Genomic DNA, 123388 nt, shown 5'->3' with positions numbered 1-123388 from the left:
ATGGCACAGGATGGATCAGCAGTGCTCAGAGATGGGAAGCCCCTGGAAAATTCGGAAGTGGGGGACAAAACATCAGCTGGATTTAGACGTGGCCTGGAGAAGAGCGGGGAAAGCAGAGGTGAAGCCTGGTGTGCTGGGAGCAGAGCGGGATGGCATGCTGCTGCCTGGCTGGAGTGTGCTCGGCCCCTGCAGGCATGTGGCCATGCAGAAGAGCAGGATTTCAGCTGCTGACCAGAGCAGGGGTGGAGGTGGGAACCAGGCAGAGCCATAAAGCGCATCCAAGCAAGCAAAGGACTCACAATGGACTTGGCTTTTATTAACTCCACTAACTAGCTGAGATAAGATACAATTCCTGCTTTACAAGCGTGCACCAGCAAACACTCCCATTAACACACCAGGCAGAAAGTCTCTGCCTGCTCACCAGCAGGGAGAAGGCGGCTTTCCATGACCTTAGCTTGAAGTCCTTCCTGAAAACACATCCAAGGCAGCAGAGGCAGCCAGCACCACACTGCTTAAAAATCAGGTGATTTCAAAATCTCATCCCCTCTCCCAGAAGAAGATGCGGATGTGTACGGTCACACTGCAGATCCTGTGCCTAAAAGCAGCATCATCTGTTACCTAACCGCATTTCCTGGTCCTCCTCTTGCACCTGCACCACCCTTCTCCTGGGATTTTCTGAATGCTTTGTATGGATCGGCGCTGATTCAGCCGTCAGTAGCCAGTACTGCTTTTCCCAGTGTGACACCCCCAGGTTTGAAGCCAGATTAATCATGATTTGGATTCCTTTCCCTTCTAGCTTAATTCCAGGATCATTTTACTTTAAAGGTAGTTCTACACAGGAAAGCAAGTGCCCCTGAGGCAGGTTGCCCTGGCAGGGTTCAAAGCAGCTCTGCTGTTCCGGCCAGGCTGCAGGGTGTCCCAAGACACCCCCAAGAACCTTTGTGGGTCTGGCCCAGCTCTGGGCCCCAGCTACGAGCCCCACAACCCCTGGCTGAGGGGGACTGTGCCCTGGGCCCTTCGATGCTCTGTTTCTTGTAACATACCTTCTCTGGGTGTCCATCCTTGGCCACCAGCAGCAGGGTCCTGAATTGGCCCGGCTGTGCTCATGCTTTGCTACAGCAGCCCCAGATCACAGCTCCCATCTGAATCCTGGGATGCAGATGCATGGTTGAGGCTTTGATGGAGCATCGGAGACTGTGCCTGGACATCTCCTGTGGTGCTTGTACTCAGAGACAGGCCAGGGCAAGGCACAGCTCAGGCTCTCGCCCATTGGTGATGCTGGGAGGTGCATGAACAGTTGCCTGTCCTGTCTGCTCTTGGGACAGCAGAGGGTTGTGGCATTTGTTGGGGAATGGGGTAGGGAGATACCAGCATTTCCAAGGGAATGGCCCAAGGGCAGGGTTTCCAAAGGAACTGGCTCAGAAGGAATGAAGTTTCTAGGGCATATGGGCTGGAGGTACATTGCAAAAAAAGGGTGGGCAGGGGAAAGCACATGGAGATATCTAAGAGGCAACACAGAAGGAGCAATAAGGGAGAGGTTTGCAGCACCGCCAGCTCCACGCATCCAGCAGCCATGGTCCACAGCACCCTCATCCACAGCAGCCTCCTAAAACCAGCCAGTTAAGGACTCTTTATTTTCCTGCTCTTCTCCTTTGTTCAACCTTTGAGCTCGCCCTTATCATCAATTTCTTCTCTGCAAGGCAATGGTGGAGTTGCTTCTTAGACAAAAGTGGAGGGACCAAGTGGAGCTCTGTGGGTCCCCCCTCGCTCTCCATCTTTGCAACTGTAAGTTTTCTCTCTCTGAGGCTGTGAGCTGGCACAACCTCCTCTTGGCTCTTACTCGTTCTTTGCCGTTTTTACTTGGCCTTTCACAGTAGTTGCTATGCAGTACTGATATAAAAATAATAAAGAATTCTTGCTTGCCCACCCTGAAGGGAAAGCATACATATGGTCTGAAACTGCATTGTGCCAGCAGGAAAAAGCACATCTCTCGGTGGGTGGATTCACTGCCGAATATTCGCAGTGGGTCTGGGTGGCTCTGGGAGGGGTGGGTGAGATCTGCCAAGGTGGATGGGAGATGGACGTGGCAAAAGGCCAGAGAGCGTGTCCCTGATGAAATGGGCTAAGCGGAGGATCTAGTTCTCCAGCTGCTGAACTGGAAACTATACACCACTCCTAGGAATACATGGATTGATCCTCGAGTCCAGGCTGGCGGATAAAGAGAAGGTCGTTTGACACTGCTCCAGGCAGGGAGAACTTCTAATATTCGCAGTGTGCAGTGTTGCATGCTCTGGCTTTGGGGTTTTATGTTAAGCTTGATATCTGTGACATCCAACACATCGCTGAGGTTTGTGCTTTCTGGGCCGGGGCTGAGGGGCCGATAGGACAAGTCCTGCAGGATGCACTGTGGGAAAAGCATGCCAAGAGGGACCCACACCTCCCAGTGGATGTAGTTTGGGCCTCTTCTTACTTTCAAATACCTTGTGTCCCTCCCCCCCCCGTTGTCCTTTTAACTGATTTCATAGCAAATAACCTCCCGATCCCACTGTGTTTTGATGCATTAGCTCAGGATGGGCTTCCCAAGGCGCTGACAGCTATGAAACCACTCATCCCTGGGACCGTGCACGAATCTGAGGTGCTCAGGTGCCTCATTTTTCCCTTTCACCCTCCCAGGTCTCATGTCTTGGTGAGCCAGCTGCAGAAAAGAAAGCCTAGAGGAAGAGAAAGGCAGCAGCTGTAGAAGGAGAAATGTCCTGGGAGCTTTCCAGACATTCGCCCACAAGATGATGGAACACATGGAAACGATGCCCAGGGGTTTGGAAGGATGTGGGCTCACTTTTGCCCTTCCCAGGGCCACCCCTTCAGCAACACCTTATTCCTGCTTTGTAAAAGCTTTCAGAGCTTGGGCTCATCACACAGTCTGTACAAAGAGGGGATCCCAGCTACACACAGACAAATCAGTGCCCTTGGATTTCATGGCTAAGTTGGGCTTTGCAGTAGCCGGGGCTGGCGTTAAGGTGGGAAATCCATCAAGGCACAGCCAATACTTGACTCCACTAATGGTAGCAACAAAACAATAGCAAAGAATTACCCACTGCCCCTCAAAGGGGCTCAGGGGTTATTCTGAATAAAAGGCTGGGTAAAGGTTTAATTTAAGAAGTTAATTAAATTCTAGAACACAAGTCATGCCCTGCTGTTACTGCTCACCTGCAGCCAGGAGAAGGGGTCAGTGCCCAGGGAAAGGCTGCAGGATGCTGATGGGCACAAGCTGTGAGGTGGTTTTGGACACAAGGACACTGTTCTTGGCCCTACTGCCGTGCCACAGTGAAGGCAGCCCCCAGTGCCAGCAACAATGGAGACCGGCTGGGGAAGGGAGCATGGGCTTGGAGGTGACAGTGCTTCCCGGGAGGAGCATTGCTTTGGGAGGAACCTTAGGAGCAGCCAGAGCCACCAGCCACCGGCTCTGCTAGGTCAGTGTGGGAGCGACACATCCAGAGACAACTCGTGAGTGTCACAGTGTAATTACAGTTGCTCAATGATTTCCTTCACTTCTCACCAGCATCTCCCTCCAACACCCCATGGTCTGCGGCTCGCGGTGTCTCTGCAGGACACTGGCAGGCAGGTTTTGACCACAGGAGCTGATCCAGGAGTGTTTCCCAGCACATCCCAAGAACAGAAAAATCCCAGCAGTGTTTGGATGCAGTTTTGCTCATCTTTACTTGCTTGACATCCTAATATTCGAATACAAATCGACCATCCTTGCTGCTACTCAGAGCACCGGCTGTCGTAAGGAGACGGCAAAACCAGAGGGGATCTTCTTGGGTCATTTAGTCCAACTATTCTGAGCAGCCACGTCATATAATCCCCTTCACAAATTTCCCAGCCTCCTGGCAGCCCCCACCACTTAATACCCATTTGTTTGTGTGCCAATGTTATCTGCTGTTTAAAAGCTATTCTCTCTCCCCAGTATTTCCCTATGGCTTCCTCCTCACCTTTCTCTACCCCCTCTCACTGTACCTAAGGAGTAGGACCATGCTCCCAGGCTGCTCCCACTCGACATCCTCCACCATGTCCCTGGCCACGGCTGATTGTTGCATCAGCACCACGGGCAAGTCACAGCATCTCGGCTCCTGGTTTGCTGCCCCCAGCCATGCACATGGATGGATTCCAATTTCTGAACAATCCATTGAGATCCTCGTGTATTATGCCAACTGTGTCACAGCAAACCCCACCGCTGCAGGTCCAGACTCTCCTTTTGTGCTGGTCCCAGCTCCATTGAGTGGTGGGCAACATTCCCGGCCCCTCTGCTCCCCTTGGCCAGTGTGTTACCACTTTGCAGCTCATTTACTAGTCCTCTGGTTCCACTAATGTGTTGCATGGTGCTGTCAGATACATCTGAAGAAGAGATTCAATCTATTTCATTGCTTGGCCTAGAAAAGTCTTTGGGTGTAAAGGAAAAATTCAGTGTGACCTGTTCATTGCACTTTAGCCCTTTCCCCTTCCTCTCAGGGCCTTTGACTGTTGTTTCCTCCAGGACCCCAGATGGGATCACCCAAAAAGCAATCTGCTTGCAGAGTAAGACCGAAGAAAAGGCCCCCAAAAGCAGGGTGCAGGGCAGGTGGGTCGCTGGCGGGGCCGGTCGGGCAGCACAGCACACACCTTGCTTAAATCAGCAGCTGATTGTGGGTGACGTCTTCAGCAGGAACAGGTTTGCTCCGTGTTACTGCCCTGCCTTGGGTATTTCCCTTCCCAGGCACTCCTATGGCCACCCTTCCTTCGTGCAGGGCTCACAAAAACACCCGACAAGCCTCTGGGTGTTGGCTCTCAGAAAGCTGGCGACAGAGAGGAGTACAAATGGTCTGCTCCGTGTTTCAGGCTGCTGAACCCGGTGGCAGGTGACTCAATCCACACCACCCAGTTTAAACCTTACGCTGCCATGAGACTCCGGTGCTGATTTTCCCATTGCCTGCTCCAGCTGCCAGACCGCTTCACCACAAGCATCACTTCGATGATGCTGAAAGATGCTGTTTGCAAAGGTACCTGTCTAAATCTAGCCAGAAATTGTCTCAGCACCTGCAGGAAGCCGATCTCAGACATCCTGGTTCATACCTTCCCCTGCTTATTTGTATAACACTGAGAAAACACCCCAGCCACACCAAGACAGCCCCATCCCTCAGAGCACTCCCAGCCTCCAGGCAATGGGGAAAAAGTGATTTATTGGGGTGCCCAGGATTAGCAACAGGATTTGTTGTGTTCAAAACACTTGGGGTGATTCAATGTTGGAGGCTGAGGGATGGAGCCGTGAACGTGCTGTGGGTTGTGGTGGGTGAAGTGGGATGGTGACAGCAAACTGCCTGGGGACAGTGCGGAAGGCTGATGGTGGGATGGCATCAGCACAAGCTTGATGCCAGGAGCTCGGACACATGGGTGCTGAAGAAAGAACAAGGCTGATTTGATGGGCAGCTGAGCTGAAGCACTAAATCATGTTGAGATACACAGGACATGCCAGCAGGAATGGTTGGAGAAACACAGAGATGCAGGTTGCAGGGGGAAAGCAAAGAGTCATAGAATCACAGGATGATTTGGGTTGGAAGGAACCTTAAAGCTCATCCAGTTCCAACCCCCTGCCACGGGCAGGGACACCTTCCACTAGAGCAGGTTGCTCCAAGCCCCTGTGTCCAACCTGGCCTTGAACACTGCCAGGGATGGGGCAGTCCCATGGCTGCTGGTGAGGTGACCCAGCACCACACAGGATGGGCACTGCTGGCCCTTTGTGCTGAAACCAAACCAGTGAAAACCCACTGGATCCTGGCGTGATCCCTGCCCGCTCCCTGCCCAACCCTGCCCTGCACGGGTTTCACCCAGCGTGGTTAGAGCAAAGCCATAAACGAGAAGGTGCCTGTTTTGCACCCATCTGTCCCAGCTGCCGTGCAGATTGCAGCTGTTTCTCCCCGGTCACATTGGCCGCAGTACTCGTCTGGTCAGTATTTAATTGCCTCTCCCTAACGACGCAGGAGGCAGGGTGTAATTTGCCAGCACTGGTCAAACAATACAGATAAACCCGGTTTACACACAAAGGCAGCGGAGCGGGAAACTCCACCGCCTGATTCTGCTCCCCTTTGGAACTGGTGGCTCCAGACATGGGTGGGATGTGAAACTGTGGATGTCTCGGTCTTTGGGAGGCGGAAGGAAAACGTCAAATAACAGGAGACACCCACTTGTGCTGCGGCGAAACCATCAGTGTCCCCAGCGTCACCAGGGCTGGGCTGCCGTGTGCCAGCTCAGGGGCTGGCCATGTGCTGTTACAGCTCAACATGTCCCTTTGCTTGGGCTTTCTGTTCTTTTTCCTGAATTTCAGGTGTAAAGATAATGGAAGATTTCTCTCTTTGCTCTTTTTTGACCTTAGCAGTATGAGCGCATATATGGGAGATGGCAACAACCTCACTGCTTGGGAATCACGCAGTTAGAGATGAAAACCTTTAACTTAGGAGGCAGAATTGGTGCCATAACACCAGTGTGGGCCCTCAGGACCTTGGCTTCAGCAGAAGCAGGTAAAAAAGGGACCAAGAAGGGAAAGCTCCATCCCGCAGCCCCATCTTCTCACCCTGTGATGCTCAGAGCATCTCTGCCCTCCCTGGCTCTCCTCACACCCCAGGCTCTGACCAGGAGACAGACATTTCACCCAGATGCTATAAATAAACAAGAAGGAGAGTTAACAATTAGCCTGCCCTTGCAATGTGAGCGCTGAAAAAGCAAAACACACCCTTCCTTGTGCTGGCGCAGGGCACAGACCTGTGTTTATGACTGTGTCTAAGACGGCCACGTAGTATAAAAGAAGATACAAATGGGTAATCCTCAATATTGATACAGAGAGAAGGGCAGTTACACAGACTATGGGTGGATTTCAGTGGTCCTTAAATATTTACACAAACTGTGCTGTTGGAGTCACTTTCAAAGGACTGCACATTTGCAGCATGCAGTGAGCTTTAAATTGCTCTGAAATTAATTATGGCCATTAAAAGTAATTGGGGAATCACACGAGTTTGGACACCCCAAGTGCTTTTTAGGATGGTGGGTGTGTGATCCTGCCTGTGCAGCAGTGACACCATGGGTGACCCTCTCTGTGCATGGCCCTGCAGGAGCCTGATGGCTCTGCCTCACCTTGTTTGGGATGGCACCTGGCTCCTGCATCCCATCCCCTGGACCACTCAACATCCTCGTCCCGTCGCTAACAGACCACACGCACGTGATGAGACCGGCTGCCTCGTCACCAGGTTGCACATTAACACCCACACCTACAACACGGAGTAATTTATGGGAAGCCTCACATAACTCTCAGATAACAGTGTCTCGGCGCCCGGCACCCTGGCACCCGATACCCGGCGTGTGGCGGGCGCAGCGGCCGCCACCAGCATCTGCTCGGACACAAGCTGAGAGGAAGCAAACAAACATCCACAAGGAAAAAGGGGCCATTTGTTTGAAGGTCCCTGGAACAGGAGGAAATCAAGGGTGCGTCAGATGGGAGAGCACAAAGCCAGCAGGGAAACGGGGTTTATTTATAAACCTCTAGAGAACGGCCATGAACAATGGGCTGGGCGGTTTTAATCCCACCCTGACATGGAAAAGGAGCCTGGCACAGCGGGACAGGGGAACCCTGGCTGAGTGCTCACCCTGTGGGATCTGCAGGGTCTCCAGGATGCAGCTCCACTGTGTCCAGAGCTGTACCCTCGGCATGGGATGCTTGCCGGCTGCTTCCAAAGCTCCACCGCACCACAAGCTCTGTGTTGGTAATGGTGAAGAGCCTCATGGTGCATGTTTCCTCCCTGAGGTGGAAGGGAGCACCCATGAGCAGGCAGGTTTGGGGGTAGGTCCCTGTTCCCATGCAGCAGCAGCCCTGAGCACGATTCAGAGCAGGAGGTGCAGCAGCAAACCTCACTGCTGCTCACCAGGAGCTGTTTGTAACTGACTGCACATCCTCATCTCTAATGATGTTTCTCTTGCACACACGGAGCATACAGGTGAGCCATGGTGGGTGCAAGTCACAGCCCCATGGTGTTTTCCAAGCTCGGGAAATTGGAGGCAGCAGCCAGAAATGGCACATACACACATGCATTTGTGTTCCTCGAGAAGCCCGTCTTGCTATTTAATCTATATGCTGGGTGCAGGCTGACACAGGGGAATGCTTCCTGCATGCCAGACCTTCTTCTCTCTCCTTACGGGAATATGCCCCTTTTAACCTGGGTTTTCCAGGTATTAAGCTATTTGTGGGCTACAGAAACTTGGGCATTAGGGCAGGCAGAGCAGCCTTTGCAGTTCCTCTGGTGGTAGAGAAGCTTGTTGCTGGCCAATGGATCTAAAGAATCTGCCCTTCTAAAACCTGGCTAAACCCAGGCTCATTCTGGCTGCCTCCTCCTGCCCATGCCCTGAAGCAGCTCAGGAAGGAGCGGTGTGCCCAGTGCTGCGGCTTCAGAGTCCACATCAGCCAAGAGGGACGGTGATGGGAGCTGAGCACAGCAGCTCCTGCATTAACATTGCTCCAGGGACCCCATTGCAGCGTGAGGTGTCCATGGCCTCACCACGCTGTCAGGCCAGCACGATGCCCAGATGGCAATTGCAGAGTGTGAGAGGCTCAACCTCCCCTGACAGCTCTATTGCAGAGCTCAGGCTTCTGTTCCAAGTTACTGAATTAGGGTAAGAACCACTTTTCCTTTCTCAAAACCCACCAGAGCTGGGACCATCACTCAGGGATAATTTGCAGCTCTTCCTTCAAGCACCTACTTGGGCATGAACAGGCTCCCAATGAGGAGCATCCATTCCCTGCCCAGCCAAGCAGGAGGAGGGCTCGGAGCCACCTCCCACAGCGCCCCATCATTTCATTAGGAACAAAACTCAAAGCACTGAAGATGCTGAAGACCACAAGTTTAAACCATGGTTTAAGACCATGGTTTAAACAGTATGTCATGTCATGATCTTGCTGCTAATGTGTTGACCCACGGGGGACTGCATGAGCCTGTGTCCTCCGCAGGCTTGGTGCACCTTTGCATTGCCTATGTACCCTGCATGGGCATTTCTTGAACGCCTTCCACTTGGTGTTTAGGGCTTTGTTGGGGCGGGTGTTGCTTTGCCTGCGGTGCAGATGGCAGGTACATAGATGCCAAGGGACCGTGGCACCGAGTTTCCATTCTCAAAGTAAATGTTTATTCTGAGTGTGCAGTAAGCCAGCAGCACTGACAGCCCTGATTAGATGTGCCTCGCTTTGGGTGGCAGCTCCTGGGGTGCACCGGGATGAAAGCCTGAGTGCTGGTCTCACAGGGGTTAGTGCAAAGTGTGCACCTTGCCAAAACCTACCCCAAAAAGGCACTGGCAGCACACCATGAGTCTCAGTGAGCCGTGCCGTGCTGATGTGGGGTTCAGGGAGGCTGAAGGTGCCCTCTGGGAGCCCAGTCCCTCCAGGGCAGCCATTGACCCGCTCATGCAGGTGTCCATTGCTTTCAAGCCTAAAATGCCCAATGTAAGAAAACCACAGAATCACAGACCGGTTTGGGTTGGAAGGGACCTTAAAGCTCATCCACTTCCAACCCTCTGCCACAGGCAGGGACACCTTCCACTAGAGCAGGTTGCTCCAAGCCCCTGTGTCCAACCTGGTGATCATCATGAATCTTTCCCCTTTGCCTCCCCTAGTTTGCACAAAGCTCATTTTAACTGCGGGGACGGGACTCTGTTATTCCTTGGTGTCCATAAAAGGCTCAGCAGCCCCCAGCGAGGGGCCGGCACCGCAGGCACCTCACCAGGCCGGAGGCACGAACGTGCTGCCAGGATGGTCCAGTTGCGCTGACAAAGCGCCTCCATCCTCACCCTGAGAAGACATTTGGGGCTTCTCTAGTGCCATAAACCAACTGGAGACACAGAAATCAAACCCAATGGAGTAAGTCAGCCCAAAACCAGATACCAGAGAGGGACTCTTCATCAGGAACTATAGTGATAGGACAAGGGGTAATGGGTTTAAACTTCAACAAGAGAAGTTCAGTTAGACATAAGGAAGAAGTTCTTTACTGTGAGGGTGGTGAGGCACTGGAATGGGTTGCCCAGAGAAGTGGTGAATGCTCCATCAAGGCCAGGTTACACAGAGCCTTGGGTGACATGGTCTAGTGCAAGGCGTCCTGCCCATGGCAGAGGGTTGGAACTAGATGATCTTAAGGTCCTCTTCAACCCAAACCGTTCTGTGATTCTATGATTCTGTGAAAACGGCTGGTTATAACAAAATCACTCCAATACCCAAACACTCTCCCATTACACAGACCATGGCAGAGCAAAGTCTGCCAATGCACCTCTTCCAAGTCATTTGTGAAGTTGGCCCCATTAAACCCAGGAAGGACCAGCTGCTCCAGCTGAATGATCCCAGGTAGGTGACATGCCAGCCACGAGATCAGTGCTTAAATGGATGCACTTATTATATGTAAACACTGTGAATAAATCTAAATAAACTCTGATTATTTATACAGCATATTCCTAATGCTGCTTGAATATTGACTCCTACCAACTTTAAAGTAAAACTGAAGCCAGGCAGGGTAAATTATTTAATGTCTCTGTAGATACAATTAGCATGTATAATACGTATACACCAATATACATAATATAGGTAATTACAGGTATTGGTGTCTGTGTTGTCTAGGTGGATGGAAAGAGTAAGTGCTGTAAACACTCTGCTGCTGCCCGCTAGAGAGAGAAGGATGCTTAAACTCACTGGAATAAGAAATTGGTGGATGATATTTGGGGGAGTTATTGCCCCGTGTTCCCCTTCTGCTGAGTGGATTTGACTGCCAACTTCCCCATCTTGTCCATCCACCTAAAGAAGAATTGGGGCAGGAAGTGTCTGACATCCGAGGGCAAAGCCCTGTGTATAAACCACAGCTACTGCAGTGTATTCACAACAGCTTCTGTGGGTTGTTTTTGGCACCCAGCAAAGCTGTAACTCAGGATACAATGAGGTTCTGGTCCTCTGGAGCATCTCTAGCTGCCTCAGTGCAGGCCCCAGTGCAGCGCCTGCCTGGGTACACCCCATCTGCACCCCACAACACCCAGTGACAGAGGCTGGGCTGTGTTTGTCCTCCTGCAAGCTCCCTGCTCCAGCAGGCACAGCTCGGGGCTGGGCTCCTATAAGTTTAATGAAGTCTGAAAGTTTGCAGCACCTCTGTTACTTAGCTGTTGAACAGAGGGAAAGGAAGGAGGTGATGTCCCTCCAGCTGCTTCACTGCACCGTGGCCATTGGGACTCAAAGTGTCCCCAAGCCTTAGGGCTGTTGCACCAAGTGTGTGAGACATGCTGGGGCAGGTCCCTGCACTGCCATTAGCGCTCAGAGACCCTGAAGGGGTGTGTTCATTAAGGGTCAATTAGCTGCTCTCAACACCTTGGATACAGATCTGCCACCTGCAGCAACCTCCTCTTTCCATGCCCCTGCGGAGATGGAAGTGAGGGAAAGGGCTCGGCTGCCGGGATGTTCACCAGGACATTGATCCCTGCAAAGTGCTCAAGCCGGTTGCCGTGCTGCTGGGTTTGGGGGCTGCTTTTCCCCCTGCAGCTCAGGAGTTATTTGGCTCCTGATGCATCAAGCTGAAGGCTGAACAACTTGCCCTTCTGCAGCTCTCCCTGGCACCCACAAACGTGCTCAGCCCTTCGGGTAAAACCAGGCCATTGAGCCAAGCACTTCAGTTCAGGTGATGTTTGCACTTCCTGTACCTTTGGGAGCAGAGAGATGAGCTCGAGGTGACGAGGGCAGAGAGCAGCCGAAATGCCGAAGGTCACAACCAGCACAGGGCTGGGAGCAGGAGGTTCCTGCTCAGAGCCATGCCCAGAGCAACACCACTGCCCCAGAGCATTTCAGTTGTCCCTTGCAGAGCTGGGCTGCTCAGCATCCTGATAGCCCAGGGAACAAGCTTTGGGTTTGCAAATAACATTTGCAAGTTAAAACTTTCAAACTTTTGCTGTTCCAAAAGCTGCAGCAGCGTCCATTGACATGCAGGCATATCAAGGTACTGCTGCAAATGCAAAAGGAAAGGTGCCTGGATGGCACAGAAATAGGTGAGACAGAAAGGTGCAGGATCCTTTGGTGCTGGTGGATTCTGCTTATCTCCCCCTGGAGAGACAGGGAGCCCTGGGATGGGCTGTCAGTGGCCCCTCACTCCTCTGGGCAGTGGAGGTGAGGCGCTGGGCAGCTCTGGCGCGGCTGGGGTGAAACATATCAAATCAGTTGCTCCTCGCATCCATCCAGCGAGGATGTATGAAACACAACCAGGCACTCTGCCAGGATAATGCCACGTTTTCCGTGTTCATCCCACAGCTCCAGGTCTGTGGCGTGGCACAGCTTGGTTTGAAGGTGAAAGCTGAGGATCTGCGTGATAGGGATGCACTAACGTCACCCCTAAGCATAAGATCCTACAGGGGAAAATATCAGCATCTCTTTCATGCGAGCTCAAGCGTTTGGTTTTCTCTGCCCCAAGTTTGATCCAGTGCAAACGTTGACCCCGGACAGGAAGGAGAAACTGGAAAAGTCAGGCAAGAGAGACCGAAAAGGAAGTTCTGTGAAACACATGCTCTGCATGCTTCCAGCCATTGATTTTCCTTTACGTGCTTCATTTACAGGCAGATCCCCGGTAAGAAGCTCTGACACCACCTTACACTTTTTAGAAGTCAGTGGTTTTTTCTCTCTTGGAGACAACTCAGAGCATCTGTCCCTTTGATCACCATATATGAGAGCTAGAATAGTATATAACAATATATCTCTAGATCTATAACGTATTAAAAATAACATTTTTAATAATAACATCTCCATTCTCCCCCCTTTTCTTCCCTTTCTCTGGTTTTCCATGCACAGCAGTTAACAGCACAAACAGCTGACTCTCTCCCTTCTTAAGTCTGACTAAGACAGAAAAACAACTGTAACAGATCAGAATGAAGGTCCAACTTGCCCAGTATCCTGCCTCCCACAGAGGTGAAGGGAAGACACTTGGAGAAATGCATAAAGCCAGGGTGAGCACACAGTGATGCTTCCTGAGACCCTGCCCTCAGCCTCCACCGACGGGCAGTTCAGAGACTGAGACCAAGATGGCTTTGGCAGAATTTATCTGCTGAAGGGCAAGGAGACACAAGCGGGTTGGCAGCGGGAAAGCACTTGTAAAGGGCTATGGAAAGTCAGCACAACCCCCAAGAACTGGTGTGGTTCTTCCACAGCAGCAGCTTTTCTGATAGTTTCAAAGAACTTCCTTCACCGTAGATCTTCCTGGAGACGTGGCTGCCCTGGTTCCTGCTTCTCCATTCGGTTAAGAAATTCTTCCCTGTGAGGGTGCTGAGGCGCTGGCACAGGGTGCCCAGAGAAGCTGTGGCTGCCCCATCCCTGGCAGTGTTCAAGGCCAGGTTGGACACAGGGGCTTGGAGCAACCTGCTCTAGTGGAAGGTGTCCCTGCCCGTGGCAGGGGGTTGGAACTGGATGAGCTTTAAGGCCCCTTCCAACCCAAACCAGTCTGGGATTCTGATACACACAGCTCACATGAGGGGGAGCTCAGCAAGGCTCTGCCCCAGCCCCAGACACCTGAAGCTCTGCAGCTTCTCAGCCCTGTCTCACTGCACACCTTCCATCGGGATCTCCCATCACTTCTGCCCCAATCGTCCAGAACTGCCGAGAGCCCCCAGCCTGTGGGCGAGGTTGCTAGAGAGGAAGTATTGAACATACGGGTATTCTTCTGCTCTGTGGAGAGAGTTTACAAGTGCAAAAACCCTTTCAAAACATTCTCAACTAGTTGAGAAAGCACGAGAGGACCGAGGGGAGCAGAGGTCTCGCCTCCCGGACAAAGCCTGCTCCATTGCCGGGTACTGAAATGAATCAGTACTGAAAATGAGTCCAGCAGCCAGATGTCTGCTTTCATCTCGCTGCGCTGGAACTGGAATAAAGCCCACAAAACCTCCACCAAAATACTTTCTTTGAAAGCTCTTTGTTAATGGCTTTCGGGCTGCAGGGAGCGAAGGCAGCAAACGTGAAAGTCTGATGCCATCTAAAGGCCGCCTGAGTTTTCACCGTTCAAAGGCTGTGTTTGACTCTGGGACTCTAAACCGCAGTTTGAGAGTGAACTCTCTTCTTTGCTCTCCAGTTCTCATCCTCAGGCTTTGCTTTGTTTGCTCACAAGTTGATCAGACTTGTCTGAAACTTTCCATGCTGTGTGCTGCTCCAAGTGCAAACTGCTTGGGGTGCGTTTGCAGGTACTGCTGGCACACGTAAAACGTAAAGCTGATGTAATCAAACACTTCCAGGGCTGCAGGAAAATACAAGTTTCTCCACATGAAATTCTGGCAATTTTCTCTCTTAGAAACCCGAATTGCTACTGGCTTTGCAACTGAGATTGTGGCAAAGAGCTGAGCAGCCTTAATACTAGGGATGGGTTTTCTCCAAGAGCCTGTGCAAGTTTGGCCAATCTGCAAGTCTCTAAATGTAGGAGTTTACAAGGGGTCTGCAACAGCTAAAGTGTCACAACTGCCCATCTCCACCAAATGCCCTCCTGGCCACCCCCATCAAGCTGCTTGTGCCATTTAAGCCACTCAGGTGGCAATGCCCACAGTGCCAGGCAGCTTCTCATTAGTGCTTTTCTACGAGTCCTCCACCCCATTTAATGTCCTGGATACCCAAAAGAACAAACACCAACCCACACAGCAACCCTGTGGAGAGGGGATGCATATCCCCACCGATGTGCAGGAAGGGAGAGGAGGAACGTCAGTGCTCACGTCAGTGCCCATCAGCTCCACATGCCCAGTGTGGGACTCGGTGGCTCTTTCTCCCTGCCCTTGGCTAGTTAGCAGTACGTTCTATTTGAGAAGTGTCCACAGGGTGAAACAGTGAAAACTCAACAGTTTTGCAAACTGGACATCCAGAGAATAGAAAATCCTCAACTCCTACATGCTCAGCAGTTTACAATAACTCAACTGGCGAGGCAGGAAAATACTGGTCCAAATGGCCTATTATAACCTTCACCATGACATTATCGTGCCTCCTTGCGGCATCTAAAGCCTGATCTAAAGTACACCTTGTTGTGCAATTTTTGCAAATCCAGCAGGATCTGGATTGCCATGTAACACTCATCTCCTAACAGGTTCTTACAGTCTGTGAAGTCAGCCGGTGATCACCCGGGTCACAATGCAGATCTCGGTATGGCCATACACAGACAAAAGCGGAGCAGAAAGATACACAACTTTGTAAACCCTGTTTTCCTTTATAAAGTTCTTAATAGTAGCTTGCACGTAATTCCCCACAGCATACCCTGCTGCTTCTCTGTATTGCTCGCTCTTGGGTTAAGCATCCTAATGGTAGTCATTATTTCCTATCATGTCAATGATCCGTTTTGAAGTGCATCTTTCCAAGCGCTCCTACTTCCCAAGATGTAAGCCTTAATATACGTTATGCGTGTTAAGAACATCTACTTCATCTCCATGCGTGGCTCGCAGAGTCTCAGATCCTTCTTGTAACACTGTGAGAGTCAGATCTAAGTGAAAATACAGGGTCTGTTGTGGTTTGTAGACTCTTGGGAATAGAGAGAGTTCAAAGAAGAAAACTACAGATGCACTTAGTGTAACACAGCGTAAGCTCCTCCGTTTTGATATAGTGTCTACTTTCAAGTTAGTGCAGCACGAAGCAGAGTGTGGATGCTCCTGGAGACAAACAATAGTAAGAAAATTATTTGAATCTTGGTTAAGGTTTATTTAAAACACTAAATCAAAATTAGTCTCTCACCCGGGGACCGAGTTCATGAAACTGTCACAGACTCGGAGGGCTGGAGATTTACTTTCTTGTCAACAGGAACAAAAGGCTGATTTGTGGAAGGACAATGAAAATAAATATTTGTAGAATTCCTGAAAAGACATTTCACAGAGTTGATACAGCTATACAAACACAACAGCGCAGCTTCTGCAGCCTCGGAGACTCCGAGGTATACCATATGCTGGCAGGGCACGACACAGATGTCTTCGAACAACTTTGCATTAGAAGTCTTCCCTACAGAAACTCTCTGTTTTCATTAATAAAGTGAAAAAAAGAGGTGATTTCCACAAGCAATTTCCCTGCTCTGTACTGACAGCACTTAAACCACCCCAGCCCTGTGTCTTGGGCTGTCACACGTAAACCTGCGCTGCAGAGTGAGACCTAGCAGGCAGGGCAGCGTGCCCTGGAAGAGGAAGGCCTGAAGCACAAACCCAGCCGTGGTTCAATCCCACTCTGCCAATGCAGAGGTGTTTTACCACGGGCCTTTCCTCTTTCATCTCCAGGATCTGTGACAGAGAAAACAACTGCTCTCTAATACGATCAGACTATTTTCTTGCACAGCTTTCAGAACAAGCACAAGCAAGAAGCCACCTTCAGGATAAACTCTCGAGGAGTCATGTGCATAATCAAAGCATCTTTTAAACAAGCACGAGTAGTAGGAGCGCTGCAGGAACAAAAGGCCGCCCTACAAAATCCATCTATTTAAAATACTGTTTATTTGTGATTTAACATTAATTAGCATTACATCTATGAGCAATTTCCGATAACATTTATATATTTTCCACAGGACACAAGAGTTGGCTGGCTCATTCTTTATGCCAAAGCAAGTAAATAGAGGCATTAGCAAAAGGTGCAAATAGTTCACGGGTTGCATTTTAAAAAATATTTATGCACATTGCATTCATTTAAGATATATTCTTAAAAAAGTTATGAAAAGCGTCGTTCACAGGTTACTGTTTCTACATATGTTGTAATACAACACAAATAATGTAGAACATATAAAACAAAACCCAAAAGTTAAGCAACTGAAAGTTTCCACTATGATTAAAAACACTGATTCCAGTATTTAGTGATAGCTAGAAAATTGTTTCCAGGATCCATTCCAACATTGCGTTATCACACTTACACGGTCAAAGCTAACCAGCCCCCAAACATGCTATAATCAACATTTTTGCATGCCAAACCACTCTCCAGCCATATTTAACAATTATATATGGTATAATATTTCAACCGGCAGTTTGGGAATCACATGGATCTTTAAAATGGACTTCCTATTGCGATGGCTGATTTACAGACGATTTGACACAGCGAAGAAAACCCTATGTTAATTTCTATGTTTAGTTTGTATTTACAATACAGTAAAAGTACTAAAATGACACCATCAGTAAAAATGAGTAAGTGGCAGTACCACCCCTACCCATGGCACTAGGCTCTGGTTTGCTCTGGGTTCATCCAAAGGACAACACGGATTCATGAGACCCTTTTACAATTCAAATGAAAGCGAAGAAGAAACCCAAAGTGTTGCACTCTGCATGAATCCATACAAATGATTTCAAACGTCTAATATGGAAATGTCACTTTGCTGATTTAATAAAAATATCCCACAATCCATATCATATATTTAAAAAAAATAATCACCAAACTTTTACTTTCTTTTGTCTCTTCCTATTTTCTTACTATTTCACTTTCCCTTTTAACAGTTTTGTTTCCTTCATTTGGTTATGTTAAGAGATTATTTTTCTTCATTCATTAGCAATACCATGAGAGAAAAATAAAACAACCCACGAGTAATTTTTAAACATGAATCCAGTTCAGTTTTATATGCTTTTATTTTCTGATTCCTAAGTCCCTGGATTCCTGAATTATATTTAAGTATACTCTAACCCAAGCATTCTTAAATACACTCTACTATTAAATGCTTGGTTCACATGCTTATAATACCTTTATACTGAGTGGTATACAAACATTTGAACATATAAAATCTTCTTTTTGTTTTGCCAGTTAAACTAAATTATCAATGTTAAGTGTATAAAACCCCCCTTCTTGAAAAATAAGGGTGTCCCCCTCCCCCCAACTGATAGAATAAAAAAGAAGTCTTCAAAAATTATATTTCACTAAAATGAAATATTTGGCAAAAAAGGTATTGAAGAATGGAATTCTTTAGACATTTTGTATAATTCCAAATAAACTCTCTTACACAGTTTTTTCCCTAATATTATGTGCCAGTGTATAAGATTTCTATACGATCTAATCTTAAAAAAGATTTAAAGGTGTGCTGTTAATATGCACCCACTCAAACAGGGGTACAGAAACCAAATATATGGTCAAAATCGCAATACAGAAATGTATGAGCTGGTTACCAAATGAGACAGCAGTTTGAAAAAGTCCTATGATCACTCAACAGTAACTTTAATAAAGACTTTAGCTGTACTGATCATTTTATGGTCTGCAAAATACTCCAAGCAGAACTTGCTGCTGCATACTGTGATGGTATTTGATCTTGCTATGATGGTAATTGAGCACCTGCCAGTGTAGTCCTACACGAAACTAATGAATGTTTCCAATCCTCATAGCAATTTTGGACACAGTTAAGCGAGAGATGAACTAACCTTCAATTAGCATGAAAGGGATTCTTTGTTTTTTTGTTTGGTTGGTTTTCTTAAAGCAAAACCTCTTCCAGTTCCTTTTTGTTTAGGTTAAAAGTCCAGTTACTGCACACCCCTAACACTACGCTGTTAATGGTCAACTTAAACGTTTAAAATGTGCAATGTCTCCTCGCAACAGAACTGCACTTACGCTTCTACCTTCTCCTTCTTTTTGCTCTTTTTCAGGAAAGAAGGGGTGCGGAATTTCTTCTTCTTCTTTGATGGGGATTTGGATGGTGACCCTTCAGGGGACAGGGCCTCTTCTATCTTTTCAGAGCTTTTAATCGTGATCTCCACGCTCTCCACAGTACTAGTGGTTAGCTGACTGACCCTCTTGGTGAGGTCTTCTTCCACGTCATGCGCATCTTCCTTGCCGTTCACCACCACAACTGGCAGCTCCACAGATATTAGGTTAGCATTCTGGGTGTAGAGATCTTCATGATTTTCTGAAAGAACAGACAATTTTGCAATTATTTCTGTACACCATCATGCAAAAAAACCCAGTATTGAAACAAAGTCTGGACTGTGATCCAAGGAATGAAACCTGAAGTGCTTAGATGTGGTTTTTTTTCCCTTTTATCCACACTTTTACTTATAAGCAGGGAATAGTGTGAAAGTGTCATTAAAGGAAAACAGACTGAAAAAGCTAACCTTATCTCTGGCAGGTACACATACAGCTCAAGCTATATAGAGTATATACAAATACAGTCTGCACAGCATGTACATGTAGTCTCAAGCACATTCAGAATTACACTTCACTGCAAGAGACTACTTTATGAAAATGCAGCCATTCCATCCAGGTGTCTTTGGAGAACTCGCCTTTCGAAATGCCTTCTTAGACTTTGCTGGAAAAGTCTTAGGCAAAAAATCCTAATCTTAACACTTCCAGTAAAATAAAAAATAGAATCTATTCCCTCCACCTTATTAATATCTAAGTTGAAACTCAGACCTGTGTTGGTTTCTGTTTGTTAAAGTATCAGAAAAAAGAATAGGGAGAAACAGTTTTCTGGACAGAGTCCCACCCAGACTTAATAAAAGTGGGCTCTTTTTAGCTCAATCGACTTCATGCAAGTGTATGAATGCAGCAGAATAGTGGATGACTCAGGTTATCAGAGCCATTGGCATTGTACAGAAATCGCATGGAATACCTTCTAATTTTTCGGGGACATTTTGCGGGGATTGAGTTTGTGACTGAATTTGTGACACAGATGAACCGTCATCTGAGAATAATTCCTGTTCAGCATCTGCAGGACAAGATTTGAATTAGTAGCCATGCAAAGTAAAAATCAAGCAAGAATGTCAGTGCTAGTGCTACAAGATTTACAGCTCTGCTAGCATGGTGTTGCTCATGCTGACAACATCAAGAAGTTACAGTACACACTTGAAACTCCACAGAATTATAGATTTACACGTTTATCTGCTAACAATCATTATATATTAGTTCTTTAATAGAAAACACTAAAAAGAGTGGCAGGATTGCATTCTAAGTAGCATGCCCCATGGTTTTATCTGTTAAGTCACACAGTTTGCTGTTATAGTAAGTTATTACGCTATGCCCTGATTGTGATATATAGTAACATTGTTTTATTACACAATATTAGTGGAGAAGAATGTATAGTAAGTGTTATTGTTTAATAAAAAACAAATATATATAAAAATCAATCCTGAATTAGCAATTCTCTATGCAATAATAGTATTGGAAGATGTAAAAAGTGGAAGTAGATGAGTCTTGAACATTGAGAGAACAGAATTAAAACTAAAGAAGCCAAGACCAAACATCTCAGTAAACTTTTGCTCAGCTGGACGCAGACCTGAGCTACTTGATCTAACTTTGATATCAACTTTGAGGAGGAGGAAGTTGGACTAAGATGACCTTCATGGGCTCTTCCAACCTAAGTTATTCTATGATTCTGACAAAAGAAGTCATTATGTTAGTGTGCTTCTGTCAACCCCATTTCTGTGCAAACCTTCCACTGCTTTAATGTTAGCATCAACCAAAGTGAAGAAAGAACAACAAACCCCAAACCAACAACATTTAACAAAAAATTCTGCTGTCTCAAGGAATGATTGGTTCAAAGTAGTTATCAATGGTACATACTAACAACTAATAAGTATACATTTTTTACACCAGGTATTTTCAAACTAAAAATTAACTCATTAAACCCCAACATTTAAAAACACACAACTGACCTTCCAACCCTTGCTGCTTGCGCTCAATTGTTTTCTTGTACTCTTCCAGTTCCTTTTCTGTGAGATGGCTGAATGGGTTGGGTGGTGCTGGTGGTGCATGCTCATCATCTTCAAATTGCATTGGCTGGGAAAGAGAAAACCACAACATTTAACAGTTGAAAAAAAAACCCCAACCAAGTAAGACGTACATCGTTAATGTCTCTTTTTTTCCCCAGACTGGGAAGGAATACAGAAGAAAACCACAAGATGCATCCAGACAAAAATTACCCATTTAATAATAATGAATATTAACTATGTTAATATAGTTAATATTAATTAATATTAATAGAGCTTTAAATCACAATCCTTTTGCAGAAGAACAATCATTATTTGAGGGTTGGGGTTTTTTTTGTATCAAGGGGGACAGCTTTAAAGTAGAGACCTTCTTCAACAGCTTAAACTGCAGGAACTAACATACCCCTCAGAGAAGTGGAGGTCCTTTAGCAACAGGGATTCAAAAATAAGGTTTCTCATATTTTTTTGCAAATGCCCCCAAGTTCTAGGATTTTTCTTTGTAGGAAAGTAACTGTGCTCATGCACCAGTTTAGGAATCTAACTGGAAGAGCTTTTCCAAGATGAATCTTAAAATTATTCTCACGTTGAAAGAAAACTCATTTAGAAAAATATTCTTTTTGCCTGAAATAAATATGCAAATTCAGTGTTATCTCAAAAGAATATTGGAAACCAAAATGAGGAAACAGATGTACTATCCCATGGATAGTTGGAAACCTCTTAGATCTATAGAATTCCAATTACAATTCACCACAGTTTGTTAGATAGCCTTATTAGGGATGTCTGTACTGTTTAGAAGTCAGTCTATTCTATTCAATAAGAGATTAGTGTGGACAGGTCTCCCAAACAGAAGCATGTTTCTAATGAAAGCTGCCTTCTACATGGTCCCATCCCACCTTTTAAACTCATTCTGGGCCTCAATCATTTCCTTTAGCAGCAGTTGCACAGACTGATGAAAAGATAATTTTTGGCACCCTGCATAGCAAAGTTCATCCTCTTTAGCTTAAACGGTCTTAGGCAGGGGTCCTACTTCATTAATATTAATGCTAAGCAAACTTGCCATGCAGATCTCCATTTGAAACTAACATTTAAAACCTTTGAAATGAAACATGAATAAAGTGTATCACACATCCAGAACCTGGCATTAAAATAATCAGTTCTAATAAAGCATTTGGAAAGAAAATGGCCCAAACTGATGTTTGAAAGACAGCCAAATAACCCAAACATTTGTAAATCAATGAATTATGTCTTACTCACCGGACTTGGCTTTTTATCCACAACAATCCCAGCGAGCAGCTGAGACTGTGGTCCTGCTGTCTTTAGGTCATATCGGTTTTGCTCCCTTATCTATACAGAGAAAACAAACTGGATTAGAAACAGATATTTATCTTTAAGAAATCCCATGCCCATCATCTTTGCAAAGCCAGCAACACAGGCAGCAGTGAATGGCTGGAGGATCGAGCTGTATGCTGCTGCACCCAAAAATTAAGAACTCTCCTTCCACCTCTGGATACACCGCATACGTTGTTTTACCCTTTGAGTACTCCCAAATATTCACCCTAGTCCCAGCTACTGCACTTCATGCAAGTAGTATTTAGAAATAAATCCAAGGAGTAGTATGTCTCTGAACCTGTCCTCTCCATCCCATAAATGACCCATGTTAAGCTACTGGAGAGATCTCTGCAGTCACAAAGGTTGGTAAAGTTTTTCCTTCTGTGACTAGCTCACTATTTTCCCCAAACCAACAGCCCTAGCTTCACATTGTCAGTGCTTAAGAGATTGGCAGATCAGATGTAAATACAAATACAGATCATTTTAAAAAAAAAAAATCTATAACATAAAAATAGGAATAAACTATCTAATGAGACAGTGACATGCATAAGTTTAAAAAATCACTGTCTGGGGCTTGTACTATTGTGCCTTTCCACTTCTAAGGAAGGGAGTTTCTCCTTCTAACTCCAGTTCAGTCCCCACAGACACTGATATGGTGCCTTCCACGAAAGAAAAGAATATGTAATCAAATGGGAAGTGTCCTGAATATCTGTTAATATAGTTATGTCTAGGGTGGAGTATTTGGCCAGTCTAACAGTCAGTATCTTATGTGCTGGAAGGGAAAAGCAGTGAGATATTTGTGTTTAGAGAGAGGTCCAACGATGATCTCTCATTTTGTCTTTTTACCGCCATTAGGAAGCGGACTGGACCATAGAAGCTCCACCTTAATAAGTGCTAGGCAAATTAATAGAGAACAGAGTGACATTACAGTCTGAGATTGAATCATGCTCTAGATGACGCACAGCAATTTGGTTCATGTTGACACCTAATTATTCACTAAATATAATGCTAAATAGCGGGGACTACCATTTCCACTCTATCATTTCCAGAGTTAATACTCAACATTCATCAAACTATTACATTCAAAACTTATATATATAGAGTATATGTATTTACAGACTTCATGTATATCATACATTTAAATAAATGCTTCTTAGTGCCAAAAAAAGGTAAAAAACTTCTTAGCAAAATCAGAACATTTGAACATGTTATTTTACTGCTGTGTTGGGTCATTACTTGAACATATAATTTTATTCAGGAATGTTACAATTTTCATTTCATTACACTTTTACCTTATTTCTCTTTTCCAGCACTTCACTTGGGTTTGTGTTTAGAGGAACAAATTGGTTTGGATCTTCAATTTTGATTGGTGTTCCTCCACTAGTCTTAGAGGAGTCATCAGCTTTCATCCACTTAAAGAAAAAACAACCAAAAAAAGCTAAACACACCAGCATGATGGGGAGGAACAATTTTCAGCATTGTCCTAGTGTTAAAGAAGAGATATAAAGAAAGGACCTTCCGACTTTATTCTCAATTCCACATGCCACTCACAAAATAATCCCAGCTCCTTGCAGGTTTGTGTGTTTGCCCAGGAGGATTTAAGTTGCCCTGGACATGTACCATCAAGATTGCTTTTTGTGAACAGTCAAATACATTCCTGAAAAATACCAGGGTTTAAATCAGTTGCTGAGGGCGTTTCTCCCAAACTTCAGTTTAAAAACTCGCTAGCCTGCCAGCAGGAGGAGCTGATGCTTTTACAGTTGTACTATGCAACTGGGAGTAGCCTGATAGCAAATAACATGCTTCGTAGTCCCAAAAGAGCCACCTCTCTCCATGCTGGAAACACAGTGAAAGTATCTTGGTGAGCCAAAGGAGGAGGAAAAATCTTGATCACTATTAAAAGTAGTAGCATGAACAGACTCTTCGAAGTCTGTTTTCAGTAGGCGCGCAAACAGGAAAGGGGCAATTAGAGACGAATTAGAGCTTGTATCTCCCATTGGTAGAGAACAGAACAACCCATGGGTGATTTAAAACCTTACTATGCTTGGTGAATAATTAGTAGCACAGAAAGATATGGTAGAAAACCTGTTTTCTACTTCAGGAATCAAAAGAGCTACTAACAAAAGGGAAATCACTACTAGATTTTATCATAAACTGTTACACTTCCAAACAGTTAAACCTCCCTTCCCCAAACAGAGGGGGCCCTTAGTGCTAATGTCGTTAAGTCTCCCCAAAGCCTATTTTTATTTGCTCAATACGCTTATTTGCTAATCCTGTTAAAGATTTCTTCATATAAACTGAGTAATTTACTTTCAAGTAGTGCAAAAACTAAGCGACCTCCTGAAATATCTACCTACCGTGATCTTAGTCCTGGGACTGGTTTCCCCGTTCCAGGACTCCTCAGGCACATTAACTTTCAAGTATGTGTTTGGAGAGTTCAGCCATCTTGTCTTTTCTCTTTGTTGCCTCTGTGCCAGGAATTTCAGGGGGGAAAGCGGGACTGTATCATCTTCAAAGGAAAAGGCAGTCACAGTGGCTGGAATCTCCACGTCACTCTTATGTCTGGGTTTTTCCCTGACTAGTGGTTGCCTATAGGCATAGCCAGTTCTGTATCCCTATGGAGAGGGAAGTAAAAAAGGAAAAAGTGTTTAAAAAATTAAAAAGTAATAAAGAATAAATAAACAAAATCAGAAAAAGGTATCCAAAGAAGTCACGGAAGTTTTGTGTGCTGCTCTGTATTAAAGAGATCTACTGAGCTCTTCAGGGAACAGGCTAGTGGTGTTGCCCATCGCTAATTCATACTATTAGCATTCAAGAGACCCATTTAAATTAGAGTACAGCAGCAGCTGGACAGGACCCCACTCACACTTCATCTTCCTCCCACCTTCATGAATGCATGACCACCAAATGATCCCCTGCTCAGATTGTGACCTAGGTGGCGTTCGTATCTGTCTTGCACAATAGCACATCCTTGTTGATGACAGTCTCCCATACCTCACTCTAATTTGTATTGAAAGCTGTTCCAGAATTCAGAGTCCAGTGAAATGGACATTTCAAACAAATAATAAGTTTTCCTCTTACTGACTAATATTAGAGTTAATAAAAAAATATAGATGGAATCTGCTCTATTTACTAGGTGGCCATTAAAATATATTTTTACTATTAAGCTACTATAAAGAGCAAATATGCTTGTGAGATGGGCTGGACAAAATTTAAGTTCAAAACATTATAAATTCTTATCAAGACATAATACTACTGTCAGATACAGTGACACAATAAGAACTAAACCAAGGAGAAGAGATTTCATGTACAATAATAGTTACTCCATCTTCATTTTCAAACTCGCAATGAAACCAGAAACAACTGTTTGCTTTACAGAAGCTAATCCTACACTCAGAGCTTACAGAGACTATATGGACAATGCCATCAACATGCTCTCACCAGGTTGTCCAGCATCCGCATGAGTGCTTCAAATTCTTGCTCCCCAGCTTTCCATTTCTGCTGCGAAGCCATATTAACCCCACCACCTCCAGCTGCTGCCACACCATGTGTGAAAGGCTTGAACTTCTGCACATCCAGTAGTAGGAGATTGTCTATCCCACCTGCTCCAGCTAATGCATGAACCTAGAGACATCAATGAGCATATTTCATTTGTGGAAAAGCTTTTGGGTTCTCTGCTTTTCTGAGTTCACAGGAGAAACACACTTAAACATATGTTGCAGTTGTTTCACAGGCTAGTTTTCTACTGTGCAAAAAAGTATTAAAACGTATAGCAAGTGATTCTTCTGGAAAGGATGATAATATCAGCTAAAAAGGACTTTAAGAGGAGTAGACTCAGACACTAGTTTTCAGAGTACTTAAAAAAGGTCCTTCCTGCATCACAAGACTAAAAATTTTTCATTTTTATATCCATTTCAACATGAATGAGTGATCAAATGCAAAATAAATGGCAGGAAAAGGGAGGAAAGGAAAGGAGTGGGAGGCTGCCATTTGCACCTCTAATCGCCTGTGTGGGAGGACAGGGTCACTGGAGAACAAGTAAGAGCAAAGGGATGAAGTTTCTGGGGGTGCATTCAAGAGCGATAGAAGGTGAGGACCCTTTCAGTGGTCTCTCTCCACAGGTTATAGATAATATCTAGGTACTTAACTAGGTAACCAACAAAACAGAAACAACTAATACTGGGTTGCAGATTATTTTAAAATACCCTCTACCATTGCTTCAAAGACCTTTTGTTTATTTGGTTTTACAAATATTTGTGATCATAGGGAGAAGCTTCTTTTCTTGTCCCAACATTCAGCTTTGATAAACAAGCTGGATGTCAAGAGATCTTAACTCACACTTCCCACATGCAGTGAGCACCACTGAATCTATTACCCAACAGATTCTCTGCATGAAGCTCACTCTCCACAGCATGGAACAAAACCTGTACCCTTCAGAGTGTAACAACACTGGCACTCTTTCTAGGAAGACTGTATTTGTGCTCTTCCTTCTTCTATTTTCCTCATTATTCCAATTTCTCTGACTTTGACTTGGCATATGATTACTGGATTCCACAACCCCAAATATTCTGTAATATTAGAGATCTTCCCAGCTGGGATGTAATCTGCAACTCAGCAGCAGCAGTGTTTGAAATGAAATACAGATAAATTCTCTCTCACCTGTGTTTCACAGGCCAGTTGCACATTAAAAATATAGTGGAATGCTTCTTCCAGTGTCTCTCCTAGTGCTACCACACCATGGTTTCTCAATACTAATACCTAGTAAATGAAGACACTAATGTTAAATGGTAGAAACTGTCACAGTACATGAAAATTGTTTATGAAGAGCGTGAATGAGGTTGAATACCTTGCAACTGGGTCCAAGAACTTTCTGAAGCTGAATTCGCTCTTCCTGCTCATCAAGAGATCCCTGGTAGTTGTAATACGCAACATCTCCCAGAATCAGAGCCTCTTGTGATATAGGAAGGATGCCACACTTCATAGATGAAACCTGTTTCAAGAAAATTAATTACTTACTGATAATTAGGAAAAAATGAAATTCTTAAGCCCCACATCTCAACCACCCAAGCCTTAGCAGGATGTATTACCAGAGGAGATACAAACTTTCTACAGCGAAAACTTAGAAACAATACCTTTTTTTTCCCCAACTCCCCCAGTTTGCAATAGGGTGACAGAGCTGCTGCTACCCAACCTAAGCACAGAGTCATTACAGGAAAAGACAAATTATCCCAGCTGAGTTAATATCTGTGATTTTTATCCATGTGTAATTCCCAGTATAAGCCTACTTAATGGTTTTTCCTTCTTTCCCACACTTATAACTTCAAAAAGCTAGTATAAAAAGTTATTCTTTTTTTTTGTCTGTAGTCAAGGTATGCATGTGTATGCATTTAAATATAAAATAATACAAATTTATCTATTTATCTCAAACCAATTCTTTCAAGTCTCCTTACATTTTTATCACTGTTACACAGACTGTTTTAAGCTTTTATGTTAACTATGACTTTTTAATAGAGGGGTGAATCCAAACTGAACACAACTACTAATTAAGCCACTTAAAAATGAAGTCGCATCATGCAAATGATGCAGAAAAGCAGAGAATCCAACAGCTTTTCCACAAATGATGATGTATACAGCACATTATATGGTCTAAGACGCTATAAATGAAGCCTGTGTAAACTATGTACTTTACAGCCTCCTCAACCTGAGTACAGTTGTACCTCAGCACCAGTTTATAGGTACCCATTTCACTGCACTGGCCCAGCCCTCTTTTCTCTGCTTATTTGATAACCTCACGCCTTTCTTTACCAGTGGAGAGTCAATGCTAAAACAAAACTGCCATGAGCAGTGATTCAGATTCAGAAACGTGCTCTAAGTTCATGAGGTAAACCTGTTTTCTTTTTATGCAAGAAGGAAGACTTACAGCTGCTGTTGCAGGAGTATGTATGTGTATTACACATCTGACATCAGGGCGCATGGAGTAAATGGCCACGTGTGGGCTGAATCCTGCATTGTCAATACTTAGACTCGTACTTCCCTGGTCAACTACATCTCCCAGGATGTTTACTTTAACCTGGAAAAGTCAAACAAAGGAACAATATTCAAAACAGTTTGCAACAACTGACAACACTCCCTTTCTCACTTGGTACCAAATCTTCCCCCCACGTATTTATGGGTCAGAGCATTAAAAACCCATAGGAGAAACCATGAATCTGTGTGTCAATAAACCATCCTGCTGTCCAAACCCGATAGCTGTTGGAAGTCCAGCCATGGAAGATAAGACACCGATACAACATATATTCCTCTTCGGTCTAACTGACCTTTCCTTGTTTCTGACTTTTGAAACTGAATTTCATTAACATTTCCTACATTTTAAAGATGAAGACAATTCAGCCCCTGAGAAATTTCCAGTAAGAAAATTAAATGCATGAGGAATTTTCAATTTCATAGGAACATTAAAATAATAATTCCAGGATCCACAAAAAACAACAGCAGGGTTATATCAGGTTCTCTTGTTTGTATTTTGGTTCTGTGTTTGCTGGTGTAATGCTATCAGTCTCAATCTGCTACCCCTTTCAACTGGAGGCAGTTTCTTTACAGACATGTACTGACATGAAGAACATATGGCAGGTTCTGCACCAAAAGATGCGTGACTTAGCAACTACCATTGCCTAAATGCCCGTCTGTAACTTCACCCAGCTCCTTTGTTTGGTCTGGAGAAGATTATTCAACTTTATTTCCCTGTATATAAAGATAAGAGCTGATTCTACTAACACGACTCCTACAGAGTCGTTTCATATGTATTACCATATTGTTGGGTTATAAAAAATTGCAGTTACACTGAGGATATTTGATCAGCTTCATCAGACAAGAAAACAAAACACTGCTGCTTCACATTGAAGCTGAAGACAAAGTAACAGAAAGCAAAGCTAAACCCAAAAAGAAATGCTGAGGACAAAGGATGCTAGTACCTAAATAGTTAATCAGCTTTTCATCTGGTGGGTAAACATTAAAAACCAAATAACAGCATGATTATAGTTTAGAAGACCATTTAACAGCCACAAAAGTTTTTCAGGTGACAGGTTAAGCCTTGCTGGTTATTACAGCAGGTGAATCACGTACCAAATTAGAAGCTGAAGCTTCAGAAAAGGACAGACCTCTTGGAATGATTAGAATATGGTCATGTTCTTTGCTCACTCTTACCTGCAAAGGAGGAAGAAAATGGATTAATGATCTATTTGTGAATTTGTATTATTCAGGGGGGAAATTGATTCGAATGAATGGGTAAGATTCCAATTTTTAGTCTCTAAAATACTTACTGTGATATAGGCATTTGGCAAATGTGCCCACCCAAACAAGTCCGCCAATCTGTATAAACTGGCTAACTTGCAGCGAGTAAGTTTTTCTCCCTTAACAAACGAGGAGGTATCTATCCCAGGTAGATCATTGATGGGTGTAATCATGCCATGGCCTGAAAAACAGATTAAAAACCAAAAAGATGATGGCCAGTTGGACAATTAAATAACTCCTAGCTATGCCATGATTTTCCAGAAACCATGTAGTTTAATTGTTAGCATAGCAGTACCAGCAATTCATACACTGGAATTGCACTGCTGGGATTGCTGAGGTCTGTACCAAAATCTCTGTTACTTTAAGACACTAGGAACCATACCCCAAATTTAAGTCTTCATCTCTTTTTAAAACATGAGAGAGGTGAAATAAAGGTTTCCTTTGAAAAGGAAAAGATTTTAAGCTCTCTCCTGAGTCAACGTCCTATTTAGGACTGGAACTGTGCTATAGACATTTGTCACTAATGAAGTATTTTTACATATCACTTTGTAAATGACAGCAGAACACATTCCTGCTGGACTTCTGACACCAGTATAACTAACTTGAAAAGATGTTTCAGTCTCAGCACTTAAATTTAGTCCTAATGAAGAAATTAGAGTTCTCAAACACTTACACAGAAGAGGTCACTTCTTAACAGTGAAATTACAGAGATCAATTTATGTCTGAACTGTGACTACACAAACATATCCCTTTCCCCTTTATGGATGCATGATATCCCTTCGAGAGCTCCGGCCTTTGCTTACAGGGAAAGTTACGACCAGAAGAGGTAAAAGTCATTTTGGTTTTCAAGAAAAAGAGAATGCACTTTGAGATTAGGCTCCCTGTCCGAGTCCCTGGGCAAACACAGCAGACGCAACAGTTGGACCCACACTCTCACTAACCAAACAGAGACGTGGGGATGAGATTATTTGGATTCTCTGTTGTTCTCTTCTACTTGTTTTGTTAAATGAACTCTGAAGTGTCATTGTGTGACCAGTTCTCAAAAGATTCTGAATGTTGACAGCTGCTGCTGTACTTCAGGCTTGTAAGTTCCCATATGATGTCCACCCACAGAATTTAAATTGACTTCAATGTTTCAGCACTTCATGACTTGGAAAGAAGAACTTGGGTGTTTACTGCAAGATCCTAGCGACACCTTTATAACTGGAGTGCATACTACAAGCTGTTTTTAACTGTGGGAGCTGTTTGTGTAATGATTCAGTTTGACAGTCTATTCTCCCCCCTCTTTTTTTTTTTTACATAACAATTTTTATGCAAGAGTAGGAAAATAAACAATCTTAGTGGTTATGTATTTCACATCTCAGTTTATGCTCGTGTTAAACTGCTAATAGTAACAGGGCACAGCGTTTTGTTCCCTACTTCAGTTTAACTTTTATTAGCAAATTCTAGAATAACTGAGTGTGAGGATGCCAAACATTTTGGATATCACTACACAAATCAAGGAATTTGAGAGAAAGAAGCCTGAAAAGGAGAGTTAAGGCCACCATCTGCATTTCTTCACAGCTGAAGCAAGCTCTGACAGAACTTTCATTCAAAGAAAGAGGAAATCCCAGAATTGCTAAGCCCTGCTGATAATAAAAAAAGGAAGAGAAAAAGTGCAATTATATATATAATTCACTTACTGAGTGAAGATGAGGAAAAACCTGAAAAAGAGCTTGCTGTAATGTATTCAGCAATCTGCTGTAACGCAAGCAGTCCAGTGGGGTTATTGCCCTTCTTCATCTGTTCTTGAATAAGGCATTCCAGATCTTCTCTAAAAGCCTGTAGAAACATTTGAGAATCATCAAGGAAACCTGGCTTTGATAGAAGTAAATTATAGGTGGGGCTAGTAGCTTTGCCTGTTATTACTGTTACATGAAACTTCCCCTTAGACCTTGTTTTTATCTGCTTATACCTTTGCCAAACTTTAACCATCTGACCTAAACTTTGTGTGTTAAGTACTGGCAATTTTTGGCATGAGAGGAAAGAGTTTGGTCACAGAAGGCTAACAAGATTAAATGTATTTTTGTAAATAACAACAAAAATAATTTTTATCAATAATTAAAGAGTTTTTCATATTTTGGAAGAGGTACACGAAATTCAATCAGCTTTTAGTGCTGGATGTTCTTTTAATTCAGTAATCTTTCTGAAAACCCATCCAAATTGTGATAAAGTTATAAACAACTGTAAAACTGGAGGTCATTCATGCTCAAGTAGTATCACAGACATGCAAAAGCTAGAAGGGAAGTTGGGATGTCATCTCCTCCCTATTTCTCTTTCTCGCAGAGGGAAAATGCCTTCCCTCCTGTATAAAATGTCCGCAAGCCCAAGGGACAAACTCTTGCAGAATACATCATGAAAAAGGTTTTCACAGTATCACATTTAATCCACTATGCACTATGGACAAAGCCTGTTCCTTCCAGATGACGGATTAACCACTATCCACTACAAACACCTGTCCTAAGGACTACTTCAGTCCTGACATTTCTAGACCAAGTAAATTCAGTTCCTTTAAAACTTCCTTATGGATTATATTTTCTAACCCTCTCATGATTTTCTGGCAGCAGCTTCCAGCTTTTGTCTGAATCAGCAGTATGCAAAGCTGCACACAACACGAGCTGAGGTGTACTGCAAATGCTCTTGCTGGCTCATAACAGAAAGACATTTGGTGTCTTTAACCACACAGCTGACTCCTATTATAACTCCAGGCTATTCCCTGTATGCAATTGCTCCTTTCAGTTTGCCTTTCTTAGCACAGTACATGCTTTCAATTAAAACAGAAAATAGTTCTATATGGCAAATGTAATTTTTCACTGAATTTTAATTCAGTGCTCCAAAACACCCACTTTGTTGGGTAAAATCCACCAACCCCACGACATAATCAGTTCATTAACAGGTTTTGAGAGAGTGCTACCCCAGTAAAACACCCTCAAGACTCTGCTTGATATGGCCTCTCAGCTGGACAGCTTAGCATCCATAACTACACTTTAATATCCAAGCTTTCAGACACCCAGGCTCTTCCTTGAAGTAATCTTGTTGGGATCATGTGTACCTGTGACTTGCTAGATTTCCACAAGTAAATTCACATGTACTGACTACACAGTGATCTGTTCCACGGATCTCTTGGTGTAGACCAGACTATGCATGCAGCATCCCCCGCACAACAACCTCTTGCTGGCCTGAAGATACATGGGCAAAGTCAGGTTTTAATCTTTAGTGGCTGTTATAAGATCTATGCAGGAGAGGAAAGGAGCAGATGGGGAAAAGGAAAGAACAAACCAGAAATCAAGTGAGGAAAGGTACCTAACTCGGACTGGGAGAAAAGAAGTGAAGGTATGGGAGGTGCACTAGGTGCACTAGTATCAGCACTAGGAGCATATAAGGGAAACTGATGGGAGGTAATTATGGGGAGGTAATTGCCAGAAAGGCAAATAAGGATTTGTGGAAAACAACAAGTGGTTGGAGAAAACATCCTGACTTTCATCCTTCATCTATCAGCAGGTGACTGTGAAACCCAATCCCCTCAAACAGCTCCAAGGATGGCCATTATCATCATGTCTCCATGTGTTCCAATGACAATGTGGGTGCCACTCTCACTGACAAACCCACGAGCACTGTACCCAGCCTGGAACTCGAATGTGGCCACAAGCCCAGACTGCTGGAAGTCACGACATGCAGAGCATGTTTCTTTGCCCCTCTTGCACACAGATGATAATCACACAGGTACTAATTGCACACAATAATACACAGGTAATGATCTTTAAGCATAGCACAGTTGTCTTGTCCCCATGCCTCGTTTGGCACACAGTGGCTAGTTCTCACTAGGGAAGAAATTTAATGTATTTTCCTCTTCTCATGGCTCAGCATGCGGCCCTGTGCCTTTTTTGCTTGCTACACACACTCTGTTGAGATGACAATTATTGTTTATCTCTCAAGATTTTCTCTGGGCAGATAATTACTGTAAATCCAAGTGCTTCACAAGCATTAATTTACTAATCCCTGAAACATGTCTTTAAGGGACAGCAGGGCTCGGTCATCATTTCCACAGAATCAGCAGCAAGGAGTTCGAGTTCAGATGATTCCACCAGTTTGGGACATTCATTCCGAGAGGCCCAGAGCCCCATTTGTAGAGCACTGTAGCTTCTTACATACTCAAAGCACAACTCTTCGTGCAAGTTCAAGTGCAGCACTGAATGTTCAATGTGCTGCCATACCTCAGGGTAATGAGGTGGATACACAGAGAATCACAATCTGCAAAAACAGGAAACAGATGATTCAGAATGACCCATGGCAGCCCAGTTTAAATCCTTGTGGTTGGTTGGTATCTGAATCTGAGCATCTCTCACTACAACCAAAGTGGGTTTGAATGAAATTCAGATGCATGTGATTTAGACAACCCCTGTAGAAGACACAAGCATTTTTTGCATAACTAGAAGAAAGCATTTTCATGGTCAAACAGCTCACAATGGATAGAAAAAGGAGTTAAGGTCTAACCTTTATGTTCTACCAACCTGCCTGAAAGTGCCAAAACCCCATAAAATAACAACAGAGGTATGTCCTTGGCCCTTTGCACATGATATCCCCCACATTACAGAAGATTTCCCCTACTCCCCTACACATAAACCACACTTCCAAGCACCTGCCATCCCAACGCCAGCTTGCTTTTCTGCTTTTCTGTTCACCACGAAGCTATGGTTTTATGGCACCTTCTCCTTCTGTACCTGTGATCTATTAAGACTGCAGAAAGAAAAGCTGGCCAACATATTTCATCAGCAAGATACACTAACACTCATTTTCAAATTCTGTCATTCCAAGCTATTCGATTACTTCTCAAATATTCCTGAAAGAGGCTCCCTGCAAGAGAGCTCGGCCATTTCACACTCTGCACGGCTGAAATGCTCTTTCGCTCTTGTTTATAATGTGTATACAAGGAAACTGCACATCTGTAGTCTCCTGGGGGCCATATGGAAGACAGAAATCATGAAATTCATGGAAGTATTTGCTTGGGAGGAGATGGAGAAAAACAGTTATCTGCATTACATCAAATCACTCTCACTTCAATTCAACAAGGACTATAAAAAGGATCTGCAAAAGCATTCACAGTAAATGCTTATTAGTCATATTCAGATTTTACTTTTTTTAAACCTGTACGAGTAATGTTACTTCTTACGACAGAAAAAAGGGCAGTGTAATGTATTTCAGGCAATTTTTGAGAGAAAGATTTCTATTTCTTATTGTATTTTTAACTCTGCTTTCCGATCATGCTATTTTCATTCTTCTGAGCTCAGTTTTAGCTCTTTAATGTTAACAGCAATATATTATACACTTGCTGAGGCTACTACAAATAAGGAGCAAAAATGGAGGTTTGGGATGAGGTGTAATATGAGGTGAGGGTATGGATGAAGTGCCTCAATATAAAGCACGCAATTTATCCACGTGCTAGCATGCAGCCATGTTTTCTAGCAGACTGCAGCCTTCAGTGTGTCACACACATGACTCATGCACATTTCTCCATGAATATTTATGAATATTTCAATACTTTCTGTTTACTGCTGCAGACCTTTAAAACTTGGATTTTTCTATGTCCTTAGATAACCGTCTCACGTGCTAACATAACCTCCCTCCTTTGGGAAGGATAGGCTTATATGAAGGGCATCACCTTCTTCTGGACAACAACTTACCTTAAATATTAGCCATTACCTGAATCATATTTACTGGAGCTTTCACTCTACAACACTGATTTCTGTAAAACCAGTACTATGCAGGGCTTTGATTTTGGGATCTGACCCATTCAGCAGCAGGAATCTGCTTCTGAAAACCTAACTGCAGCCTGGAGGCCAAGTGGTTTGGTTTTGCTTTAATTCATGAGACTGTAATATATATATATATGGCATTACACTACAACTGCCCACAAGTGACCAAGTAAAAGTCATGCTTCAGAGAGACGTTTTCAAAAAGATGACAAGCACTCTGCTCTGGCACAAAGCACATATTTTTCAAGCAGAAAGGTCATTAGTAGTCTCAGATGTAGTATTTGACAAGAAAATGCTGACAAAAGAAAAACCGTACTGTCAGATAAATGAAAAATTATGTTATTCAGCTGCATGCTCGGCATTGCTCAAAAACGAGAAAGTTTCAGCTCTGGGATTTAAACAGCTCTTTGGGTACACGTGGGTTTTTTTGGTTTGTTTGTTTTAAACCACTAAAACTTTAGACATAAGATGATACAATAAGAGCAGTGACTTTTTACAGCGGGGTCCAAGTCCCAAAGCAGGAAACACAGCACCTCATGGCTGCCCATCAACACGGTTGCCCCATCAACACAGCTGCACCACTTCTGGACCTGCCTGTGCCTGTGCTGGTGCCACCTCAAAGCTGCTGCCTGGATAACCCACCCTGCCGGCTTGAGAATCATTTCCTGTTTGCACAAGCATCCTTCTGCCTGCGGCGAGCTCACCCACCCATCCAAGCACCAGTATCCCTCCCCTTGTTTGGGCTGGAACAGCACTTTGAGCATCCTGCTGCAAGTTTGCATAGAAAACAGCCCGTAGTAAGGAAACTGGGCCCGTGATAGCTATTGGAAAGGAGGTAAAGTGACATTTCAGACAAGATGCACAACTAGGAGGATGCTGAGCAGAGCTTTTTTCACCTGGGAGCACACAGCCACCCAAGTGAATAGCCTGACCTCAGTTTGCAGCAGGCTGCAAACTCCTCTCCACTACTGCCAGCTGAGGTGGTTGTCTTCAAAACTGCAGTGAGCTGAACTACACTGAGTTACACCAGAGGAAAACATAGTTTTGCATTTACACCATGAGCCAAAGCACCTCCTGCCCAGCCAAGCCTACCAGCTGCTGACCCAACTGCCCTAAGCTGGTCTGCTTCCAGTTTACCCATCTTCTGAGTGCCACTTCATCACCTTGCATAAAGACATGAGCTTCCCACAACTCTCCAGTAAAAACATACAGGGCAGCTCAGCCTGTTCCTAAAACCTTTTCTAGAATGCCATGGATTCTAAACTTTCTGTTTCTAAAACTCCAGCCAGCTCTTTTACACCAGCTTAGCCAGCCTTGCATGGTACTGCAGCCTGCAGAACAGATACAGCTTTTCTTACCGAGTCATTAGTTGCATGATTAGGTCAAGGTCTTTATAAGATCGTAAAACTGCTTCTCCAGAAATAGTTGCAATCATCTTCCAAATACACATCATAAACTCTAACAGTTGAGATGCAAAAACCTTTCGGCTTAGACCTGAGGGCTCTCTGAAACTCAGCAATAAAGTTACAAGCCTCAGTTCTGACTCATTTACTTCCGTTTTCATTCAGGACAGTCTAAGTGTGAGCTGACAGTGTAGACTGGGGCTCTTAAGAATCAAAACAACATTTGCATGTACCAGTTGACAACTGGTCTTTTTCAGTCAACATAAGCAGAAAAACTAGAATAACCAACTTGCCAGAATGACCTATTTTACATGTATACACATCTATATACATAGCACAAAATAATAATGTTGCTAGAAAATTTTAGTATTAATCTCTTCATCTTGGTAGGCAGCTGTCTGAGAACATTAAGAGGTATGCAGGTTCGTATCTTTTTATGCTGTTTCTTGTTTGTTGACTATTGATTTCTTCATGCAGTCCTTATTCATTCAAAAGAAGTAGAAATAAAATTATAAGGAAACAAAAAATTCTTTGTAAATAGATAAAACAATAGTATACAGGTAATCTCCAAGTACTCCACACCACTGCAAACCTTTAAGAAGAGAAAGCACATGCTCACATCAGGACTAATTACACTAGGTCCAAACAATTTTATATATCAGTCTACAGGAAGGTAGCTAGAAAAGCGATGTGAGGTCCCTCCATTTAATAGCAGCACTGCTGTTAGCCTAGAAGCTGCAGAACAAGAAACCCCATCATCCATTTTCACTCTTGCCCATTTTTGATTAGAGTTTATACATCTTAAATCCATTTTTAAACAAGGTCTAATTCAACTTACCTACATACAAGCGCACCCACACTGAGCCTCAAAGCCAAATCACCACCATTGGAGGAAAGGTTTAAAACAACTTAACTGGTATTTTGCTCTCGAGAGCACGCCTGTGCTGTAAATGCAGCTGCCCAGGGAGAGGAAGACAGACCTCCACCGAAAGAGCCGATGTGGCTTTGTGACAGGCTGTTTCAAGACTGGAGTTTAGATACAAACAACCGGTGCCCTAAGTGGAAAAGGGTGGAGCTGGCCACAAAAAAACCGCCAGTGAGTTAAGGCTGGTGGGGAGAAGATAAGAGTCACAAAAAGTGTTTGTTAATGCCATGAAATGAAAAAAAAAAAAGGGAGGGGTGGAGAGCTTCTGTGTTAAAATAGAAAGAAATGGGCTCAATAATAAATATGGGGAATTAGGTAAAGTTCTAATAATCCCTGCACTTGCAGTGAAGCGTGTGGGTATCTAGGCTGGATTCAGTGACTCAACTGACAGCAAGCCGGTCCCCATACATTGCTCAGCCGGCACCAGTTTTTCCAGCTCCTCAACCCTGGTCCATACCAGTTCCCCTCCGTGAGCTGAAGCAATGTTTACTCCTGCGATAAGCAGCCTGGAGATACCCTATGATTAAAGCAAAACCTGAAGCACTGAACTCCTCTGCAAAACCCATCTTCAGCACAGCCCGCTCCCACAGCGCCAGCAATCCCCACACTCACACAAATGCTGCAATGTGTCCCTCCCTCGTGTTTGCTCATGGAGTAAAGCTACACATCTTGCTAGATGGAATGGAACTGCCAAATTTAAAATGCTAGAAGAAATCAAATTTCAGCTTGACAGGGGTCTTAAGCATTTCCAAGCAGAATGAACTTTTTTCAGTAAGCACAGGAATAGGAAATGTGGGAGCACACGTGGTGGTGATGCACCATCAGATGATGGGCAGAGCTCTTGCAGGGTGTTCTGGATGCACACGTTCCTGCAGCCAGGGAGGAAAATCATCAGTCACGACTTTCCAGGATTATTTAACAGCCAAAAAGACTTAAAAATTAATATAGCTAAGCAAGTCCCTTTAGTTGTTATACACGTATTGCAATGGAAACCCCTTTTCCTGCTCTCACCGGACTGATTTGATGATGTCTTTATTGGACAGAAGTTACAAGCCTAATGACTGAAAGAAAACTTACAGATTTTGTTACCCTGCATTTTATGTTATGTCTCCCTATCACTTACCTAGGGAATTAATTCAGATCAGAGTGTTATTTACAACTAATACCTTCAAACACATATAGGACCATCGGAAAGTTGTCAGGCAAAGGAGGATGGATGTGATTGTTTGATGATTTGAATAACCTAAAGAAGATGGTCCCAAAAGCACCACAGGATTTGCAGACACCCCCCCAAGACAACAAAAACCCAAACCCAAGCAGTTAACAACCAGCAGGAAGATTAGAGACATGGACAGGGGGTGGAAATGATCTGGAAACTGCTGGCATTTATATCTAATGAAAACCACAGTTCAAACTAAATGGAAAGCAGCAAATATGGAAATGAGAGAGAAGTGAAAGGTAACTCATGTTTAATGTAAGGAAGCAGGGAAAAAAACTCACAATTGCACTTGTGGTGCAGGACACTGGTACGAACTGACCATGAGAATGGAAGTTAGACAATGGAATTTCTTGGTTTCTCACAGAGATACAGTGGATAGCCTTGATTTCAGACAGCATTACCCTGAACACAAATTCCTCTCACTCAAAATGCTGAACTTGCCCAGCCCTCTGGTCCGGGCTCATATGGATATTGTCACAGCTCAAGGGATCTTTAAGGGACATTTAAATTATGTGCCAAGTTGAGCTCATCTCCTCCAGTGAACGAGATGCTGCACAGGTCGTATGATGAAAGAATGTGATTAAATAAGCTATTGTGATGAGAGGAGAGTCATGACCCCAGCAGGAAGTCAGGAAGATGTCAGAGAAGACTGAAGCCAGAGGAGGGAGCTGAGATCTGAGAGGCGGATGTGTGAGGAACTGAAAGGACTTTTGATATTTTAAGAAAATAAACTGCCCAAAAGGGAGTGGTGGTGTGAAAATACTGACTGTTCACTCGATACAAACCAAAAAGTGAGCTAGACAACTGCAAAAGAGGAGGAAAAAATAAATCAAATCATCCCTCATCTCTGTCTTGATGGTTTGAAAATAACATAGCTAGAAAGAAAAATTCAAGTGTGGGTGGGTTTGCTTGTTTTTGAGGAGAAAAATCTGCCTGCATGCTGAAGGAGACCTCTGAATAGATGAGTTGCTAAGCTGGACTGTTATCTCCCCTCTTTTTTGGGCAAGAGCAGCTGGCGTGGGAGGCAGGGGGTGTGTACATGTACAAGGCAGGAAGGAAGAGAGGCGCAGGAGAGAAGTACAGTTTTAACCTCAGCATAAAACAACATTGATTTTGCAATCCAGATGGCTAGACCTGAACCAGTGCCCTCATGTAATGGCAGCGCTGAGCCAGATGTGCTCCAAACAGCCTGCAGAGCCTCGACGGGTTGGTAGATGCTCTGTAAATCCAACATGAAGTTAAAGCAAAACATGATGTTAAAGCAAAACATGATGAGATCCTGCCAGCAAAGTGATCAACAAACCAAACAAGCTCCAAATAACTGTGTTTCATAGGTAAAAATAGCATGTGCACATTCAATGGGTCTTGACAAGCCACACAAAACTTTCACTAGTAAATTGAAAACATAACCCAGGCATTTAAATTCCAATAACCGGGCATTTTAATCTTTACATATATCTGCTATTCAACTCATCACTTTATACATAGATTTGACTACTCCAACTTTTTCTTACATCAGTAACAATTACAAAATGTATCTCTCATATATCAGTATGTCTTCTATATAAGAACGTGTCCTCTTCCACTCCCACTGTGACCCGTAGCTTTTCTTCCAATACAGTGATATAAAGGGGATGTAAGGTACTCCTCAGTGCAGTTTAAGCAGTGATCCTCATTTCCTGTCAGGTTACACACACAGTCCCATTAGCTAAAGCCTGTAGTAAGCTTTCCTGCTGGTTAGCTAACTGTTTCACGTGGTCTCACTTCACTGGAAGCAGCGCGGCACTGCTGCCTGCCCACGGAAGCACCCGACACCTTCCCTGGCCTCTCTGGGAAGGCTGCAGGGAGCTTCTCCCTTCTGTATGTTCATGCAGCTCCTCAATGCTGACCTTACTCTTCAGTTTTCACACACCAAAACTGCTCAGCCACTGCTTTTTTGTTTTTTCCTAAGTGTTTTTGATTCTTCTGGTTGCCATGGTAAGGGCACCAGAGAAAGATGAAGGCCAGGAGGACTTGTATACCATAAATGAAACAAGTGTTTCGATGATACAGCTAATAAATGTTTACTCTTTGAAAAAGGTAGTTACTCTGTATAACAAACAATATGATTGTGTAGCATATAAACAGACAAAGCTGTTTTTAATTTCAGAGTTAAATTGGAAAATCTAACCCCCACCCGTCTTTTCAAATTATAGGTCAAGTATCTCAGACCTGACATAAAGCAATGAGTCCTTTAACAATTAACAACACAGTACCTGAACCTTCTGAGCTTGCAGACATTACTGAAGTAAATTTATACAGCATTATCTTAAAGATTGGCCAGCAGTACCTCTGGATGCTATCAGGCTGCTCACACCCAGCTGATCTTAAGTTCTTTCCACCTTTCTAACACACACAGAACAACAAACAAACAGGTCCTATCAGATTCTCCAGGTCATCAGATGCTCACAGGTTACACGCAGTATTAAGCAAACAACTCTGAGAACTCACTGATAATGTCAGGACATTCTTTGTGCACATAGGTCATAAAACTCCTATAATTTGTTTAAGACTTATTATGAACAGACTCTAAGACATTAGCAAACACCAGAGGTAATGGGAATAGCTTTCCAGTAGCTTTTAAATGATTTAATTTAGGAAAGGGAAATTGCACATCATGGAGGAGTAGTCAGACTGCACATCAATATGTGCATCAAACAGCACATCAGAGAGATGCAGCAGTTTGATGTCTGAAGATGTCTGGTCAGGGCTGTGGCCTTTACAATAACATGCACTGCACAAAGCACACCGTGGTTCCTGAAATATATTCTCTAATTTATTTTCTTGCTAAAGGATTTAATTTTCTTACTTGAAAGAAAAAGTCTTGTTAATAAAATAGATGAAATCAGTACCTAAGCTTCCTAGTATATGACAGTGATTAACTCTTTAGTTTTACACCATAAACCTTTGCTCAGAGAAAGGGCATGTTCAAACAAGCTCACCTCAAGTCCATACATGCTTGTATATTTTTAAGAAATGCAGCAAGGATAATACCTACATCTCATATTTACTAACACTTACCAGAAGATGAGTCAATGACTATTTTTGTGATCTGAAGGCGTATATCAAGACTGGAAAAAGATATGAATGCATACGTCTAAGACTGAATGAAGATTTACCACTGAGCAAGCTCCTCTTTAAAACATGTCTGATACCCTCTCTTCCTCTCCTTCCAAATATCTTCAAACTATTTCCTTCTTGTCAACTGGAATAAACCAGAGACACAAGAAAGCTCTATGCAAACTTCTAATGCAGTGTAATTCTGCAGCTGTAGAACAAGAAGAACAAAAACACTATGTACAATACCCATTAATTCAATCCTGAACCTGTGCTACAGACACAGGTAACAGGAAAAATGCCTTTTGGCCTTTTTATGACAAATATATTCAAAAGGAGACAAGATACTTGTTTTCTATACTGATTCTCATGAACACTATGGCACATCACAACTGGAACGTGGAAGAAATAATGCAGTTTCTATTCCCAAATCAGTTATGAAATTTGCTTGATGGATATTCAGTCACTGTATTAAAAATGCTTTTATTGCCTCACACAAGAAATCACAGCAGGGTTCCTCTAAACTTTCTATATCAAGAAAAGAGACTCTAAAAGGAGATACTTGAGCAAAAATGGTAGTTCAGACACCTCCTCTTCATGCCTGATCACACATTCAACTCCCACGTTCCTATTGCTCCCCGGCAGATGCCAAGAGCTGAGCAGGCCCCTGGCTTATTTGGACAACTGCTCCCTTACACAACAAAAACTTGTAACTTATTGGCAGCTCCAAACAGTCACTTTCTGAGAAGTGCTGGGCTCAGCTTCTCTTGCAGCAGGACACTAACAGCAGCCTGGCGGCTCTCTGTCCCCCAGCCTTCAGTTAAAACGCTTACCTAGACTCAAGGGTTGCCCCTCTTCATCCCCCTTCCTAAAATCTGCATGCTGACTCTGCATCCATTAAAAAAAATACCCACAGAGACTGCCGCAAAGGGACATTTATTACATTTGGCAGACTTGGCAAAAGGTCCCCCAAAATGTTAAAGAAGTAGTTACGCTCATTGAATTCAATACTGCCATCAAAAGGACCAAAAAATAACACACGTACAAACCCAAACAAGATCTAACTTATCTATCAGGCCAAAGACCTAGTCTTTGCTGTGAGTTATGGCTACTCACAATGTGAATATTTTAACAGGAAGAAGCAGACTCCGATCACATTTTACAATCAAGTGTTAACATAAAATTATCATGATTGAAGAGTTATGCAATACCTCCTTAGAGTATTTTCTTTATAAAAGAGCCTGGCTGCAAACCCAAGCTTGCACAAATAGACTTGAAAGTAGTAAATTCCTTAGTCAACAGGTTCACATTATACTCAGAGCACCACACAGATCCAAGAGGCACTCCACGACAACACTTTAGCAAACAATCCTGTTATTCATGGATGACTATAATGGGGTGATTACTAACAGCTGTTTGCAATCTCACTGCATATGGAAAAGCTTCCAAAAAATTACAGAAGCAGCACCCCAACTTACAGAGGAACTGAAGGGAGAAGGATCTGTAACGCTGCTTAACCCCTTCCTGGTCACGTTACCCTCACTACTCACATCACACCCCAACACCCCCAAAGGCTCGACCTCACACAGACCTTACTCACTCCTATGGCTTCAAAATAGTCAAGGCAACAGTATTACTTCAGAATGTATTCATCAGCTTAAACCCAAAGAATGCACGTATTAAAATATAAATTTCAACTAGTATGAGTGTGGTTCGATAGATTTAATAGTTTTATGTAGCCTACACAAGTACTGAACTTACACAACCAGTAGATGAGCGTTAATATGGCCAAATATGGGTATGATCACCCCAAGGACATAAAAAGAACATAGTCTAGCTTTTAAACAAACTTAACCCAATTATGAATGTTAATTAAAACATTCCTGATGCAAATGATAGGTTAATATTCAAACCCAGAAAGCAGAACACCATGTAATGCCCTAATTTGTTCCTATTTGACCGGTGACTCCTTCACTCACTTCCCTGCCCCTAAGTTTTAATTAAGCCCCCTGCAGCCAGCCAGATCTTTTTGTAATACTGCAATGAAGCATGAGAGAATCAGGAGAGAAACAACACAATAAAGGCTGCTTGTTCACAGACAAAACATTGTGCAAACAAAATGCTGGATAATCTGTTTAGTAACTCTTCTTAGAAGATAGTCCAGAGATATTCTCGCTAGCTGTGATGTCGATTTCTCTTTTTTTAAGTCTCAAAAAGTTAATCAGGAATCTCAGAAAACAACACACATTCATTCTCATCCCCCTTTAACCCCACTCACAGGGCTCTGCAGTATCTGAGTGACCCTCTTCCTTTGCTCCATCATATTGAAGTCCTGTCTCAGGTCAGGAGACATGTTTCTCTCCCGGATATACTCTGGGTCATTCTCGTTGATGCGATCGAAGTACCGCTCCTTGTGAGGCATCGTGGCTGAGGGAGGAGTAGTGATCACCACCTGGCTGGCATCGGTACTCATGCTTCAACGCTGCGGGTGGTAGACCTCACCTGAAACAAATAACAAAGAGGAAAGAATGATTAACAATTATAAAGAGGGCATTGAATATGACTTCCAAGTCTGGACACAAATAGTGTTCTTATTTGTCTCTGCAGAACATCTAAAATGAAAGGGGAACACGTGAATTATTATCATAATCAGAAAGCTAAGGAAAAATTCTAGAAAACTGCTTAAAAACCATTAATGAGTTCTCTGATAGTGCATAACCAGCTCTTTCCAACCTAAAATAAATCCCCAACAGCATACAATTATGACATTCAAAATGACCATAATATATTTTATGATAAACTTTCCTGTACCATTTTACATTGCACTCATCACCCCCCAACGTTTTTACATAGCTCTCCTTCCTGACATGTTCAACCAAACATACCTAGAAGACAGGGCCTCTGTTTAACATCCACTCAGAGCTCATCTCCCAACTCAAATGAAGACATTCCTCAATCAGAGCATTTCTGCAGCATCTCATAACCCCAGCTTAAAGACAAGACATGAGGATGCTTGAAGACTGCCAGGGGACCTCTGCAGAGCCCTGGCTGGTACCTGCACTCTCAGAAAACACTTGGAGACATCGAGGGAACTGCAGAAGAGGATGTATGTTGGGTTGCACAGGACTGAGGCTGCATCCACAGCAAATAGCTGAGATTTAGCTTTTCTCCTTTTGTGTGCAGTCGTACACCAAAGATTCTCACTGCAGCTCATTACATTAGGAAAAAAAAACAAACACAAACAACCATCAACTTTCATGTCTTGGTAGAAAGCTGTGCTTAAAACCTCATTAAAAACCCTGATAAGCATTTGTAAACACAAACAGAACTGGATCAAAAGGAAAAAAGCAGACACCTGCATTTTCATACAAAGAATGAGGCTCAGAAGCACACTCAAGAACACCATTCCTCAAACGGGTACTGAAGAGGGATGTTTTCTCAGGTTTGAGGAACAAAGAGAAGTAAGATTTGTAGGAAGAGATAGCGTATTATGAAAAAGCATCTTAACATGCAAATATCTGCATTCAATAATATATTTAATATAAAAATATTTGCATGCAAATGTGTTTGGTATGTAAATAATTCACATCTTCAGAGGTAAAATAGCCAAACATGAAGGAATGAGAGTTGTTGAGCAGTATTAAGCAGCGTGGTTTGAAATCATGGTATTGGTGGTTTAAAGTGCTCCATGGTACAGTTCACCCATCCCTTGTTTGGGTCAGTGCAACTACTGTTTGGGGTATTCTGCGGACAGTGAGTGGTCTGACATGGAGCACCTGAGCTCCTCAAAGTATAAACTTTGCATATTTTCCAGATGAAACATCTGGAAGCCCTGTTAAAAGCAGCTTCAGCAGCACAAGCCCTCCTCCTGCCTGCGACAAGCCCTTTTTGTCCTTGTGCTGCACCCTCTGCTGTGCAGCCATGCCATGAACTAGGCTGGCAGGAGGATGCAAACTGTTTTTCAGCCAGTTTCCCACACTGACACCCAAATGGCTTTGCTGGCATGCTGCAGGGACAGCACAAGAATGAAATCCTGGGCCACAGCAGCCCTGCCACCAAATCTGAAGCCCCAGACAGAAAGTAAGAGAGATACCACCTGCCAAGCTGGGAAAGCATTAGAAGATAAAGTACAGGAAAAGCACGTCTATGATTTTCTTGTATATTACAGATTATGGTAGTTCTTTTACCAGTGAGTTTTGCATTTGCTGCTTGGGTGCAGTATGAGTTCATTCTGTATTTGCTGACTGACCATTGAGAAGCCTGCTATGTGTGGTCAATTTGGCGATGGGGGGAGAAGACAAGGGGCTTGCTGGAAGTAAGTGAGGGTTTGGGAAAAATCCAGAAGTATGAAAAGGGCTTTTCTTTTTTTTTTTTCCTAAAGAATGAACTATTGTGTTTTTCCAGCTGGGAGCACTGAAGCAGAAGGATAAGCATCTTGGGACAGCATTTGGGGATATGATCACAGCCTGGCTTCCCTCTGTTCAGGTTAGAACAGATACCCTTATAAATGCAACCATGTATTATGTCTTCCTTCCCCCCCAAAAGAAAAAAAGGTGGGGTTTAATTAGGAACAGAAAACAGCATTATAACAAGACACAAGACAATGAGCTCACTCTCCAAATGCCACAAGGTATGAAGAGCTTGAAACCAGACCTCTCAGCCTATGCTGTTCTCCATCTGTGTCAGGGCAAATACCTCCATCCAAGCCAGAACAGACACCTCCCAGCACCTGCTGGGAGCTGAAAGCACTGTAGAAATGCAGATGGCAAGAACCTTGCTTGAATCAGCGACCAGCTGCGACTCCTGCTCTTCCGTTACTTCCTCCCAGGAGTTGCCTTATCCAACTGTTTTCCCCAAATGCCCCTGAATCCCGTTAACCCTGAGTGCCAAACTTGCTCAACTGCTGACCCGCTCAGTTCGTTGGACCGACTACACGCGTGTCTGAACTTCAAAAAACTTTAACTCTTATTATTGTAGGTTTACACGACACAATTAGTTCAAGTCTGTTACTTTACAATTCATTCTTACAGTGACAGAAGAGCCCATTCATCTGTAAAAAGACACAAATGTGCCTGGCAATACCTAAAATCCCACAAAAGAGATTTTTCTAATTGCTTTGGACCTCATTTTCCCCCTCTTTCATTTTAGACTGGTTTGTTACCTCTAGCCATTAAGATTACAACATTAAAGTCCTTGTACTACAAAACCCCCTCCGTTACTGAACATAATATGGGTATTGGGTCCAGTTGTTCTTATTAGGTCTGGTTCAATGCTCACTCTGTTGGGCCCAGGCTGACTCTCATATAACCCCTACTGTTCATTTGGAAAATTTTCAAACAAATCAGCCATTCTTTCATTATTTATTTGTATCTTGCAGTGATATTTTTTAGAAAAGAGGACATTTGTTAAAAATACACTCAGCTTTTGGGGATTTAAAGCTCCATACCTCTTTCTCAGCACAGGACTGGCAATGACTTAGAATTAAGTATTTACAGAAAATCCAGATCTCAAAATCTATGAATTCTGACAGAGTATTCTCTCCCTTTCCCTGTTTTTTCATGAGATTCTTTTGCCTGGAAGAAAACTCAGCTTTGCTGCAAGGCTACTTTTAGCTTTCACCCCTTCCAATGATGTTCATGAATTACAGAAAGTGAGCTACCATCTTCCTGAGCGGTACTAGCTAATGCTTCTTATACTGCATAAGTGTAAGTGGTTCTAGAGACTGAGGCACAGGTGGAAATGAGAGATTATATGCCCCGGTAGCAACAAGACACTACATCTAGACTGGTCAGAAAGGACAAACATACACAGTGAAATCAAACCTAAACTAGGATCTGATTTTGTCCTTGTGAGAGCCATCCATCACTCCTGCTCAGCTGAGACACCTATTTTAGCCCACATTTTGGCCTAACATGCACTTTGCTGTCATGCCAAAAAGAGATTCAAAATACACTGAACCACAGATGGGAAAACTGCTCTTCCACTACTCCAATGGAGGCGAAAAGAAACTAAAAAGAGCAAGGCAGGATGTGTAAGTTTTTCTTACAGAGAATCCCCATAAAATCTGCTGAAAAGTCTTTTAGGGGCCTGTGAAACAAAGAGGCTCAGAAGCTCTTGCTACAGGGTAACTTGTTCCTCTAACTCTGCTTACCCCTGAACAGTTATGCCTTCCAGGTGAACTGAACTCTGATATTGCTATGAAAGAAAACAGGTCATGTCCTCGTGCTTTGATGCCTTATATAGCTCATGGGTTTGGCCTCCATATTCTGTTCTGGATTTTATACCTGTAACTGGGCTACAGAGAGAAAGTAGAACATTTCACCTCTGTCAGGAAGCTATGCATCTCTACTTAGAACTAAGTTTTACCTAAGAAAAGCTTTCAATTTATCCCAGGATCTTGGAACTGTTGGTTTTAGGCTGCAACATTAAGTCCTGAGCATCTCCATCTGACACTTTGTAAAGTGTCTAAGTAACATGCTGTGCTGCTTTTGCCAGAATAACTGTTTTCAATGTCAAATTACAAAAGCAGCTCAAAAATAATTATGAGGTCAGAGAAATAAGGAGTGCTGAAGAAGAAAAAAAAAAGAGTAAGAGACCAAATGCAAGGAAAATCTACCTTGCCAAGAACACCCCAGAAAGCACTGACTTAATGTATTTATATCTTTCATAATGTACGGAATGCATATAAAAATAAATACCACCATAAGACAAAGACAGAGCAACAGTAAAAGGATCAAATCATTAGATCACCTAGCAACGAATTATTAACCTACCTTTTATGCTGATGTTTTATGGCTGGTTTCAGACTTCCCCATTTCCTCTATGCAGCACAATCCATCTGTTTGAGAGTTTCCAGCACTGCAAACCAGCAGTGCGTGCACTGCATCATTAACCAGTACGACCGATCTCAGGTCTGAGCACTCCAGCTAGACTACACCACATCTGAGCATTTCTTTTTTAAGGAGCACGTTGTGTTACTCTGCTCTTGCCATTTCTCGCCTGCTTGTTTTTAAGGAACAGTCTGCTCTTTCTTCCCCCCTCTCGGGTATCTTGTCTGCCAGGAGACTTGTTGGAAGCAAACTGGGTGTCTCTTGATCTCAGTTCCAACCTCCCTGTGAAACAGGCAGGTTCCAGTCTGAATTAAAGACTTGGCTTTAGGCAACGCTGTCAGCTATATACATAAGCTGGCAGAAAGAAACACACTTAACTGAGGGAATGATTAAGAAGGACAGGAAAATACATAGGAGAATATGGACTGAGATGAGGGTCACCATTACTGTCTTCTGGCACTGGAAAGTCAGCTGTTGTTACTCCTTCCTGTAAATTTTAGCAATGAGGTATAATTGAGTAATTGCATCTGTTCTAGGGCAAAAAAAAAAATTATTTGGATAAAGACCTCAAAACTCAATTCATTTTTTTTTATTCTCCTGACCAGGACATCAAATACCACAAATATCTGACAATGCACTGACAGATTTATTTTTGTTGTGTTATTAACATGTTACAATGGGTTTGGGTTTCATTTACCAGTCTCACCTTACACACTGGTAAGATGAGTAAGGCGCATGATCAGATGTTAGCATTTTCTAAGTGCCGTTTGTGGAACTGAGAATACTTCTGCTACACTAGATAGGCAGCACTTGTTCAAGATTATATTCACTGATTTTACTGATAGGTAGTGATCCTGTACACTAGCACTCAAGGCAAGCTGTCAGACTGCATTCTTAAATTGACACAAGGTAGTATTTGCATTAAAAAAATAAAGTAGTCATACCTCCCAACCTTCCCACCCATTCAAGCTTTCTCCCTGTTTCACCTCCTCAGATTCATGCCCGCAGATGATTGTAAGGTCAGATGGTAGAACGTGTAGGAGAAACTATTCTTCGGCTGAGTTTAAAGTGCTGGTTTCTCTGTTGGGGTTTTTTGTTTGTTTAGGGTTTTTTGAACTTTATTTGATTTATTTTGAGCTGCATCAGTTCTCCCAGCCAGCTAACTGCATACCTACAAACGTTTGTTCCGAAACAAAGACAGTGATGATATGGGGGTGTCTAATACCGCTTCTTCCAGTAGCAATGCAGCCATGAACAATTTGCCATGCTACAGCCCCACCTGGTTACAAATCAAATATTCTAATCCAGTGCTGTGTATTTGATTTAAGTCCTTCTGCTTTTAAACAGAGCAAGCTAATAAAATAACCATCACCTCCCTTCTGACAGCACATTAAAGAGACTATGTGACAACAGGATATATTTTTCCTAAGAAATAAGACCTTGAGTGTATTTGAATCTTGGTTTTGTGTTTCTCTGTTAAATCTAAAGCATAATTTTTCCCAATTATATAGTGCAATATTAAAGTCGGCATAAATATTCAAGCTGTGCAATTCACACATTACTCAGTGTAAACTGGAACTGAGCCAGCTACTCTTTGCTGTCAAAAAGTGAGATAACGTATGCTGACAGCCAGCCAGGATATGGGGGTTATACCTTCACCTTTCACTGAAGATGTGACATTTTTTTTCTCTGCTGAGGAGAAAGGAAGACTCCTTACAATGCACCCAGCTGTAGCAGGTGCAGCCTGCACCTCCACATTTGCAGGCTGGTCTGCCAACATTTTGCAGCAGAAGCAGTAAGGGGAAAAAACCCCAAGCGCAGAGTGATGGTTTGATGTATCCAATATGCTCTACCACACGGCCATAAGTGCTATTTGCATGTGTTAAATCTCATAAATGAGCTTGTATGCTTAACCCTGTAGACCCAGGGTACTTTAATCGTTCGGATTTTGGTATTCCCTCACTGCTGTCTGACAGTTTTAATGATTCTTAATGATTCCCTTGATGAGGGACCTATCCAGCTACCCTTTTCTGGATGATTGTATGATACAAGACAAAACCAGTCTCAAAAGGACAACCTCAAGACTTCAGATCCAAGGTCCATCTTGCCCAGTATAGAACCTCCTGTGCTGAGGAAAGGCTGTATGTAACTGGGCTGTTTCCATCGCTGTATTATGTGACCCTTAAGCACTCAGCAGTGTAGAGACTTCCTTACTTCACTCCATAAAATGATGGTTTCTTGTTTTACAAGTACAATGTTAAGGTTGTGCTGACAATAAGAACATTTTGAGATTATAATGTTCTTTACACAAAAGATTCAGGTCAGAACAAACCCAGCCACACAAGCAAACTGGTGACAGAGAAGTAGCAGAGGAGGAACTCAAGAGTTTGTGGGTGAAATGATGCACACAGGTGCTCCTGCACTGCACCAGGAAAGGGGCGGCTGCACCATGAGAAATCACTGAAATGTCAGAGTAGCAAATCAACACGTCACATGCTGATTATTCACTATAAATCCTCATCTACTGCTGGGCAGAGCTTGCCACGCCAGTTATCTATGACAAGCTATCTACAAGCAAATAAGAACTATTCATTTGTAACTTTAAACAGACACAATAGATTGTGTCATTAAACCCTTGCTTTAAGAGAAAGAGGTCAGTCACCCACAGATATTACACTGTTTTGTTTTTTCCTTTTCCCTAAACTTGTTCCTTTAAAAGGAAATTTTCTCTTTCATAGTTATATTTCCTCCTTTTATTTACTTGTTATTTTTAATAACGACCTGTTTCACTGCAATTTCCCAGGAGCAGCTTTAAAGCTGGGTGACATTTTGCTCATATGTAAGTTTTATTGACGTATCTGTACATTTTTTGAAACAACATTAAGCTGCACTTTGGAGTGCTGATACTTGTCACCTCTGCTTGGGTACACAGGGTGATTGGTCCTATGAAATGGTTTCGAGTCTGTGGACAGGGACTATTTCTAAGGCAATTTAAAATAAATCACCTCCTTAAATTGAGTAAAACCACCAGAACAGCTAAAACCTTAAATTATTTGTTAAACTGCAAATAGTTCCTGTACTCACTAGACTTGAAAAGTGTGTCAGTCGTACCTCACACCCACTTTTCCTCTGTTTCTCTTTCATCTTTTAGGTTATACTGAAGTTCATGGAAAAGCATAAAAAATGAGTTCTGTTATGAGGATGTAAGTTTCTCTAGGTTTAAGCTGTTCTTCTATAGCAGCATTAAATTAAAATTTCATGCACATGATATGAGATCACTCGAAAATACCTGAACACTGAGGTTCAATATCTGAACACTGCTTCTATCCAAAGGCGAGACTGCTGTCCTCACTCTAGCAGAAAGCCAAGGACATGTACAGGAGCTGCCAGAGGAAAGAAAACCTCTCTCTTTTATGAGATAAAAGCACTAGCTCTTTCCTAACACAACCTTAAAGCTTAGACATTATAGAGAATAAACTATGCATCCAAATTTAATCACTTTTAGAAGCATATTAAGAACATACCCATTACCATCATAGAATCATAGAATGGTTTGGGTTGGAAAGGACCTTAAGATCATGTCGTTCCAACCCCCCTGCCATGGGCAGGGAATCATCTCTGAACAGTAGTTCTAGCTGATGGAAGCACAAGAACACGTGCGTAACTCCAGTGTGCCAGCAGGCCATGGGACCACAGAAGGTCCAGGCACTCCTGAGCAGCTCCCAGCAGCACAGCCCAGTTCAGAGAGCTGGCCCATGGGTCAGCATGACCCTTATGGGCTCTCTCAGACCAGCAGTGCATTTCAGCTCTGGCAGACCCTGTTTTGTTACCCTTCTTTTACAGCTGACAGCATTGACCCACCCATGTCAAACCTGTTTGGGTGCCTGCAACAGAAGTAATACGTATTATTAGTGAGTATTTACATATTTTAAAGAATCCAGCAGCGATTTCAGCACTTACTGGGAATTAATTTCCTGCATTTATCCATTCCCACTACTAACTGATCCCTGCAGAGTTAGTATCAATAAGGGAGACAAGCAAACTCTGATATTTGCTCTGCAAGTACATTACTTGTGTTTGAACTTACTTGAGTCATGGAACCCCTCAAAGTAGTGTCTTTAACTCCAAATGCATATTCCAGTTTTATTATAAAATCAAAAATGAAGATGAAAGACATAAATAAGGAATAACTGCTTTTCACTATGGTTTTAAGGATTCTGATGAAATGCAAATGCTGCATCACCAAAGCAGCTTCAACCAACTTTTGTTCCTCATGATCCTGCTCATGTTCATGCTACAAAGGGACAGAGTAGATAACAAGCAAGAGGAAAAAAGGAAAAATGGATAGTATTTTGAAGTCATCTATTTTCAGAGATATCTGGACTTTGGTTTTGCAAAAGTAAGGTAGTATTTTCTGAAATAGTGTGAATTTAAGACAATATAAAGCCTTTTTTTTTTTTTTAAGACTTATCTCTGCTTATCTCCATAAGCACTTGTGGCTAAGTTAACTAAAAATATTTCACGAGTCAGTAGACAACAGAGAGCTAAATTAAAAGATTACAGTTAGTACTTATCCCTATTAAGCTGTGAAAGTACGCAAACACGCAACCCCCCCACACAGACAAGCAATGGCTGAAAAACCTCCCTAAATCCTTTGAAAAAGATGAAACCTACATTCCTCTATAACATAAACTAAGAACTTAGCTGTGAGAATAAACATGTAACTGGAAAAGGTGATTGCAGTTATAACCGTTCACACTTGCAACATTCTTCCTCTCCCTCTCTCGCAATGCAAAGCCTCCAGCTTCCTCTGGTGCCTTTTTTCTTGGGCTGCCTCTGAACAGCACAGCTACAACTTCACTCTTCATGCAGATCTACAGAGTTATGGAGCAGAAGAACCTAGTTTGTTATATAAATAACTTTTTAAATCCCACTGATTTACACCAACTTGGAAAGCACCACTGGAGTAACAAGGGCTACTTCCCAGCAATCTGCAAGAGCCCTCCTTGGTCGCTGGTACCATGTGTGACATTAGAGAGCAGGGAAAACTCTGACTGATGCCAGGGCACATCAAAAGCCTTCTTGATTTATGGCAGTTTCATTATCCTGAGAAATGTCATGGCCAAAGCAGCTGCCTCCTGGGTTTTGCTGGAGGGTCAGAGGCTGCAATGGTGGGCAACCCAGATGATCGACATGAGGCAACTGCTTGATTTTACAAATGTTCACACGAACAACCCATCTCGTGCATGGCAGCACGCAGCCAAACCTTTTTATAGCCCAAACCCCTGGAGTTCCCCCTCTTCACATCAAGGCCTGACCTTTACCACCACCACCAGCTCAGCGTAGACCCCATTTAATCCCACCACCGCACACTGACCATACAGAATTGAAGCTCGATGCGCTCCATAACTCGTAAACCAGGAGTGGGGAACGTGGCCAACAGCTAATCTCAGTGGGGACATTTGTAACTGGAGACTTGAAGAGAAGATGAAATTGTGCCAGGTCTTCAATCATAAAGTCTGCAGGACAAATTGTATCTTTATTTATATTAGGCACCACACCCTGCACGATTCCCCCCAGTTCATTTGGGGATCTCAGAATCACTCTACCATAAATTTAAATAAGGAGCAATAACACAAGTCACATTATTGCAGCAGTATCAGCTTGGTGATGCCAAAATACATGGGCTGGCTTCTCAAAAAAAGGAATTATTACATTTTACTGACCTGTACATACATTCTCACTTCAAACAGAAAACAGCAGCATTGATTTATATTAGTTACAGTCAAAAACTAAGAATGTTTTAGATAGAACGAAACAGTCACACATACATTTCATACATGAAGAACTGGCATGGTGAGAATGTTACAGTTGCTTTAAGGGTTTTTATCATAATTTAAAAGTAGTAATTTTAAGGATCAATGAAAGTGTGAGACAAATGATGCCAGCCAAGCCCAGGCTGAGCATGCAGCAGGCACATTGCCACTGATCGGCCATGGGAAGCATGGAAAACAACAGAGGCATCTTGAGAAGAAAGCAACACACTTACCCTAATAAATGCTCCAAAAAAGCAAGCTACAAATTGACATGTAGAGGGAGGGCTCAGTTGGTGGGACTTTAACAGCTTGTCTCAGGCATGAAATGGCATAGGGGACAATTTTCTCACCTCATTCAGTCCCCAAAGGATCTTCCTTTATTCTCTGTTACTGGAATTAGTTTTACCTTAACATATAGGACAATTTTTCCCTTCCTTGCTCCATTTGGAAACAAAAGTGTTAATGATGTTAAAACATCACATGAAAAAAGTGAACCAACACGCAGAATTCAATTGAGGTTGTGGGCACACGCTTACTACATACAAAATGATCATCTGTAGAGGACTGAAGTTAAGCACACTTTATGCTACAGTTTTTCATGTTCTCCTGGCTGGCTTGAGGAGATCCTGGCCCTCCCAACTCAGGTGTTTCAGCTCCCCACCTCTCAAAATACTACCCCTAACTGTGCTAGCACACCTCTCCATGAAGCTATAGTCTAAACTGGATACCCAAAGGGATCAGGGTTAAAAATAGTCTGGGAGAAGAGGACAGGGGAAGGTATGGAGCAGAGAAGACCCACATGGATGTTCAGGGCACAGCCAGGCCCTCCTTAAAAGTTCAAAAGGCAGCTACTTCATTAGCTGCATTCAAAGCATACTGCTTTAATTATCCTTCCCAGGGGAATCCCTAGGATTTACAGTGGCATAGCAACACTTTTTCTGTGTTTACCCACATTGCTAATATTGTCTTCAGCTTGCTTCAAAATAATTAAACTAACCCAACCAACTACCTAACCAGTAAATACAAAAAGTTCCATTTGCAGTCAAAGTTTAACCTATATAAGTATGTACATTAATCTCAATTGACCTGGCCTGCATTTGACCTGCTTCTCGTCTCTTGCCACCTTTTGCTCATGGTACTAGAAAAGCAATTGAATTTAGAGAGCCAAAGGTCTTCTACACCCTCAGGAATGGAAAATTACCCCACTGAATTTCAAGGTCTGAAGTCAGATGGTCATTTAGGACTTAACCACAGCACTGAACAGAGGGAACAGATGTGCATGGAGCGACAGCCAGCATGTCCCTGAACAAGTGCTGAAGATTTACTAACAGAAGCTTTGGTAGGATGCACAGTGAAGGCTATGGTGAGTCAGCATTAAACACCGTACCAAGAGCAGTGTTTTAAAAGTCAAAAGCAGAATATATAAATATTTAAAAACTAGGTTACTATTATTTTGCAGTGCAAGCAAGCAGTTATCTACTTTTATCCCATAATTCTCTTTCTCCATCATCACTCCTAAGCACTGAAAGCTTGGATAAAATAAAAGACACTCCACAACACACTACTCCAGTATCACAGAGCACGGATGCACCCTGGCACGCTACACAATCCTGGGAACCTGCAAACGTCTGTGATGGTTGTTTCTAGAATGCAAAGTCAGCCTGACACTGAACACTTCTTGAGACTTAAACCATCCTCTCCTTTGTCCCAAGAAGTTGCTTGAAGCATGAATATTTTCATGTCTAAAAAGAAGCGAGTCCTATGTATCAGAGACAGAATTTCCTAGCAGCCAAGGCAGCACAGACAAACACCATCCACCACAGACAGCTTGAGAAGACACTTTCTATTAAGTGAAGAAAAGCTGCTTCATGGTTTCTCTTAGAGAAGTAACAAACCAGGCACTTGAATGAGTTATAGCACCAGCAACTCAGAAGCCCAATTGCAAATTCCTTGGTTGTAATTCTGGAGGCACGAGCAGCCTTTGATCAGTCACACATGCAGCATGAAACTCTCTCCCTCAAGTCCTTCTCCAAACAAGTCTTCCAGTTTTGACTTCTACTGTTTTTTTGTTTGCAATTTCAAGAATATTTTGAGGCCAACAAATATATTAGATGGATCTGTCTCTCAGATAAAACTAATAACATCAAAGTTGTTTTATTTGAATTTCCAAAGCTTGTTTGTAAACCTGGCCTGAAAATGGTTTTTGCCTGTTTGCAATTAGACCTGCCTATGTTTATGTTGAACGCAAGTATCAGACACGTTACCCATGGGCTGGAGTTCAGAGTCTGAGTGCAGAGACATGTGGGGACAAATTTCTCTCTCAGTTATATGGTTAGGAATCAAAAGCACCCAGTTTAAAAAACAATTAATAGAAAATGACACCGTGTTCTGAGCTTTGGTGATGTTTAGTTCCAAATAGCTCATGGAAATCATCCTAAGCAAACAAGGTATTTCAGTTTATACCATGAGAAAATTACTGATGGCACAAAAAACCAGCTGAGGCCATGCAGATTATGTCTGCTTGAGGAGTGAAAGGAAATCACATCTATGTCTTTCAGGTATCTTGTTCACTTATGTGGTGTTGGCGTTTTTTTTTAAACATCTGTAAAAACCCAACATTGTTCAAGGAATTAAAGATCTCTGTATTAAAGTAAGAACATGCCAAAGAATACCGCAAAACTTGATTAATCAAGTGCTGGATAATAGGTGATTAGAGGCCTGCCAAAGGCTTGTTCATGACAGCTTCCACAGACGTGCTGGAATGTTGCGGAGGACGCTGCTGACCCAGGGCAGCCAGAGCTCTGTGTTAGCCACAGTGGGGATGCAGATGAACCACATCTTCTTTGGAACTCATTTCCTAATCCAAAAAGGGGAAAAAGGAATCTGCAGGATGAATCTGGTCTCCGGAGTCTCGTCTCAAAAGGCTTCTGGAGGAGTAGCAGTGGATGCTGATTTTAGAGTTGGGCAGTAATAACATTTCCCCCCCTTTGAGATGCATTGTTCCAACTTGCTAACTTACTGCTTTAGTTTGGGCAGAGAGATAGTTGGATTTCTATTTTTTAAATCTTAATTATTGAGTGATGCTTCCAGAATACATTAGAGCAAGCATTTAAGATGCCATTTGTGGGCTGCTGTGGGTTTGTTCTTTTGTTCTTTTTAATTCTCTGGCAAATTGCTATGGGATTCTGATTTCTGTCTGCCTCATCAGTATTATGTTGGCTCTCTGTGATAAATTATCAAAACTAATCAGAGTTTGTACTGCAAAGCAGTCAGGAAAAAGTGATGAAAAGCATGCAAAGTCGTGTGCTATGTGAACAGACTTCTTCTGGAGACTTCTGGCTCCAAATTGAGAAAGCTGGAATTCATCATGAAAACCACTCCTACCTGGTGCACAACCCCTGTCCTGCACAGAGTGCAATTACACAGTTACGCTGCATGGAACCTGCAGATAGGTTTTTGTTATGTCTATCCTGTGTTCACTTTCATGTTATATTCAAAGTGCTGTTGGTAATGGTGTGATATTGGACTGGAAGACTAGTGGTTTCTAGAAGACAAAAATAGATGGAGCCATACCAGCTGGTTTATTGTTTTGAAGTTATTTTTAGCTGTCACATTAATGAAGCACTGGATACAAAGCTTTTAATAATTATACATCTTATATCTAAATAAGAAAACATGAGACAGAGAAAGATAAATAACTAAACAAACAAGTCCATCCCTTCCTGGCCCCTCCTGGCATGGTGCAGCAGGTTACAGGCATGTCTCACTGCCCAAAAGTAAGTCAACAACTATCCTTGTAATGCAACAAGCGTGCATTTCATCTTTCCGTTCTGTAGTAGAAACTATTGCCCACAACAGGAAGTGCTCCAAGTCGGTTCTTTTCTTCTTGTATGGGACATACACAAAGAGTAATGACTAAGCGATGCTTTGTGTATTGCAACAGCACAACCTTTCAAAACTACATTGTTTGGAAACACAGTTAATGCTTATAGGTTACTTGCCTATGTTAGATGGAAACATACACCTAAGAGGTAGCATTTTTTTGTAGCAACGTATAAGATACTTTGAGAATTTAAGTTGCCTCTTGGTTCTGCAAACTGATCACAAGTTCAGTTAATTATGTACACCAATACTGGACTGGGTTTCTTTAGTCATTGCCCTATGATCTGATGGAATGAGCAACTCATACTTTTGTTCAACCTCAGCCTCAAAATCCCACATCCTTCTTTTCTCACCAGATATCAACTTTTGTAATGCGTAAGAGAATTATTTTTTACCTTGTACCAAGTTTGGCTTAAAGCATCCAATAGGTTCAAACGTTCAGTGGCAGGAGTGAATATGTGCAGTGTGATCGGGTAAGATCACACTGTTCAGCAGGTGAGCCACAAGCAGGTACCTGGACCTCTCACTGACATGCAGCATGAGCCCAGGCATGAGCACAGAATGGAGTTCAGGCCATTAAAAACCACCTCTCACAATATTAAGCTGCATTTAGGAACAAGCACAATTTGGCAAACACAGACTGTCAATGGGAACTCAGACAATCGTATAGAAGAGCCAATACTTCTCTTTATTTTAATAATAATCATGCCCATGGTGGTTGTACTTCCTGAAACATGAACAAAGCAATAGATATGTTTGGAAATTGAAATTTGCAGTAGAAATTTAAAAGCAGCATGAGCTGAAGGCTAACCAGTGATAAAACTGGTATCTGTAAGTAGCATAAGTTCATACTTCGGAGAGGAGACAGAGGAGTATTCAAAATACCCCCACTGCCAGTGAAGGATGACCTGGAAGAGTTCTACCTGAGCAATAAAAGCACTCAACAGAACTGGGAACTGCACTGGTAGGGGCAGAATAGCTTGGGGTCTTTTTATTTTGTGTCCTGTTCCTCCATTTCAAATTGCACCGGTATCACTAACAAAAAGATAAATTAATTCGTATCATGATATTCAAGTTATTTCCTATTAAATAAAAGGGAAAAAAAGCAAAACACATTCTCATTGTTATTCCTGCAGCTCATCTGACTTCCTCGCTACAACCATGACAAATGCTTGGTTCATGAATAAATAAAGCCAAACCAAAAATCTGAACAAATTGTTACATAGGCTCAGAGTATCAGTTAAGAAATAAGCCGCTCTGACACATTTAAAGACAAAAGGGCCTGTCCAACAGCATAACCTTTGCCTCTGCCTGCTAGCATCACAGTTTACACGGTTTCCATGGCAACCCTCTGCTAACATCTGAATGCGCTTGTTGCGTTCCATGTCGAACAGAAAATCCTTTGTGGCAAGTCTGGAGGGCCACGGCCAGTGCCAACCTCCCAGCGGAATAATGCCCTTCACTATGCCTTACCCAGCAGGCTCATGACACACTCACTCACATGGCACAGCTGCTGCCATCGCTTGTTTGTCCTCAACTCGTTTACAAATACATAAATAAATAAAGAAGAGGTGCATATCATAACTAGTAAGTATTTCCTCCTGCAAGGAAAGCCTATCCTGCCCCAATCAAACTGGTCAGAAAGTCTCCGGTACTTGGACCAGCAGATGCAACCCAAGAGCTGCAGAGTGAGGGCAATAACTGGGAGGCTTCCACTCAGGGCGCTGGGGAATACATTTACATAATGAATAGACAACTACCCAGAAAGGGAAAACCACAGTTCTTCATTATTATTTTGAGGGAAACACATTAAAAAAAAATACACAAAATTCTTAGCACGCAACAGGTACATCAGTCCAGAAAAGAGAACTAGTTTCATCACCTTGTTTCTCATCATGGAAAGATCAACTGATCTACAAATAACTCACATACTGCATGGGCTCCTCCTCCAGCCACAGAGGCAGGAAAATTCTACTCCAGACAGTGTGAAATGTCATCAGCAGGGCTGATTTCTCTTTGTTGGTGGTGGTGGTAAGGGTATGTGTGGAAGTGAAAGCAGAGGGGCTAAGAAACTAGTTTCTGTTTTACGAAGGAGAAGCTACGGGCAAACAGCTGAATGTTGTGTCCCATGTCCGACTTTCCTCAAAATGCATGTCCGCTCTGCAGTTCTACCTATTTTACCAGCATTGAAATAAGAGTGCTTCTAATAAGTACACCTTTAAGACTAACGGCACATATACCTGGAGCATACCTTGTTTGAAATTAAAGTATTCCCGTATATCCTTATTCCTCCGAAACAACAAATTCCTAGGACAGCAAGTTTGACTCCGATTTCTGTGATATCAATAGTGCCATTTATTTAACTGCTTACAGATGTGCACCATTTTGGGGAGGATGATGGCTGCATTCAAGATAAAATCATGCCTGTGGAGGTAAAATCCTGCCTGTCCCCTTCCATGTGGGAGGGAAGCACCTTTTTGCTGGTGACTGGATGCTTTGCCTGTGATTCAGCCATTTCCAGCCACTCTTACAGTCACAGTGACAAAATAAACCACGTCATAGCTTTGTCTTAAAAGCTGAAGAATAAAGACAGATTTTGTACCAGGAAGAAAAAACCCAAACCAACCACTTGTACTTCACCAACACTGTTTCTGTGTTTATTTCCCTTTCACAGGGGGCAGCGCCAAGGGGAAGCCCCTCCACGCTCCCCCATGGCCACCCTCACCTCACACCCCCCATCAGCCCAGGCCCCCATGCTTTGGCTACCAAATGAGCTCTGAGGGCAGCCAACCTCTTCTTTTAGCCTCCCCTGCACAATGAAGCAACGAGGGGTCAGTCACAGCCCGTTGTCCTAACGCTCTAATAGCCTATTGTTCTCTTGTGGTGGCCTCTGCGAGATAAAACGAAAGCGGCGTGTTCCGAGGGGAAGCGAATTCCCACCGCTGGCCAAGGGCTGGGCGTCATGGGGGGGCAGCCCAGGCTGTGACTCGCTGGGGTTGTTTTTGTTAGCAGCCAGTTTGCAGGAACATCTGCTCAGTGAAGCAGTAGTGTGGCTCTCGCCTGTCACCGCTCGCGGGCCCTTCCCTATGGATCTGTGCAAAACCAGGTTTACTGCCTCTGCACATGGCTGTCACTATAAAGATAGCCTCAACACAAGAGGGATGTGGACATGCTCGAGCGAGTCCAAAGGAGGACACGAAGATGATCAGAGGGCTGCAGGACCTGTCCTACGAAGACCGGTTGAGGGAGTTGGGGGTGTTCAGCCTGGAGAAAAGAAGGCTCCAGAGAGATCTTAGAGCAGCCTTCTAATACCTGAAGGGGCCTGGAGAAGAAATCTGGAGAAGGACTTTTTACAGGGCATGTAGAGACAGGACAAGGGGGAATGGCTTTAAACTGAAAGAGGGGAGGTTTAGATTAGATATTAGGAAGAAATTCTTCCCTGTGAGGGTGCTGAGGCGCTGGCACAGGGTGCCCAGAGAAGCTGTGGCTGCCCCATCCCTGGCAGTGTTCAAGGCCAGGTTGGACACAGGGGCTTGGAGCAACCTGCTCTAGTAGAAGGTGCCCCTGCCCGTGGCAGGGGGTTGGAACTGGATGAGCTTTATGGTCCCTTCCAACCCAAACCCTTCTGTGATTCTATCATACTACTATGACAGTCTCACCAATAGAATTTGGCTCCTACCTGATCAATGTTTATGCTTCCTGCATTTAACTCTAGAAGGACTGAAAACATAATGATTGCTACTGAGCTGCAGTAAGTTTCCAGGGCTTAGGGCAGAGTAACCTAACAGCGGGGCCGAAGCACTCCCAGCATCACCAGGTTACAGGGAACAGCTTTTAAGTACTGAGATGAGAAAAAGGACACGACAGGAAGAAATTAATCCAGCGATACAGGAAATGAAAAGATTGAGAAGTCACTCATATTTTCACCACATCCTCTCATCCAATAAAGAAGTGCACTGAACATCATTAACATCCTGCTAATGAGCCATCCAACTGCCCAGAACTCAGCGATAATGAACGTGAGCTCTGTTTCCACCAAATCTACCAGAAAGATTTGTAAGGGTCTGCTTTCCCACTGACGCCAACACATGACTCCCATTAGCCTTAATAAAGGAAGAGTGCATTCAGTGGGAGAGAAATTTCCCAAGCTTGCATAACTGAGCTGTGGCATGCTGAAGGCACGGTATAGACTGCTAGGAGAAGTTAGCTATCCCAAAACAACTGACAGGCCAAATGCTTCCATAATTTTCCCATTAATTTGCTCAACTTTTGTTCTTCTTAGGGTTTCCTCACTTCAGGCCAGTGGAAATACTCAGAACTTTTCTTATGCCACAGTTATGGGAAAGCGAACCAGGCAGTGGGATGCTTAGCTCCTATTTATAGGCTGAAAATAATACAAGTTCAGATATGCACTTTATCTACCTCAATGCATTGTCCCTGCACACTATTCCTGACTCCACAGTATATAAATTCTTACTTCTGTAACAATGCAAATTTGTTGACAGGATGATAGGTTAAAGTTTATCTTTCAGGCTGCTTCCCTTGCACCAGGCAGAAAAATCTAGTTATGTCAATTTATGTCCCTTTCAGTGCTCAGCGAGGCGAGGAAAGGGAGTGGAGTGCCAGAATGTGGGAACAATGCAGAAAACTAATACCAGGATTGAGTATCCGACTCCTAGACTAAGCTCTGCATGCCCTCACAGAACTTCGGGATTAATACTGCAGATCTCAAAACTACACTTAGGAGAAACCTTAATTCCAGATGCTTCTAGTAGGTTAATCTACTAGATTAACCTACTAGAAGTTAGAAGCGTTTTGTTCATCTTTTCTCCCCAGTTCAAGTTTATTTAATTAGAAACAGTTGGGTGCTTGGCCTTTTTTGGACACCAGAAAATTGAATTCCATAGGCAATTTTAAACTAGCTGGTTATGTGTTTATCATAAGAATCTGATGTAATCCAAGACATTGGATGCTATTACAGTATACATTAATGAGGCTGCTTCATGCATTTTACTATAGCTTTAAATGAGAACAGACTTCTCTATTATCTCCCACTGCAATGACTAATACAGGAGAGTGTCTAGTCTGCTACTACTCATGCACATGATAAAAGTCCATTAGCACACATACTCACAGCAGTTGAACTACTTGGATACAACAAACTGAGATAGGGAACTAGAGTGCAACAATAGCTGTAAGCCATGTGACTGGTGCTGCGCTATGCTTTAGAGCCACGTGTTAAAATGTATCTTCCAAATTAAATCAAGATTACCTACCTATTCATGATCAGCTGTAAAAAGAGAATAAAGCCAAAGCCTATCACTAAACAAAACCAAACGTATTTGATTTGTTTCATAGAGTTAAAATTAAAACTTCAAAGGCCACTACAGCACCACAGCAGAATCAGCCCTGTGCCTGATGTGGTTGTGCTCACTTTAGGAGCCAGTACACACTGAAAACACTGAGCCCAGTTCTGCTAAGGCTCGCGCTCTTCTGGACTTCAGTGGAAGCACAATCTGACCACATGTCCTAAAACAAACCCCTCTGATATGCACAACAACTGAGGGAAACAGAGTAACTGATTTATGGATGCCACAGATACTAGCTCCACAGGAAAAACCCATTCAAGCACAGAAATTGTAACTCACCAGTCATGGCACGACACTGAAGATAAAAATCACGCAAGTCTCAAAGAGAAGACAATCAAAATACAAGACAAATTTCTGCAGCATCCATCCCCAACCGTGCTGTCAAACACACAACGGCAATAGCACAAAGCATCTTTATGACAGGAATAAAAGGCTCTTTAAATGCTCCTTTTATTTTTTATTGAATGAACCCACTCTTACACAAAGCTCACGCAACGATGTCTCGGGCTTTAGTACTGCCAAATCATGTATTTGATTAGTCAAGTAAGGCTTGTAAGTCACATGCAGAACAAGCTGAAATATTTATTAATTGCATGTAATTACTTCACGTAGCAAATCAGGTGGTTGATTAAGACACTGAACTTACTAGTATATTGAGACTATATATAATACAAGAGTATATATATAGCTGGCAGGAGGATTAAAATCTTTTCCGTGTTTCGCCATAACTGACTGAACACTTCCCTGCTCCAAGTCACTGTCAAAACCTGAAGGGAATTAAGAACCAAAGCTACAGACTCCTCCCAGCTACAGCATTAGCATTTTGTGTGCTTGACTCTTCTCACAGAATTAGTCATCTTTACTAACAGAGTTCCTCCCTCCGAGGAAGCACATTGCACCACACCTCCCAATTGTTTTAGAAGTACATATATACAAAGACCACAGTTGAAAAAGATACCATCAGATGTGGCGAGTCCAGAGAAATCTTGTCCTGAATATTTTTCAAGTTTATTCATGAGAAAAGGGTGGAGAAAGAAACCACAGCTGAGAGATTCACAAACACAAACTCATTTATAGGTTTGCAAAGCAAATCATGCCACCAACCTGACATGTAACCCATAGGGATCAGGATCTTCACTGTTGGATGAAATGAAATTGCCCAGCTACTGCATGAGCTCTTAAAAACTGGTTGGTTTTTTTGCCCCTGTCAATCTCTCAGTCAGACAGGCACTAGGTTAAAGTGAATTAGGAAATAACATGAAGCCGGAACAGAAAGCAAAATGTTTCTAAACTTTGACAACTTCTTGCACTATGGGGCAGTCCAGAGCACTGTTCTCATCCATTGCTTGGTGCCTTGAAATGGACACAGTTGGTTACTGGCCATAAAAACAACTGCAGCTCCATCATTTCTTAAATATTTACTAATAAGATACACCACTACACAAACCCCGGAACTATATTCCTGATAGACCTTTCTGTCAAAACACAAATTGACAGATACCTTCGGGTAAAAACACTCCAGAACGCTTTTACGCTTTGGATTTAAAGTACAGATCTGCCTTTTTTCCCTCTCTCCCAAACACCACCCACTCTTCTGAACAAATACCTAATCCAATGCTGCACAGGCATTTTATTTGTTTCCATAACTGTTACCTGCCAAAAAATACTTCGTGTGACACAGACGGGATAGGCTGCCTATGATACATGTATATTTAAATATCAACATACATATATACACATGCCTATATACATATGGATAACATATGACCTACGTAATAGTTAACTTCTGTGTAGCTATAAAAATGAGAAGCCTTTCAAAGAGGCAGCTTTTATGCTTTGAAGTAAGAGCCACAGCCTGAGCATACTGACTCTCGGGGTCAGATTTACAATCAAGTTACTACAGCTGAACTTCCTGCATGCCATGTGAGCCAGGCTTCGTTTGGTGTCTCCCCGTGTGCTATTAGTTATGCCAAAACAGAAATCCCTTGGGTAAAAGGCTAAAACACTAGGATGCACTTATCTGTAGTTGCTGCAAGTACAGGCACACAGATGTTAAGAGTTTGGCTGCTATGGGTGCTGTGACTGCAAGCCTGGCTCGTTCCATGAGTTGTGTAACTTTAATTTTTCTATTATTTGTGAAAAAATTATTTGATTTTTAAGATCTTGGTCTGTCAGCCCTTCCTCACTCTGGACAGTATTTCTTACCACAAATAATGGCCGTGGTTTCAGTGGGACCTTTGAAATACTCATCTTGTGGTAGAAGTAATTGCACAACATAAGCTGGTGGGGACATTTTCAGCATATTTGTACAACTTCATTTACTTAGTTATTAGGACCAGGTCTTAAAACAACAAAAACTTTCCCTAACGTTTGTTTTAATAAGCAATCCATTCTAGGTATCAGGCTATTTATAAGTATACAGTGTGCAATTATGGTGTATGCCTAGGAGAGTTGTAGTTATTGCAGCAAAAGAGCTTCTAGATGCTCCTGTGAGTGAACTACATGGCAGAGTAAGCCTGCTAAGTAGGGGAGGCCTAACAATTCCATAAAACAGAAGCGCTTTTAGAACAGTTTAATAAACAAGAGGAAAAATATGTGTGGGGCTTAAAGGGTGGAAGCTAACAAAATATTATCTTCAACAATAGGTATTAGACATTTTTCCACTGATTTTACAACTAAACCCAGCACGCTGCAGCTTCTGACACCATTAGTGCTCAGAATCTACTTTTGACAGCACTTTTTGATTTGTGATGGGTGGTTTGTTTTGCATTGTTAGGGGCTGGGTGAAGCCTGGAGGCAGACATGCAGCCCTGTTGATAACGTGTATTTTCCAACCTCGTGATAAATTTCCCATAACTGCTGGCTGGGAACATGACTTTCAGCAACTTGACTGTTTCACATTTGGCTAACGCAGCATCAGGCCATTTGACATAATAGCTCCAAGCCTATAGATGGAAGCCAACCATTTTCAGAACAGATTACTTTCAATGCTCTACTTTGACTCCTATTTTCAGAAAACACTGAATGTTGCTTTCAGAAAGCCAAAACTCCACAGGAGACTTTTTTCAAGCTGAAAATCCAAAATCAGGAATTACTTTTGGAAGGTACAGTTGGATTTGAATATCCAGGTCAACCGTGCTGGTTCCTAGAGCTTATGAGAGGTTGTATTTTGTATGCAAACCCTAATAAGTGCATGTACCTCAGTACTTTCGCATCGCTACTGCTGAGAAGGTCTGCACTGTTTTCAAAGGCTAAAACCTTGCCTTTCACAGCTGCAAGGGAAATGACAAAAGAAGAAAAACACAGCCAGTGTATATCAGCAATTAATTCCATCCACAACTGCCCAGCTGTTTGCGCACGGAGGAACCGGCCTGTTTCCTCTCCGAGCTTTTGCCACTGAAAGCTGATACGGCGCTTTCAGAGACATGGGCTGTTGGTAACGCGTTAGGAATGCGCGCGGGATCGCACGGAGCTGAAGAAGAAGAAATGAAATCCAGACCAGAGCGCTGCCTATCTGCATTGGGAGGGTAAAGTTATCTGGGGGAGAGGGCAGCAGGAGCAGGGGACAGGGATGGGGAGCTGCCAGCAAAGCCAGGTTCAGCGTGCAGGACGGACACCGCGGTCACTTACCCACAGGGACACTGTGGGACAGCCTCAGAAACCCACGTGTCTGTATCAGCTCTGGCAAGACATTTATGTTGGCTGATGCCAAACATGTGGATTTGGGGCACTTCACAAAAGCTGTTACTTTTATTTGGGATCAGTGCTTTTACAGTGAAGCTGCTAGAGACTTGGCTCCACCTACATCAAAGTAAGGCTTATTGGTAAGTAGTTACTACTCTTGGTAAGTAATCTTGCCACCCTGAAGCTCCAGAACGTAAGGCAGAATTCAGCCCGCTAGAGACTTTCCTATGAATAAAATCCCCTCATGCCAACCTTTGGCTTTTGGGAAAGGCATAGAGTATACAAATCAAGCATGTAATCAGGAACATCTACAAACGCTGCCCCACTGAGCACCTGGAAATTTCATCCCGCTCTGGAACAAACTGACCAGGCTACATGCACAGCTCATCTTTTCCCTCTAACCTTTAAAAAACCACCCCAAAACAACATGTATTTTTTTCCTCCCTTAAGCCAAGCCTGCCCTTGTTTAAAAATTCCAAGTTATCCATATGGATTCCTCTTTTCCCCACACACACAGCAAGATTCTTCTAATATATATTACTGGCATTTCGTTCTTCAGCTCCACCACCACCACCAGTTAAAAAGAGCTCCTTTGATCTTTAGTAACAGTGGGTCACCTTTTGATTTGCTGGACCACTCGACGAGAGGCAACAGCTCAAAGTGCACAGGTATTCAGAAGAATAACACCAATAAGGAAATATTCGCACTTAACCATTTTCAAGACTAGTACCCAAGGTAAGAAGTAAGTATTAAGGGGCTATTCCCTTTATAAAAGCCATGCTGAAGTACCATCTTGTGTATTTTGCTGAATAAATAGGGTCTGCTAAAACTACAGGTTTGTGTTCAGTGTGTGAAAGAAAAACACTCTGCACAAGACTGTGATATTGCGCCCATATGGCAATGAAACAAATGTGAGAGCAGTATTCTTTTAGCAAACAAGATTGATGAAATATTTAAACATTACCTTTTAAAATGTAGATCTCAAGTTTAGACCTATGCTTCTGGAAGGTTGGTATCATCTCTACACCTACACAAGCATGCAGTGTTGTCACACAAAACCAGGACTTTCAGTAATTTACAGTTTCCCAAGGAAAGTAAATCCAAACCCTATGGTTGACTGGAAAGTATGAATTTGTATAAGTGGTTTAAAATACCCTCTTTTTATTCCCTAGGAACCAATGACTCAATAATGGGAAAACAGAAGCAGCACAACTTTTTAAATCAGAAGTATAACACACTTTAAGCTGCAAGTAATCTCACTGTATTGTTGCAGGAATAGTTCCACTGCTGCTTGAAAGCAAGAACAGCACTCATCATTCATCCTGTAATTTCACTTCAAGCTGCTCCACAGAGGGCAAATCCATCGGGGCATGATTTCTTACATTTCTTACTGTCTACCACAGCAAAACCTGACTTTCTCACATATTAGAAACACACAGAGAAAGTTTCTGTATGTGATCAATCCAGTTTTACAGTGGGGAAGAAGTCATGGGGGGAAGGAGGGGGCACACAGCAACAGTTACTCTAAGCAATGCCAAGACCTCCAAGGTACACAGGTCAGCTCTCCAAGGCTTAGTTCATTTCACATTAATGCTGCAATACTACTACTACTATTACTAATATTACTTACATATTGCTAAATACATTACTTTTCCTAAATTTTGGGCCATACAACGTAAAACTATACTTAAGCAGCAAAACACAGAGAAGTTTTTAATCTAAGAATCCCAGAGGGATTAAAGGCTTTATTAGACCTACCTCAAAATCTAAGATATTTCAGCAAGCTAAGGGATGGTGACAGCAAGCAGTAGCTTAGAAATGACTCTCACCATAACCTACTTCTTATAATGGCTATTAAAACAGTAGTTACGCATTTAAAAATTGTTTCTCAGGCTCTGTTTTGAGCAATATTTTGCTAAAGGGCTGTGAAAATACTGATAATGTTCAAAGTGACAACAGAGTGAATTTCACTGCATCAGTTACTACAAACAGAAGTCCTTCAAGCAAATCTTGCAGGTGTATGCATGCCAACTGGCCAACCAAACACAACTGTTTGCTGAGCCGTCTTCTCTCTTTTTACTTTTTCTTCTCCATGGCAAAACTCTTTCTCGTGTAGCAAACCTCTCCAGGATCTGTGTGTTGCTGAAAAGGAGGGAAGGTATGGTATTTATTTCTAGGACACAATTTGTCTGCTTTTAAGGATTTACCATTTAAATTTAGGCATGATGCTTCAAGCTGGAGAGTTAAGTGAACTCAGACTAAAATTCAGATGCAGAAAGGGCAGCAAGCCTGTGTACCGCTCACATCCTAAAATAGACTAACGGGTGAGTAGTAGTGAGGTTTTAAGTGGTGCATAACTCTCAGAGTTGCTACACAGCAAAGAATTTTACACTAAAAGAATGCAAAAGGGGTTTAGAAAACCCCCAGTTTTCACATTCAGTCATAACATGAAGAAGTTTCCTTTACTCATGCTGAGAAAGTACCAATGAACGAATAGGCAATACTTATCACATACCTTGGAATACTGACTGATATATGGAAGGAGTTTGGTAGTGCCTAGAAATATTTACATTACATAATGGTTAAGGATAACTAGCGCCCATCTGAACTTGCAAGAGGAGTTCATACTTTATTGTTAAATAATCTGTGAGTCACTTGGGATGATTTAAGTTTTTCTCTCTCCGGAATCTGAATCAGGAGCAAAGTTGCTCAATGCCTAAAAGTTCCCAGTCTGAAAGGAAAATTCCTAAGTCCTAAAGTAATGGATTTCATTTATCATTCATACTGTGTATGAACTACTGAAACTTAACATCTTCATGTTCAACATTGGTGTTTGTGAATTCATTACGTCCTGGAGTGTGATTCTTTTTGCTTAACTTGAGATACTTACATTTGGATTGTCTAATCGAAGTGTCTCTAGGATGAAGCAAATAATTTTCTAGACTCCACTGGCTGCGCTGTAGACTTGCAGTGATTACAACAGAGGCACATAATTCACAAGCAGACATCCATATTGCAGACATCTCAAGTTATGCAAGACACATGCTGCTCGAAACCACTAGCAAGCTACATGCAAGACTGAGGAAACACATAAGACTAGATAACTTCGCTATTTTAGATACCAAGGGGGAAAAAAATGGCAAATGATGGATCTAAAAGCAAGAGCCTACTCGTCAAATTCTTGCAATTCACACAGCACAACAGGTAGTACATTTTTCTAAGCATCTCTCTAACTTCAGAGGCAAAGGGGTCTTTTACACTGCTCCAGTCAACAAGCCATATCACATACTGATATTCTGCACTGCCATGTAACACAGTATAAAACAAGCACTTAGCACTACCAAGCAAATACCAAGATCTGGCAACAGCAGTGTGAGTGTAGACTAAAATATGCTGTGAGAATATGTCACCAGGCACAAACAAGCTTTCAGAATACCAAGTGCAGGAGCTGCTAACATAACAAATGTTAAGTGAAAATACATGTCCAATTCCTTAAAAAAAAAAAAGTAAAACCCCTCCACATGCAGGGAATAGAGCAGGAGGAAACATGAAGGGAGGAGGAATGAGGGAAACCTAGGAGATTTGAATTTTATTTGGTTTGTGATCAAAATACAAATTTACTTAACTAGGAAAATACATATCCATGGAGACTACTATAAAGCAAACAAATTTAAGAGAAAATGGTGTTTAACAAGTCCCATAAAAGATATCAAAAGCAATGATACTGTTTTCCCTCCCTCTCCCAGTAAATGCTCAAAGCTAATGTACATCTCAAAGACTGTCTTCTCCATTTTGTTATTGCTATCATGAAAGAAAAATGAGCCAAAAAGTTAGCAAATGCATTAACAACTCACACTTCTGGAAATGAACGTGGTACTAAGTCTGTACATTTCAATGTCAGCATGACAGGTAAATAAGCAAAGTCCTCCTTTATACTAGAAATTCTTTACCAGTCCATACTGAAAGCTGAGTTAAAGCTCCAAGCACCCCCCCATAGCCATGAGCCTGCTACAAGCCCCTTGCCATACTCACTGCAACACGGAGTTCACTGCAGTGGAATGTATTGAATACACTGCACTGAAATGTGTTTGGTAAAAGCTAATTTAAGCTCACCTCCTTGTACGACAGCTAGATGATCTCCGGTGGAATTGGCATGATTCATGGCAAACACACAGCATTGCAAGTTATGGTGAAGATGATTTTTGAGTACTTTTCCAAGCCACACAAGTGTATCAGTACCCACCTACAAACAGATGCTTTCTTCCATATGACACAATGTGTGCAAAACAACAATGGTGCAAACTTGGTGTTTTATGCTCTGAAGAGAATAGCATGAATTTATCTACAGCCTATTTCCCCAAAGTCAGATTTAGTCAAACAAATGTTTCCATGGACGTAACCTGAGCTTTTTGGTAATCTTTCCTCATATTTTAAGAGTTCCTTGGTATAAAATTAGTACATAGCTGACAGAGGCAGAAGAGCTTTCAGCTGGTCCAATAAATCTGTTTCACTCTAAAGCTATTTCACAGTCATTAAAATCTATTAACTATTTATATATTAATAGATTATATTAATATTTATATATTAATAAAATATTAATATTTTTCACACAAATCTGTATTAAGGGTTTTTTCCCCACAGTTACTTATCTTTTCAAATATCCACAGGTCATCAGCATCTTTATACACAACTGGTGAAATGCAAGTTCTTCCTGCTTCGGATGATAAATAGGTGAAAAACAATCAACCCTCACAGCACACAGCCTTACTGCTTTGTGCAACTGTTTACTCCTTCCAGGGAGATGTCATCAAAACAAGTGTTATCAAACAGCTCTTTCTTTTAATCAGGTATTTTTCTCTTTTGTAGAAAAAGTGAAGTTCATAAAATGCCCATTTCCTCTTTCAGGTCATGAATTCGTACACTTTTGATGAACCAGTAGGAAAAAAACTGATGTTTAATTCCAATGCAAACTTTATACACTTAAGAAACTTAGAGTGTATTTGGCCTGCATGCCGTTAGACACCTTGAAGAGGCTGTACCCATGGAATAACTTGCATGAAGCCACTATTAGTCAAAAGAAAACCCTCATTTTTCCTCAATCCTTGTATCTGATGCCAGGATGGCACGGTACCTTATTCATTTTGCATCCTCTTACCAAGAAGAGTGTGTTATCAGCAGTGGAAAAGTCACACACATCGAGTCTGATGTGTGCCAATTGCATATGAAGACAGGAGAAAATTCAGACTTGGCAGAATCCGTGAGTCTACTTACTGACCATGCCACATTCACCACAAAGTAAACTTCATCTGCATCTTGTGGTCAGAACTTGACCAGAACTGAACAAACATTTACATGTAAATTAATACACACTGTGAGTCACAGATTCTGACTCCATACAGGCCATTTAGTACACTTGATGCAATAGGGTTAATGTCAGTCCACTAGTTTTTATGATCCAACTATTTACTGACATCCAGTTACCCTATGCATTGCACTATAGCATACTGTTTCTGGGTTATAACTTTGTGAAAAACATACTTATATGATTACAGAACAAATGATTGTGGTTTTTGCTTCTGACACCAGTTAACTCCATGTCCCACCATAAGGCTAAAGCCCATCTATTTGAAATGCATATTTGCACTTTCCCCCAACCCGGGAGATAAATGCTGTGTTTACCAATTGCAAGGTCTTTGTTCCTACTGAAACATACCAACTTGCCTGTACAGACCTGCTGCTCTGTGGTACCCTGACTATTTCTGGAATGCTTTTAATATATTGAAATTGTGTTTGCCTATTTTCCTGCCTGTGATCCTGCAGCAGTTTGAAGTAACACTGATCCCAGATCAGTGCTGTCACATGCAGTTACCTTAAGATCTTTTGGGCAAACGTTATCTACTCCTGGCAGTTTGCAACTCTTTTTTAGGTTTAAGTATCTTTTCTACCAACATTTCAATTTCAGACCAATGCTCAAAATAGCACCTATGAAGCAAAGCTCTTGCATTAAAATCTCTCAGGAAAGTCAACTGGGATACAAATGATTGAGCTTTCATTCTGCACCTTATCTTCGCTGAGCACTTCTTTGACACTTGAGTCATCTATCAGCTCTCCAGTCTGTCTGGAAAAATGTCCATTTCTGATGTACTTGAAATGATTCAATTCAAATGACTTATTGTAGGCTCCCATATCTTCACCAAATTGTTTCTCAGAATATCTTTTGGCCAGACTTCTTATACTTTAAAATTTAATTTGTGAGAGGGTTTTTTTTTTCCTCTTTTCTATTTTCTTTGGAGAAAGCTTCAACTTTTGAAAGATGCCTCCTTGTTTCTAAGGGATCCCTTAACTCTGCTATAAAACCCTCCTTCCCTCTCAAAAATAAGAAGTAGCAACAACAACCACAACAAAAAGTTGGATGCTTTTGATAGATGGCATATGTTTTATCCAAGTTCTAATTCACAGTCTTTAAAAGCTGCTTTACTACTTGCAAGCTTCGACTCCCTTACAAGCAGCACTCTCACCTTTATGACTAGCAAAGGCAGAAGGTTGGCATGGGAAATGCAGCATTCAGTTCCCTGGCTCGGATGCTACCAGTGAACTTTCAGCTCAACCATAAAAACATGCTTACTGAGAGCCAGGTAAGAACCAGCTTTGCCATCCTGGACCCCATCGGCCAATGTACTGAAAGTGACACTGAAGTCACTGCTTTCTACAAGCTTGGGACTGGCATTAACAGGCTTCCTCCTTTGAAAACACCCATGAAATCAACTCCTCTGTACCTTCGTGGTGGCAGGTTACTGCTCCAAACACCAAGGCAATTTGTTCAATGTATAACAACCAAGATTGGAACTCTTCTGAGCTACAGTATGTTTCATAATACCACGTTTCATAATTCCTTATTTTTAAAGAACACTTATTCAAAGACTGCAAACAGTCTTTGTTGGGGCTGTTCAGCCTGGAGAAGAGAAGCTGCGTGGAGACCTCATAGCAGCCTTCCAGTATCTGAAGGGGGTCTATAAGGATGCTGGGGGAGGGACTCTTCCTTAGAGGCTGTAGTGGTAGGACAAGGGGGAATGGGTTCAAACTTAAACAGGGGAAGTTTAGATTAGATATAAGGAAGAAGTTCTTTACAGTGAGGGTGGTGAAGCACTGGAATGGGTTGCCCAGGGAGGTTGTGGATGCTCCATCCCTGGCAATGTTCAAGGCCAGGTTGGACAGAGCCTTGGACCACGTGGTTTAGTGTGAGGTGTCCCTGCCCATGGCAGGGGGGTTGGAACTAGATGATTTTAAGGTCCTTTCCAACCCTTACTATTCTATGATTCTATGAATGCAAAGGGGTTTGTTTTGTTGTTGATAGATTGTAATATTTGAGGGCTTGACTACTTCAGCTTATTAGAAGAATTAACCTGAAGTTACAGCCTGTGTCAAGTACAAATGGTCCAGTGCCATCCTTACAATTTAAGACAGTTAGCTGAGAATAAACACATTCGGTTCAGTGATCATCACTCACTGATTTGTGTAGCTGCACTACTGTTAATCCAGAAACATGGATAAATTGAACTTAAAATTAAGAGAACTAACTAGTAGGTTACGCTAATTACTTGTAGAGACAAGCTTCAAACTGAACTGTTTGACATGAAACCCTACATATCTCCATATTAAGATGTAGAAACTGGGCAACAACAGCAACTGTTGCCCACTGAAAACAGATCCTGAATGCAGAGCATGAACAAGTCACTCACACTTACACTATGTCAGAGATTGTTTTACCCGCATCCCCTTGCAACCCAAACTCTCCTCAGCCTAAAGATGACACAAAACAAATCACGTTTCCTAGCACTCCACACTGATAACCAGCAAAGACTGTGGTGTTGCAAAGTCTCAGTTAACTGCATAAGCCCTCTAGAAGGAACAGAATTAAGAGAGCGTCAGCTGCAAATAACTCCACTTGCATTGTCTAAACCAAAGCTTAAAACTAGTTCCGCATTTAACAGATTCTTTTCTGTGAAGAGTCACTGGTCATTAGCAGACAAAAACCCTCATGCTAGGAAGTAAATCCAACTTCAGCATAGGGAAACAAAAAGCTGTGTGTTTATTAAACTGACTTTCTAAATATCAACATTTGCTAAGGAGGTCATCGTTACTGAATACACTTCAATGAGTGAAAGCAGGGAAAAATCACAGAATCATAGAATCCTAAAAACACAGCCTGTTGTTGAAATTATTAAGTCAGTACTGAGTGGGAGAGAGTTTTAAGGCTTGTAACTACTTTGGAAAAAGTACAATTCTCAAACATTTATTCCTCATTTGCTGCACTCAGCTCATGAATAACGCCAAACCAGACTAGGCTGGATAAAAATCCAACAATCTCCATGGTAAAGTCACAGCGCTGAGCTGATACACATCTAGCTACATTCATTTTTTGTGCTCGCAAAGATTCAGCGTTTTTAAACCATCAAGGTCAGCCTTACTCCTAAGCTAAGGAGCAATTTAAACTATTAAGTACAGCATGGTGGAGGTAGGGTGACACATTTAAACCCATTTGTTAACAGTTCTAGTGCTGGCAGAATAGAATGATTTTGCCTTTTGGAAATAATCTTCAATTTTAAGCTAGATATGTTCTCTTGTATTATAAGCTTACTGGTTTAAAATACATCAGTCTGCAACTCTGAATCAGCATTTTCAGCTTTATTTCCAGCATCCCATAGAAAGAGCTGAAAATCTGATCACCATGTCACAAGCTTGCGAATAATTCTATTAATTCTTTTTTGCAGAGCTGCTCTTCATTGATTCACAATTAACAGGATTTGTTAACACAAGCTGTACTACTAACTTTTAGCAGCCTGCTTGTGTCAACTGGAAAAGGACAAGGTTTTTATTTGGTGAGCTCCAGCACTTCTCTTCTGTGCTTGGCAGCACCCACTCCCTGCAATTCCCCCTGGAGATGCCCACCAAGCTCCTCCAACCCTGCTACAATGAGAGACTTCACATGAATGCTGTCCTCTTCCTCCTTCTGCCTTGCATGAAACCACTTTATCACGGGGACTGAGGAATTTGACAGGCAATGAGATACAGAAATTTATCTGCTGCCAGCAAACTGTTTTCATGATAGGGGCATCGGAAAGGGAAAACTGCGAAGAGCAATCCAACACTCTTCAACATGTTCCAGGCCCTCGTGGACAAAAAGAAAAGGACACCAATAATTCAGGATTTTAACATAATTAAACTAATGCTTTCAAAAGATATGCTGGCTGGGAAATCCTTGATGTCTCTCTCCCTAATAGAAGCAGTACCTACAGAAATCCTGCTCAAACCAAGGATTAACAGCATGCCTGTAGAAGCAGAGTCTTTGCTTCAAGTGCTGTATTCCCATTTTAAAAGGCTGAGTGAATTTGGATAAGCCTTCCTTACTACTATGGACCACAGAAGTAGCAGCAATTCTGCAAGTATCCTAGTGTGATGATTTCCTGTTTTACTTTAAAAGCTTCCTCATCCTCAACCACTGAGCTCTCCTCCTCCAGCTTTCCATCACAGAGAGAAGCAGTGCAAGCGCTCAAGCTTAGTCTGAGCATGCCAGAGAAACTTTGGGTTTGGCTTTTGTTAGACAGGCGATCATCAGCTTGCTACTGAGGATACAGATAACCAGGTTCTATTTTATAATGGCAATCTCTGTTGAAAATGATGGTGGTTTTGAAATAATAATTAAAAACTCAACAACCACACAACCCTTTCACAGACATAACAAAGCAACAAGAGCTACACAAAAAGTGAGTGGATTTTTGGAGAAAGGCAGCAACTGTAGAAATGTTGAACAGGATCTCCTTTTATCTCTTTTTTAATATTCTCTTTGATTACTTTAGCTTGCACAATATACATCCCACATTGTAGTTCATTTGTTTACGAGCATCTGGGCAGAGTTCCAGTGCTTTGATGCAAGCGGTCACAGTGCAGCATGAGCACTACCACCAGCGGGGAAGGCTGGAGAGGTGGAGGAGGTACAGCACGACTGTCACGTCCAGTGCAGGACAAGGCTGAGACCAGCCAAGCAAAGAGGATCTGAGCTCCAGAAAGTCCCCTTACCTCAACAGGAGAGAAAAAGTCCCGCAAATGAAAGACTGCAGAAAAATACAATAGTCTTCATGATGAATGTAGTTATCTTTTACCAAAATGAGAAAAAGCAGAATGCAGACACTGCGTGAACAAGTATTATTGTCTGCAACTATAAATATTTAGTGAGAAGATTAAGTCAAAGACAGACTTTTCTGCATTGAAGCTTCTCATGCTAGGAACAAAAAAAGCTTCAAACTGATTCAGTGTAGAGAGCCAAGTATATCAGGTTACATGATTCTATAAAATGTGCATGAGCCCAACTGTGTGTTTAACTTTGTTTTTGCTATCAGACTGCAAGACCAACTTCTTGTTACGAATATTTACTGGGAACAGGCATTTAAGGCAGAAATACACTTGTATCCCAATGTTCTGCTTCATCGTTCATGCAGACAGGATTATGTAGTCACTGGCATTGGAAAAGCCCTATGTGAGCCATGACATACATGGCTCCAATTAAAAACCTGACCAAAATAAGAAACTTCACCCTGACCATGGGGATCACCAGTAAAGGATGCCAGGCCTCTAGGATGCTAAAGTGTGGTTCTGCCAGGGCTGGTGACTGACAGAAGACAGGGAACACAATCTTTCCATATTTGCATGAAATGCAATATACCCAGAAGTAAACACCTATTGAACAGTTTTACTTGCGCAGTCCTAGGAAGGGATGTGCTCTCAAAATGGATTTTGAGCCAATGCTCATCCCGATTCCTCCTTGCTGGACTTGAAGGGTGAGGGCTGGCAGGAAAATGGAGACAGATGTGTTGAAAGATGCATTGAGGGGTGGGGGAGGAAGCTCTTAAGAGCATGCTTAAAATAGTCCCACAAACATCTAGCCTCCCTCTAGGCTTTGAAAGCCCAGGGGCTCAAAAGCACCAAAACTACAACAGCCTGGTTAGAAATACAACCCTCACCAGTGCTGCAAAACAGATCTGCCCCAGTATCACTGTATGTGCACACACTGCGGAATGGCACACTAAGGACTGACACTTTAAGCAGGATAGCAACAAAAATTTTGGTCAACTCTACTTTGGTAATATGCAAAAATACTTTGGTAGTTGTCCTACTCTGCCCTACCTTGACCTATTCCACAATACTGTGTATAAGGGGATTTTAAAAGTCTAATTTCTAGCCACATGAGGAATGCCAAATGGGGTATAGAAATGTGTTTCATATCAGAGAAAGGCATTGGAGAAAAAAAAACCCCACTAAAATCAACTTTATAAACTTGCTGAATCTACTTAAAGCAGAGTTTAGTGAGATGGTTTTAGAAAATGGACCCAACAGGTCCCTTGAATATTTTAACAGTTGAAGGTCTAAGCCCTCCTCACACGTGGGACAACAGAAGCTGCAGGGAGCACAGCCTGCCCAGCAGCTAAGAGCCAGCACTGAATTTGACTTGACCAGGTTAAATAGTTGGGGGATAATGCAGCCAGTCTCTGTATTTCATGGAGAGCCTGGGGGCTTTATTATTGTTTTAAAAGAAAAATCAATTCAGGTGATATATTTGAACACAGATTTAGATTAATCTTCCATCTTCCTGTATTTTTGTACCATTTGCTTTTAGACTGTTCCTTAGAGCAGGAAATAAAAAGGCAGTTGTTTTACTGCGTTCTCCCAGCAATAATGCGATGCACCAGGTCGGAGTTTCTGAATAAGCTCATAAACCCCCAGGTTACATTCTTCCTCATCTGCAGCCTTGCCTTTCAAGTGAGCTCTACTCATATCAAAAGGACCAGAGCCTGTCCTCAGGCATACCCTGTCTTTGAAGATGAAGTCCCAGCTACATTTCATGGAAGAGACCCCTGAGTTCGTACCTTTGCACAACTGTGCAGCAGGTTTAAACAATTATGCAGGACAGTGGATTTCCATCCCAGGCTCCTCTTACTCAGTCTCAAGTTTTAAAAATAATATTTTTCTTTCTGCTAAGGCACTCCTGAAATAAGTGTTCCGAACAGGGATGATCCAAAAGCATTAAAGTTACAGCTTAAACAGCGTGACACAGATTATGAATAAAGAAACCCTTCCCATATGGAAAAGTTTTTTAAATTGACATTTCTTTTCAATATGTGTTAATCAGAAAGACAGTAGTGAATTCTGACTGCTTCAGAGAGGAGAGAATCAAAACTCTTGGGATATATTACACAAAAGAGCAATTGCAAAGAAGGAAGAACAATCCTATAGTTTCTTTTAAAACATAACTATTAACAGTGTTTTCTTAAATGGCTGGGAAAGTCTCCAGTTTGGAGCCAGCCACATGTTACTTATCAATGCTTCAAATGCAGGGTGAATGAGTAAGGCTGCGTCTGGTTCCTTTTGCAAAGGGGAAAAAAATCTCTTTTGAAGTCTTTCTGAGGGACTGATGGGGGAGAAAGTGTCAGGAAAAGGATCTGACAGGTTTTGCACAGTGAGGGGCAAAAAAATGTCTGGAGTAAAATCTCTGTCTAAATTGAGCAAAGAGATAGAAACCTCTCCTTCAGCACTGCAGACGCCAGATAAAGAGTCTGAGACTCCCTTGTATCTTTTTTCCAGCCACACATGAATTCCATTTTATGCTTTTTGCCAGCTTCTCATCTTACCAGGAGCCTGCAGGAGAGGCCAGTCCAGCACCAAAAGGAACGCAGCCACACTGGGGCTCCATGTACAGCTGTCAGTCTTGCAGTCAGTCTTGCAAGATCCTGGGAAAACAACTTGTATTTTAAATACCCCAGGCATCACAGAAGACCTCAATTTAAAGGTGGAAGTGATCACCTGAATGATCTTCAAGCAAAAGTCAAAGGACCAAGAAATTAATCTGCTTCTTGAAATGAAAGGCATTATTGATGAACATGTCATAGAATCACAGACTGGTTTGGGTTAGAAAGGACCTTAGAGATTACCCAGTTCCAACCCCCTGCCATGGGCAGGGACACCTTCCACTAGAGCAGGTTGCTCCAAGCCCCTGTGTCCAACCTGGCCTCGAACACTGCCAGGGATAAGGCAGCCACAGCTTCTCTGGGCAGCAAGTCATGAATTTATGCACTCTTAGTGGAAGAAGGCAGCTCAGCACTGTTCAACTTGAAGTGCACAAAAGTATGCAATAAGCTTTTATTAATAAAAGCCATTGTTTTTACATTTTGATGAAGTGATAAGGCTTTGACTCCCTCCTTGCTTCTGCCCCATAGCATCACATTTGCAAGGCATGGTAGCATTTCCCAGGTAGTATTTCACTGCAAATAAAGGAAAAAACAACTTTTCTGACTCCAAAAAACCCCAAAAACCAAACCCAAAAGAATCATAGCCAGGTGTTAGCAGTAGGATTATTTTAATATAGGCTTTTTTAGTTACATAACAGGCACGAAAACATAAGTTATACCACTCTGTCTTATTTTCATCAAGGACTGGGGAGCTGTAGAAAACACTGGTAAAAAACATACTTCAGATAAGAGATTAGGCACTACAATCCCTAAGAGACTGCACTGCAGGAATGCTTCCCGCCTATTGCAAAAATGAAGACCTCAACACAATATATGTTAGCAATACCATAGTAACACTTGTAGGACATAATAGTCAGAATTGTCTGAAAAAGGTATCAAAACCTCCCAGTTCCTCACTTGTGAAAACCAGGCTATTGCTCAGGTTCGGCTGTCTTTATACCCCTCCTTCTGCATCTTTAGGAACTGTACACCTAATAGCTACATAGGGTGAAGTCTGCTGATGCCTGTGATGAATGTCAAAGCTGCAAGCACCACACTCACTCATCTTTGGTGATACTTATCAGCTGGTCAGTGTACCCAGTTGTATAAATAGGTAATATTCACCTCACTGGGGCTAGAACTTGCACCCAAGAAGCTCCATTACATATTTAGAGCAAATACTATGGAGTGTTGTTCAGACTCTTGCACACACACCAAAGCTAAGGTATGATTTCATCCCACAAAAGTATTCTGCACAACACTGAGACTAAAGTTATTGTGGATTTTTTTGGTCTCTGCTTTTTAATGTGGCAGTTTGCTGATCCACTTCCCCTCCTCCCCCTTAAAATCACTACAATAAATGACGAGCAAACACACAGCCAAGAATTCAGACAGTAAAATGTTTTTTAGGTACCTTGATTTTTTCCACAGCTCTCCTTGCTCTAGTAATGTAGTTGACCTGTAAAACAGAAGAAGATGATTACTGACTCCTGGTAGGCTTTTCAGTATTATTGGAATATACTGTACACTTAAAACTTAAGAAAGCATTAACACAACATTTAGTTTCTTGAACTCTGAATTTTTCAGAGTATTTCATTCAATTCCATTTTACTGTGTTATCACAGAAGGCATTTTTCATATACAAAAGAATCTCAAAGGGTAGTCTCATTTAGGAGCACCTAGTTGGGAATCTCACCATTTTGCCTCAGGCACACTGGATTACAAATCAAAGTAGAACCCAGTCTACTTGGTGCATTGTTAAAACAGAGCCTAACAGCCCCAGTCCACAACTCCTGTTGTAGCCCAGCAGAAGCTGAACTATGGAGCTGCCGCAGGCAGGCTGGGGCTGGGTGGGGAGCCAGGGAAAGGAACACAATACTTCTCTTTGAAGGTTGACAACCGCTGGTGTGCAAAGTTCATAAGGAAACAACCGCCTGGCTCTGACCCTTTCCCACCACTGAGCAGCTATGGGTTCTCCTCTTGCCTTCATCTTCTACATGAAAGTAGAATGAGTAAATCAGATAGCAACTGCTTACTTCTATCATCTTTTGTCTTCTCAGTCTTTGAGCACAAGTTCAATCAAATCTGACAAATCTATTCCCATCATCTTCCGTTTTCCCTTGACCACTCCTCCAAGGAAAGGCAGTTATTTCCTGGGGAACAGGGGCCAGACTCCCTGATTTCATAATTGCATACAAAACATATGCTACATTTTCTTTTTTAAGATCTATACAGTGCAAATTAAACATTTTATGCATCGTGAAAACCCTGTGCTCAGCTCACCATCAGGCACAGGCAGCACTTCTCACCAACCTGTGACCCTCTTCCTATTCATGAGGTTGTAACAGCCTCCTTCAACCATCACCAGTCTCTCATGACTTCAATACAGTAACTTCAAACATTGCTGTTTAGCTCTTCTCAGTGTATCGTACTAAAATACTTGAGCAGTTTCAACATTTCAGCAGGCTGGCTATCCCATTCCCCAGCAGCACTAAAGGCTGGATTATTCAGCGTTCTCTATGAATTTCAGCAGTAAAGAAGTGAGTTCCAAAAAAAACCAGTGCTCACCAAAAGAAAGCAAGTAGGATTACACAAAATTACTGTGAGACATTACTGTCACAAGATACTCTGAAGCAAAAAACGCCCAAGAGAACCATGATTAAAATAAGACGTTATTGCATGTGTGCTCAAATTGTCTCTTTTCCCTGAATTACTTTGTCACAGTAAGTCAGTTCCTTGTGCACTTGAAAAATAAACGTTGCCATAAATATGGCAGTATTTTCAGCAAGCTCTTATTTAGGAATGAACAATGTACTTGTACTCAGTATTAACAAAGGTAAACAGCCATAAAACTATTTAATCTACTGTTAGAGCTGACAGGAGTAAAGATTTAGGGGACAGGATTGGCTCTAGCCAGGTGCTCTGCGTGGGGCTTGGCCATATTTGCTTATTTTGCTGTGCTGCCAAGTGCTCCCTGGCAGAGCACACCAAGCGATGGCAGCAACTGGGGAAAGAGGAGGAAGCATATTGGCATCACAATGTCGTGTTAGAGCAGGAGCCCTCCACACCATCAGGAATTTAAACACTTTAATGTGACTGTTTATTCTCGGCATGAGTAGGGTTTATTTTTCATCTACTTCACACTGCTAGAGATAAGGGAATGCTATTTCTATGCAAGTTCCCGATACGTTATTTTAAGCATAGCTGTCACCCGCAAGAAGAGAGCCTGTCTTGCAGCCTAACAGCTACTCTTTCTAGAGGGCATCACCAGACCACTCTCAGACATGAAAATGTAACATTCCCTCCTGGTCCAATAGCACCAGCTGGCAGAATGCAGAGGTGCCCATTTGTGATGCTGTTTAACACTTTAGCTCTCTGGGAGCTGCACAGCACTGCTCGCTCCCGTGAAGGCTGGTGCACCGCTGCGTAAGTGCTTGCTCACCTCTGGCACTGGAGAAGTTGGAGCCCCTGCAGCTCTCAGCACAAGGCGGCAGTGGGGAAACAGCTGAAGCCAGGAACCACAACCCTCCAAACATCATATGCTTTTAAGCATGTATTTTTTCTGCCCTTTGTCACAAACTCTTTGCTACAATCCTTTTCTTCCTCACATCCTTTCTCTCTAGTATGACTCAATGCACTCTCACAAGCTCTTCCTCCTTCCCCAGTTCAAAATTCACATTATTAAAACAAACAAAAGCCAAAACCAACAAAAACAAACCCCTTGCCATTTGGTACCATGACCTAATGCACTCTGCTTAATCCACTGGGGTCTTTTCATCTCACTCTACCCACCCCTTGAGTATGGGCAAGAAACTCTGATGTAAGTACTGGCCAGCAGTTGTCTTCACTACACTGAGCATTGTTTAGGCCATATTCTCAGCTCTAAGTCATTAATTAAATGCCTGTATGGCCAAAAATAACATTATACATTCAGTAACAAAGGATGAGGATTGGATAAAGAATGGGAAAAAGAAAATCTGAAAAGGAATAACAGCCGCACAGTAAAGAACCAACTCAAAGCCAGCTCTCAGATAAGGGAAAATAACAACTGAAAGACATTCTTGGATGAATAAAGTAGGAAGAGAGATGGATTTTAACTCAAGACACGACAGCAGTAAATATTGAATGTGAGCAGCCTCAAAAAATTGAGAATACATCTGAATAAATGCACATGTCAGAAATCAAACGTATTACACAAATCCTAATGGGATACTGAAAATGCAAGGACAAATCAAATGCTAAATGAGAGCTTCAGCCTGTAGGACAACAGGATTTGCGTGTGTGGCAGAGATACCATTTATCGTCTTGAGAACTAAAGTGTAAAAGCCACTTGGTTACTTGAGAGCTCTCTCCCACTCTGAGAAGCAACATTTTAGAACTGCATCTATCATCATAGAGAAACTATGAGTCATCACAATGACAGAGAGTCAAGGGATGGGATATCCCAAAGAAACACGTCCTGGAATGAAAATACAATTTTCTTCAACTACTCGTATTATAATGGCTGATCAGCGTGTAGTAGGAAAATACACTTCTGGTTTGAATCCAAACCTTGAGTATAAAAAGCAAAGCCCTGGTAAATATTTAAGAGCATTTTGAGTTCCAAACTGAAGAAGGTTTTTTTTTTTTTAACAAACAAAGCCATCAAAAGATTGTGCAACTCTAAGAGCCCTTAAGGAAACAATTGGGAATTTTTCATAACATGGTATTTCCTTATACCACTGACCACAGGAATGCAAACAGTTCCACCAAACAGAGATTTCTTCACTGGAAACAACTGACAATCTAACCATGTTTCCATCTTTTCCACTCTCGACGCTCAGCATACAAAATAGATGATATAATTGGATACAGAAGTGTCATACCAGGGCCACAAGATATCTTGACTAAAACTCAGCACCTGAGAGGCTTGACAAGAATATAGATCCTGAGGGTTAGAGAAAAAGAGAGAGGGAGAACTTGTATTTAATTATTGAGCATCTTTGTCTAATCAAAATCTACATTTCTACTGCAATTTCTACGTATTTGTTGGCTTTCCCCAAAACAGTGTTAGCATCCCTATCAACCAGAAACAGTCCCCTAGCCCAAACCATAACTCAGTATATCAGTACAAGAGTCAGTCCTGCAGCATTCCCTGACAGTAAGGCAACTGATGCTAGCCAGGAGGACCGGCATGGAAACATGGGTTGTTACTCAACTTGCTAGTGGAAGAAAAAGCAGTACTACTGGTAATATACTGCTTGTACCTTACACAATATCTCCCATGTTAGTCTAGTGAGCTAAGCAGGTTGAGTGAGGTGATTCGCCCCCTCTACTTTGCTCTCATGAGACCCCACCTGCAATCCTGAATCCAGCTCTGGGGCACCCAACAGGAGGACGACATGGAGCTGTTGGAGCAAGTCCAGAGGAGGCTGTAGATGCTCCAAGGGCTGGAGCACCTCTCCTAGGAAGACAGGCTGAGAGAGTTGGGCTTGTTCAGCCTGGAGAAGAGAAGGCTCTGGAGAGCAGCCTTTCAATATCTAAAAAGGGGCCTACAAGAAAGCTGGAGAGGGACCTTCTATGAGGGCATGGAGGAGAGGGACAAGGACAAGGGAGAATGGTCTTAAACTGAGAGAGGGTAGACTCAGATTAGACATTAGGAAGAAATTCTTCCCTGTGAGGGTGCTGAGGCGCTGGCACAGGGTGCCCAGAGAAGCTGTGGCTGCCCCATCCCTGGCAGTGTTCAAGGCCAGGTTGGACACAGGGGCTTGGAGCAACCTGCTCTAGTGGAAGGTGTCCCTGCCCGTGGCAGGGGGTTGGAACTGGATGAGCTTTAAGGTCCCTTCCAACACAAACCAGTCTGGGATTCCATGATAGATTTCCTTGTCAACTTCTCCGTTTAGGATTATTAGTTCAGCAATGCCAAATGGCAACATGAATCCCTTCAAAGGTAGTTGGAAATGCTGCCATTTCAGTATGGGCAATGTCAGTCTTACTATTCACAGTCTACCAGCCTTCAGACCCTGCATTAGGAGACCAAATATCAGAGAGATCTCAGGGAAAAGCAAGACAGGCCTTACAAAGGGACTTAATTTTCTTGACAGCTAATTAACAAGTCACTATCATGGAGAAAGCAATTTACACCCTGTGCAGAGCTTCAGGCTGTGAAGAGAGAAAAACAGAGGAAATGAACATAAGCAATGGTAAAACCAGAGAGAATCGTCAGGATTCAGGAAGGCAGAAGAATGCTAAAAGGTGCTAGTCATTGGCCCCCTGACAAGTGTCTGTCATTGACAATTTGCAACTCAATTAAGCCAAGATTTTAATCAGGGCTACAACTGTACTTAATTCTCTTCATTGCAGCTGAAGGAAAGCAAGGGGAACAAGTCATAAAACCAGAACAAAACTGAAATGTGCTACAAAAGAGACCAAATTGTTTTCAGAAGGAAAAACCAAAACAAACAAACGCCATGAAAGACAAAGCTTTATGGAGTTAGTGTGCCAAATGAGTCAAGAATTTTGGATGGTAGCAAAGGCAGAGAAATGCCTTAACTTCAGATAGAGACATTAGAAGACTTTGCTTATGTGGAAACATGTTTGCAATCTTAGAAGATTTCAACTTTTGGAATTCCCCTTTTAGGGGGAAACATGGAAAAATCTTCTATGCTCTTTGAAAAGGAGAATGGGATATGACTCTGGTGCCCCATGTGCAAATAGGGCTACAAGGCTTTCATAACAAACTCATCCCTATGGTGCTATGGAGGAAGAGGCCACCATCATACATGAAACGTGCCTACAGTGTACTTTAATATTCCAAGATGATAAATGATAAGATAATCAAGGCAAGTCTCCATAATATTTTCACATACAAAACCATTTACCAGGACTTATTGAACAGGAAGCTTAAATTTCCAAGAGCTTTATCATCTGAACCATTCCATCTCTTGATCTTTCCTTTCGGGGAGATGCACACTGAGCTCTTGAAGTACTGACCTTTCATCACAGCACACTCTTGGTCTTGGAGAATTCAAGTTTTCTAAAGTTACACACATATGAACCTCCCCTTCCTTTTTAGTTGATGCTGAAGATCTAAACATAAATTACATAAAGCAGCAGCTTGGTTTAATTACAAATAGTGCAGCAAAAACTGGTTGGCTTTTTTCAGTTACCTAAATAACCAAAACCCCACATCAGCTGATACACCAAGTAGTCCGTGCTGAGATTTAGAAGACTACTCAAAACCTATTTTTTATTCTTATTACTGTCAGCACCCTAGAGAAAAACATGTACCAAAAAGCTTTTCAATTTCATCTTACTGGTGAGGCTATAAAGAGCTACCCAAACTCTGCAGGCTGTAAGGCAAGGCAGTAGTTAGAGCACACCACATTTTTCTACAATTAGAACATAGGACTATCAAGCCACGCAAGAAATGATTTGCTGGTTTTCATTAAAATGCACACTTCATATTTATTTTTGCCTACAGTCACTGCACCAAGATGCATGATCAGAATAGCAAGAAACTAGTGGGCAGAGTCTATGTAGCATTCGTACCTGAGTTAACTGCACTACAATCAGTGGAAGTTTGGTGCTGGTAAGGAAGCAGAGATTTTAGGAAAACATTACAAATCAAAGCTATTGAACACTATCTGAATAGCTTTAATTATGACTTCTGGCTGAAATACATATATATGAATATGCTAATTCATACTTACTTTAGAGTTTATAGTTTATAATAATACTTGTTATTCCATTTTACCTTTGTCATTTGATAAATCCCACTACTAAAGGCTCAATGCTCCGTAATTCAGTGATGTAAAGACTAGAGCTGCTGTCTAGTATCTACTCTGTTTCTAAGCAAGACTGGAAATACAGTTTCAGGTGGGGTATTTCATTATATAGCACTGCATTATTAAATTTTCACATAGTTACAGTCCGAGCAGTGGGAAATGACAGTTTCAGACATCAGGTGAATGGCCTTAAGGATCTGGATGCTCGGCACAGTTCTGCAACAGGCATCCTAGCTGGCCTCAGGAAAACAACTTCAGCGTTACATACTCCCCTCACCCCCTTAAAATGAGGTGAAGTCCCTTCTGAGATGGGCATTAGCGAAGCTGTATTCAAAGAATGGTTTGGGTTGGAAAGGACCTTAAAATCATCTAGTTCCAACCCCCTGCAGGGACGCCCCACACATCCTCCATGTCTGTCAATGACAGGTGCTTCAAGCCAGACAAAATACAAGTGCTAACGGTGGCTTCAAAAGGCCTGTCAAGGGGAGACGGACAGTGCTCCTTTAGCCTTCATTATGGAAAATGACAAAGCATCTACTAAAGCTACCCACAATACATTTAAGCAAAATAATTTTCAACCTATGTCCCAGGTTTGGGTAATTGTGAAGGAAATAAAACCCATCTAGCATTTTCCAGCTGCTATTTAATGCTCCTGAACTTACAGAATCATAGAGTTGGAAGAGACCTTAAAGAACACCTAGTTCCAACTTGCATCCTAAGCTTTTTTCCCCTCTACCTTTTTTTGCCGCACTCCACATATATTCTGTTATTCACTCTTCAGATTTTCAATCTCTACTGGAAGAAAAAAAACCCAATCTCTTATATTCCTGTTTAAAAAGACAAGGAAATGTGAAAGCCTGGCATGAGTCCTTTCTCACCTTTTGTTGCCACAGGTTTCCTGCTTTCTTCTTGTCCCTGAGACAAGATCTCTTTCATTTTCTACCAGTCTGTCAGTGCGGACTCCAACTCATTAGCTTTTGCTACGATCTCATTACTGTCCTCAGATTTCACTTACTGATGTGCCATACTCACCCCACTGTTAAAAGTTGCTCTCAGCTTCTCACCAGAGACCATCCACTCCAACCACTTACATCTAGCGGTTTGCAGGATCCCACTCTCAGCAATACATAGTTGTTCAAAAATGCCAGGACTGCTGAAGATTGTAAGCAATCCCACCCTCCCCCTGCTGCAGTTCCTTCCTTTCATGCTTCAATCCTGCTTCTGTATTCAGTTTTCAGCACCATCCCCTGCACTTACAGCGCTTCATCTTTGGCCTGCAACTCCTCTTCCATTGCCATGTGTGCTCTGGGTATGAGAGCTGGCCATAAGCATTGCTTTGAGTAACCTCCTATAAATCACAAATACACTAGTTTACCACTGGGAAAGCGCCCTGCACCTAGCTAGCCTTTGTTACTCTCTGTCATCCACAAAAAAAAGCATTTTTACTCATTTGAGGTGATTTTTAATCACCTCAAATGTGTAATTGGAAGCAACTTCCTGGTGCTCTACACAGCCCATCTACCTCCTCCTCTGCCCAACACATCCACCGCAGCATCAAAGCTTCAAGAAAGGAATGGGCACTTCAGGGAGCAAGACCTCTGCTCCTTTGGGCTCCATCTCTCACACAAGGAAACAAAACCAACTTCCCAAATCACTCAGGTATGTGCCTTTGATACACCGTTCTCATGTGTAAACAAACACAAGTTTGTATGTAAAAAATAAACATTCGCAGTTATAGCAAATACAGTGGTCTGCCTAAGGGTAAAAACAAGGCAAGTTTCATAGGGAATCTTTCCATACTTTTTCATATAAAGTAACAATAAGATCTAGGGTATTCTCACGCTACATTTCATCTCACAGCATGGTTTGGGGTTTCTTGTTTGTTTTTTTTTTTTTTTTTTGCAAACTGTCTTTGCCACTTCACTCCTAAAGAATGTCCATTCAGGATGTTTTTACTAAGAAGTGATGGTTTAACAATGCGTTGACCACCTGAGCAGCCATCTAACCCATCAAATCTACACCTGTACTAGCACAGAGTTTTCTCTTTCAGCTATGAAGCTGAAGCATTACTCCCATTCTACTTCAGCAACATGACTTCTGAGCATTCCCAGCCAGGTCACCAGCATTCTGCATTTTTCTTAGACAGTCAAACTTGCCTCCGAAAACAGGAACAGAAATAAAAATGAAGCTCTGCAGTTGATGTTTGGAGGGATGGAAGAGGCTTTTCCCCATGCTCCCAGCAGTGATTGAGACAATCAGCAGAGCTGCACCAAAGCATGGCACAATCTCCCGTGAGGAATCTTGGTGCCTGACAACAGATGATCAGAAGACATTTCACAACATAAACTTCACACGTATGGTATTATTTTCTTCCAGCATTCATTTATGGATAAAGCCTTAGCTGGATTCATAACACCACTATTGCTGCAAAACTCATAATGATCAGTACATACAGATCTGTAAGTGTATAAATCTTTAAGTGTTTTTTTCTCAGCTACAAAGTACCCAAACTCTCATTTATTGAAACAAGCTGTATTTGGAAGTGAAGATTACGAGTTGTTTACAAACTGAAAGAAAACCAGATTTTTATCAGTCCTCTTTCTGCTTCATTCTGATATTCTAATCAGAAACATTGCCTCTTTATATTCTTTAATTGAATCCCTCTCCTGAAATGCTCAATCCAGCCCCAAACCTAAGAAAGAATAGAAACCAACTACACTACTTTTTTCTTTTTGAACTTTATCTTACTTGTTCACTTTTGACTTTCTACAAAGCTTAATTCATCCACCCTCCACCCTAACCCCTGGGAGCATCTTGTACTTTCCAGCCATCTGGAGCGTATTTACTTTACTAAAAGAAAGTTAAATTTGCTCATGAACAAAGAAAATCCCCTCCTATCTTTGTGTCCTGTCTGTACAGTTATTTTCTAAGTCCTCATTTGCTCAAAAAAACTATTGTGCCCTCTGGGGAGCTCACACAATCTTCCTCGTGAGCTCTGCAGAGGCCATACAACTCCATTTACCAGAGAGAGGGAGATAAATTAGTGGTTTTCCCCCTCAGTTTTCACCTTCTCTTCACAAAAGCCTTTACAAACAGCACGAACGTTAATGAATGATGAATTAGGATAGCAGCGATTGCACCAAAGTGTTTATTAGACAGTAAAAGCAACAGTTTTGCTGCATCTCTGTTCCTCCTTTTTTCATCAAAACATCCCTGCTGCCACCCCCCACCCCCCCAACACTATGGACACAAATGTGCTGAGGAAGACTTGCAAACTGCAGAAGACAGGCAACTACCTCAAACTGGTTTTTACTTTCAACCATATGTTCTTAAAACACCCACCCGCTTTTATCTGGCTTTATCTGCGCTGATGTATAATGCTTCCCTTTTAGTCCATTTTATAAGCCTATTTTTCAAGGCACACTATCTCTTTTGATCAAAGGTAGTCAGCTCCAGCTTATCATTAAAAGCTATTTTGCAGCTTGACATGCACCAGAATGCTGCATCGAGTTGAAATGAAAGCCAGATTGGCATCTTTGTTCCAGAGAAATTAATGAAAGCAGTGAGCAGTGCATGACATGCAGCTAACTTCAATGAGGAACTGAAAGATCCTGATGCTTTGTGATGCTTGTCCCAAACATCGGATTAATTGCCAAAATTCATTTCAGTTTTAATGAGCTAATGTAATATCTGTGATAAGGGAAAATGCCAGTGTGGAACTATACTGTAACATGAGATAGAAAACATGTACTAGAGGGAAAAATACCTTTCTAGAAAGATGACTGCTGAAAGAGAACTACTGCTGTTGTTTAGTTTCAAGTTGAACCTCTGAATTCAATTCAAAGAAGTGACCCTTCAGAGGAGCAATGATTTTTAATGATCACATCAAGTACTTTCTTGTCTCCTCAGCAGCTCTTCTGGAATACCAAGGAGTAGAAGCTCAATTACAGATGTGTGGGAGGCTGCATACCACCACCACAGTAAATTCATTAGAGCAAGAAAGACACTGTGTAGAAATAACAATGAATTCAAAACTTAATTGAAGATGCCTATGTGAAAAATAACTGCTGAAATAACTCACCCAAATACTACCACCTATAAAGGAATGCAAAACAGACAGTTAAAATGCTGCATAAAGCTCTGTGGCCACACAATGCTGGAGCAGCACAATTAGCAGTCGGGACAGAAACACTTCCCTTGCCAACACTTACCTCTTCCACATCTAGGAAATGAGGACTTAGTGCCATCATTTCCTTGTATTTTCAGTTGCCAGTTTCTAGGCTGATTCAACATTATTCCTTCCCAGTTTTGTCCTCCTCATCTCCAAACTCCAAAAAGGGCCATCAGGATGAATAACCACGGTTTGTCATTAAAATCAGCTGAAGCATAGTGAAGATGCAACACATCTCTGCTTCAGGGAAGTATTGCCTAATTATTTATTAGAAACAAACCCCCAGGAGATCTGTTACCAGTTGAGCATTACCTCCACTAAACAAGGACTTTTCCCACCTTTTATGTGATTTCAAGCTGTTCAAATTTTCCCCAGAATTTGTAATCTTGGTTTCTCTTGGAAGGGAAGACATGGACAATAATCCATTAGGCAACTGAACTTCCTTTTCCTGAGACAAGCTGAATGTTTCATGCAAGCTACTAAAAATAAGTTTTACTTCCACCAATGACAGCTCCTCACAGTTTAATCAAAGGAAGAGCCATCCATAATGGGCCCTGTTCTCTAGGGCATCCGAGTTAGAAAATGATCAGTAAGAGAAGATTCACTGCAGAGAACAGAAGAATCTGCAAAGAATTGAAGACCAATACATTTGCACTTACTGTGCATCAGTTTGATTTTACATGTTTCTAACACAGAGAACATGAAGTAACTTGATTTTCAGTCTGCAGCAATGGTATGAAATTAGTTTCTAAGGAAACAGGGCAGAACCTGAAGGAACAAAATTCCTGGGTTTGTGCTGCTTCTGTAGCTAACACAGCACCAGCTGCAGAAAGGTACATGAAGCAAAATCCCTCCAAATCGATTAAGGAATTGAGCATCCTGAACTAGCAACCGCACTGGCAAGGCACAGCCATCTACTGGAGGGGGAAGACCACAGCCACAGAGGTGTAAGCAGGATGCGCACCCGCCCAGCACCAGTATGAGCCTACTCCTCTCATCAACAGCGCAAGAACAGGCACTAAAAATAACCTCGAATACAGCTGGCACTTGATACAGGCTGCTCCTTCATGCATGCCACGGTTCCTCTGTGACTTTCTAAAAACTCAGGCTGCCCACATCTTGTGGTTCCTCTTTCGGAGGGAAAACAAGTTTTTAACTAGTGAGGCAGCAAACCTTTCCTCCCAAGAACCCAGAGAGGGGCAGGTAAAAGAGGGGTTTCCACACCGTGAACCCAAGCAGGCTTCCCTGCCATGGTGAGTACTGGATTTCAGAGAGGATCCCCCCCAAAAGCCTCCCCACCAATGGGTCTGACAGCACAGGGCTCCTTCAGATGCTCTCCCAGGCTGGTGCTGCAGTCCATATGCAGGGATCACACTCGATATAGCAGACCCAAAGGACAGCTATGCCAGGGAACGCCACGTGATGAGGTCCTCCAGGCCAACATAATCAGAATTCTTTGGAGAATATAAACCTTCGGGGGTATGTGGTGCACTTCTGAAAGTTCAAACGGAAACATTCCTTTCTACCAATCAGCCACATAACCCACTGCTTAGCAATAGACATTGCATGTGTATATACATTTGCGAGAGGCAAAACAAGTTTTGTTATCCATCCTTCTCATGACACAGCAAGACAGTTCCACACAGGGTTTTCAAGAAAAAGAAAGTTATCTTAAATTTAGATTTCAAAATAAACCCAGGTCACCTTTACATTCAATCAAACTGGACCCTGAATGGAAAACAAATTATTTCTAAAGCAGTTTCAGAGAGAACCCTCCTCAGTCTGGACACGTGCTGCATTGGTTGGGCAGGGAGAATTCTTTTTGCACAGCTATCTAGTTTTCAAAAGGAAACCCCAAAACATCAGTGTTAGAACCTACTTCCAGAAGTGTTTGCCTGAAGGCCAGGGACAACAGCCCAGGCCTGAAACCCCAACAACGTTACCACAGGATATAATTTCACTATGTTACTCCACTGCAGAATGCATGTCAATACTCATCTCTAGCTATAAATCAGTGGAATCTATTTTAGGCACAAAAGCTTCAAAACAAATTCTTCTGACCAACCTCCCAAATTAATTATGCAAATGCCGCATGAAAGCGCACAGATCATTATTCCTTCAAATTTTTAAACCCCTGCACAGAAAGGAAAAGAAAGCAATGCCTAATTATACACATTGAATAAGGCAGATAATGGCCTGTCACATGCATCACTCTGAACGCAGATCAGAGTGATGGTTTTAGCTGTAAACACAATGTGGAAATGTCAAATAACTTTGATCTTGTCTTTGGCAAGAACATGCTTCTTTAAGACACCATTCTGTATTGAATGGGATGTATATATTTAGCACTTTTTCCTGTTGAGTTTCAAAGCCTTTCCTTACCAAACGTATCCTACAAGATATTCCAACAGAGACTAATAATCGTATTTCCCCAAACAGAAGAATGCTGCTGCTTATTGCCTTGCTAAAAACACTGGAAGCAACAATACTTCTATTGCAACATGGTTGTTCAAGCAAAGCATGATTGGTTTTGTATTAAAAAAACCCAGAATCATACAATAGTTTGGGTTGGAAGGGACTGTCAAAGGTCATCTAGTCCAACCCCCGCAATGAGCAGGGACACCTTCAACTAGGTCAGGTTGCCCAAAACCACATCCAGCCTGCCCCGAATGTCTTCAGGGATGGCGCATCCACCACCTCTCTGGGCAACCTGTGTCAGGGTTTTACCACCCTCATCGTAAAAAATTTTCTCCTCACATCCAGCCTGAATCTCCCCTCTTTTAGTTTAAAACCATCACCCCAAGTCCTACCGCAACAGGCCCTGCTAAAAAGTCTCTCCCCATTTTTCTTATAGGCCCTTTTAAGTAATGAAAGGCCACAATAAACAACAAGGGTTTTTTTGAAGAAATTGAAACATATGTGAAAGGAAGGGCTAAAACTGAACAGGTAGAAGTAGTTGAGCATGCCCAGGTTAGGCATGCCAGGGAGGCAGCAAGAACCACTGCCCTGCTCTTTGTGCCTGGCGCTAGAAAAATTCCTTGTAACACTGCCGGTGCTATCAAACCAAACTTCAGCACATATTAAAACACGTTTCAAGACATTGTTATTAAGGGGAGATTAGGCTTTTAACAAGACATTTCCACAACTCAAGAAACTCAGGCTATCAGTTGGAAAAGAATCAATAAAGAATTTCAGTGGCTACATGATGACATCAGCCATTTCGAGCATAAATGCAACAAGAATGTCTATGTGCTGCATAGCACAGCAGGCTTCACTTCCACCCTAGGCTTTGCTTTCTAAGACCTTCTGCCACTTACAGGTAAAACACAAGATACCAAATTTCATGTTGAGATTATACTAGTTTTAAAGTATGAAGAAATTCTATCAAAATAACAATTCAGGAAAATAAATGCACAATTTCTGAAGTGATGGATAACTGGTACAGACTTAGGGTCAGTCTAATGAAAATACTGCTGCAGTTTTGCCTGGTTGGATCACCACATTGAGACAAAAGACAGATCCTGTCAGATGTTGCTGCAATAGCTACTACAATAAAGTTTACTGATGCAATCCCTGTTTGTCATTCACCATGCGGATTCCAGTTTTCCAAAGGGGAAAAGAAAAAAACCCACTACCCCTCCCATCAAAACTATACGTAAGTATTACAGTCAGTTTACAGAAGATATAAACAAGAATAATACCCAAATTCACTTACATTCAGAAGACAAATCCCTACTTTGATGAAGGCCTGGACTGTGCAAAGCTTCAGAAGATTGCTCAATTAGTTTATCTTATTTTGCCACCAAAAGCAAATTCTAATGCTCCGAATCTGGAAGACACTTCATTTCAGAATACACAGCTCAAGCTTGAAAATAGAAGTTGCAAGGGTGTCAGAACATGACTAGTTAATCTTTCTTTCCCCTTCAGAAATCAAGGGGTTTTTTTTTCTTTTCTTCTCAGTTGAGACAGAACATTATTTGCAGCTTAGCCAAACTGACTCACTTCCACAGGCTCCTCCAGCATACTTCTAGCAAAACCCTTCTGGGAGTGGATTGTTTTTCCTCCTTCAAAAACATCAGTTGAGATGATACTCAAGTGTACAGTTAGAGCAGTACAAATGTAAATTATTGCTATGCAAAAAGGATGCTGGTTAGTTTTATATGTTCCTCCCTCAAGAAAAGAGAGATGAGACCTCATTTAGTTTCAATTCCCCCCTCCCAGCTCTTGCTGAGTTAATTCAAACCAAGCCATCCCCCTCCTCACCTCTCAGCAGACATCTTTCTAACAAAATCCTTAACTTTGGCATTTATTGTACACACTTGGATCCCTTCAACAAAAATTACTTAAAAAAGGGGAAGAAAACGTGCTCTGATCAGAATGCTACATAAAATGGTGATGCAAGACTGCACGAGATACAGTCAAAGGCCTGCAGAATTCATCCAAGTCCAGGTCTAAAATAAAACAGCACTACAGGAGTGTAAGATTTCCTTAGTATGTGCACCTCAGTCAATTTACACAAGCCCCTACTGATCTTTGCTTCCACTGCTGAAACTGCTAAACAAAATAGTGACTTTTACATGCTGCTTCTACAACACAGCCACGTTGAGAACTTGTACATCAAAGAAAAGAGAGCAAAACTAGGATAGAATTAACTGACATCTTCTCCCCTCACTGTGTTACCAGCTATCTGCTCCTTCCTCATCTGCTGGTCCATTTGACAACCTCTTGTTGCTTGATCCGTTTCTGTTCAGCAAAATGCACACGTTTAGGTCTTTGTATGAAAACAACCACAACTGCTTCACAAACGCCTCAGGAATTGAAAGTTTTAATATCATAACATCTCATGAACTTTCTCCTGAGTTTGCTGGTAAGCCTATAGGTTGATGCAAAGTGTAGTCATGTACTCGAGTTTCCTGTTTGAATATTCCCTCTCCTCCTTTTTTAAGCAAGAGTATTCTCCGTCCTTTGAAACAGGAAGTCATTAAGTTCCAAATGTTTATACTAAATGAAAACATACATATTGCCATGACTGCTATGCAGTGACTATTGGGTGGTCTCAATCTGAATCCACTTTCTGACCAGCAAGTGCTTCCCTTGCGAGGAATTACCCAAGCACAGCCTCAGAGACCAAGGACTGGAAAGGTATAAACAGTCAGCCAGTATAATTACAGGTCAGGAGTTTTACATTTTTTTAAAGACTTTAACACACCCACAAAAACCTCCCCAACATCTGGTTTCAGTAAGTATTTAAATAAATGTTTTCCCCAAATTATATCAGAAATTGGCTAGTGCGGTACGTTCCTTGGGATGAGGTCAGCAACGCGCACTCGTGCAGCACCTTCAGTGCAGTCATTCGCATGATTATGTGTGCCAGAGCGTGGCAGGGGGTTGGAACTACATGATCTTAAGGTCCTTTCCAACCCTAACTATGCTATGATTCTGTGATTCTGTGAAGAGAGAAATTCACAGCCCATTGGCATCCTTCACTGCTAAACTTCAGCACACTTTCTGCAACTGCATCTCCAACATACCAGCTTCTGGTCATACTGTTCTCATTCATAAACTCCTAAACCATTTCAAGTTTCCTCTTAAATTTGATAAGCATTAAAAAAAAACAACCCCATGACTTCTATTCAGTAGTTTGATAATAATACATAATACAGAGACTTCTCATACACAGAACACCTAACTCACCCCAGACTAACAGAACAAAATCCGTCACTTGTGATTTGAGTTTAATGTCATCCTAATCCCAATTCACCACGATTTGCCTTTTGCAGATATAAATTAGACTCCAGGAGAAATCAAACTCCAGTCCATCAGCATAAAGTTTCAACCACTTTTGCACCATGTGTCTTTAGTACAGGAAAATGCAGTTCCTCCCAACCTCGAGATTTTAATTATTAAATAGTATTTGGAAGAAGTGAAGAAGTCTCTTCTGAGAGCTGCAAAGCAGCTCCTCAGTACTCATGAGCACTTTCAGGAAACTGGAGTGCTCCTCCAGCACGCCCACTTGCTTCCCGTGAATAAGCAGTGTTTAGAATTATCTGGAGAGGTCTTCCAAAGTGCTGAGAACATCATTTCTGTGCATTTTGATGCTCTATGAATCACCAAGACCAGAACATGAAGCCAAGAAACAGCAAAACATGCACATGTATAAACAACAAAGAAGAGCTGCTAAGACTAATATTAGACCTACAAAAAAAGTATATCCTGAAGGTATCAGGAAGAGACCAACAGGAACTTCCACATTATGCCACCTCCACATGAGACTCTCCACTTTTGTTTGGATCCACAGATCAATATGAATGTCAGGAATTAATAAAGCTAGCAGTACAGATCAGCTCTCCAGAGACCAGCCACATCTGTTCAGCAATGCCAAGCTGCCAGCTGGATGGAGTCCCAGAAGCCTTTCAAGGGTCATCATGCACAACGAAAGCCTGTACTCAGCTAAGAACCTTTTAGCCTAGCAACTAAAAAGGTAACAGGTATTCCGTTAATTACATTAAGTAATTAAGTCATGTTTAGCTCTGTCAATTAGGATGCCTAATTTTAAAATGTCTAGCTGCAGCATTTAAATTCCTGTTTTCTTCTGGTGCTGCAACAGCACACAATTCTAAAACACTGTCATTCTCATGGCTGAGTCAAAAAAACAAAGCTATGCTGTTACCAGCTACGGTAATCAGTTGAAATAGAAAGAGTCAAAGCATCACCTGTTGGATACTGCATATTCTAAGCAACTTTAATGTACAAATAATCAATTTAAAAAGCAAGAACAAAAGAGACTTTGGATCTCAGGTGAGACCATTAACCACACAAGGATGTCTTATCTGGATACAAATTGCCAAAATGTCCTTTCCTTGTGTATGTTTGTTCGGAGCCTGTTAAGGGAAGAAATAAACCCTACAGTAGATAACATTTGCCTCCCTCCCCAGTATGTACCTCGCTGACACACATGGTCTTGCAGGGCATAAAAGCTCCCATTGATGTTTTGACACAACGAGCTAGTTCTGAAGACTGTCTGCTGGCCTACATGGAAACTGCTCCTTCCAAACGGCTTCAAATCAGAAGTACAGTACCATACCTGCTCAGTTAAACACTGCTTCAACCACAGCTGCAGGTGGCCCAGCCTTCATGCTGAAACACCTTGGTAGGCATGTGCTGAAGAGATCTGTTGTCTAGGATTACAACAGCCAAAACCCCACTGGGTAGCTCTCCCTGCTCCGAGGAGCACCCCAGCCCAACACTCTTTTTATTACAGGAAATCATGCCTCTGATGTCTGCAAAGTATTTCCAATTCTTACCTTTCAGCTGGTTCCCAAGTGGAAGCCAAAGGGTGAATCCAGGCTGGCCCTCTTCACCAGCCCCACAGACAGCTTGTTTTCTAAGCTAAGAAGTCATTTTCAAGAGCGTAATCAAGATCAACCTGCTGAAATTAGTCTGAACAATTCATGCAAACAACTGCTGTGCAGAGTATTTTATTAGAAGCAAATCGTTGCTCCCAAATTTTACTCATAGTGAGCAGTACCAGGGGTTTGCTCCCAGTCCTAACAGGCACCGTGTCTGTGACGCTTTGTCACTGCAAAGTATTGCTCTTTCTGACCCCATGCAATGCGTCAGGAGTGTTACCAGCATCGCAGGGCCACTATAGGACATGGGGCACCACCCATGAGGACACCTGGAATTATTAGCCCCCATTTGATTAGCAATCCAGCTACTAATTTGATATCCCTGTAAGCAGGGCCTGTTAACCATGCTACGCAGTACCCCAGACTGGCCATATGAAAATGCCAGTGTCACTTGCTCACCTTTGTAATCTGCTGTAAGGTTTTTCAGATGAAGACATATTTCATCTTGTGGTGCTATATAAATAAACAAAGTATTCTAAACAATCATTTCTCTCCAACTGGGGTTATGTCATATGGTTTGCTTTCTCTATGAAAGAAAACATGTACATAAAGTGCAACCAGATGCTGTTGGCAGAGAGTTGGTTTAATATGGACTCATTTCTAAAAACATGATTACAGATGTGGCCTACATCTTGAACCCAGTGTTCAAGGAAAAATTCTCTCTGTATAATCATTTCACTCGTCTTCCATGTTTTCTCGAAGTATCTTAACTCACAAAAACACGTTTCCTAGAACTACAAAAGTTACCCACCATCCCCTTTCACACCCTTTCCACCCCAAAAATAATTCAAGCATACCCTTATCAAAGAAAAGGTGAACATGTTACTGAGGAAGCACTGCTTTGTAGCAGCTCATTGCTAGAGCAGCTACCAGAAGGCAATGTTTCAGGTTAGAACTAAGTCTAGATGAGCTTCTTTGCTACAAAGAGTGCTTATCTAGGACTGCACCTGACTGTAACTTGATTTTCAAAGTACAAAAACAGTCACTACCACTCTGCTTGCAGGACTGGAGAAACTTAAGAGACACTTTAATAAAATATTTTTAGTGGTTTGAGTTAAAAAAAAAAAATCAGAAATCCAACTGATACATACCCAGGTTTTTATCGCTAATAACATCCTTAAATAAAAAAAACTCTTACCAATGTGTAGAGATTTCAGTGAGGTAACTCAAATACATGATAAAGATTTATTTGGTGTGCTCTAGCATTGCCTAGAACATAAAAGGTAGATTCATTCTGATAAAACTCTGATCAATCAATAAAATTAATAGAAACACAAGTAAGTTTTAAACATAAAAGTAATAAAGTTTGACTAAGAACTTGGTTCTTTCCTGCTTGCCAATTTATAAAATCTTATCAACTTACCGTGGGAAAGTTTGAATAAAACTCAAACCCATCTCCAAATAGGATAGAAACAGCACTGAAAGACTGACAGTGTCATTCCACATCTAAACCCAGAAGAGTTTCACCATATTTGATGTCCAGGTATCAAAGAACAGTCCTCTCAGCGAGTGCACTCCTCAACTAGATCAGACAAATCCTGAAGGGGGCCTACAAGGATGGCGGAGAGGGACTCTTCGTCAGGGACTGGAGTGATAGGACAAGGGGTAATGGGTTAAAATTTAAACAGGGGAAGTTCAGGTTAGATGTAAGAACTGGATGAGCTTTAAGGTCCTTTCCAACCCAAACCATCCTGTGATTCGATGATTCATATTCATATGAGTAGACAATCCAATGTTTAAGCAAAATTCTCTCTGTATTTAATCATTTTACTCTCACTCCACATTCATGCTCATATAAAATTAAACTAGTAAAAAAACCCAAATGATTACTGAGGTTATTGCCTTGGCAACATATTTATTGAAGGAATTAAAGTACTTGAAGCTGGGTTAGTTACTACGAGTGACACCACTTAAATAACAGGTGAAAACAACCCACTTCCCCAAATTATTTGATTAGGCCTTTGAAAAATTAAATAACACTTTCAGAGGACATCTGTCCTTAGGAGCACCTACATTTATTGGTCATGCTCAGGTATTTGATTAATCTAGATTATCTTTCCCAAGCAAGGTATTAAGAGGGTCATATGAAATGATGAAAACGTTGAAGAATAAAAATTGAAGCAGGGAAAACTTCTGTTTTTACCTAAGAAATACAGTGTCAGATGATGTGAACAGAGCTGCAGTTTTAAAATCCTCTCACATCCAGCCGATTTCTAACCAACAGGTACGTAACTGTATTTGCTTCTGAAGCAGGAAGATCAGACAAGTGGATTTTTTCCTAACTATTTAAAATGTCCCAAGCAACGTTTAACAAGAACTTTTAACATCTGCCACATCTGAATTGAGCATCCTTTTCAACAGGACTAATATAGGTATAGTTGTATAAACACTGACTTTAGTGGTGGAGTCAGATGGATTTCAAGCAGCTTGTTCAGAGAGGAAGCTTTGGTGAGGATGGGTAAACAGGCAATCCGAGCTCAGAGGTGAGCAAAGCACTTGTGTCTGCTCCTTGTTTCCATGAGGAAAAGGCTATTTCAGTGAGCGGCTGTTGGAGCACCAAGCACCAGGGCTCAGCTGCACTCTCCCCCAGGCATTTCCAGCTACTCGGGTCAGGGTGGGTGATGTGCCCACATGCAGTCTATCTACAGTGCCTAAAAATTATTTACAAGCTTCAACTGCTACAGCCTCACTTACTAGTTATAACAGAAGCATTGCTAGTAAAGCTTTTTCTTCAAACAAACATAAAAGAAACCCCAATTTGAGAGTATTTTGATTTGACTGATTCTGAAGCCTACCTATGGATGGGAGGGTAGGAGAAACAAGTGAGGACATTGTGTGCATTTGTTTATTTTCTTAAGAAGGAAGACAAACAAACTGAACTGTTTGAGAATCCAAAACATACAGGTGGTTTCTGGACACATTAATAAATGAATGGCAAAACCTTCATTCATTTCCTAGGTACTATTTCACATGAGGGGTTTCACTGTCCCCAGAAAAGGTGAGCACCAGTGGGTGTCAGACATTTATGAGATAAAATATCTTAAAATGAGATGGATAAAATACTGCAGCATTTACACAGCTTGTATTAAAAAGTTAAAAATTAAAAGCTCACAGCCCAAGTGTTTCCAGAAGTCAAGCCAATATGCCGGTGGGATATTTAAATAAGACAGAAATCTCAATAATGAGCTGAGAACTAAACAGAGAATTGTTATCTGCGTGTTATCTGCATGGAGCCAGAGCTGAGAAGACCCACGGATTCAGAATTTGTATGCAAGACGAATAACCTAAAGTGTGCTTTCACTGCTCTGCTGGGGCACCTTCATTCGCCAGCCAAGCCCAAGCTGAGTTTGCCTTATTTTAAGGCTTCCGGCATCAATAGAGAGTTCTCCAAAAAGCAATTCAAAGCAGGAGTGTGATTAAGGGGAAAGCCTCAGCTGGCCGAACTGAGCAGTATGAATACCTCCTGCCTTTCCACTCCATTACAGACCAAGCCAAAGATGCTGCGGCTCAAGAGAAAAATCTCAGTAGCTGTGGATCCGAGTCCAGTGCAAACTCACCCCCCACGAGATGCTACAAGGAAATCACTGCATCTCACAACCAAAAGCCAGTTCTACTTTTATACCTCCCCCAGCTATCAAATACGCTCAAGAGAGCACTCAATTCATCAGAAAGCTGCACAATTGCACACTGTGGGGCAAGCCTGTGCTAGTTCAGTTTACCACAAAGGAAAAACAAGTAGAAGATAAGATCCTCTTACACTAAATACCGTCACACAGACCTCTCAGGAAACTTAACTTCACACAACTGCAAGATAAATAAATAATTTGAAGGTATCAGCTGTAGCCTTTTATGTTTTCACACTGAGTTACACAACTTTGCAACCTTCCAAATCCAGAGGGTCCTGTGGGTGAGTGATTTTAAAATGCATCCATACTTGTCTCGCCTCTGGTCAGAAATGGACATTGCAATACATTTCTAGACAAACAAATCCTACTTTTACAAATGCTTTAATAATTTAGGCACTTCAGGGCATACTTTTTTCTTTCTTATGTAATACCCATTGCTGTAATCCATAGAAATATTTCCAGAAGTTTATCCCTGGGGCAATATGGAGTTTTACCTCTTCTGTCAGCTTGCTTTCCTCGTCATGCAGAATCCTATTGCACCACATGCATATTATGGTACAAAAAAAGGACTAAAAATACTGTGTTCATTAAATTTGACCATAAAGCACAGTGCTAATGTACTCCAAGTGCTAATCTCAAATCACACGCAGCTTTTTGCTCCATGAGGAATCCAGTTTTCATCTTCCAAAGTGCTACACTATTAGCCATGATAAGAGCTTTCATTTTTACCAGAGAGTGGCTTCTAACATGGGTAGGACGGACATAAGAAGATAAAAGGAGTTACAGTTATGCAGTTGAACCCGACAAAGAGAGAGAAAGCATTAGGAAGGGTTCTTCTAGATTTGTAGGAATAAAGAAATAGATCAGGTGTGTTGAAGACCTTGTGTAGCAAGAGATGGGGAGAAGAAACACTTTTGTGTCTTGGGTATGATTCAATTGTAGCACCCAAATTCACTAATGTGCAAAGACACTGAAGTTACTGAGAATAACAGGCAGGAAAAATACCCCCAAAGCATGCTAAGAGAATTCACAGGGCATTAAGATGCTGGCTGCAGTTTTGACTTCAGCGGCTTTAGTTTGTAAATGTCAAAGCTAATACTCTGCTTTTTCCTCCTCCTCTCTCCTCGAGAAGGATCTGCAGAAAACTGCAGTACTGCACACTCTCTACCCTGAAAGACCAACACTCTGGCATAGCAAAGGCAGTGAGAAAGGGATTCAGCATCATTCCTCTTCTGGCAGCGCTCAACATCAGAGAGAAAACCACCGGCACACTCTGAGTTCTTGCTTCACACTGCGTTTCTGGCTAAGAGGCACAGTCATTTATTTATTGAATCTCTCAGCAAATTTGCTTGCATCCTTAAGTATGTTTTGATGATTCTATCCCTATTTTAGCATATTACAATTAATAATATTTTCTAACTGTAGTAGAAGGCAAAACATACCAGCAGCAGCTAGCAGACAGTTGCAGCAAGCCAGAGGCAACAGCCATGAAGGTCAGGTACTCACTGTGCCAGAAGGCAGCACTGCTTCTCACCGAGCTCAATGCTTGGAACGAGGTTTCAGGAACCTCAGCCACAGCCAGGTCTATTATACTGGCTTCAGTTATAGTCCTTTCAGGGAATCTGGATGTCTCCTGTTGAATTTACTGCTCTAATGGCATTTGAATCAAAGGAGACTTCCTGAGTAAGCCAGAATTCAGGATAAATGCATGAAGATAGGATACAGCAATTAGAAGTATTGCCCAAATCGTCTGCTATTGGCCTCTCGGTTACTTCACAAGCTGCCTCAGTTTTAAACTCTGCTTAAAGCAAAATGAACAAATGCCAATAAAGTTTGATGGAAAATCCAGCATCAGCCAAATGTGGCATTGTTTGTTTCAGTTATATAGAATCATTATGTCCGGTCCTTGGATCCTCTTTATTATACCCTCATTTCCCCTGACTGAAGAAACCTCTGTAACAGAACACCCTCAGGAGCCATAATTTAACAAAGACAGCATCCGAACTTGATCCAACGACCTATGAATGAAGGCAGTGATCTGGGTATGGTTAGGGTATAAAAAACCATGAATTCCAATGGACAAAATGAAAAACTACATTTGATAATAAATCTTCCTTTTATGAGTAAGCTTAATACCCTTCCTCTTGGTACAAGAACGTAATACTGTCTTCTTTGCCAAGAAACAAAGAAGGACAGAAAACCCACACAAAACAAGAACCATAAGAAACGGAATAAACAACAGATACACATAATGTTTTCAGAAAGTTTTACCTTCTTTTTCTCCCTGCATATGGCCTAGATCTCATTAATCAAGACTTTTAATATACCAGTGTTTGAAATGAGTCTTCAGAAAGGCAGCAGAAGTCAGAGCCAAACCAGGGCTGGGCGAGATGAGACAATCGCATGGGAACTGAGCCACACGCTTTACTATTGCGAGAAAGCAGGAGCTTACACGTGTGCAAGTACGGCAGTCACACACAGACTGACCCGGGCTGTGGAGTATACACATCTCCTTTTCCTACAGAAATCAAATAGCTGAGAACCCAAAACTACTGAGTTTAGAGGAGGACAGTGTTTGCACCCAACCCCAGACACCACTGCTTTGACAATCTGACCAAGAGCAGCAGCTTTGCTACTCCCATTCCTGCATTTAAAAGATGCCGAATAAAACAAGATCGCCCTGAAACCACTTGCCTAATCACCTTTAAAATTCAGGGGCTCTGTTTTGGTTCATCTCACACCAAAATGCTACCAACGGAAAACAAGTTCACACTGGAGGTGATACATGCAACAGGCAAAGTAATTTTCAGAGCTCTTTCTGTTGAAGTCAGTATCAGGTCGTCCAACACGCTGACACAGCCCAAGCTGTTATTTTTAAACACAGCCGTAGTCTATTTAGCTAAAGCATCTTTACTCTGACTGAGCCAGTATTACTTTGATAAGACTCCTTAAGTATGTACACTCAGGCCTGCATATCACATCAAACAAAATAAATACAAACTTTTGAAGACAAGGCTTCGTTGCAGCTAGGAAAAGAGAAAAAAGGAAAGAGAGATCCAGGAAAAATCTAAGAGGACCCAGCACTGTCAACCCTGCAGTGCTAGCTGCGGGACAGCTATTGACACTGTGAATGTGTGTCATTCACCACCTGCACAGATGCTAACTGGAACAATTTCAGTCAACTTAAACAGCAAACAGCTTTCTGCTGTTGGAAACTCAGCAACACATTTCTACAACAATTCTTCTGCCAAATTTGTTGGTAGCAACACCAGATTTTCTTATACATCATTTAACTGATGAGAACCTGAACAGAAGGAGGAGAGAGGCAATACCATTTTCAAAGGCATATAGGAGACTGCAAGTTATAGCTACATAACATTTTGTAGTTATAGCTACATCACATTTTCTTTCCTTTTTTCCTTACATTTTCCTCAATGTAATTCTTACTTCTTTATATAAAAAGCTGCCTTGTAAACATATACATAAGCTGATTGCTAGAACCAAGCACAACCCCATTCTTTCCTCTCAAAGTAATTTGTTCCGTATGTTCCTGAACATATAGACACTGTGACCTACCTGATAATGATGTTTTCCTATGGCAATAATGTTTGCCTAATGATGTTTTCAGCCTCTATTTCTCATACACAATTATGAAATAGAACCCCCTCCCCCCCAAAAAAAAAAAAAAATAAGAGCAGCACTGGTACACATTGTTCAATAGTGAAAACCTTTTTATTTTACAATAGAAAATTTAGTTCTACATCTTGCATGTATACTGCAGGGTCTGGAGCCAAGGGAAGGCTGTTATAGAAAGCAACCCCAAGCACCCAACACCCAGGACTGTCACCCACTGGTAGCTTCAGAGAGCTGGATATGGGTGCATGACATGGAAGCCAAAGAGCAGCTCAGCCCAGCATGTTGACACTATTTTAACTAAAATTACTTCAAAGCCTACACAGTTTCTCCAAAAAGTCGCATTTATCCCAAGGAGTCTATCTTTAAACATGCCTGTTCCCCCTCAGATTTTGAGAGTACTGTGAGGGTAGAGGGAACCTTGTAACTTAATGGCTGCAATGCTGTTATCTCAAAGCCTGGAGAAACAGCTGTTTCATTCTTGCTTTCTTACAAGCAAATCCCCTTGCAGAAAGCTCAACTCACAAACACCTTCCGCTTAGATTTCTGCGCTGCCTCCCAGTACTGTGGGCAGGAGGGACCCTGCAGAGCTGTCACTACTGAAGGATTAAGGGGCTGGAGTCAACCTGAAGCTCGGCGCTGGCAGTTCCCCATGTCCCTGTTCCCCTCTTTCCCTGCAGGTTCTCACTGCTGCCTCAGACACCCCACATCCACTCTAGTGCCCACCCTCTCTTGAGCTAATTCAACTTATTTAAGAGTTAAAGCAGATGGGGGTGGGAGGGAGGTATTCTACTGCCATTCATGATGAATTGCGTAAGTTAAGCGAGCAGCAGGGCTTACACGAGAGAGGATGAGGCAGGACCACAAGGCCAGGAGGGAAGAGCAGGATATCCTCTTTAGTTTGGTTGTAATGTACAACCCAAATATTTTAATCAGATGGAAGTCAGAGTCCTAGAGAGGAGTGACTGTATTAAAGAGGTGATTATATTTATTGGAATGGTGACATGCAGACTTCTTCTTTGACTGGGTTCTTAAATAGGATTACAGGGCTTTAATTTGCTCCTTTGAATTGGTTTGAGAGAGAGAGAGTAACCCAAAATAAGTTTAGAGAATGGGTGGAATAACCTTGGAGGGAGTACACTCCATTATGCCATAACAGTTTCCCCAGCACAAATACGTGCTAGCACACATTCTTCAAGTTAACTAATAAACAGAAGAGTCGTAAAAAAGCATTACTTACATTATGCATTTGCACATTGTAACTGGTAATTCCGTAGCTTTAATTTCATCTTTGAGCTATCAGTTATATTGACAAGTAACAGTGGCAGCAGGGTATATTAAAAAAAGGAGTAAATAAATGACCTTTATTGAACTTTATGAAAGTAATAAAGGGCAGATGACTTTTTCTACCCTTTCTTCAAAGCCAGTTTTACAGCCAACTACCAGCAGGGTGTGGGCTGAAGCTAAAAACTTTGAAATAGGTCCTCTGAAATCTGAAACCAAAATACAGCAAAGGTCACCTCTCTGTGAAGAACCATCTTGTCTGTATGTATACTATAAGCAAAGCTCTGTTAGCTCAGCCCCGGTAATAATGTAATTCAACGTACCCCCTGGGAAGAGCAACAACATCAGGTTTCTACTAAGAAGATAAATTTACTGCACACAATACCTGTTACTGTACGTTTGCAGCATGGGTGATAGTGGCCAGACACTAGTACATGGTGTACCTCAAGCTAGTTTTTCTTGTTAAAGACGAGTCCGGGTGATAAATGACATTGTTACTCTCACTCCCGCCACTTACTAATTCTTTTTAGTCAATATTGCACATGCAGTAAAGCTTTACGCAACATAACAGCTAACATTAATAGGAAAGGAAGCAATACATCTGAATTGTAAAAATTTTTTTACTGTTCTCCCCAAAGGAGAAGATTTCAACCCTTTTCAACACGGGAACAGAGAGCTTTTCCCACGGAGAGACACAAGTATTCTACGCAAGTATTGGGGCAACCAGACTACTGTACTCTGTTCTGTCTGGTGGGCTCCTGTGAAACAGTTCACAGACCCAAGCTTAGAGACAAGTGCCATATAGCAACCAAGGTTCTTGGAAAGAACCCAAAATGTGCCCATATGCACATTGCTCTGCAGATACATTTGAGCTAAGCAGTCTGTTTTTCCAGCTACAGGAAAAGACCAGGCAGCCAAAGCTGCTGGCACTGGAACCACTGGGTGAGCTGGGGCTCCTGCTTGCCTTGCCCTATGGAGCAGAGCCCTCCTACCTCTTGCATCTTCACTTAGAGCTCTCCCTCCTTTCCACTCCAAGTTGTATCACATGTGCTTGCCAAGTGAGTACAGGTTTGGCAATCTTCACATCTAAGCAAACATTTTACAAAGGATAGACCTGAAAGGTTGACTGCCCTTCCTGGAGGACACTTCTCTGGTACGGAAGACATCTCACCACACTATATGGTCTCTATTGGCCACTTTGGGTCCATCACCGAAGAGACGGTGTCTTAATCCAGACAACTGGAGACATTCATACTTAAGCTATTTTGAAGGATACAGGATCCCACCTGGCAATACATTAGAAGTCACTCAATTTGATTAGAAGCACTGACATGCAATAAAGCACTTACCTTCGGAACAGCAAGAAAAAGAACAACTTCTGCTGACTAGACAGCAAACCATTTCAAATGGTGTGGTGCTTGAGAAGAACAAAAGAGTCTTTGAAAATCAGCCCTTCACAAGGACTTGTCAGAGAGCATATAAAATTAGGGACACTGCTGTTTAAAAACACCCAGGCTTGAGCGAACACAAACAAAGAGCATAAGGTGTATGCAACAGCCATTTCAAGAGGAAGCAGTATTTCAGCTTCCCCCAAGTGCTTGGCTCACAGAAAACACCTGATGTAAAAGGGGAACCCAGACGGCCCCCCTGCCATCTACGGGCGAATTATCCAGACACCTATAAAAACCCCTCCTGATGTTTTACAGCTTAAACGTTCCTGATGTTTTACAGCTTCAATGTTTTATATAGTTAAAGTGAGTTCCCTCAAGTTCACGTGCTTTATGTTATTTGATATGTTTTAACTGGAAGCTACCTGGATTCATTTCAAGATTTTACTTTTTTTCAAGCTAACCTGGTTTTGAGTGCAGACTCACTCACATTAGCACTACCCAGATGTATTCAATCCCTTCACAAGCTGCAAAACTAGTTAAACAAAGTTTGAAACAGTAAAAAAAACCCAAATAAATAAGGGAACCTGACTGCCAGACCACTGAGTTTGGGTTTCATTTTATTTCTTTTAAAACCTCACAAATTTCAATGTATTTGCAAGTTCTTCCGCACATTTCTTGCTTTTTGTTCAATACCAGACCCATCGTTTTGATCAGGTTGATAAGGAACAAGCCAAACATATAAAGAGGGCTTTAGCTGGTTACAGACACACTTTGCTTTACTAAACATTGCACCAGCCATCATTAAAGTATGTATCATGACATCAGTTTTCTTCCTCAGCTGCTCAGGATTAAATCTCTACAATAAAAATATTTATGAAAACTTGACAGTGATTTACTTTGGACACTTTGCTTCAGAGGATGGAGTTTTTTGTTCCAAATCATGCACACGCAGAGGTATCCGCCAAGCTCTCCAGCTGTGTCACTCCAGTCCTTAAGCCATTTAACACAGAACATGCACGTGGCCTTTGAATGCCAAGTCAGCTGCACGTCAAAGACGAATGGCTCTGGAGAGTCACCCCATAACAATCAGCGCATCAGTAAGGAATCTGATTTGTATTCAGTGTTATGTCCATCGACAGGAATGGAAAAGGTAAAAAAGAATATATAATATATATTTTGAATATATATACACACACAAACACACACAGATTCTTTTTCACAACCTCAATAGTTTTAGGAATAACAAAATTATACAACGTTTTACCTGAACATAGACAGTTTGCCCTAAGAAGCAACAGCTTCCATTTAGTAAATGAAGTAAAGACCATGAACATCTTTGCTTTCTGCCTTCTACCCTGACAGTGGGGCCAAAAAACACTTAAGTCACCACAAGAGTTTTGCCTTCACATACACTTTCAGACAAAGAGGCATTTAAAAACAGCTGCCATAAACAGACAAATTGTGCAGATCAACTGCGAACATCACGATTACTCCTGAACTGGGTATTTAGTACACACTTCAGATGTGATCAAGATCTGAAATGGGATGATGGGCTCATTGTGGGCACTATCCCAATTTAATCCTGATAATTGAAATATCTATTTGATAGTTATTCATTTATATCTGACTACTTATTTATTAAAGCACTTATTTGCTGCGTGGAGACCTCATAGCAGCCTTCCAGTATCTGGAGGGGGCCTATAAGGATGCTGGGGAGGGACTCTTCCTTAGGGACTGTAGTGGTAGGACAAGGGGTAATGGGTTCAAACTTAAACAGAGGAAGTTTAGATTAGATATAAGGAAGAAGTTCTTTACAGTGAGGGTGGTGAAGCACTGGAATGGGTTGCCCAGGGAGGTTGTGGATGCTCCATCCCTGGCGGTGTTCAAGGCCAGGTTGGACAGAGCCTTGGACCACGTGGTTTAGGGCAAGGTGTCCCTGCCCATGGCAGGGGGGTTGGAACCAGATGATCTTAAGGTCCTTTCCAACCCTTACGATTCTATGATTCTATGATTCTATGATTATGGCAGCAATACCACTTCAGAAGGGCTAATGTTGTATTCAGTTAACATGGGAATGTCAGGTATTAGTTTTGTACACACCATCTTGCACCCTAAATTTCACAGCCATCATAGAAATTGCAGATACTACAGCTGAAAACAATCGTAAGAGAATACTTGATCTTACCATCCACAGGCTACTGTAACATGCAAGAACCAAATACAGTTTGTATGTTCTACGAATGAAGTTTGGTTTTGTTGGATTAGGATACACAGCAAATATGGTAGCTTGTCTGGTGTGTCACAACAATTGGTATATTAAAAGTGAGCTGGCTCAAATTGTGTTCTACTCCTGTTTCACCATTGACCAGGAGCCTGTCGAAATTGTTATGCACTTCATTAGCACTCCTAAAACTGGTTGCGTATCTGAGTCAGGAAAACACAGAGGTACTTCTGAGGTCACACTTTTGTGTCATTGTATTCAGTTTTAGCCAGAGCTGGATGCACTGCCTAGTATTGTCCACTGTTTCCGTCCCCAAATCCTATTTTCATTTTCACCTAATTTTTCACGTTAGACTGAAGGTTGCTTCTGCTAAGTGTCTGCTACATCTGAAGTGTCTGAGCCAGAACACTTCTGCTCTTTCCGACACAAGGGCATGTAAATCTGGTTTCCAATGCTATAGTTTAATTTTCAGTTTTAAATTGAGGATATTTTCTTTGGAAAGCACTCCCCAGCTTTCAAATACTTGAATTTGTGGCGTTACTAATGCTCTTTAGAGGTTTTTTGTGTATAAATCCATAAAGACTAAAATGTCATACAGGTTGCTACGGAAGTACTGGGATACTGGATTCTATAAAACAACTTAGGTTCATATCAGCAATCTCCCTGCACCCAGCCAACTAATCATTTTTATTGATCTAGAATTATTTATTTGAATCGCAAAGACAAAATCACTTCCACAGCATTCTGTCAAGATTTCTAGAGCTACCAAAAAAGCATTTATTCAAGAAAATGCTAGTCCACATTTGCAGGGGCGGGAATATGTATTTCAAATTACATCTTTCCTTTCTTATTTTTACTGTATTAGAACAATTAAAGCAAACTTTGTCCAACAAGCAAGCTTTTCTGGTTTGAAGCCTGTTTAGTACTAAGGACATGCACAGGAATGCTTGGTTGGGTGGCAAGCACCCTGCTTCCAGAACTGCTATTCACTGTGCATCTGCAAACACAAGATGCAGAACCAACTGGCCTCATAACTATGTTGCATTTAGTGTAATAGCTCTTTGCAACAACAAAAAAAAGCCTGAGATCAATCACAGGTCTAGGTGGCTATTACAGGTATAGATGAAGACAGCAAGCACGGATTGTTCAAAGCAATTCACAGAATTCTCTTTCTTTGGCCAGCACAGCAGCCAGTTCAGCTCTTGGCTGAAGCGCCAGCTGATATTAATGCCAACACTGTGCTAGGTACTTGTTCAGGGCAGCACAGCAACAAATGAGAGCAGCAGTAAGCTACCATCAACTCTGTGGTATTCGAGATTGCCATGTACTTCAGCTGGAGAAGTAACTTCAACAGGTTCTGACTGCATAAGGGAGAAGGGATTTACCAGCCATCAGCTGCTGTGGGTCAAGAAAACACACCATGAAAAGCTACAAAGCAAGCTGGAGCTCTCACACCAGCTTGTGATTTATTGATCTTCACCTCAGCCTGCTAACTGGCACAAAAGATACCTGCTGCTTTGATGTCACCAGGATTTCAACACCTTAAACAATACAAGGCAAGAAAAGTGTTTCTTCCTAGCCAAGACCAGAACAGTGTAAGAGACAGGAACAATAAATGAGGTTATTATAACATTTTCCTAATTAGCACGTTGTAACTGCTGACTGCATCCTTGTCAAGCAGAACCGACATTGCTACCATAAGACACAAACTACATTTAATATGCTCCCACAGTCCTAACTAAATGAACACTTACATCACACTTACTAAACTGTGAAGATCCAGTGGGGGAAAAACAACCTGAGGTTTGAAGGTTTCAAGCCTTCTTTCACTAACTTTTCAATGAATCTGAATAAAATCTCAACCTTTAGTAGCAAACATTTTCCAGTTTACTGCTGATTTTGAAGTGACCCCCCCAACAGCCTAGATTAAGAACGTCATAACTAATGATACCTTCTTATGTAACCAAATTTGTTAAAATTGGTTTGTCTTAATGAATAAACCTGACCATAAATTATCCACAAACCATCCCTGTTCTTGAAAGGATAGCTCTAAAAGTACCACCTCCAAAATCTCATTTGCTATGATGTACAATGACTTGCGTTATCTTGAATACAGAAAAGAAACACAAGTATTTCCCCATATACCAAGTGACTCAAAGTTAATATAGGAAGCAGAGTAGATCTGTTTGCCACAGAGTCTAACACAATGAGTACATTACTGCTTGTTCCCTGGGGGTTAAAGAGCTTTTATTCATCTTCAGCTGCCAAAAAAGTGCTACACAAAAGACAACTACCCCCAAGAACCCAACTAGAAACCACACCACCATCTCTCCCATCTCTCATATGGCAACCAACATTTCAAAACATAGCTTGAAGAAAAGCCTGTGATGTAACGGGAAGCAATGTTATGAAATAATATAGATTGCATTCTTCTAAGTCAATACCGAAACAATGACAGACTCAGTTTTTGAAGCAGCAACCCTATGAAAATGCAGAATTGATTTACAAGGGAAGTAACAGCCAGGGGTTGCAATGGCTGCTAAAGGCACAGGACATATTTTAAAGAACCAACAATTTTTATCCAGTTTAAAGCCTAGCATAGGCAATTTTATGCACCAGCTCAAAGTCACACAAGTTATTCTCTGGAATTAAACTTGTTTTTTTAAAGCATTATCATTCCGACACCATCCACAGTGTGGCAAGGACATTTGTTGCAGTTTTAACTAGCGACAATGATTTTGACAAGGGAAAACTAGCAGCCTTCTGCCTTCTTTCATTGCAATGTTTGATCTGTAAAACATTCAGCTTACAACAGGAAACAAACTAACATTGCCCCGTCTTAAAATAGTTTTCATGTTTTGTCTCTTACGTGTCAATTTCTGATCATTTTCACAGCAAATAGTGTCTTATACGAGGTCATTTGGCCCGTAGCAAGTCAAGCCGAACAAAAGCAGGCAGCCCCACGTGCAATGTCACCTCTAACATCACATGCAACAGGGACAGTTCCAGCACAGCTCCACTGAACCCAGCTGGCTTCATCCAGCCCTGTCGAACACCCAGTGCTCATTTCATAACCAGCAAAGGGTGGACAGAAGAGCTGCAGAACACCTCTCTGACCCACAGTGAAATATCCCCATTCACCCACATTGCTCAAGTCCACTCACCCCACAGGTAACACAAAGTCTCTGGTGTGCAAAGCACCGTCTGGAGCTCCTCTTTAGGTTGGATGTTCATGGTGTACATGACAGCCTAACTGCACCACCCTAAAATCATCATTTCCTTAAATAAAAATGTCATCTACCTCAATCCTCAGGCAAGAGTCAAGGATAATGACTGATTTATCCAAGAGACCATCAAATCCCCAGACACTCTGAAGCGTAGCAGCACTCCATCTATTGGTCAAGAATTAAGGACATGCTTAATCATCATCATCATGTACTAACCTCCATCATTACACACTCAGCTCTTACATAGCCCACCCCTTCTTCCCTGCTCAGGGCTTCACATTCTCCCAGCAAAAACTAAACACAAGTAATAATGTCTTCTGAAAACTGATGTATCACTAAAGGTGTTAATGTGACAATTCCTGAAATTAAAACTGGTACATGCTATTAATCACACAATTCTCATTTTGTTTCATGGAGGAGCACATGCACTCCTTACTCAGGGTAGCACTGAGGAGCTTGTCTGATAACAGCCAAGGAGCCTTCTTTCCCTCTAAGTACTGGATGCCATCAAGGAGGCTGGAGCGAGTTCACATGCCGTTTCCAGCCAGGCCACCGATGTGACAGGGTGCGCAGACCAGAGAACAACCAGGCACCAGAGACCTGCTGGCAAACCCTGGCAGGGAGGTGAAGGGAGCCTTCCACAGCAGATCCGCTGCCAAGGCAGCCACGCGCTGATCTGCTCTGGCTTGCGCCGCTCCACCACCGCCTCTTCCCAGCGGATCACACACAGCCATAGCCTGCTACACCTGGGCTTTATTCCAGTCACCAGCAACTGGACCAGGAGCAAGGTGAGACAGCCTGAAGCTGCCCCAGGCGTGCCAAAGCCCTTTTCTAAAGGCTGAGGTCACATTTACCAGCTTCCTTCCTCTGGTACCAAAGCTGATTTAACCAGCAACTTCTCCCACACTATTAACAATTCAGCAGTTTCATACATTCATGCTTTTATAACCCTTGGCCAACTATTTTTTGCCCAGATATTCATTGCCAATGATTTTATCTATCTGTTTTAAAACTTAACTCCTTCACATAGTGGCACCACACAGATGAGCCATAATCCTACACATTTTTCCTCTGCTTGGTATCACATCACTACCCTCCAGACATGATTCCAGGACCTGTGGATGAAAACCAGCAGATTCAGCCTCAACCTGCCCATAACATAATGATGCTGAGAAGACAGAAGCAGAAGCAACCCACCTCCACTACCGGCTTTTGAGGCATGCTCTGCCCTGCTTATGGAGCCAGACCGAGGCTTCCCTGCTAAAATCACATCATTTGGCCATGCAGAGCATGCTTGCCCTGAAGTCCGCGACGAACACCGGTTGATAAATGCGCTCTGAATTCCTAAATAAGCTTTTTAACGCGAGATGAAAACCGCCTTGGGGTGAAACCGAAAACGAGGAACAAACTCCCAAAAGGCCCATGGCAATCCTCATTCCTGGAGCCTAAAGTTCATGCAGCAACCGTGTGAGTGCTGTCTTGGCTGATAGAACCGCACAAGGACGGTAACCCCGAACCGCTCCAGGCCACCGCGGCCCTGAGCGCGGGGAGCGCCGTGACCGGAATACGGGCGCTTGGGAATCGCCTTCCCGGGCTCCCCGCACCACTATCGGCGGCGAATGCGGGGCAGTGCGCGATTAAATATATCAAAAAACCCATAAAGAACGTAAATTTTAACAAGTTTCCCGAGTCTCGTAGGGGGGGCGCGGAGCCTTGCGGTGGAGCAAAGGCAGCCCGCGGCTGTAAGAACGACTCGCAAAGCGTTACTCGATTCGCAGTCTCCAAGCAGAGAGGCGCATTATTTAAAGCTCCGTCCTTCCCAGCTCGGCGCCGAGGCAGAACGGCAGCACTGCAGCATCTCCCGCGGCCGGAGAGCTGCCCTACACCCGACCACAAGTTCCCCCACGGCGGCCGCAGCCCCCCCATCATCCGCTCCCCGCCGCGGCCCCGCGCTCGCCCCGCAGCCGGGAGGCGGCGGAGGGAACCGGGTGGGGGGAGCGAGCGAGCCAGGCCTCCCGCCGCCCTCCCCGGCAACAGCTCGGCCTTAGCCCCGCTAGAGCCCGCCGAACGGGCAGGACCCCCCCCGCTCCTCCTCTCCGCGCACCGCCGGAGCGTTACCTCAGCGGGCCCGCGTCTTTGTGCTTCAGTCCATCCCTCCTCGCCGGCGGCGGGAGCCCCAGCACCACCGCGGCGAGCGGGCGGGCGGGGAAAGGGGCGGCACACTATGTGGCAGGAAGGGACACCTGGGCTCCTCCCACAGCGCCCGCCCGCCCGCTGTGGATCACTATCTGGCAGCGAGCGGGGACGCGCCCGCCGCCCTTCCCGCGCCGCCCCTCGGCCAAGTTTGAAGCCGAGGGAGGGTGAGGGGGGGCTGGCGGCCGCAGCCAGTGTCCTGCGCCTCGACTGCCCTCCATTGTTGGCCCGGCCCGAGCCTCTGCGCTTCAGCCGTGGCTGTACCTGCAGTGCCGGGGAGGCATCCTCCGGGGAGCGTTTGTCTCCCCTGGAGGGCCATGGCGAGCGGGGTCTGCCGTGAGGAGATGGGCTCTGCGACGCTTGCTGCACAGCTGAGGGGGTGGCAGGGAGTAAAATGAGGTGTATTATGTGGGAAGGGTGAATAAAATAAACCCCCCAAATACAAAAAATACCTGTTTTGAAATAAAAATTTGAGAGATCGGGGCTGAAAGGCAGCAGAAGGCTTATCCAGATGGCTCGTGCTGCCAAGGAGAAGGCACCATCCACAGGGAGAAAGCGGCCCTCGCTAAAAAAAAGCTGCACGAAATACAAAACTCATTTTGGCAAAAGCTATCCCTTTTGTTTTATTTCTTTGGCTTTCTCTAATTGTTCTGCGTCGCAGCTGAAATCATCCCTGTCTCGGTTCCCCACCCAACGTTACCGGTTTCTTGGTTTCAGGGCTGGTGTGCTCACATCCGAGTGGTTCTGGCCAGCCGTCTGAAGTTCCAGAAGCACCGGGTGATAGTTGTCCTTTATATGCTAAAACGTCTGTGTTTTAATTGTGGTTTTAATTATCTCTAAAACCCAGAAGATGTCTAAAAAAGGCTTTCAAGGCTTAAAAGTTCCCTTTGAAATCAGCAGTATTGCTTACAGGTGTAAAATCACTCAACTTCATGAAGGTTTGGGGGCAAAACCTTTTAATTCTGCGTACTGCTCGGTTTTAAATAGTCCCTGTGATTATGGGGAAACGAGCAGAGCTGGAGCAAGAGCAAGTGAAGACTATGAAGCATATGCCCAGGACCCTCTTCTGATGGAGTCACCAAAGATGCTCCAGCTCTGTTGGCTGATGCCACCACATCAGTATAGGAGATTCAAGCCCATCACAGAAAGGCAAGCAAGGTCCCCTGGGAGTTAGAGAGCTTCTTGGAGAAAAACATGCTTGAGGCACCAAACTGTCCAGCCATGGGGTGTTTGATTTGCATAGGGAGAGGATGCAGAACATAATGTATACCCAGTGCTGAGATGACTCCACTTGATCAGACCAGCGCTTTGGGAACCTGTAAATGCTGGCCACTAATAATGGGATGAGGTGGTACAGCATCTGTCATTTAATAAAGACCTCTAACTATCTGGTGGTTGCAGGAAATTAAAACGTACCTTAGGCATAGGAAGAATATATACCTACATGTAGAGTGTGCTATGAAAGTAGAAGCAATTGGCTTCTCCACATTGCGTATTTATTCACTCATGGAATTAGTAGGGCTGTTCCTTGCATGTTCATCCCTTCTTTTTTATTTCCTGTTATTATCTGTATCATGTTTTAATAAACTTTCAACCTGAAAAGGCCAAGGAATAGCAAATTATAGGTGTGGTTTGGAAAGTGAGGGTGATACTGCAGTGAAATTGTTGTATTGGGACTTGCCTCAACTTCTGCACTCTGTTTGGCCCAGGCAACTGCTTAGCTAGAGATGGTGCTAGCACATGAGCAACAAGGTATGGACTGGCCACACACACATTTCAGCTGGAAATTAGAGGAGGGTTGTTAATCGTTAGAGCAATTAAATTTCACTTTTTTCAGGGGAGGTATTTGGAATGGATAAACCTCACTGCTTTCGAGATGAAGTTTATTAAAGTCGTTATACAGTGTATTGTCTGCAACAGCAGGGGACAGACTTCATGTCTCGGTAGGCTGATTTGAGTGCTAAGGTGCTGCGTGACGTTGATCACACACCTTGAGATTTGAATTTCAGAGGCAGACATTGCTTGGCCCAGCAGATGCTTTCCGTGTTTATTGTAGGGTGAGTTTTCTTCTCCTGGGCATGTGGATGAGTTTTGCTTTAGTCCTGGAAAGATTATGGAGATGACAAGTGCTCATAAATCAGTCTACAAATGGATTACAAGCAGGATGAAGAAGAAACTTTCCTGCATGAGAGAAACTTCTCCCATTAGTTCTGGAGGTTTTGTTCCCTCCTTCAAAACAACTGCCAGGTACTCCTGGAGAGTCACTGGCCTGTGGCTGTGACAGTGGGACTGTGGGACAGTTCTAGGTAGACAGGTCTCTGTGCTGCAGCTCCTGCAGATGTTGCAGCAAATGGAGATCTCTGCCTGTGCTTCCTGCTTGCGGGCTCCTGTGGTGCCTGGGGGCTGCTGTGTAGGCACCCTTCTGTGGAGTAGGAGAGGTAACACCTAGAGCAGAGAGGACAAAATAATAGCCAGTACTGTTCTTTTGGGGGTCAGACTGTAGCTTAGTGTAAAAGAAACCCCGAACACTTAACGAGTGAAACCAAACCCATAGGAAGCTGTCAGAGCATTGCATTTTTGGCAAGTGGGTCCTCAGACGTACATCCTGCTCTGTTACTCTCTCTGGACACCACAGTGTTGCTCCCTGTCTGCGGTGTCAATGAAACCCTCTCTCTGTACATTTACTGCTAAATACATTGCAAAAAAAGACACACAACAGGTAAAGTGTTTGGTTTTTGGGGACCCAATCTGGCAGAAATACTTTGCCGCTTTACACGGTGCTGCAGCCTTTTCACCCTCTGTAAAGCCATGTGTCTAATCAGTGGACCGAGCTGAGCTACTCATTAGAAACTTGGCCAAACCACAAACATTTGTTTCCTTGTTCTATGCCAAACTCTAAGAAAGGAGGAGGGAGTGGCATGGAGCTCATGTTAATGAGTTCTTCATTCCCCACAGAGAGATAATCAGAGCACTGCTCAGAGATTCATCAACATTTTTTATTAGCACTTTAACGACCTACATGTAGGGTGGATTTTGGTTTTATTTTGAAGGAGTTACTTCAGCTAAGAGCTAGATAATTCCTCGTGCAGCTGTGGTTTAGGAAGCAGCTCAGGAGATATGCCTGCCAAATTACTTTAGCTCTAGTTTAAAAAGAAATATATGCCACAAGGTTTCCTGGGTGCCTCCTTTTTCAATCAAGGGCATTATGCCCTCAATCTGTCTCTTCTGGGTTATGTGGGGGGGGGTGTTAGTTTCTTTTTCAATCTTCGCAGCTTCGTGAGCCGTACAGCAAAATGCCAAACACTTGTGGGACTGCATGTTCCCTGTGGACAAAGGACTGTAACAGCTCCCTGACGCCGGTCGCTCCGGGAGGCAGGCTCCCACAGGAGCGATGAAAGGCATGCCAGGGTGCAGCACTGATCTTACAGACCTCTTCAGCTTCAGATGGCTGCATGAGGAACAAGGTTCCTAAATGCTGAGGCCTGGAACCTTTTCCACACTGCTGTAGGGTGAACCGCTAGCCAAGGGATTCCCCAGCGCCTGCGGGAGTCTTGTGGTGGGAGACCTTGCCACAACCAAAAAGCAAAAGCTGATGGTGAGAGAGTGCTGTCATGAGCTTGGTGAAGGCTGCTCAGAAATTACCCAAAGTTTGGTATTTACAGCTTTCTTCCCATAAGGAACCACCAAGGTGGCAGTCAATAATGGCAGCTGCTCCAGTCCCTTTGGTTTAAAATGGACAGAGCTGCTGACCTTTTAGGAGGGCTGTCGGATGGAAATTGCTGCACAGTCTCTTCCCATGCCTCCCCCGCTCCCCAGTGGCCAGATTTCCTTCTGGTCTTCTGGAGAGTGCTGTGAGAATATATACATTAAAGACAGGGATGTAGTCAAATACTACAAGATAAGCAGGGTTATGAGAGTATTATAAAGGAATACTATTTACTTTTTCCTGAATCGAACCCCAAGTGTTTCCTGTCAGACCTCAGTACAATGGGACACAAATGTACAGTCCATTACGTTCACATTTCCTCCAAACTGCTGTCTCTTTCCTTCAAACACAGAGGACAGGAAAGGATGCTTTCTGCCCCCACTTGTGTCACTCGACTGACTTTATCTCATTTGAAAAGGGATTTGAGACCCTCAGTATTTGCTGTCTTCAGCGGGTCGCCTCCCTTCTAATGCCTTAGGATGGGAGAGGTTGTAAATATGGAGGAATACCTTTGAAATCAAAGAGAGCTTCACTGGGGTAACATCAGCATGAATGGAAGCAAAATGAGGTCCGTGGGGAATAAAATGCTATGGCTGGGGGAAAAAGAAATAAATAAAAATCAAGATTCATAGCACTAGTCCAGAAGAATAGTAGCTCATGCCATATAAAAACCCCATAGTTCTCATTTCCTCCTTATCCCTTCAGGACAGGAAGGAACATCCTGCTCTTCTAATACGAGCAAAATACAAGTTATTTTTGGAAGCAGAAACTCTTGTTCAGAGCACATTTTTAAAAAGACATCTCTAATCTGTGATTCTGATGATGCATCTGGAGCACAGCACATCCTTTTGCATCAAGAAACTCACGTTTGTCAGCTCGGCACCATCTATACTCGGCCAAAAGGTTTATGTTGGTTGAACAACAAAGTAGGGATTCTTTGTCAGCACATTAACTGTGACTCGAAGCTGAATTGCCATCTCTAATGGGGTGTGCAGTTCCCAGACCCACACCTTGTGGGAAGCCCAGTACAACTGCCTGGGGAGAGGAACATGGAAGTGCAGGAGCATAAGGTCATGGGCCGGGGGATGTGAGTGTTGATTCAGTAGCTCTGAACCAGGCCTTCTGTACCTATCCTGGACTCCAGGGTAAGCTCCCACTTTCCCTTCATTATCCCAAGACAAATTGGACACAGGACAAAGCTAGAGTCACCCCTTGCCCTCAGTGGTGATGTCTCTTTGCATGCTGTGCTTGTTGTTCTAACTCTGGACCCACAGAGGAGCATGTGGTGTAATTTCCTGGACAAAAGTTTTGAAGTTTAGAGCATCAAGTCAAATTCAGGGCCTTTTGGGCAAACTGCTGCTTTTCATTTGTGATGGGTCACTTGAAAGGACCGCACAGAGATGAAATCAGCCTCAAATTTGTTGCTATGCATTCACAATATTAATTCACGAATAACGTTTGGATTGTGCATAGGTAATTGTTACTGCCAAAGCCTCTTTTGAAGCAAATAAGATCGAAGAACATATGTTAGCACAATCTCTAATGATAAGGATAAACAAATTGTAGAGGAGTTAATAATTCACCAATTCAAGATTAACAAACAGTGAATGTACTATAAAGAGTTCCACTTTCCCTTTAAAAACCACTCATAGGGTACAAGATTTTAGCTCCTCTCAGTGTCAAGGGCCCCAAATACCTAAGCAGACTCTTGGGAATGACCTCATCTGTAGTTTCTGAGCGTATTCCCAGGGATGCGTAATGCTAGGAATGGCTGGGTCGAAAGCCCCAAAGAGCAGCACAGGCCAGCAGCGCCTAAGCAGAGCTCTGTGGCATCCGCCGGCAGCGTGCAAGCGTGTGCTCAGCACACTGTCCTTCTGTCACTGCAGCCATCGAGAGCACGCTTCAAAATCCATTGGGGGATATTCCTATGAAGTCAGTGGATTACTCGCATATTTAAAGCACTGATTTCCCTGGTGGGACAAACTGTGTTCAGTGGGTTTCACACGAAAGGACGTGAGATTGCTGCTGCTGACTGTCTCGGTTTGTACTCAGACAGGAAGTGGATAAAGGCAGCGGGACCGATGATCAGGTCTGTGCAAACAGACGCTGGAAACTCAAAACAAATCAGTCACTGAGGTATGTGGATAGTGTGTGAGAGGAAAAACCTTTGCTTGTCTTTGCCTGGCAAATCCTGCTAATTCTTCAGAGTGTGTTTTAACCAGCTCTTTCCCTGCTGATGACTTACCCTGGATTGCAAAGTCAGTGGTTTTAACCGGGGTATCTGAACTCCCTAGGACTCCACAGGGGAAAGATAAACCAATCTACACACCAGACTTCAGTGTCACAGCTGTTTTGCTAAGGGAGATAAGGAAGCCATGGAGCAAAAAATTCCCTTTAACAACAGTAATGTGTAATTCTACATACCATCACTTACATACTAGAAAATAATACACAGATCCACTATCTGAGTTCTGAATGTATGTAAGTGTTATACAGCAGAAGCAGCAGCTTAAACTACTGTGCAGAAAACAGACCTCGGTTTGTCTAAAGATAGATGGCAAAAAGCTATCAAACATCAACAGAGTTCCCTAAGCTTCACCAGAGTGGGAGATAAATCAGTACAAATTGAGTCTCTAGCCCCCTGTAGCTCTGCAAATCATCA

General features: G+C 42.6%; 1 protein-coding gene across 4 annotated transcripts; it reads right to left on the bottom strand.

Annotated features, from left to right (window-relative positions):
• Window positions 1–16495: 16495 nt before the first annotated feature.
• On the bottom strand, window positions 16496–117149 carry ADD3 (adducin 3). 4 transcript variants are annotated; one of them, XM_030486630.2, is made up of 16 exons: window positions 116946–117149; window positions 81514–81558; window positions 44018–44241; window positions 30987–31125; window positions 29334–29485; window positions 29137–29217; window positions 27938–28087; window positions 26864–27007; window positions 26677–26775; window positions 25459–25641; window positions 24375–24632; window positions 23310–23429; window positions 21943–22032; window positions 20635–20758; window positions 19593–19688; window positions 16496–18890 (listed from the first exon to the last, which is right to left on the bottom strand). In XM_030486630.2, the coding sequence occupies exons 3-16, from the start codon at window positions 44210–44212 to the stop codon at window positions 18592–18594; spliced, it is 2130 nt and encodes a 709-aa protein (XP_030342490.1). In that variant the 5' UTR covers window positions 44213–44241; window positions 81514–81558; window positions 116946–117149; the 3' UTR covers window positions 16496–18591. The 4 variants fall into 4 exon arrangements, with proteins under 4 accessions (XP_030342490.1, XP_030342492.1, XP_030342491.1 ...); XM_030486632.2 differs by lacking the exon at window positions 19593–19688; XM_030486631.1 differs by lacking the exons at window positions 81514–81558; window positions 116946–117149 and adding an exon at window positions 48513–48758.
• Window positions 117150–123388: the final 6239 nt, after the last annotated feature.

This window comes from Strigops habroptila, chromosome 5 (genome assembly GCF_004027225.2).
Source record: "Strigops habroptila isolate Jane chromosome 5, bStrHab1.2.pri, whole genome shotgun sequence".
NCBI lineage: Eukaryota > Metazoa > Chordata > Aves > Psittaciformes > Psittacidae > Strigops > Strigops habroptila.
This window is presented reverse-complemented; position numbering and strand designations above follow the sequence as displayed.

Coding starts and splice junctions, on each gene's coding strand:
- ADD3 (XM_030486630.2), bottom strand. CDS start 44,212: ATGAGTACCGATGCCAGCCAGGTGGTGATCACTACTCCTCCCTCAGCC. Junction 19,689..20,634: donor CAAGCAGCAAGGGTTGGAAG/GTCAGTTGTGTG, acceptor CTTGTCCTGCAG/ATGCTGAACAGGAATTATTC. Junction 18,891..19,592: donor TGTCCCCGAAAAATTAGAAG/GTATTCCATGCG, acceptor CTGTTCTTTCAG/AAAATCATGAAGATCTCTAC.